The sequence below is a fragment of the Aphis gossypii genome, chromosome 3 (assembly GCF_020184175.1).
Source record: "Aphis gossypii isolate Hap1 chromosome 3, ASM2018417v2, whole genome shotgun sequence".
NCBI lineage: Eukaryota > Metazoa > Arthropoda > Insecta > Hemiptera > Aphididae > Aphis > Aphis gossypii.
Genome location: NC_065532.1, coordinates 6,806,707 through 6,950,885, shown reverse-complemented (window position 1 = coordinate 6,950,885; position 144,179 = coordinate 6,806,707). Strand labels below are relative to the sequence as shown.

The following is a 144,179-nucleotide window of genomic DNA, read 5'->3' as shown; positions in this document are numbered from 1 at the left end:
TTTCGGCCAAATCCTGTGTGTGTGCGGTGTTATCTGCAGTCGGAATTCTCTCCGTTAACACTGCACCACGTTAGGTATATATAATATCATTACTATTTATAATGTGTTAGTCTCTCGCGTGCGCGAATTGTCAGCGGCACACGCATAATAAACCTACACGTACATAGATGCGATTGTACGAGCAAACGCGCACACGCATTGTAGAGGTACCTGTACGTTCTCTATGTACAAGACTTTATAGCCTATCATTGTGTTTGCGCATTACGCAACGTAAATAAAGTATTTTAATTTAACACACTTCGGACAACAACTGTAACGCGGTCCACAAGAGAGGCAACTTGTGTAAATCACGATTCCAAACACTATAATACGCATTATATGTTTATGATATTATATACGACCACGAACTGGACTGATTTTGTTGAGCAACAATATACGCGACCATTATACCAGTGGTAGATGTTTATCGTTATAAAACATCAATAAATAAAACATAATAAATAATATTGCTTTGCACTTTCTATATTAAAGATAATTTTGATAAATCGCTAAAACGTAATCTGAAAATCATTTAATATTTGAACAATTTCGTGTTTGATTTGAGTATTTTAATCGATTCCTATTATATAATGTATTCATAATTTAAGAGCAACGACCGAGAGTTATAGTTTTGATCGGCTCGGTCCTCAAAAATAATTACCTATGTACAACACGATATATATAATCATGGTCCACGTAATGGATTGATCGTGAAAAACCAAAATTTTATGTTTCTTAACAATGGATAGTGTAATTAAGTGATAATAGCAGATAAATCTTGACATAGGAACAATATTTTTGGAAATAAATAGATAAAACGAATGATAGATAAAAAACACATTAAAATTTTAGTTAACTCGAAAGTAAAAATTAAATAGTATTCAATAAAATAAACAAAAACAAACAGCGTTATGCATCTTTAAAGTTTTATTATTATTTATAACTGTTTAAAATATCCAATGAAAATAATTATTATCCCGACATATTTAAAAATCTAAATAACGAGAAAATTGAAGTATTATATAGATATTTTTGGTAGGGCTCGAATTTTAAAGCGTAATAAGCAACTAAAAAAGCACAGGATTGTTTTAAAAAATCAAAAAAGTATTTTTATTTTTTAAAAACATGAACAAAAATTAACACTAACTAGTTATAAAAAATAATAAATTAATTTAAAACCCTACACTGCGCGAATTAAATTTAAGGTCTGATTTTTTCGCGGAAAAATTTGTGCACCTGTAATTATGGTTACAGAACATGAGAAAAATATTTTTTTTTGAAAATAAATTTTTTTTGAACTCGTATACATTTTTTGAAAAATGTATCACCTATGATACATCGCGCGTTTAAAACATAAAAAAAAAAATTTTTTTCGAATAATAAACCTTTATTTATTTTTAAGTCTCAACAATATTATGTTGTAATAGGAATTGTAAATTGAGCATATTTCATACTATATTCAAAAACAAATTTATACATTAATAATAAAAATATCAACTTTTTGAGATACTTATAAATTATTTGATAAAATTAAAAAATAAATTGCACTGCTTAAGTTATAAAATATAAAAACAATAAAATATTATAATAATAATAGTTAACTGGCCATATTTAAAATATATTAAAAAACATATTTATACAACAAAGTGAATAAAAATAACATTACTATAGTAACACTTATAAATTATTTAATAAAATTTAAAAATAAATTGCACTTTTCAAGTTATAAAATGTAATTAGGAACTACTTGTTTTACCTAATTAGGAACATAAAAATGTTTTGTTATTTAGTATGAAAATCTTTAAAACAATTTCTGTTGACACCGCAACAAAAATACTTATCACATTTAGTACAAGTGCATTGTGTTAGTTTTCCACATTTTTCATACTTGCACCGTTGCCTTGTTTCTTTATATTCTGGCCAATGATGTAAACCATCTCTTCTGATATCTTCAGGTGTTATTGAATGAGTATGTTTTTTAGGTATTTTTATCTGTTCTCTTTCTTCATTAGATGGTCTGCCTCTTTTTGGAGTAGACACAGACGTTGTTAATGAAAATGCAACTTCTGTCCGAAAATCAAATAAACTTAATTTTGGTACTCTACCATTTTCATTTTCCACTCGTCTATAGAGTAACCATGCATTAACGATTGATATATCAATGAGATGGTACCAGACCCTCATGTACCACTTTTTTGTCCGTATTTTAATTTTATAACGCCCAATCAAAGAATCAAGGAGATCAACACCTCCCATATGGCGGTTGTATTCTTTAATTATAGAAGGACACTTAACTTCCATATTTCTTTTGGATTTTTTATCAAATCGATTGATTGACATTTCAGGTAATATGCCACAATAAGATGAAAGAAGTGTCACCAGTTTATTATCTTTCCATATGACTGAAGTTATTGGAACGCTGTTAAATACAGTTAAATATTCGTATGAAGTTCCTCTAGGTTCTTTAAGCATTATTTTTTCAGATGGAAACTTACAATTGGGAATTCGGTTTCTACGAACAGTTCCGAGTGTTAAAATACCTTTTTTTGCCATGTATTGTACAAGTGGTATGGTAGTGTAATAATTATCGAAGTAGAGTCTGTGGTTTTTGTTTTCTGGAATTATTCTACTAAGTCTTACAACAACATTGGCACTAGCCATCAAATCAGGTTCAGTGTTAAGTCTAAATTTCTCAAAATTTTCTTGACCAGTGTATAATTCAAAGTTGTATGCATATCCTTTACTACTACATAAAACAAAAAACTTATATCCCCACTTATGGGGTTTTAAAGGTAAATACTGCTTTAAATAGCTGCGTGCTTTTGTCGCACACAGTTGCTCATCTATAGCTAAATCTCTTTCAAGAGGAATGCTAGAAAACTGTTTATTTAAATGATCAAATATAGGTCTAAGCTTATGACATCTATCGTGGTCCTCATGATTTCTTGGAAGAGCTGTATCATTATCATTAAAATGAATAATGCTCTTTATTTGTTCAAAACGTTTCTGCCCCATGGTACACTTTATAGGAGGATATCCGACTCTAGAGCTCCAATACTTCCTAACATTAGCAATTTGAACAATAGATGTAAATATTGTTATTCCAATATACTGTTTTAACTCATTTGTAGTAAAAGTAATGGGTTTGTTAATATTTTTTTGAACTGAATATTTAATTGATTCAGATTTTATATGTGAATATAGGTCGTCGTTAAAAAAATATGAAAAAAAGTCAATTGGTGTTTTCAATTTTGATATTTCAGTAGGAAGTGGATTAGGTTCAAAGTTTAAAAACTGGGAATCAGGACAAAAATTGGCCTCTTTCCATTTTAGTTTTGTTAATTCTAATTTCAAATATTTTTGATTATTTATTTGTCTATCTTTTTCCTGGCTTTGAGTAGTACGATTATTTATAAAAAAATTACTACCATTATTCACATTATGTATTAGATTATCATCATTATTCACATCAGGTATTAAATTATCATCAATATTAACATCAAGTATTAAATCATCATCAATAAAAATAGGTAAATTGTTAATATCTAAGTTTTCATTTTGTACTTCTAAATCAGGTGGATTCACATGTTGCTGCAGCTCTTGATATTCATCTTGGAAAACCAATGGTGTTGTGTCATCATCTATATGTTTCATAACATCATCTAAAAACAATTATTTATAAACTAAAAGTTAAAATAAAATCATATAGCAAAATAAAATGCATACTCAAGTCAAATTCCACATCTGAACAATCCAAGTCATCATCACTAATATCAAAATTCATCAAATCAATTATTTGAGAGTCACTCAATATATGTTTTGCCATCTTAAACCTTCAAAAATAATACTTAAATCAGACTATAAAGTAACATTTACAATATTTTAAATGAAAGTTAAAAATATTAGTAAAAACCTCTTCATGCACACATTTTTATTATAAATACTATTAATATAGTTTTACAGTAGGTAATGTAATAACTATTTTCGTTTATTATTATGGTATGAACATTTATAATACGGTTCTATCAAAACAAAATATAAAAAGACAATTTATTATAATTATCTGTGTATCACCCATGATACATTTGCTCATTAACGGTTTTCATTTGTATTATGATACAAAAGTCATAACGGCGCTATGTATCATGGGTGATACACTTGAAAGTATGGATAAATAAGGATACTTACTGTTATATAACGTATGTTCGATGCATAAAAATAATCTGAAGAACATTTTTAATCAAATAACATTTTTCATAAACAAAATAACTCACGATATCAATGTTAAACGTGACTAAGAAATATAGGTTTTTGATACTTATCTTATCAAATTCAATCACGTTATTTTCACTATTATATTTCCAGGGAGATTGTAAAAACACTAATAGAACTAATTGAAAACTTGTTTTATCGATAATGAGTACAAAATCACAAATCTATTAACAATAAAACAGCTGCACTATATGCATTTACTGAATGTATCATCAGTGATACATCACGCAGTGTAGGGTTAAATTAAAAAAAAAATAATTAATTACCTTGTATTTCTCTGTATTTGCATTAGTGAAACTGATTTTATATTGTCCAACAGAATATTTTTATACATAGAAAACGACTCTCTACATCCACTGAAGTAATCGGTGCATACTTCATACAAGAAGTTTCAAATCACAACACTGAATATTAAATTTTGAAATGGTAGACATCGAATATCGATGTTATATAGGCATACTGATCGTATAGGTACTGCAGGCTATAATATGTAGATTGTAGATCGATAATCTATACGTTTAATATATTTAATAAACAAGCCGATAACGAAAACAATAATAATCCAATATTCGACCGCATTCTGGGTTTTTACATTTCTTATTACCTAATTATTACTATTTTTTTTTTTATTACAAAAATAGCATAATCAACATATATTATAAAAAATCACAGTTAGAAAAATTTTAATAAGCAAAAATAAATTTTTGGTTTATTTAGAATCAAAACGACGTTAAACGAATTTATGTATAAGAATTAGATTTCTATCTCATATATATAAGAAAAAAGCATATACTTTAAAATCCAGGCGCTAATTATCAGCCACAAGGTCTCTTGAGTATGCTATCAAAGAACCTGATATTTTAGATCACTGTTAGAATATTTAAATTGCAATTTTATGGAATGAAATAAATTGCTCAAAATATATTTCTTAAATTTTTATTTACTACAATAATAAAATATGTTATTTGCGCTTAAATTTTAACGTTGTCATATGGAAAAGAATATGATTTAGATTTCGAGATCATATTATTAGAACTCTTGTTGAATAAAATACGTTAATTTATAACTATTTGGTATTTAAAATTTAAAATCAAATATACTACATTTCGAAAATTACTAAAACAAGTGTAAATTTCAACGTAATATATTATACAAACATATATTATACTTAAATTAATCAATAATCACAGTTCATAGTATTTAACTATGAAAACTAATTAACGTTTGAGAGGTTACAAAACAGCTCAATATGATTCCAAATGATTTGATTTAAATGCATTTTATGAACAAGAATCAATGAATATTTATGGATTTTTGTACTAAGCGTCATTATTATTTTAAATAGCATCTAGACGTGCGGCGCTCATTAACGATAATCAGTCAATACACCAATGGGCATATTATATACATGGATGTAATATAGTTTTGTATGACATAAACCCGCGATTCGTCTAATAAATAATAATTCTGTAACGCTTCTCCACAACTAGCTGTATCCGCCAACGGAAACTATTTGACACTGACAACAACCATAGCTTGAATATCAATGGATTAACGTTATAACAATAATCAGGTATATTATAATATAGGTACTTAAACATAATACAGAGTTACGGAAATATAAAGCGACAGCGATTTAGCCAAAAAGAGACCGCGACATTCGGGTAAAATTTTATATTTCAGATAATCACCTTTGTTCTCCACTCTTCCATTATCTATTCGTCTCTCGTTGTACCGTTTATTTATTGTTGAGGAGAGATAATAATGTTAAATATGTAAAACGTCTTGAATCTGACGTGCGATGTCATTAAACCATTATGACTATTGTTCAGATACTATTGCATCAGTTACGACCAGTAGTGAATTTAAAGCTTTAACGGGACCTAGTTTTTGTAAACAATTTAAATTTTAAAATCATAGTTTTATTATGAATGTTTATTTTATTTTTAATTTGAGTATTTATGTAATAGTATACATTTACAAAATTATTATTTTTTATACTTGATATTTTTCTACAATTTAGTCTGCTCCGTTAAGTAATAGATAACTAAAAAAAATCACACAATATAAATTTAGATAAATTGATTAGGTAATATTAATTCGTGTTAAAATAACTCTAGTGTCTAAGTGATTTTTCAAAATCGTTAATTCTTATTTGTATTATCATAAAAAGTTAGTTGTGTCCACAACTCAAGTAAAACGTAGTGTACAAATTTTGTTTTAAGGCGTTAATTATAGATAATTAAATTTTCAATCTTTTGTTATGTTTAATAAATTATTTTATTGTTATTTGAATTTAGACGTTAAAATACTTTTTAACATCATAACATTATAACATTAATAACTTCTGTATTCAATATAATATTAAATAGAAATATATATCTTTAATTATGATAAATAAATATTATGTACTCAAAAATGTATAGTTAAAAATTATATATATATATTTATAAAATATACAAAACGAATTTTCAAAAAATAATGATGTGTAATCCAAGTCCCATTGTGTTTAACCAGCACGACTAAACAGTACATACCTATAGATATTTCATATTTTTACGGTCCAGTTTATAAAACCAGCCCTCTTCGAAATTCAGTCTGTATCTTATCATAATATTGTGCTGTATATCTTCACTTTTAAGAAAGGTATGGAAAACCAGCCAGCTCGGATTTTCATGCTGTCACAGTTTTTCACAGTCTAACAATCGCCAATCCGTGTAATTTAATAATTTAAAATAAATGTTTAATAATTAATCAGTTATTATACAAATTATAATAAACGGATCAAAAGATGTAATTCAACGAATGAAAAAAAAAATGTCACATCGAAATTATTGCAGTATTTTATTTTTTAATAATATATTACGTTTATTCTTCATGCTCCATTTGTGTAATCGCCGTATTTTTTTTTTTCACAAACACCAAAAAGATTTCAATTGTTCGTATAATCGTAATACTAGCGGTTTTAGTATTTGGATCAACAACAGTTTTCGCAAATCCGTGCGCATTGTGAATACACGTTATAGTGTCATTGATTCATAGTCAAATATCATACTATTATGTACGAATATTATAGGTAGATATAAGCAATAAAAATTTTAAACAGTTATTAATAATGTCTTGTTAAAAAAAAATCTTCATAAAAACTATTTTTAGGATAATTATTATTGTATAATCGATCTAATTTAACGATTTAAATGTTGAGGTTAATTCGAATATTTGAATAATATAATAAAAACTAAATTTTGAGAACAGAATATAAAAATATAAACTTTTTTCATTATTTACATCATTATTATTACTAAGGTTTAAAGGATGTTTCACATTATTAAATGAAATGTAGTCAAAATACGTATTTGTATCTATTCCGTCACAGCTGATTTATTGTAAGTATTATTTATAAATGTATAAAAAAAGTACAACTTATCTTTGAATACCTACCTATTTTACGTGACTACAAGACATCACAACTGCGTACACATTATAATAATATGTAATGAAATATAAATGTTATTACATCATCATGAATAACCTATATCGGACGATCGTCTATATAATATATTAAATAAGTAATAATATATAATAATTAATAACGCTTACCGTTTACTACTACACACCGTATGCTACTATGATATGCCCCGTACGGCCGTACCTAAGTATTAATACATATTATTACTTAAATACTGTCCGATAAATAGCTGATTTTATTATGATGTTTCAGTAACACAGAAGACGTATAATAGAAAATAGATATACATAATATAGGTAGGTATTATAATTCATACGTGGCGGGAAAATACTATACACGTCTAATATGAATCGCATCGCATTGGTAATTGACAACAACTTTCTTTATGTCTCTTTTAAACAATAATAATATACAATAATCAAGACATCTGACATAATAATGTACGTTTTCAATACGCGCTTGTCTTAACGTGGAATCTATTTGGACTACAAATAAAAATGGCGTCATTAGAGCACAATAAATTTCAGGCTGCATAGCCATAATAGCTGCATAATATTATATATTATTATAACAAGCAGCTGTTGCAGTATACGACAAAACAACGACACAAATAAATATACACGACATTATATTATTATTATGTGCTCGGTTCTGCAGAATAGTAAAAAATGTAGGCCTACTACACGCTTTATAGTTTATATACTTGCGATATACGACTGCATGTGGTGTACCTATATACTAAAATGCTTCAGCAAAGCATATTACAACTATTCCGAGTGGGTTCAAACCCCATATTTATATGTATACATTGTACATACTACATAATACATACTTATAATAGTTATATATAAGTTGAAGGAAATGCACAAAATAAAATGAAATTGAAAAAAAAACGATATTGTTAGTATTGATCGATAATGATGATGATGATAAAATATTATCATTATAAAAGTTATTTTAACGCATAATTAATAATATATGCGCATTAAGTACGACGGACACAACAATAATATTTTACCATGAAACTATATTAGTATATAACCATCCATGGACCATGATCCATAAGATAGTTAGTCATTAGAGATTAACTCTTGAATTCGATACACTATTATATAATATACAGTATGCATAACATAGATACTCCAGCTATAGGCTATAATAATGATTAATTAATTTAAATATATTATAAATAGGCATTATAATATGCACATTTTCACTTTTCTAAACAACCTCGACACTATTATTGAACCAAATAACGGTAATTAATATAAGTATCAAAATAATTAACTAAGTATGTTTTCTTGAGTATTATTATTTTACTATGTACATTATATATTTATTAAATTGTATTTTCCGTAAAGTTTTATGTCTAAAATAGTAAAACATAATATTTATTTTAGTATACTAAAACTGTTAATGGTTAAAATCAATAATATTTGAATATAATGCATTTGAAAATTTTCGGTAGTTAAAGATCCTGTCTTATAATTTTCGATCTCATAAAATTATTGTAGTCAATATTTTCATTCGTTCGAAATCATAATTATGATCAACATAAATATAATACCACACGTTTAAATGTATCGAATAATATTGTGATTGTTTTTATACAAGTTACAGCAATATAGACTTTATGATTAGGTACCTACAAGTGTTAATAATTGGATTACACAATCTTGGGGCAAACACCTTTATTCAGATTGCATTTTAACTGTTTAACGGACGATGTAAGGTACTAATTTAAGAGTAGTATTTAACACCCAACGACTCATGACAATAGTAATTATAGATAACCCCAGGTAATTTTTCTCGAAATAATTATGAAATCAAGTTCAAATAAAAATACTATTTTAAGACTAAGGTGTTTATTTTTTTTAAATTCTTTGTAGTGTGTGTTTTCTTAGATGTAATTTTAGATTACCTATCCCATGGCGTTATATATATATACATAAATAAATATGTAAAATTTAATATATACATACGATTATTCATCGCGTAAAAAGAGAATACCTTCCACCCACACCTAAGTGCTGAAAATACGATTAGCAAAGAGATTAAAAATAAAAACGAAAATATTTAAACATCAATGTGTCAAATTTCAAAATATTAAATGGACCGGTTCGTTTATAATATTTAACTAAAATAAATCTACCCACACTTATACAGAATTATGCACGTATACCAATATTATAAGTTACCCGTACAGCTGAATACGGGATATTTTAATAATAATTTTGTCATGAAGATTGTTTAAATTAAAAAAAAAGTATTTATTCCAAATATTTTATATTAAACGTGACGTACGTATAAAAAACGAGCACACAGTCCATCAAAAACGTCAATTGTAATATTGAAATTTTGTTCTAAATTCTTAATTTTATGTTGTATTTTTTAAAAAAAATCACTTTTAATAATCGTATATAGTTATATATAATACCAAATAATTAATCTGTCGTAATGATAAAGTTGCCTGACTACATTTCATATTTCGCGTTTTTGGTTTGAACATTTTTACGTAATTATAATACAATTTACAATTTGCAGTACACTGTTAACATCGGAGCTTATAAATTTCGACGGGAACACGTGTTACACGTGTCGTATGTGAAGCGCGACAGCAAAAAAAAAAATCATAATGACAGTATATAATAATATTATATATTATGTATTTTATTAGCACGCACAGTAAGGGTCTACTCGTACGAAATGTAAATGTATTCATAGACACAATATATTATATGGTCGCGAAATCGTCGATTTTAAATTCTAAAAATTATGTTTAATATATTCGTTGGTAAAATCGTGATAAATTATTTATAAAAAAACAAAATATGTATATATATGGGTATAGGTATTCCGTAAAACTTCAGTTTATTAATCTTCATGATGTATACCTATTAACAGTTGTCAGATTATGGATTATTTTTGATTGCAACGAGGCATCAGAAAAAACTTTGAACGTATGGAATAGTATAAATTTCATGTAAAATTATATGGGTCAATGTTAGAATTGATTAAAATCTTGTTGGTATCTATATATATTATTCAGTTTTAATTATTTTAAAAATGCATAAATATTATAATATTTTAATGAGTTGTTTTCTATGTCTATAATTATGTAATATAATGTTTTTACCAGTCTTGAAAATATTTAGATAAATCGAGCAAACATTTAATTTATCTATGAATATACTCAACTTGTTAAAAATGTATATTTTATTTGTTTTGCTGAATTGAACACTAATTGCATTCAGTCGTTGTAATTAGGGTGTGCGTGATAAATAATATTACATATTAATTAATAACTTACGCAAGTTTACTAAAAAATAGAACGTGCAGGAAAGTTATACAAGCTGGAATGTATAGATTATAAGCATTAATCACTATAGCCGTATAATATAATATGTAATATTGTTGCACTGAAAAAAAAATATGCAACATGCCTATATAGTATTTGTTTTGCTAGAAAAATGTGTTAAATTATACTATATATTTTAGCTCAAAATGAATAAATTTTTCAAGAAAGTTGGAGATTCGCTGGTTAGTTTGTATTATTTTAAAACTTAAAGTTCCTATAGGTATAATTTTGATTTTAAATTTTATAAGTATAAAACCGTTAAAGCCATGATTCCCGCAACTACAAGCTCTGAATTTCAGCTGAACATTCAATGCTGATAATGTTTGACGCTTTATGCATTATTCAGGATAGCGTACATCGCACGAGATTCCACATCTATATATCATACCATATACGTAATATTATATCATTAATAGATTTCGAGGGAGCATTCTGCTCTTTGTTTTTTTTCTCTATCTTAATTGAGAGAAAAATAATTTTTCCCGCACAATACAAAACAATATATTATTATATTATACGCCACCTATAAGTATACATACATATAGCTTATAAAATACCTACACACACGTACAATACATAAGCACATATATATATATATATATATATACATACGACTGAATTCCCACACAACGAACGACGACGTGATAATCGTACCAAAGCACGAGTACCTACCTGCACACACACATACCTACATATACGCATAATATGTATAAATAAGATAAGTACCTATCTATCTATATACGTATATTAAAATAGTAGCTGCGTACGCATACGTACATAGCGTCACATCTCGTCCTCCACCTCTGTCGTCGCCGCCGCATCGGCTAATGAAGACGTTATACGTCCACCCACCGCCACGACAGTCAGCGATTTAAATAAATACACACACTATACGTCCAATAGAATATTATTATAGATAGGTAGGTAGGTAAGTATAAACGGTATATACATACGAAGACGTACTTGCGAAACGTACCTATATATACACTATATATTGAATATAAAATAATAAACGTACAATGTACGTATATGTCGTGTCTCGTAAGTGTGTATGTGTGTGCTCGTGTGTTTGTCTCGTTACGTACCGCGTTTACTTCCAAATCGATCAGCGTCATCGGTGACGCGGTCGGTTCTCATCAGTGTCCGTGGGAATGATCGGCGGGCGGACGAACCCGCGCGCGCGAGATCGTATATACAAAGGACGTCGTCGCATTTTCTCTCGCAATAATAACGATAATAATAATAATAAATTAATATACCTATTTATACAAACGGACGACGACGACGACAACGAGGCGGATTATGGCGCTCGCGATTCCGACTCCCACGCGAAAAAAAAATCATGATATTATAATATTATTATATTGTAGTTATTATTATTCGTAAGACGATTTGGTTTTATCTTCATTCGCGTAAACGCGCAATAATGTGTGAATAACTGTCTGCACTCGTTGTACGTGCTCGTTATTATAACTATTGATACCAATAATGAGTTTATATTGTTTATAAGACTAATGATACGAGATTCAATAAAAATTTGCGGCCGAATAAATCTGAAAATTACTCTATAAGAGTATATCATCGTTTTTGTGTGGTGGTCACTGCACACAAAGTGTGTCGATCGCCACACATTCTGAAATTATAAATTCATGACTTAATGATATAATATATTATATTATATTATAACCCTGGTAGCCAGAAAGCCAAATGAGCTAGATCGAAGCGTCAAATGTACGACATTAAATGAGTTATATAGGATATTATTAAAACTTATGTAATCAAATTTTATTTGAAATTATTGTATAGAAGTATAGAACGCGTACTATACCGTTGTCACATTTTTACATTGAAAATTAACTATTATGTTGATATTATATTCAATAAAATACTTTCTTTGTCGTCAATTTATTTTTAATGATTAATACTGTAATATAAGAATATAATGTTACCGACTATTCACGTTCACGCATAAGCTACTCGAAATCGAGTTTTAAATAATATGGTTGCACTGCACCTATACTGGAAATGTATTTATATATATATTATATTATGTACGAATGATTGTAATCAGCTTCTGGAATATAAAATATAGAAAAATTAATAATCATTACTTTTACATACCAATGTGCACACGCGTAATTTAAATAAGTTATTGACATTTCGTTGAATTATTTTTTATTAACCATAGTAGCAGTTGACTGATAAGTAATATAAATTCGTTTTTTAATACGTACAAATACTATAATATAATCGTATATATAGGTAAATTAATTTTTTAACTACTAATACGTATTATATATTATTCATACTTTTTACGTGGACTCGTTTGTCTGCTGACAGAGAGCAAGTTACATCAGGTGTACTTAATATTTTATTTAATGGCAATTTGACTTTGTTTCTAAGGATAAAAATACGTATTTTATCGATATAATAAAAAAATGTGCCTAGGGCTTATTGAGACTTGATGCTCATTGAACAGAGAAATACACGCTCATACTTATTATGCATTTAAAAATCAACAAATTATGCACATTATGCAACGCACACTAAATGTGCATTTAAAAATCTAAAAATATGCAACAACAATTAAAATATATGTAATGTATACATTTAATTGTTGTTAATATGCACTAAATATGCAACAATTTAATGGTCAAGTTGTATTTTTTTTATATCGATTTTTGAAGTCATTACATCTCAACAATTATATAATTAAATTCATATTATGTTCACAATTATTAGTGAAGGGAGTACTTATACAGTAGCAACTTTTTATAACTAAGTTTTAATAAATAAATTATAAAAATTTATACTTAAATTTATATTTTGTGTGAATATTAATGAATTCCTCATTCTTGCAACATTGAATTGTCCATGATTTTTCAGTGTTCACTCGATATTGTTTTATACCTATATCTAAATTATACTTATAATTTCCTGTATATATAATACAAAGTTAAACACGACTAGGTTCTTATATAAAAAATATACACTTAAAAAAAATAAAGTACCTACTAAATATGTGAAAATGTTCCACCTAATTCACAGCAGTGACCACGTAAATGTACCGAATTGTATTTTTAGATTTTTCTGACGTGATAGTTATATTAAATGTATCACGAATATTGAGCAACTGCCCGAGGTCCTAAGCCCTAACTATATTAATAGATGATAGCTGGTGCTCATAAACACGTAATTAAAAAATATAATATACCTACGCTCTTATATTATACACAGTGGAGATTGGCGTGTGGAAAATCAAACATGTGGAATGCAGGCTTATTAGGTGCAACACATTTCAACTCGTAAACCCAAGTTACGTATAAATTATGAGGAAGTAATAGTGGTAATAAAGGTCCGTCGAAAGTCGAAACTATATAGAACGTTACAAGCTGCAGTATTTAAATCAATTTATTATGCATACACCTACCGTACATAATATTTATGGTACCTGTTAAGCGCGTGATTCGCGTATTATATAGTCCGATGCACTTATTATAATATTACGTATAGTATGCAATGCTATTTTTATAGCTTTGGCAAATATCGAATAAATACAGATTAGTTAGAGACAAAATATTAATGGACATATTTTATATGAAATGAATATTTAAGTAGAAGCTTCAAAATAAAACGCTTCGATTAAGAGAGTTATGTACTACAAACCTGTATAATATGTATTTATCTGAAAATAACACCCATACAATATATAATCGCGCAATAAAAATCAATATTAATTTTTACGACACCCCGTTATATTCAAACACGTTCAACAATGATTGTAATTAATTGACGATAAATGTCTGAAAAGCCGCAATACCAATCTTCATCGTTTCTATATGTGATTTACGATAGGCTGTTTTATAGGCAGCTATGGTACCTATACCAATTTATATTATACTATATAAACTAATTTTTTCAGTAGCTAATTAGCTAATCGCATATACAGAGTTTATAGTACCTAATACGCGTACCTATGTATTGTATTGTTCTGATTTAAAATTTTGCAAACAGAATGATGATAATAATAATATATAAAACTGCACACTCGCGGCAAGCTATTCAATATAATATTATGATGTCTACTGTAATTATGGTAATATTTACAGGCGCACTACCGCATATATTTTTTATTTTAAAATTTATTAAAAAACTAATTGAATTTTATTAAAAACATAAATAATGATTATTCTTTTAAATACATTAATCCGCATTTAATATTTTATTTCATATTTTTCAACAAGAACCAAACTACATCTTAAACAATATTATTACTTTTATACAGCTGCAATTGCATTGCAATTAATAAATTGTGTTCTTGTAGTCTGTAGGTACATCAGATGTCCACATATATAGTAGGTATACAATTGAAATCGTTATACAAACTTATATAAACTCTTTATGTGAGAAATCTTTTGAACTCGACTACTCCACTAACACCAATTTGATTTGTGTACAAGCATTATAATATTTATAGGTATAATGCAGAATGAAAATCATAATATTTCATCTATCCATCCGACAACTCAGAAATCTTTAAAATATATTTACACAAATTACATGCAGACCAACTGCAACGTAGCAATACAGATACATACGAAAAAAAAATACAGATTTTAAAACTGATGAAAAATGCATAGGGCATAAAACGTATCACTATAGAAATCGTCGTGAGCCAACAATTTGGCACCTATATGGATATAATATGTTTGTGTAGTGTATGAAAATACGGTGAATCACTGCGATGACTTAACACTCGGCTAGCTCTTTCGCGGTTTGGATTCGATAATAAAGGTTTCATGCCGTCGATGCAGTTTACGTTGAACCAATTTTTTCGGGCAGACATCTCAAATCCGCCACTGGTTTGTATACTGTGAGATCACACGCGTGAAAACCGTCGTTTCACGATAACCATAATAGTACGATATTATTATATTATATATACGTACAAGTAGTTGTAGCTAAAACGGACGGCCACTACGACGGCGACGACTACACCGGTATATTCTCACGCATCGGTGAATCTGGCGCGAAAACGGATTATCTTACGAAAATCTGACAACGGAACTCGATTAAAAACGAACGAACAATTCGAAAAACGGGAAAATAATATTATTTATTACTATACAGTATACATATATATTATATATATATAGGTACACGCCTCTGTCGCGTCGTCGCCTCGGACTAACGGCGGCCACGGCGTGTCATGTCATCATACCATCACAGCATTATTATTATATATGCGCAGTTATGAGCGGTTTCCTGGATTTTTTTTTATTCAGATTTTTCTTACGGGCGATGACCGATCGGTATAAATAATATAGAAATGAGATGTGTGATCAAAATATAATACGATATAATAAATAAATATACATATACATCTAATATATAGTAATATATATAGGTACGTACAATGAGAAGTACATACATAAAATAATAAATTAAATTCTGTAGTTTAGATTCGTGTACCTTTAATATTGAAAACGTCACAACCAATTAGAATGATTTTGTTTTTTTTTCCTGTTTGTATACAACGTATGTCTAGGAAGATCAGAGGATCTCATATATTAGGTATTATCACCATACGTTGGATTGACGGACTATACGCAAAGGTCAGCTGATAGCTATAATATGGTGTTGTTCCGACCGAACACATTTCATAAATATCGTGTTTGTGTCGATCAATAGTCGTCATAGGCGTAGTTATGCCACAGAAAATTTTTAGAAGGAATCAAGTTTGTCATATTATAGACAACGAATAAATTCGATCAAATGTTATTGCGGTGTTAAATCTAATATCTACACAGGAAATATGACGTTATGATTTATGACGTATATATATAACGATAATTTGACAAAGTCAACTGGAAACTGCTCTTTTTGAGCCTCCGAAACGCTAGTATAGACTGGAAAGATTGAAGATTTATTTATTATTTGTATAAAAACCAAGCTACAACCATAGATGTCTATGGACATAAGGAAGAGGCAAAAATAAGACAAGGAGTGAAACAAAGATGTCCGCTCTCCCCCTACTTATTCAACCTATTCATCGAAGAGGCTATAAAAGAAATGAAAGTCAACACAAATGGCATCTCTATTAACGGTCAGAAAACACATTCGATCCGTTTCACTGACGATATTGCACTAATAGCGGAATCTGAAGGGGACTTAAATCTCATGCTACACTGCTTGGACACAACACTAACAAAATTCAGTCTTAAAATCAACATAAAGAAAACAAAAGTGCTTGTAGTAAGCAAAAACGGGTAAACGGCCAAGAAGAAGACCCAGACAATCATTTTTCAACGACATCAAGCAACGAATGGGTTTCACTTCATATCAACACCTAAAGAATACGGCGCGTAATAGAGAGGATTGGTTACTACGACAAGGCCTTGGTTTTAGAAACTGATGATGATGATGATAACGATATGAAATTAAGCTAACACGTGAAAACTTGCAGATGAGGTATTCAACGTCTTCATTCTGCTATAACAAAATTCACAAAAAATACGTATATAAAGTTTCATAATACTATGTCATATTGTGAACTATGATCGATCGTTTGGCAGTTCATCAACTCATTAATAATAAGCCCAATATTGGTGATCGAACAGATTTTATCGTAGTTTTTAATGAATTAATTGTGCGATGGTCTCGTAGGCTGTGCATTAAACCTTCGCAATGGAAATGTATAGAAATCGACTTATGCATCTCTAATATATATGTTTTGTAATCAATAACGGCAGCACGAAACACTCATTAGATCGAAACTGTACAATAACAACAACATTACATGGTGGCTATAGTATTAAATATACATATTAGACATATATTTTTGTCAAATTCTTTTTTTTAGTAAAAAATTTTTTCAGAGTTAATCTATTCTGGCAACATGCGTCTTGTCATACACAATGTATAATATATAAATATATTAAATAATAAATATTACTGGGTGGGTCGTACTTAACTATATATATTATATTATATATTATTATCATCTTATACACTCGAATATATATTTATATAAATACAGTATACAGTTGTATATACTACGATGAAACCGGAAACGAGGCGTGAAGAGAACACGTGTTTAGTCGCGCCGCTAAAAAGGTCCACAAGAACGCGTTTTTCCACATTATCGCGCGAGCGGGGCTGCAGTGGCGGCAGCAGTGGTGGCGGCGGGCGAAGGCGAAGAGGACATGTTGCAGACAGTGTCTCAGACCAAATACAGCGGCGAGAACGGATGACGTCGTCGGGCGTACACATAACATATATAGATATATAAACATATAATTTCCGATGGAGGGAAAGGATAAAGCTCGAGTGAATTAAAAAAAAAATATATATAATAATAATAATAATAATAATAAAATACCCCCGAGAATAATAATAAAATATATACGCGAAGACAATGGCTCGTCTCATTAATAGTGGCGGCCTACAATGAATAGTATTACTATTATTATGGTCAGTTGTTTTATATTATTGTATGGGTATTAGGCATTATATAGTGATGGTACATATAACCAGTATCAACCACTGTGGTTATATAACAATAATATTCTTGTCCGACGTTTGATCAAGTTGATCCGACTCCTCGATCACAGCAAGTCGTCCTCAAAGTAAATCAACTCTTTAGAACTGAACTTGTAATTTTATCGTGATACGTATTACTACATTTACACAGTGATAAGATATTTACAACAAAAAACTTGAATATTTACATAATAATCACGTATATCAGTGATGAATTAAAAATATATTATTAAACAATTGCACCTTTAAAATTGGTAGGAGGTTTGGATACGGTGACGTATATACATACCGTTTATGTTTATGAGGAGGAAGAGCTAGATGTATACCTATGTAGAATATATAAATATAATATACATGGTTATTTTAAAGTTGATATACCTACTTTAATTAAATTAATATACATATTATATGTATTAAATTTCTTTTTGTTTTGGTCATTTAGTGAATTACTTCTTCAGGAAACTCGATAATTCAGTTAATGTTTAAGAAAGATTTAATTTAAGTTTTTCGAAGATAATATAAAATATGTTTCTATGTACTGCTATTAAATCAAAATTATTACGATTAAAACAATTAAAAACCTTATAAAGCATTTGAAATTTTAGTTTCTGATGATTGTGTTTTTTATCAAGCAATGTTTATCTACACGCATACATAGTAGACTAGTGTAAATAATGAACATGGCACAAAGTTTAAAATGGTAACTACTTAGTCTACATCACGGTTGTAGAGCTAATATAATCACAGAGTTATTTTCATAGATACACCTATGTTTATTATTATGTCATTTTCTGGTATGGTTTGAATTATTTAAATTGCAGTTGAAATCAACTACTTATTTACTAACGTGATTGAAGATAATACGTATACTGTCTATTGAAGATAACTAACCAATACGCTTGATAGTTCCATAAAAAATTCCATTTATGTAAATGTATGTATGTATGTATGTATGTATGACGTATGTACCTATACATATATCAGACCCTTACATTACCTCGTATGCGCTTCTATACTACCATCGCATGACCACCATTAGATTATGAATTACATATAATGTATTGCAAGATAAAAATTAATAACTATACCTACATTCAGATAATCACATTACTACATCAGACGTGTTAATTAGATAAATAAGCACCGATGTCATCATTTTTTTTCAAAATTCTTTACTATTAAATAAAACTGTTAAGATATATAATACATACCGTATGTTGATATAATTCACTATAATTATAAATAATTACAAAATTAGTCGTTAAGTTGTACCTATTAATTATTATAATATTTATTAATACAAATTTAACGATTAATTTAAATATTAGGTATATATAATTAATTTTAACTATGATGATAACATTTGTAGTACATATTTTATAGATGATTTATTTTTCGCACAACTCAAAGTATAAATGAGCGTAATAAGTCATGAAGATAAGGGTACCTTGGATATTATCTTTGCTACTCATCAAAAACGAAATCAACACGCTCCTTTATAGTATTTATTATATGATGTGTCTGTGGTGCGACATATGCACGTATATCATCGTGCATGTAAGTACGGGAGAGCGCTGGTAAAAACGAGTAAAAGAAAAAAAACTCGAGCGAAACGAGATGCCGTACGCATTTCTTTTCCCGGTCTCGTCGCAGGTTATTAAACAAGCCGCAATCAAGTCATAAAACACGTGTTTAAAATAAGGTCCGAATCCGGCACGACGTTCGATCGTACAGCAGCAGCAGCAGCAGCTCTCGGTCGCGGACCGGTCGGCTATACTCTCTTCGACGACGCGGCAGTGCTGTTCCGAAAACGACCGACGACGACGTTATATAGTATAAATTATTATATTGTGTATTATTGCCTACGCATTACTACGACTCGACTATTATACACGCGTTACTGCTCTATATAAGTTTTTTTTCAACGCGACGACTATTTCGATGATAATATCGCGTTCGTAGGCGGTTTCACTTTTTTTTCCTTAACGCACTAACGTTATTGCCATTTACGCCCGACCGGCCCCGGCCCCATATATTATTATTATATGTCTACCTGATGACGCGTCGACACCGGATTCATCGGTGTAATACATATAAATGGTGACCGGTCGACTTGAACCAACTATAATAGCTTTAGAGTGATTATTATTAGCAAACGTGAAAAAAAATAATGTGGTTTGAACTTTCAAAGTATATTAACCACTTACTCAAAAAAAAAACCCCGCGCGTACGTGACAAAATAACCTTAGCTCAACTATTTTTTAATCACATGCATATTTTGTTTAATGGAAAACCGTACAGTATGAGATTACTCATATCGTTGGTCACAGTTTTCGATAATATTGATATCGTATAATAATAATAATAATAAATAAGCACTTACGGTACTTTCTTCCATCTATGATGGGTTCGCGCGTCCAAACGTCCGAATCGGTTCTCCTGGACCAGTCACCGCTTGATGACGTTCGACTACACCCAAATATCTGTCGAAATCGATAACTGTTATGGTTTTATTTCACTAATTGTATTTTAATTATTCATTTTATGTATATCGCCTTTTGAGCATATATACATTATACAATATACATACATACTACAATATAATATATAGAATGATTTGTAAGCGAGTATGTTTGAATTTTCCGTATTATTAATTGCATACGTTTATAAGATTCATATTTAAGGACTACAGTCCTATTCCATCAATGTGTACATAAATATTAAATATATTAAAAAAATCATCACCGTCTGCTAAACAATTTGCAAGAAAGAGAATGCTTATACCTGCAGTTTGTTTGAAATATTATAATAACTGCACCGTACCTACTACCTGTACCTGCATCGGGATGCAGCTTTATCCTTAAATTCTGTAAGAACTTATTTATATCGTAATTTTATTTTTGAGCGTACAAATACATTATTTTAAAAAAAGCCCCAAATCAAGGAAACGTTTTTCTTTTTAAATCACCCTTTGCACGTATAACGTACCACGCACCTACACTTTGCAGCTGCACATGTTTCTGTAACCAGAACGAGTTTGTCATAGCAGCACATATAATATTATATTTATATAACAGGGTATGCCAATGCATATATGCACATTCACGCGCATCATATCGCAGCAAAAAAGAAACCAGATCATAATATTATCGCACCTGTGATATCTACCTGAAGCATATTATACTACGTCAGCTATATACTTGCCAAACCTCGTTCCACAGAACCTGTGCACAGGCGAATGTCCTTCCCGCCTCCCGGGCTCCTTCTCGCCATACACCTAATACTCTCCCTATACAAACGACTATAATATCGTCACCCCAGTCGCCCCACCCGTCACACGCCGCGATGGTGTTGATTTATACATTTCAACGAGCATAACAATATTTATGTATAATGTTATTATTATTATTTTTTACGCAACGTGTGCCTCACCTCCGTCGACTCTATCGTCATTACCTCCGCTATACGTGCACCTATATAGTAAAGGACAACGTGCGTAGTATACCTACGTAAACAATATTATTATTATTATTATTATGTGATATACACGCTCTAACGGCCGTATCGTAGTGTAGTAAGTAAGTATACCTATTGCATATCGGTGTGCATAATATTATAAACCTTACTGCGCGGCGTCCGAGAACAATATTATTTATAAAAAGAACGGATTTGATACGATTTCTCTCCCGCGATTTCCGTACGCAATGACTGGTTAAAACACCAAAGTGCGAACACGTCTGGGTCATTGTTTCGTTGACTATACCATTATTTTTTTTCCCCGCAGATTTGTAATAACGGATCGTGAATCCACTGCGTATATATACTATAGGTAATATATATGTCTATAAAGAGGCATTTTAAAGAGAAAGACTGTTTTTTTTCCTCTTCTCCTGTGGCCGCGCCGCCCGATCGTTTGTTGTGGGAAACGCGTGGAAGACTGCACGGTCAGCAGCAGATGTATACATATATACATGGATTATTTTTTTTTTTTTTTAGTTTATCATTTTAAACGATCGCTGGAAGAGAAGCGTTTATCCGGCGGGTTTAATTGGATTTCACGGCAGGAGAACAAAAAATGACATCGATGACAATGGGCTGTATATTATATATACATTACTATGCAGCCGACTATACGCGCGCCTTAGTATTACATTTTCGAAAAGCACAAAAAACGGATATCAACTGCGGATCGCGTGAAAACGCTATTGTGTTTGATCCGCGGATTCCGAGTACAAACGAATGCTTCTTCATGCTCCGAAAATATTATTATGTTTTCGTCCTCGTCATCGCGCGTGCACGTCGCGGAAAGTATACTGCCGCACATGTAGGTATATAATATTACGATCCCGTACTTATGCATGCCGTACATCCACATGGTGTACAATAATACAAAACCCGACACGACTAACGGTCCGATCGATTTAATAACATTTGCATTATATTATTACTGCTATTATAATATCTATACTCGTACCGCATCTATTATGTATTATATATATCTGTCTGTTCTACATATTTAATAAAATACAACGAAATACCGTCGCGTTAACAATAACATTTTAATAAAATATAATGTCTAAGTAGGTACGTATGTATTTCAGTATTTGTATGTGAAATTTTTTCTTTTTTTTTTTCTTTTTTAGACGAATACCGAAACGCATACTATATAATATATTATTTCGTTCGGTTTTGACATTTGCGCTGCTACCACCTCAGCTACTCAGTCTCAAAACGACCCCGAAAAGATTCCTATCAGCATCAGCTGCAATTGATCGACGTTTTATTTTTTCGTTTAAGTAAAAATCTGAACACCAAACACAATATTATTATAACGGATAATAATATACGACCGTATATATTCTGTATAGTTTATTATAATATGTATGTATTAATATAATATTATATACACATTACACACACTCTTATAACCCTACGGTACGCGATGTATGTTCATAATTCGTATCGTAAAAATTAGTAGATTTTCGTGGGCCAATGCCAAGTAATTGGGGGGGGGGAGAGAAATACCTTTGCTCCGTAAAAATTTCTCGACGGCTTTTATGCTTATCATAATATATTTGTACCTACGCGCAAACACGATACATCTGTGTGGCTGTATTTTTTTTAGTTCACGAGCATCATCTCGACCCGACGGCCTTAATTTTTTTGTTTATGCTATGATGAATACAGCTAACATTTATAATTTATGTAAAACATAATCTTCTTAAGTGAAATATTTATATATGTACACATGCGTACAATCATATTATATACTTCTGAATTTAAATCGTTTTTAAATTGGCTTGGATTTTAAATTGGAATATATAACTAGTTTGTTGGTATATAATCATAACAGTTTTAATTCTATTGCCAATTGCAGGTTATACTATTATATATTAATAATAATCCTTTGTATATTTATTCTTCAAAATTAAATTCGTCACTAGCTAGCCAATTACGAGTACCTACATTGTATACCTAAAATATGATTAGTAATTACCATCCCACTTGCTATAAAACCACTGTAACGAGTTTAAATTGCATTGCTGCAATTTTATCCTTCGCAAATAAAAATATATAGTTAATACTCGTATAATGTGTATTATAATGTTAAGAACTATTACGGAAACCTGATCATAGCCATGTTCAAGGTATTTAATTTTGTACGTACATCTAATTTAAATATGTCTTAAAGGCTTCTTAAATTTAACTCGGATAAGAAACAAACACATTAATTCCCTGAAATTGCACACTGTATGTGGTCCACGCGTGTACATTTTTGAACATAAAGTTATATAATATAGAGTACTCATTACTCAACTACGCTACATTGATCTCGTTAATTCCATCGAAATCAATCGAGAACGGGAGAGGTTTATTTTTGTAATTTATACTTTTTACGAACATCGTATTATTATATATCTGCCCCCGTCGCGTGTATAGATTTTCGACAGACTGTTTTGAAGATGAGACTCAGCATCTACTGCAGCAGTAATAATACGAATATAGACGATGGCAACTAAAATAATTATCTCAAACCTGTTTCGAAATCAACGTCTTATGTAGTGTTTAGATACAACGAGTAACCGATGCAGGTAACTATAAATCATAATAATATGTTATATTATTATTACCATCGATAATCAAACAAATAAAAAAACAGAAATATTTGCGACCGTATGTTTTTAATTGTATCCGATTCCGACAAGTCACCACGATTGCACAATGTACATTGTGAATAAATACACCAATCTACCTATTAACAGAACAAACTTGAATCTATTGCAGTCTTCTGGAAAGAATTATTTATACTTAAATTAAAAAATAATTCATATCGACGTGGGTCATGTAAATCATAGCATTGATAATTCATTATTTTTCAAATTTAGATATTTTTAGAGCCAATGATGAGTATATTTTTTTTTTTTTAATATTCCGTCTTTTTATGGTTTAATATGGATTAGGCGGTAGGTATAGCTTAACATACGATTATAGTTGGGTTATTTTTACTATCCACGTGAAAAACAAATATGTATGATTAATCTTTAAAAGAAAAAAATTAAAGTTGATAATAATCCCAGTTATATAATAAGTGCCAATGTGTCATTATAATATTATTTTTCATCGATATCTCGTAATATTCTTATAAGCTTTTATATCTTATTTAAATTTTAAAAAAACAGGTTCTGGCATCATATTTTTTAGAAGTTAGGAAGACAATCTCGTAGGAAATCAGTTATATAGGTACAGATGATGAACTGGTAATTATAATATGTATAAATACTAAAATGTTTAATCGTCGACCATATTATAATATGTAAGTGCGAGGCTTGAACATAAATAAATAAAATAATGTGTATACATAAATATACTATAATGAAATAGTTTAAAATTTTTAAATAAATGGTTTGCCAGAATTCATCATTTTTTAAAATGTACACTTAATAAAATATCAATAACAGCTAGTAAATGATTAAAATATTATAATATTATTAAACAAATAATTACAAACAACTTTAATGATTTAACTAGAAACTATAAATTTTAAATTATTATACCATGCATAATATAATACATAAGATTAAAAGAAAACATTTAAAAACTATATTTTAGTTGACTATTTAATTTTTAATTTTATTTCTTCGTATTTTTTTTTCATCACTACGTGTTATAATACCAATAAAAATTTTAAATATTTAATATATAATATTTTACGTATAAGCATAAAAAAATAAAACAAGATAGGTAATCAATCAAATTTCTATTTCAATATAAGAATCGAAACGGTACATCAACATTAAAAAAAAATATAACAACTGAATCGGTAATATATTTTAATCTACAATTTATACTCATTATTGGTAGGTAATGCGGTTTATAAAATAAAAATTAATCGGACTGTAGTAAATTTGCACCAAAATTAACCCAAAATATTTACAACATATTATGTGTAATTTGCACCATCCTCAGGTAGTAAGAAATAGCAATTGTAATTTGCACCAAAATTAAAATCGATTATTTTTCGATAATATTACAAACTTAGAAGTTTTTATATCCTTGTATAAATTTAGCTTAGTTTTTATTTATAAAATAGCTGAGCTTATACACATATTGTTTAAGTTTATACAAAATTGTATTATTATGAATATAAAATAAGTTTGCCAATTAAAAAAATTATACATTAAATTAAAAAAAACAAATGTATACAATATAGATTTCGATAAAGATGTCTATAATAATTCTAATATACCTTAAGCTTAGTTTATATTTATAAAATAGCTTATCTTATGCACATACAATTGTTATAATAAGTTTATATAAAATCGTATAATTTTGAATACAAAAAAAGTTGGCCAATTAAAAAAATTATATGTAATTACCAGATAAAGCGAAAAATCCCGAAAAATTATTATTATCATTCGAGTCCATCTAGTCTAGACGTCTACGAAGATACCTCGAAGAATAATCGAGTATTTCAAAATCGAATACTCGATAATCGAACAAATAAATAATCATTATGGTGCAAATTACAAATTCTATTTTCGACTACCTGAGGTTGGTGCAAATTACAAACTTCCTTAAATCGAAGACCCTATAGCGTCTATAACCGTACCCTCTGAACCCTGTCGGTCACATCGTCACTGACTAAACATTATACAATTGTATAATAGAAGTATTCCAGAATCTCGTAAAGTCGACCGCGAGGAACGTTTTGGGAAAATAATGATGGTATGCACTTCGAGAATATAATATAATATTTTATGGTATTGTGCACGCACACACACACAGAATATATACTATTACGCAAATCTTATATATTATATTATTGTTATTGTTATTGTTGTCGTATAGTTGTTTAAACGCACATGGTTTAACGAATACGCACTGTTACATTATTATACACCGGCTATTGCCTATTTTATAATAATACATTATGCTCGTTGCTCATATTATACGACCTATAATGCGTCCGCTCGGACTGCACGCGAGCGTGCGCCCCCGCTATGGCGCACCGGGGCGACACAATGCCCGAGCGCGACTGTCTTTTAATTGTGAGCAATTGTTTCATCGGCAATATTATTACTTACCATACACACACTCATACGAGCACATGCATAATAATATATATACAATCATAAGCCCGCACCTGTACATAAAAGTACAGTATAATATTGTCCTCAGACCTTAGGGGTACACACTCGTAGGTAATAATATAATACGTGCGTAAAAAAAAATAAATAAAAAATAGAAAAATATCCGTTCACTGCCCGGCTATAATACATGGCCGCCGCGAGTGCATATATTATAATGAACCGATGGCGGCGGCGGTGGCGGCGACATTTATGTTCTACGGCCGATATTGTAAGGCACACGCGCGCAGAACGAGTAAATACGAGAATGAAATAATAATAATAATATGTATTATATTATTATCTCGTACATTAGATTATATTCTATTGACCCGATCGTAAACCGCGGATTGTCTTCCCGATAACGATAGCGCCGCCGCAAATATGAAACAAAGTTTGCGTGTAAGGTGGTAAAAGTCCATTGTATGTACATCGATACGTGGAGTATCGTTTCATTACATATATTATACCTCGATACCGAAAAATTTTAACCATATACATATTATTTTTGTTGTAGTACGACGGGAGTAAAATTATTAGTGAGATTAAGGTCGAAGACAGTATTAATTGTATTAATGCATTATTGAGTTAATTATTATTCATACACACTATATAGATAACCCCGGTTCCACAACCCCCATCCAAGGTTCGCATGAAACTCAAAAACTACTAGTTCGAATTTTGTTTTAGATGTACATGTCACTGATGTCCGATTAATTGTGAAGACCGTATTTCTCATAAAAACAAATACATTTGGTACAAAATGACGACAGACGAAATCTGAAAATCAGAATATTTAACATGGTTTCTAAGTTTACATAGTTTATTTGAATTATTACTTTTCATAAATTCGATTATTTTACAATTAATGTAAAATACTAAATAGTAACTAATGATAAATAGTTTACTATTTATAATATTATTTTTATATTATTATTACTTTAGTAGAAATTAATGGCAGTTTCATGCTGCCCCATTCGTACATTCAAGAAAACGACATATAATAATTTCTCAACATTTAGTTTATTTGCAATATTAGAAAGTTGTTTAGAGCAAACATCCAATGTTTCAAGTCGTATAATAGAAATTATATTCTGTTAGTACATTATGCTACATTTCATATTGTCATTTATATATTTTGAGAATTATATTGAAGACTTTTGTTGTAAAAGCTCAACTAAAGATCAATAATATTATAAAAAATACGTATTATATTTTATGATCGACTATTAGTTGTTTTGCTGGAAGAATCAGCATATTTGTCCGATAACATCACTCTGTCAGTATAGATCAAATTTATGAAATGGTAAGAAAATGTGTAATAAAAACGCATACGGCATTGACAGCCACATATTATATTATTATACATGAATACGTTACGGACTTACGAAACTATAATATTTTAATAAAATTCGACGTCGACCGAAGTATGAACGATCGATACATCGTGTTATTTCACCCGCATAACGCGAATATAATACATCAAAATTATATTATATATCTATATAGGTACCTACAATGAAAAAACTATAATAATTATTATTATTTCATAATTTCATATTATATGCGGATGGCATAAAATATCCTGAGGACGTCGGAATAATTAAATTAAATTTATCGTGCTTGTTAACGTGTAATGTAATAATAACAAATCGACCACCGTTGACGGGGTAACCGTACCGAAGTTTGCCTAGTTTCAATCAGCATTCAAAAGAAATAAATTATCCTTGCGAGATAGCATATTAACAGTCCACATACGGGTACTCTAGCGTATAACAAATGACGCCGAAACGATTTGCTGCTTTATAGGTGAAGGTATACTTCGCGAAAATACATTATACAGAGTATACTATACTATAATAGTGTATATACGGTAAAATATTATTATGATATCTAATAATTAGGCGGAATATCATGAGACGTATATTAGATACGAGAGTTTGTAATTACCGCGGTGATACCGCCTCTCGTATAGCTGCAGGCCCATCGGAGTGTGGAAGAAAGAGAATATCTCTCAAATTGTATATATTTTTTTTTTTTTGTATTCCGAAATTTATCGTACCCGCAGTGTACCTTTACTGTACTTATATGCGTATTGTAATATACACGTCGGGCGAGTTGGGGTGACGAATGTCTTATGCCGTCCGTGTACATAATATATTGTACTTATGTACGTATGTACGTGCCTCTCGATGTATATTGTCAACGTGCGCGCATATCATTATCGCAACGACACGACTGCCGGCACGAGTCCGACGGACGCGGTTTTCGTGTCACCGACGACGCGTGTGACGCGGAAATTTTCTTTAAACGGAGGGATATCACGAGACGTGTGGCGCGCGGACGAACGTCGCTGCGGCGCTCACGTCGGCCGCAGATTCACGCGACGCGATTGCGTCGTAGCCCGCGAGCGCGCTCGTACAACTACAGGCGTATTACATTATAATAATGTGTGTGTGATATCTTCTCATGTGCGAGTGTGCAATAATAATATAGTGTGTTATTCGCGTGTGCTCGTCTCGCGTGAACTCGCGGGCCGATCGTCGTACACAATATAATATAGTGTACAATATTATCATAAGTCCACAACGGATTTGTTCGCGTGTCATTACGCCGTTATTACGATACACGTAAAATATATAGGTGTATATAAGTGAGACGGCGGTGCGCACGACGGTTTCCGCGAGTTTCCAAGCGCGTGCGACGAGGAGCCGCCGAGCGGGGACGGTCTTATCGTCGTGATTCCAAGAATGTGCACAGCGTGTAAACAGTGTGCTTGTGTTATAACGTAATAATATTAATACGATTTTCGTATTCCGAGAACCGAATTCGGCATAATACGAGAGCTCTACGCTATTTCTGAACGTTTAAAACGATTTCTGGCTTCGAGAATAGTAAATTCTCACTAAAAATACAGTTTCGACTTATTGCCAACGGAATAAAATAGCAAAAATCGTCGTACCAGACGTACCAAACATGAAATAATAAAATATTATATAAATAAAATTGCGCATTTGTAAGTGCATTTATCAAGTAGGCTTTACGGGGTTGTATTTTACGACTGTAGATAATAATATTATTATTATATATTATAATGTTAGGCGATTACCTCATTTCATATAGTAATAGTAATAGTATATTAATAGGTACGCAGAACCTTGTAAATGTATAATAGGTATACGAGTGTATTTACATTTTTCCCTGCCAATCTATGTATAGTGTATGATATTATTCTTATATAGGAACACGTTTCCGGAACACGTTAGTTCGGTGTCTTAACAGTGAAGCACACGAGATTATAAAAACACGATATATTCATTTATATTGGTGCGTGTTTTAAATTTGTCGGTCTTAATGTGTTTTTAGTGTTTTTAATAACAATATTTTTTAGGTTAACGTTTTCCGAAAATTTTCAAACCAATTAAATACCTAACGAATTTCGTAGTGCGTAGTTTTTAAATATTCATTAATTTTTAAGAATAAACATCTATAATAATGTGTTTCTGATGTACCCGAGTCATTGATGTTCAATCATTTTTTGGTGCATATAAATCTGGGCATAAACACTATTTATTTTTTTTCATGTATATGAAAATGTATGAAATGATATATCGCAGGTAGTCATGTTAAGTTATTAGTATATTATAATACACGAATGTATAGGTACTGCTTTATTCGAGTACACATAGGTAGGGATTTAAATGTACGAACGTTAAAGTTTATGTACGTGAAGCGACGGTGTAAAAAAAAAGTGCAGAATATTATTCGTCCGCAGTAGAGTATAAACCGTGTTAAATTTATTTTATTTTTCTTCTCATTATATTATAGCCACCTTCACGTCGTTACATACATTACTATTACCATATTATTGCTCTGTTCGCGCCGTTTTCCCTAAGAAAACTATTGTTTTTTTTTCTCTCCGCATAGTACATAATAAATAATAATATATAGGTACACTCGCCGCTATAGTACCTATCAACATGTATATATGAGTGTGTGTGCATGTGCAGCGTTCTCTAAATAATAATAATACGTTGTGTTTATATGTATTGTTTCTCTTTTTTTTCCCCTCGCGAATGTACCGACCGTTGCCCACGACTGTGAGCCGTCGCTGCTTTCTATCGCGTTAATAAGCTCAGTCGGTTTTTTTCTTGTATCTCTTGTGCGCGCCATGTAACAAATCGAAAAACTCACCTAATCTCGGACTTTCTATATATATACATAGGTACATAACGCACTTGGACGACTCTACATCGCAAACGCGTCGGTGGAACAGTCGCCCCCGGGATGCATATTACGATGATAATAATATACGGTCTAACCCGTAAACCGTTGCCCGTTGGCCTGCTCGTTATTTGTACAGAGAATTCCGCTCGATGTGATCATATTATTAATATATTGGTCCAGCCGAGACGACCCGTTTTAATTCTGCCGACCGGTCGACTCCACGAGACGTATTTATTTTAAGTTATCTCTTGATAACATACTTCCGGATTAAAAAATTTAATAATAATAATAAAAATAAAACACAACATTCACAATACTGAACAATTAAAAATACCTACAATATTAAATGAATAGGAAACGACAATAAAGTTTGCTTATAGTTAATAATGCACTATATATAGTGTTACGCAATAGATTTTCCACTTAAAATTATACACAACTGTATATTATGTTAATGAGTTATTAAAATAATATATTTATTTTAAAATATTATCAGGTATTATTTTGACTGTTAAAGCCATCTTATAAGTCACGCTAGTGAACTAGTACCTACCTAAATTAAACATAACAAACACGAGTTCGCGATTTTTATTTATTAAATAATCCAAATTAACGGTAAATTATATAGTAAAGTAATATAAACGCAGTTTCAAACCTAATTTTGAAGTATCATACTTTTAAATTTTATTATTTTAATTATGATATAGGTACCTAGGTATTATACAAATTTAATATTTCTAAAAATAAGTAAGTAACTTACTGCTTTTTGTATTCTTCAATATCGTCTTTATTCTGTTCGGTAATTTTAATTTATTTTGTATACTAATGTATAGCTAAAGTTAACAGTACATTCAACACATTACACATCGGAAAATAGAAAAAAAATGTGACTTGAAACCTTTCTCACAAAAAAAATATGTATAATATTCCTGACAACACTAAAAACGCGCAATTTAATACAAAATAAAATGACGGTCATCTTTTACTAACAGTGTAACCACTACATTCGGCGTAAAATTTCGTTCAATTTTCAGGTGAAATATTAAAATGTCCAAAAAGTGACTTGATTTCATTTCCACAAAAACCGTCCAAATTAATAATATTATTTATGTTCGATCTTTTTACGTCTCCAAACATGCGCCCGTCGGTTAATCACGCTCGATCGACCGACCGCACCGTTTGTCACACTGTTTCGGACGGCTACTCTTAGCCCTCCGCAATGTTGGCCAAGCTGTATGGGACGGCGTCACCGCCGACTCTCGGCGCGGCTACGTTCGTCTTTTCGTTCGTTATTCGTGTTTTTTTGACTTTGTGTCGTGCCGTGCTCCGCTTCTCCTCTGACTACACGAGGTGTTATGCCCGTTGTTCGATTGGCCATTTTGTTAAACTATTAATCTAGTATTTTTGTATACCTAAGTGCTCACCATTGCCATATGGTTTAAATCGTTGCTATCGTATGCTCGTGAACGTGTTTTACATTTCGTCGCTCTTCGTGCTGTTACAGGCTAAATGCTCGGTGTCGTAACGCGCTCTGCAGCTCAGCTCAAGAAATCACCTACAACAGTTGTACGGACCTATGGTGTTCCCATATTGTGTTCTCAATATTAATTGAATTGTTGTAATATTTTGAATCTTCCCCCTCCCGGCGGTCCGGAGGTGTGAGGACTAAGCGTCTGGCGACCCTAAAAAGGCCCGTTGGTGTAAACAATTCATGTTGTAAAAATGTTTAAAAAAAATAAATTAAAATAACTAAATACCATGAAAGTATATTAGTCGTTCACTGTTGGCCGACAGCATTGCACTAATTATGTGTATCGATATTGTATTGTCGCTGCAAACTTTTTAGTTTGTTCCGTGTATCGGAATTATCACAAGCACTATTATCGAGAATAAAATTAAATACATGTATACCAATCTATATATTCAAACTATGAATATAGGTACTTCATGTTTATGTTTAAGAAAAAAAGAAAAATCATATTGCTTTTGAGTCTGCAATGAAGTATCAAATTTAATGTCTTTTGTGTTTTTGGAAACCGAAACCAGGGTAACCGTAACGCTTTTCCGTACCTAACGGTTTTCGATTCTGTGTGCCAAAACAAAGACATAAAATATATTATACTGAAATATGATGACATAAATAATAAAATTACTGTTGGTTGTATTCCAAACATTGTAATAAATATATAATATATCTACAAATAATACACAAAATGTCGATATAAGTTAGGTATTTTATATACCTACTACATGCAACGTATAAAAAAAAAAATTTAATAATATATCTAAAAGAGATACCTATTATGTTTACCACAGATATAATATATTATATATATGGTGTTTACAGAAGAATTTTTTAATTCGTATATTGATTTGTTAGTAAATATTTTGTTGAAATGTATTAAAACATTTTTGCCAAATTAATGTATTGAAAACCACTTTTCTCAATACACGGATAATTTATTATTTTCAATATTTTGGTGAATGTCGTAGTACTTCATAAAAGCAATCGTAAAAGTCACAACAAGTAATTTTACTGTATAGATGCAAAATGTGTGTAAGATTTAAATATGCGACTGATTTCATTATTGAATTTACACTTAACGATAACTTCATGAAATAGAATGAAAACAAAGAAAATAGTATAGTTAAATCAAATAACTGGCTTATAATTATTTTTCTACATTCATTATTTTTTTAAATTGAATAAAACATTTTCATATGAAATCATCTCGGTCTATAATATGAAATATCCGTTACAAAATTGTTCGGAATTTAAAATTTAACATTTGTATCAACCGAATTTGTGAATTGTTTATGAATTCGTATTAAACAAAATACATCATACCACCAATATAATATAATAGAAAGATTTCATTCGATATCCTATAGTGCCTACTATATTATAAATTATAATGACACACTAAGTTAATATGCAAATTTATTTCACAACTGTATAAAGAGCAAAGAGATACCTACTGAAGTATTAATTACGCAACTTCAGTGAGGAGGTCATAAGAATATTAAACTTCTTGTCAGTCGTAAATCTCTAACGGATCAAGCAAGGATTGAAGCCATCGTACATATAATTATAATGATTATAAACCTAGTGGCCATGTTATGGTATACTCAATAAGAATTGTTTTCTATCTCAAATTATCACCCGATTCACATGAGAATAACATCAATGAACTAATAATATTTTTTTTCAATTAAAATAATATATTCTTTATTCTTGGACATTTAATTAAAAAATTGTCATTGTTTCTAGATATTTTTAAATTAAACCATATTTATTGGTATTTTCAACTACTTACTGATTTATTGATTACTGAGCACCATCGAAAAAATTTTAAAAAAAAATGAAAACCAATAATTTAATTTGTAATAATATACTTGCAGAAACAACATGACGTTATAGACAAGACGATTATCATATTTTATCATTTTGCTCAGTTATGGATTTGTATAATTTGGTGGATATTATTATCGAGAATATCTCATAGGTAAAAAAAAACTTCCTTTTTACTTGATCACTATTATCAAAATAATATAGGACGACAATAGACGGCATTCTGCAATACGCATATTATTATGATATTGTATTACATATTTTTTTTTACCAAGTAATAAGTATATCAAGGCGGTTACGTTGTATATGACGAGCATTTTTTCTTCTGCAATTTTATTTCAACCGTTATTATTATTTTTACAAGATACTGACACAATAGTACAAAATACCTGTGCCCAGAAAGTATAAATATAGACTAGAAGACTTGATGCATTTAGATTTTAGACTGTAGATAGGTATAGGTAATACAGTCGCATCGCTTCGTTCATACCGACTGTTTAGTGTAGTTTATTGTTTTTGTTTACTCATTTTAAAATTTTATTTTAAATTACCAACCATGATAATAAACACTTGGTAGTCAAGATTTTACAAAAAATATTGTTAGATATAGTTTAATAGTTAGTTGCGATTGTAACAGAATTATGGAGGTTTATTATACAACTTTATTATGGATAAATCCGTCTGATGCAGTATAATATACTCAGGAAAAGCTGTATACTAACAATAATATACTATACTATTTATGTATGGGTAAATAAAACCAGAAATTGATCTCTCTCCTTGGCTCAAAATCTGAAACGTGTAGGTAAATGCGTAAATATATATAGTGGTCCTGCACGAAACCCGTACACACTTTCCCCTGCAGGTTTCAATTAGTGGGTGTATTCAAGAGATCAGCACGCGTTTAATACATATTATATATATATATATACCACAAAGACCATTTATTAACAAAGTACATTAATGTGTTGTGCAATTTTTTTAGTATAACATTTTTGAACCAGTTATAACGTACATAATAGGCATAGGCACCACAGGTTTATAATAGTGGATATACGACGTGGATGACTTGGTATTTTGTACCTATCCGAATTTGCTTAACAAAAACCTACATTTATCGATTTAGTTAATGTTTTATGTACCTATTAAAAATAATATTATGTAGGTAAACTGCGTATACTAAATACCTATTGGTAATCTGGTCACGTTCAACAAATGGTCTTAAGAAATTTAAATACATAACATTTTTCAAACTAATATTGTATACAACACAACATTCTATGAAAAAAATTGTGTTCATTTGCTTTGATTTAACATTGACATGTGTTTCAATTATAACAATATAATGAAAAAAATACTCTATAGATACGCGTGGATTAGACGTTTGAGTGTTTTAAATAATGTTTTTTTTTTTATTTTAAAGATTAACAAAACTTTAGATTTTATTCTATAGATATAAATATATATACAAGATGAAATAATGTATAATGGACCATGGCTAAAGACTACTGAAATCTTTGGAGTTTTCATTCTTTATTTATTATAATGAACTTTTATCGCAGTGATCATAAATACTTAAGTCCTTTCACGGCCATTATCTATACTACTGATGTTAATAAGGTAGTTTAGTTAAATACGCTTAAACACAAAATATATTATATTAACTATAGGAGTATTATATTTTTTGGCGATATCCAAATTTAAATGCGAATACTTGTATCAATCTATTAGTATGCGTCCATTTATGCATCTATGCATTCTCTATAATATATTTTATAAACTATTTCTGTGTGAGTACCTAAAGCATGTTTAGACATTGTTGTTTTTAACAATCTATATAAATATAATATGCATTATATTCAAGTATTCAACCATCATATCTTTGAAACTCTATTGAGTGAAAAGCAAATTATTAACATTTGTCAGGAACTCGGAAAAAATATTAGTGTAAAAAATGTCAACATTTAAATTTAAAATGTATGGGTGGCCATATGAAAATTGAAAGTTACAATATTATATAAGTTTCTTATAGTTATACCTATAACTATAATATTCATTGACTAACGCAAGCCCTGAGACCATTATTATGTATCATTACATTTTCATGTACTCAACTTCATATTATAAATTATAATAGATACATACGAGTATTTATATTTTAAACTATTTATTAAAAATCGTTCAATTATTTTTTAATGCAAGCGAATAAATTAATAACTAATTACCTATTTATTTATAATACTTAACAGGTTTTCATCCAAGGTACAGAAACGTATACAATATATAATATTATAATCTAGCCATATTTGATACGACCATTTTCGTATAATTGCTATATCATTACGCATATTATAATATAACTTGTATAAAATAATATGATATTATGTTGTGAACCATCGAAATGTATTATAAACAGCAAAAACTAACAATACTATTATTATCCTAAACTTAACATACGTTCATAATTTAATTCTGATTTAGATGGTTGACATTTAAAAAAAGACTTAAGATAAGTTTTAGGGTTTTAAATTTATCAACAAAAGGTTTGCACAATAATTCAACGTGTTAACTATTAATAGGTAATAATAGTCCACATTAACTTTATTTAATTATTCTATGACCTCTGTGAATAATAACAAACATAATATACTTGGATTTTGTGGTTATTATGTAAACTATTTATAATGTCAACATTGCGGCGCACGTTGAATAGTTGAACTAGTTTTTACTTATTGCATTTTTACGGGAAAAATAACTCTCACAGTATTTCATTATACATTTTTTTCACGTGTTGTATTTTAGTTTCGATCTTTATGGTTAATACACATTGATTAACATTACGATAAACTATTTACTATTCAGTAGATGTGACAAACTATCTCAAAACCAAAAAACCAAAACATTTATACGCATTCGTCGTTTCCGCGTATATGTCGTAATGAAGCGTACTTAACTGTCATACTAAAATATAATTATCGTATTGTTTTAATTTTGTAATAATATAATTTTTTTATTGCGTTAAAAACATAAATCATAAAACACGATTACTAAAAAAAAAAAATGATAGCAGAATAAAAAATTACAAAAATCAATAAAAAAATTGAATATATAAAAAGCCAATCAATTTTCATTAATTTAGAACCACAATAACACGAAACAAATTTATATAGGAGGTTGATGCCATTACCTATACTGTCTTGGAAAAAAAAATACTTTTCTTACGTGTTCCTTGGTATATTGTAAGTATTTGATATTAGATAGGTATAAAATTGTGAGCTGCTATACAAACAAAAATATTTTGTCCCCTGAGAACCATACTGAGGCTTTTTCCATTGAGCAATTAACCGTTAAATAAACATTTTAGAAATATTCTTATTGTGCTCTGAAAAAACAGATTGTCTATGAGTCTTAAGAAAAAAAAATTGTTAATAGTGGTAGATAGCAATAAACCAAAATGTTTGTGTTATATGTCACACTTATATATATATATGTATGTATAACATTTTCTTTTATAACCTACTTATATACATTTGTATACTAACATTTTATGTCATATTTAGTATGTGTAGTACATAAAATATAGAATGAAAAAAAAATGAGAATGCCACAGCGGAGTGCTGAAATTATATGATACTAGTAACCAACCATCATGTAAGTAAAGATTTAGACAATTGATATAACAGTACATACAATATCATGTCCGTCCCGAATGGAAAAACAATTTATATCTTGTAGGTACTTGCGTGATAGCATGTGGTTTTAATAATCATTCCAAATGACCGATGGTTATTTTTTGGGGGCTATAATAATTAAAAAAAAAAATTACAACGTCTGCAGTAATTCGATGCCCCAACGACAAGTGGACACGATGTTAGCAATAACAGAGGGTTTTTTTTTAAACTTTGTATTAGGTATTCATTTGTATATTGCATTATTTTGTCGTCAAGTAAGGGCCAAACAACCTAACATTATATATATTATATATCGTATATGTAGTATGTATAATATATATAGTCATATAATATAATTTATATGAATTCAACATACATCTGCATGTACACGCATTATTATACATACAGTTTATTTATCCTTTAACATATATATATATATATATTATAGGTACTTTCGAAGTACATATCATTTGAATTAAAATATATTAATAATTCAAATTGTAATGATTATTCCGAATAACAACATAAACGGATAGAGTAGGTGTATAAATGTATAAATTATTAACTTTGTACAAGTTTTAAAATGGAGATTCGAACTAGGAATAAAAAATTTGTAATTTTTTATGACATCCGGAAAAAAGTTTAAATTTAATTTAATACAAACTAAATCTAAATACTGTTGAAACCCATATTATACCTAACTATTATTATAAAATGCAAAAATATGAAATACATTATTTTATTAATTTTTTTTTTATGAAGTGGAACATAATTATTAGATATATAATATATTATCATGATTCATAAAGCACATTCTTATCGGAGTAAATGTAAGTCATATACAAATGTATTAAAAATATTCAATGACATAAAGACATAAAGTTCTATGTCCTAATTGAATAATATGACAGTAATTTATTAATATCGTAGGTACATATAAAGTTATACAGTCGTCCAGTAATATTATCTAAAATATTTTCTTGTAATCAAAAAGAGGTAGTTATGGCTTTATGGGAGGTACAATAATGAATTTTTCTTATAATTAAAAATAACTTGTAGAATTTAAAGTCACTCGTAAATTGTGTTCTTGTAATACTTAAATTGAATCATGATAAACTTTTCCATGGCAAGTGTAATAAAACCCTTTACAAATGTAACATATTATTGGTTGCGGTTCCATTTTCAAGGATGACTTGTGAAAATTCTATTTTATTTGATATTGGGTTGATATTCAATTTAGCGTCAGATTGATGATGTTATAACAATTTGGGCGTCACGATGACTAATGGTTTGCGATAAGATACAGATTTATTTGACGACGGAGTGTATAGAAATAGTCTTCAGGCGGCATAAAACAATTGTCTATTATCCTGCAGTTTATCACTTGTGAATTGCAGTTTATTCACTTTTTTTCAGGAGAAATATCTGGATTATCTGAACTGATTTTTAAAAACCATTTGACCCAAGTCGACGAACGTTCTGGTCTCATTCCGTGACCATGGGGTAACAAGTAACAACATCAAGATACGTGCGAATGCCTTACCATCTAATTTGACCAGGTCTAAAAAAAAAACGATCGATAATGCATTGCGATTTAAAACGTATTGTTTAAATCTTCAAATCGTGCTTCTGATGCGTTCGTATTATAGTCATAAAAAAATTTAAACCTGTAACTCTTCGTATATACTCCGAAAAATAACTGTTGTAGTTATTAATATTGCGACGTTTGGTTTAGTTATAACTTATAAGCAAGCTATTGTTTTTTTCAACTGTGTTTTTCTCTTTATCGTATATTCGTGTACCAACTGGAAATTTATAATACTATGTGTAACATTTAGCTTTTAGCATTATAATATATAATAATATATTGTCCGCAGTTATGCGGGTAACGTTATACACGCACAGGCGTACAACTAGAAATGATGAAAACCACTTTGATTTTGTGAGAAAAATCGTCTTAGACATAATTCATATTATAAATTGTAAAAATTCTTCCGTAGGTATCCACCTCGCATAAAATTCACACAGAGTGTGAAAAATTATGTAATTCGAAACGCTATGAAGGTTGACTCCTCTTATGGTAACATTATACACAGAATCGTGCAGAATCAAACTTTTTATTCGAACGAACGGCACACAAACATAATATTGTTATGCTATACATTATTATAAAATTCACCATCATGTTAGATATTTTTAAATTTATAAATAACATTTAATTTCGAGGTTAAAAAGGCATTTCCCAAATGAAAAAAAAATTATCGTGGAATCTCTATAAGTACCTAGGTAGTTTCTAGTTATATTTAGGTATTGCACATGTCTTGTTTATACGTACCTATACCTATAATATAAGTTCTATATTCATAATATTAATTTACAAGTACCTAAAAACTATATAGGTATATTATAGGCGTACTCGGATTATTACTAAGGTCTTCTTATATGTGTATAGATAATGGACTCAAGGATTTGAAACGTGTATAAGTATCATATTATTATTGTACTTTTATTGATGTTAATCTCAAATTTAATATTACCGATCAACTATATACTATAACGTGTGTTTATATACTATCATTTTTTTTAGTTGTATGCGCGACAATTAAACGACTCTATGCGCTACGACCAATTATTGTGAGCCACTCAATCGCACGGATTGCATTATAGTATGTTCACTGTATTGCGCATGCAGAATGCGTACATACTCGATTAAAATGAAGAGAAAAAAAAACCTTCAATTATTTTTCTTTAAACGTGGTTTTTAATCGGTAGGTGGAGTAAACCCGGCGCTACTGGATTTATTATATATATTATTATTTTTCGCGATAGAAAAATAATTCTTCCTATTCGTTTAAAACACGAATAGCCGTGTACGATGTACAACACAACTATACGCGTAATGCTAAACACTATAATCAATATATATTTATATATATACATACTCAAATAATGTATTCAAAAAAACCTATAAATACGTATATATTTATATTATGCTATATACCTGATGCTAGTTTTACACATCTATAATATTTTTAGTACTTAGCACAACGGGTACTATATAGTATATATTATATATATTATACATTGCGCGGCTTAATAATAGGTGTACACGCGACACAAATACATACTATATATTATCATAATATTATACTGCAGTTTGTCCGGTCGTAATAATAGTAGTCGGTTTGGGTCACCTGTACTGTTTATTATTAAACTTATATTGTACTTCAGTGGCCGATCCGCCGCCAAGTCATACCTATTTTATGTATTTACGTACGTGTATGTGTGTATAATTATTATACATTTAATAGTTAGATTGCGGTATCGACGCAGAAAAGTGCAATAATTGGCAATTTTTCAATGTCACTAAAGAGTGCAGTGTTTATATTATTATTATGTACATATTGGTCGTGCTTATTTAGTTTGGTTTTTGTATACGACTAATAATATGATACCTATAATACAAGCGATGAGACCTTCGCGGGTGTAAGACGTAGGTACATAATATTATTACATAACGCATAATAATTATATACTCCTACTTACTCATATATAATATGTTTAGGTGTACGTTTAGTATGTACATAATATATACAATACACATCGGTCTTATACTGTTGCACGTTGAAGGTGTTATTTTTATATTGAAAATAAAATAACGTATAATATCGATCACTTGGCACATCAGTAAGGATATTAGTAAGGATATGCATATTATATAATACTAAAATCAGTATAAAATAATATGGAACGCTCAAAACGGTTTTTAATTGAAAATGGTTAGGTATATTTATATTTACCTATATAAATAGTATAAAAGGTTTTTTTGTTTTTATTTTTTAATTATCCTATAATGATTTAATCTTAATTAATGAACATAATCATGAAGTATGACACAAAAAGTGCTTATTAGACAAAAACAATATAGTTATTGTATTAAAAGGAACGATGTGGTTAGTTTTGTTACCATTAATTATAAATAAAGCACGCACGTTTTGGGAAAGGCTGCCTAGCTAACTTGCTCGTGATGTCTTTTGGATAGCACACACACATATGAAAAAGACTCGACTGCTCAAACGAACAAAAAATATTTGTTGAACTCAATTAAATATATGATAATATCCCAGGACATAAAATAATATTTATAGTTACCCCGGGATGCACCGACAAATCGGCGTCATCGTCATTCATTGGAATAGTTAGGTACCTATACTGTTGAAAATTTCCCGTCGCCAACGCCGTTTTCCGGTTCGATAATCATCGTCATTAAATAGTATATTATCGTCGTAACCGTATTGTTTTCTAAACGACTATAAATACGCCTCCGCAGACATCTAGGTGTATGGTGGTGTTAATTAGAGTGCGAAAAAACTCGGACGCATTGTCGTATAATTGCATTGAATACGTGCGGGTGGCGTAAGACGGGTATATAATATACATATAATTATATTGCAATATATTTCCCGTGCGTCGCGCGGTCTTCGTTTGACGTTTTCCGGGGTACAATACGAAAAGTATTTAATTTATTATGATGATGTCGTCGAGGGAAGATGGGTCGAGCGAGACTGCGGCTATGGGAAAACCGTGCACATCACATTGTTTGCGGCCAATACGGAACGAATCTATTGCATAGGTATTTAATAATATATTATGTTGTGCACCGCGTGACCTATTAGCTCGATGCTGCGAGACAAAAGACAATTAACGCGGCTCATTGTCGTTAATAATGATAAAAGTAATTAAAGTCTCCGGTAAGAAAAATTGGAAGAGAAAGAGAGAGAGGAAGAAAATTAAAAAAAAAAACGGATGTTAGAAAAATCTCAAACGGTCATCATTGTCGTCGTCGTCGTCGTCTTCAAATCGTGTTGCAGTTTGTCTTGTCAGCAGCAGCTGTTTCGCTGTATAATAATAATAATAATAATAATAATAATAGTCGTTTACGTGATCGAATTGAGACATTTCGAGCGGCGGGACCTATAAGGACCTGGACTAGCCCGTTTTGGTAGTGCCGCGCGCGTATATATATCGTAAATTATCATCGGCGTGTGATCCAGATTGAGACATTTTCGTCGTGATTTAGACGTACATGGGCCTCAGCGCAGAAACCGCACGGACGGGCTCTTTAGCGGCGACGGCGACGTATATCAGTCACCATTAAACGACCGTTTTAAGACCGCGATGACGACCCTTTGAATCGCGTAAACTATTACACACACGCACGAGCGATTGCTTTTTTCAGATCGTCGTCGCAGTCTATTCTCGTTCTATCGCCGTTTTCAATTTTTTTCATCGCCGCCGAGCGGGTTCATCAATCGCTAAACGCTGTCGCACGTCTCGTTTTCCAGCGTGAAAGAATATGTTTTTTTACACTCGCCGGTCGGCCGAACACAATCTCTCACACTGTACAACTGTACGCGGAATATAATAATATACGAGTTCGCTAGTACACACGTATTATACCTGTTGCCGCGGCTAGCAGTGGCGTATCTTCGATTCCATCGTGTAACCACCGTATTTCTCGAGTTCGACCGTTTTATGTGTGTCCATTATATATATATATATATATTATAGGTACTGCAAATACGCGTCCGGTAGTTATTATTCCGTTTTTGGAGCAATCCCCGTCAACTTATATATAACATACGTGTTAATGTGTATAAGTATATTACAGTCGCACATAAGCAATATAATAATTATGTTACGGCCGTTACAGACAATAAGTAAACGTACTTGCAGGATAATATCAATAACATTAGATGAACAATGTTAATATGATATTATGTTTTATAGTCTTGAGTACTTTTCTATAATATTTCAAACAATTCTGAGCTGAGCGTTGTGTCAGCGTCTTTTATAAAAAAAAATATTTTACAATTAATTCGTTAAGCTATTAAAGTAATTTATTTTTTATCTCAGCAGTATAGTATTTTGAAATGAATTCTTAAAACTTATAAGTACAATTTAAATTCCAACCTATTATATAGGTATATATATATTATTAACATGCCTTTTAATTTTAAGTTTGTTCTATTATACTCATAATAATTAGTGTAATAACTTTGTAAATCTATGCTCCCACCATAAATCAATCTTAAAGAAGGCGGTATATTCATAATTTTGTTCTCATTTAAATTACTTAATAAATGTAGGTATAAATTTCACAGGAAAAAAACCAGAATAAATATTTGATAAAAATGTCAAGTATTTATGGTTATTTCTTATTACAGAATAACAGTATAAAAATATAAAATCAATAAAATCGTAAATTAAGTAATTTTCTACTTTCGACTGCTCCTCCTCCAAAGTACAAGTTATAGGTTCAATTTTCTACTAAAAATCAGCTTATAAATTAAACGTCAAATCATTTTTTATACTATAAAATGTGTCTTCAGGCATAAAATATATATCTATGTATATTATACATATATCCCACGCATCCTCGTAAAACCAATAAATTTAACGATACTCCGAATCTTAAATATTTAAAACGTAGGTAATTTTTTTTCATCTACAGTTTGCTTTAATTTTAAGAAATATTCATACTATTGGATTTTGATCTTATTGTTAGTATTATCTTTAATAGATTAAAAAAAAAAAATGTAGTGAGATATAAAGATGAACCACGGGGAATATATAGACATGGAATAGATTTTAACACCACCGATTAATATGACATCTACATTCAGACATTTGTGATATTATAATTAATACATTTATTGATTTAGAATTTTTGTTTCTCAAGTTAAAGCCAATAAAATTTAAAAAGAGATAAAAGTGATTGGGTTGAATAAAGAATAAAATTATCATAAAATTATATTTTAAAGAGCGAATTAATTATTTTTACAAATTTTATCGATCTTAAATCTTAATATCATAATCGATATTTTAATCAGTTACCCAAATAATTAACGATCAAAGAATGGACATGAAAAAATAAATAACTAAGTTATATAACCCACAAAAGTATAACACTAACATCGTTCAATGAAAATCTTACATTAACCAAGTAAACAAAAACATATTTTTCTTGTCATAAAATATAAGCAAAATTTTCCAAATTTAAAAAATTACAGTTGTTAAAGAAATAATTTACAATGATTATAAAATCGAAATAAGTATACACATTAACAATAATACTTTCATAAATTTGTTTTTGTGGGTATACTCCCCGACTATAATATAATATTATTGCTTATATTTTGAACTTATTATTCTTGTTATTGCATTATTAAAATATCATTGAATATTTATTTAATAAATTATATTTATAGTAGGTATAATCTTATTCTAGAACGAATTTATTATACGATAAAGTTTAAACAAATACAATTTTTTTAATACCACCCCTTAATGCGTATAAATAACGATGTATACGCGTTCGGATTTACTTATATGTAAAATATGGTTTGGAATTTTCATAAAACTGTTAAATCGACATTTCAAGATATCGAGAGTAGGCGATGACATTGAGTACCCACTTGAGTTATGTACACAGAATATGTATATTAAGACGAGCTCGTATATACCACCGAATGCTCACCACGTATATTTTATTATATTTATATACATATACATGCCTAGACGGATTATCGCTTCGGATTTGCCATACATTTCTCGATACGAGAAATATGTTATTAATTTTATATAATGTACCTACTCGCGTATAAAAATTTAATATATTTTTATACACAGTGTTCAGAACGCGAAAGATCAATCTTAAAGACTAGTGCAGCAATCCTTTGCGATGCACAATATAATTACACAGACGCGCATACACGTATGTATCATGTATGTATAAAAACTCGTTTTTCCACGTGTCATCAATAATACGTTTTTTTCTCTATTCACGATAGTTAATGTCAACACTGTCATACAATATTTTTTATATAACTTTTTTTCTCAACACATACATATACATACATACATACATACATACATGCATGCATTATATATACGTATTCGTTATTTCCATTAGAATAAATTTAAAGTCCGTTTAACCGCAGAAACTCCGTGAAAAATACCGTCTACCTAATGATCTTGGCAAAACAACTCATTTTTCATCGGCCAAAATACTGCAAACTTGTTACGCCGGAGACTTGAACGCCTGGTACTTGAACCACGGATGAACCGTAGGTACAACCGATTCATTATTATTACGCGCGACGAGAAAACAATTTTAATCGCTTGAACATTTTATGATATAATATACTAAAATACTTGATGTACAAAGGGTTGCTACTACATATGAAACGATTTCTGTTAACCATACCAAAACGACCGCGACATATTGCATTTAATTTCAGTAATAGCGACTTAATAGGTTCCGTATACTATAGGTAAGTCCAAGTGGAAAGCCATACTGATTTTATAGTTTACAACTGAGAAATTACTTTAAGATGCTGGAAAAGTTAATTGTTATGTTATTTTTTAAATTAAATTCTAACATATCAGACTAACTATCATCACTTAACTATTTAATTATTTAACGATGGTATTTAAGGAGGTTTCTATCTCATATTGTCTCTAGAGCCGTCAACGCCACTATTTCTCTAGTAGAATTTTGTAAGTACATTATATTATCTATAATATAACATATAATATCATAATGAAATTATTATATACATACATTCATATAATACGTATAAATCGCGTGCTGAATTTATGAAGTAGGTATACGATAATATTGGAGGACACCAATAAAAATAAACCTACAAATGATATCTGTGTGAAATCTACTTGGGATTGTAATTTTATTACGATTATCGATCGATACACATTTTTTTTAATATTGAATATATAATTTTAGTATAAAATAAATAATATACTTTTTATAATATTATGTAATAAATTAATGTAAATAACATATACTAACATGTTTTAATATAACAGCTACTAGAATTGTATTAATTGAATATTCTTACACGTCGACGACTGCTGCGCCTATGTATTATATGATAGTATGGTACGTGTATACCTGTTTTGGAAATCGATTTGCGGACATGCCGAATCCACGGATGTGTTTAAAACCTTAGCACGAGTTATGCATTCAATGCGCGGTACTTATAATAATATAGATGTCATATATATGGTGTCGGAAAAACAAATTATATATTATGAACGATCTAACTGTTCTATATTCGATAGGTACATTTTAAAAAATGTATATTATATCATAAATACATAATATTACTATGTACATCAAATAATACATTATTATTATGACTATGATTTAAAATGTTTTCTACATCGTTGAGTAATTTTTTGAGTGAACGAATCACTCTCGCATTACACATATAACTATATATCTTCGATGGTTTTCGATTCATTATGATTTTTATTGATTTTTCTTTTTTTTTATTTTTCCATTAGGTATTCATTTTAGACTTGATTAATATAGTCGTGTTAATCTGCACTCTGCAGCTAACTAGTATTTAAGATTTACCTCTTTACTATATAATATTAGAACCTATTATTTAATGTACTATAAATATATTATAATAATGTCACGTCATATTATGTATTAAGCTTTCTATCGATAATATTTAATATTTATGTTTATTTTTAACCTATACTTTTTAATAATATAGCCAATAGGCATAAAATCGTGCGACGTATTATAATTTGTTTTTTTTTTCAAAGATATAAACATGCGTCTTATCGGTCCTCAGTTTGGTAAAAAACTGAGATTTTTAATCTGTAGTGTAGTACATACTGATACCTATATAACACCGCCTTAATAGAAACCAGTATCAACTAGCAAAATGATATAGATACAACAACAGTACTCGCGGATAAGCAGAGCGGACGGTGCTGTATGTAGGTAATACAACCATAATTCGAATTTCACTAATTCATCTGTAGGTACCTACTACTGGCCTGTACATAATAATAATTATTATATGCAAAATATTAATATGCATATGCATGTATATAATACTCCGTCATCGTATACCTGTAGCAGCGGTTTTTATAATATGTTTGTATATAATATATACACAATATATATATGTGTTTAACGCGCAGCGTCAGTTCCGGTTTCCAGAAGATTATCATAATTTATGGCGGTCGGCTACATTATAATGCAAGTGTAAGTATATGTGTGTATTTAGGTAGGTATATACGCGGTTATAGGTATAGATATATAAAAAACGGACTGCAAGGTCGACGTGGGGCGGTTGTCACTTCCTATGCGCGTACACGACGAATAATGTGTTAACATATTACACACGCGTTAACCCTTTTATTCGTCGGCTCGCAAGTATTATAATAATATCTATACTTACTGCAACTGCACCTGCGAGCAGACGTTATAATATTAATAATATTATGTGTATACGCGGAAACGTTGACATCTGACCCGACAACCGCGGCGTCGTGTTTTATACAGAAACGGACTGTTGCGGTCGGAAGCGAAACGGTGCTGAAGAGAGAAAGAGAGAGAGATTGAATGAGATAGAGCACGAAAACAAAATAAAACACGAAATTTATTACAATCGCATTCGCGTGAACCTGATAATAAATTTGTTGTGTGTATAATGTATATTATAATACACACTGCCGCGCGTAATGGCAGGTTTGTAACAATAATAACGATTGTATTATGGGCCACGTCCGATAAATTAAATTTTATGTAAAGGGTAACTCGTACATACCTAATGTTTGTACATAATGTTAAGAGGAAATGTCGTCAACACATTTTAATAATGTATTAAGTCGTGTTATTTTTTCTCGTCATCCATTTCAAATGTTTTTAAGCCTCTCGTTAATCGTACGCTACCTATACTATTTTTAATATACCTACTAAATTATTAAAATCGGCGAATACACCACGATACCCATTTAACGGATGTCTAAAAAAAATATAAACGTATTTCATTAAGTCTTCTAACATTCATAATTGAATCTGCATACTATTATGACGCATTACGAGGTGACGTGACGAAGCCTAGAGGGTGTTAATACTCAATACATGTACACGCATTACAGACTTTATCATCCGCCACGTAGCCCAACAGGTATTTACTTACAACTATAAATAATAGTGAAAAACTTAAGATTTGTGTTCTGTTTGAAGCAGAAGACAATGTAAAACGAACCCTTTTTTTATTTCCAACAAAACAGCTAAATACCTGCATGATTACTCATCAATAATAAGAATAATCATAATATAATATAAATTATTAAAAAATAATAAATTCTATGAAATTAATTTTTCTAGCATTGAAATTAAATGTATATTAAATTTATAATTGTGTACAATAATATAGTTTACTTTTAATAAAACTAAATTTCCTCATTAAATATTGTTGAATAGCACTCTTTATATTATTAATAGTAACAAATATAGTTAGTTAATTAAAAGTGTATTAGAAAATGATGTCTACAATATTATAATACTACAATACAATTATTATTAAGAAGAAAAAACGATTTGCAACCTGCGGTGAACCTTCAACTTCCAATCATCTCATTCAGCTATTCATTGCCAGAACCATATAGAAACATGAAGGGTCCTAGATTTGCTAGACAGCTTATACGAAGCTTTAAGTCCATCTGAACTCAATATCAACAAAATAATCACCGCTTCTTTAAACAAACCAAAATGTACAATTCCATATCAAAATGTAATGCAATTAGTTTTCTTAGTATTAAACTATTAACCTAAGTCGTTGACGCTGAAACATATGAATAATAATAATAATAATAAAGGACATCCATTACGTTCACAGATATTATATTTTAAAATATAATAATATAGTTTCAAATATTCTAAAGAAAAAAAAAAGATTTAAACAGAAAACATTATCTTATAGGTAAGTAATTGGAAAAATAATAAAATTGTGTACATACCGACCGACGTACTATAACGTTTTTCGCGTTTTTCTACGGCAAAGGTAAAGTCTATAAATAGGTTTTTTGCATCCATGCCTATTCCTTATATACCAACGAGTCGCAGACTCGACATATAATTTACGGACCTCCGGACATAGATGACTTATTACCGTATATACGTGACGCCTACGTGAAACGAAATTAATAATAGTAATAATAATAATAAAAAAAAAAATAATGCGTATACGATATAATATAATAATATATATATGTATTTCATTCACAAATACACGCGATGCCGCCACCCATGCGGCCAGTTCGATATTTATTTGCTCTGGAAATGGGATAGTCTGATTACACTTTGGCACGTTAAAACATTACACATTATTATCCGCGTCCGATTAGCATTCGAGTTTCTCTCTTGTTGTGTTTGCCATCTCATTACAATATATGCGTCGCACCGGTGTGTATACGTATTTATACGTATGTATATATTATACTTACTATTATTGTGTTATGCGCACTCAGCAACGGCGGCGGCGAAGAATACAATATATATAACTTTTCTGTGGACCGCACAAATAATCCTAAGGATTTATGTTAAACGATAACGTCATATAATATACTTCCATATGCATATTACACACACACACGCGTATATTTATATATTTCATACGCGTTTTATAATATGTTATGTATACTAATTTTTACTTCCCACCCTTTAGTTTAGGAAAAACCTACACGTTGCTGCACGGCCACTGCTGCGCTGGTCTGACTGTCGTGCTACACAGCTGATAAACGATTCGATTATATTTAAGCGTTTTCTGTTCATCTGCATATAGGTTATAATAGTATTCGATACTTACGTGTTATAGCCATAATAATATAATAACAACGAGATTATATAAAACGATTCTCTATACGCGCAGCGATATTAAGCTTGAAATAAAAATACGATAAATAATTGTTATTAAAAGATTTGCGACTTTATTTATCGAAATAATTATCTGTATCGATTAACAAGAGAGACCGTGATTTTTTACTTCACGAGTGATTTATTTATTATTTAAATCTATATATAGATACGAATAAGCTGCAGACATTAATAATTCAGATACAACATACAACTTTAAAATTAATATATATCAATTAAAAATAAACGTTATACAGTTAATTATGTGTTAACTTAACACTGTTAAGTGCAATCAGACTGATCTGTGTTTAGGTGGGATAGCATTGTGTCGAGACGATGGTTGTGTCTTATCGATTCGAAAGTAATATATTGGTACATTATAATTTATAATCAATCAGATAATGTTATTTCAATGACATTTTTTAAATTATCATATAATATAATATTATATTATAACCTATAATATCTTTAGATCAATGTATACATACAATGTCACGTGGACTGCAGTAGTTATACTATACTCAAATCAAAAGGTACTATTTTTATCGATTACATAAGCCACGCAGTAGCATCGGGTTCTACAATAAAATCAATATATTATAAATGTATTGTCATCTGTCAATAATATATTGAACTTGTCAGATTTGTATAAAAAAATAATAATTGTGAAAGTCATATATTATAACAACTTATAAGATATCACATTAATGAATAAAACATACTGCAGTTACAGCCGTTTCGCCTTCGGACGAACTTCTCTCATTACAGCCAAAGGATCTAACAGCGGCTTGGCATAGGTACGCGTACAGATATAATATTTTCTGCAGTGAAATATCGTTTAATGAGAAAAGAAAATGAGATAAAAATAAATTATAATAAAATGTGCAGCAGCTTAGTAGAATAAATTAGGTACAAGTTACCTAAAAACGGTACATAAAATATTAGAAATATTATACAAGTATATAGTAGCGGGCGGTAAGTCATGTCTTGTGCATCAGATTTGCGGGTGAGCGCGATATGTTATGTGCCCATTATAAGTTTAACCTATATAAAGGTATGCATATAGTTAGCGGACGATGTTGACACCGCTCGGGGAAAATCGACGGAAAGTCATCGAATAATTACAAAACGCAACAACTGCAGCCAGTCGCGGGGTATGATATACGGCCGAAACAATAGAAACGTACTTGTACATTTAAATACGCGTTACATGTGCATAATATTATTGTAAGCATATTATATATATATGTAATTATAATATTATAGTCATCTATTTACAAGTAGTGCGCCATATACATGTATAGGATACGCGAGTGGTACTGACCCTTTGCAGCGATTGCCGACGAAAGGTCGTATATTATAATGCGTATATATACCTATATTTTGATAGAAGTGTATATGTGTAGAGCTTTACATTAGATGTATATTATACACTTACGCCTATTTATATATATGTATATTATTATATTATATTATGATATAGTTCGAGGGCACAGCGTGTACTACATATATACGCGAGTCTGGTATTCAACGCGCTTACTTACACATATATATATATTATATATACATATCAACAGCGTATAGGCCGTATATTACAATGTGCGTGTGTATAGGTACGTACCGAAAGGGTTTCCGGACGCCACCGCGTGTAATAATACTACAAGAACAATCGTTAATAACCCGCCGAGTGCACGGGAGCTCGACGAGCGCATTTGCATAATCATGTTTCAGGCGTTTGTAGAATAAATGAGTTACACGGGTTGCCGCCGCATATTTCGTATTAAACATATTGTATACTTACAATAATAATGGCCGTGTAAGTTTACATTATAATATTATTATTATATATATATATAATATATATATACGCGTATATAAGACGTGTGTAGGTACCTACGATTGTTATTATATCGTTCTGTGTATACATATATATAATATATATACGCGCGCGGGTGTGTGATATACATGCACGTTTTGAATATTTAATCAAATTATAATAAATTGTATACATACGTATTGTATTATATGATTCAAAAACTATGAATATGCGCGACAACTATAATATTTTGCGTTCACGAGGCGTCGCGATTATAAATATTATAATATTATTCCATACATTGTCACACCCGTATCATTATACTATATACTAGCTGGTACGATAAAGGTCGGTTATAAAGACGTGGAGCTTGAACGACGAGTAAAACCATAAAAAATCTGCAGATAAAATCGAAATTTGTTAAAAAATTTTATAATTACTATACTGATTATTGGGTCTTATCCTAAGTAATATCCGCGATGTGTTCAAATAATCGGTATACTCTTATGTTATGCAAAAGCGTTCAAAATCCAGACGTGCGAGATTTATTTTTTTTTACACGTCGATATTTTGAATAATTTTATCATTCATCGATAATTCTCTTATTAGTGCATAAAACAGGACAGTGGATTACTTAACAAAATGTATTTGTTTTTATATATATATAATATATACTTGTATATTTAAATCTATCAAACAAATCGCAAGTCCTGCAATTTATTTGTCTCTTGGCAATGGTTTTTCCCATTTTTAACTCTACATGTTATACTTATATAATATATAGTACCTAATATATTATATTTATATAGGTATAATATATAAATGCCATTTTCAATGGGAACATATGTGACGATGCGGAGAAAACGGTCATTCGACGAATAGTATACCTAATTTTTTTTATATAATATATGTATAGGTGGGAGTCGTAAACGTTTTGCCTACGGTCGCATTCGCGGTCCGATCTTAATTAACATTTGACTCAACGAAAAAAAAAAACAAAAATCTAATCTGCGGCCGCGGCGTAATTATTTTACCACAGTCCATTTGGAAATGTATCAATCAATAATACGCGTATATAATATAATATAATACCGACTCGTCGTCTCTTTCACTCTTCTCTCGATCTCTATCTCTGCACCGATGTGCTCTCGATCCGTCATCTACCCACGCCCGGACCACACTTCACTGTATAACATTATGTTAAAAGTCGTAATGTATTAATATTGCCTCTCGCACCAATTATTATTTTTCGTACTCGTTCACGTGATGTGCAGTGTTATGCTTATACGTTATATAACGTGTGCGTATATATTTATATATATATAAAATATAACGTCATCGCGCCCGAGACAAATGCGCTTCCATTAACGCGTTAAACAAGTGTTTCAAATTAAAGCTGCGCCGCCGCGGTAAAGATTAATAATAACGGCGCGTTCATCATCGTCTCGCTGCCGCTTCGCTACAGCGGAGAGTGTTTTTGAAAATTGAATATTCTATACACAATAAACGTCGCACAATAATATAATATACGATTTACGGTTATGATTTAAAACATACGGTTTGATTTATTGAAAATATTATTAAAAGTTGTATCGAAATCTAGATAGAAATAAATAACAATATAATATGTCGGGCATGTTCGGGACACATTCTGTGTAGGTACTATTACTCACACATCCGCTTCGCAGAGTCGCTACTGCAGGAAATCTAACAGCTAGAGGCGATTTAAAAAAAATGCCAAGGACGGTTATCATTTTTACTATTATAAGTAGTATTATTATTTTAATTATTATTATTACTTCTAAGATTATTGCTGTATACTATTATGTTGATATTAATATTGGGATGTCTAGCGTTGAAAGTTATACGTATATAAAATACATAAATACATATAATTTGTGTAAATAATAATTAAAATAACAACATAACGTTTTGATGAGTATGTATTTACCAACATATTACCCTATAATAACTAATAAGAAGTATTTACATATAATATAGTATGACTTCAATACTAGTAAAAAAAAAAATAAAATACATATTTTAATAATAATTAATTATTATATTCAAGCTGTCATCGTCAATAGTTATGCTGAAACAATAGCAAATATATTTTAGTTGTAAGTAAATATCTGTCCGACTATATTGTAAGACGCTATAATATTTGCTATATCATCCTATTTATAAATATTTTACATGATACATTGATACACACTATATAATCACCATAAAAATTAGCTCTTGATACTTTTCGAATTATTATTTAATATTAAAATAACAAACCCCAACAAGAGTGAATTCAAATACACAATAATTATTAACAGCTATCACCTATTTTCACAGTATTTTAAATATGTTGATAATTATTTTACAGTATACCTATACAGTCAGTATGCCTAAAACATCGATATCGACCATTTCAAAATTTAAGATTTAGTGTTTTAGTTTGAAACCTCTTGTATGAAGTCTGCACCGATCAATTCAGTGGATGTAGAGAGTCATTTTTTATGTATAAAAGTATTCCGTTGGACAATATAAAGAGTCAGTTTCACTTCTGAAAATCTAGAAAAATACATGGTAATTAATTCCTTTTTTAATTAAAATTAATTTTTCAATTTTTTTTATTAATTTTATAACAAGTTCGTGTTAATTTTGGTCATGTTTTTTTTTTGTTTTTTTAAAAATAAATATACGTCTTTTTTTGCTTTTTTAAGACAATCCTGTGCTTTTTTAGTTGCTTATTATGCTTTAAAATCCGTGCCCTACATATTATCTACATTAATTATATTATATTATATTAGTTATTGGTATTTATAATAATAAATAATATTAGGTACGTATGGCTCTTAATCTCGGGATCGTGGGTTCGGGTCCCACGTCGGGCGCCACTTTGTCGAATACATCGATACTTCCTACTAATAAATCGAAATACACACAATATTAAATTATAATCAATTTATTGATACAGTGGCTGTATAGAGATATTACCGTTGAAGAACTACTTTCCGTCTTCTCTTATTTCTTATATTATATCGTTATAGCTTAACCTGGTTTCTAGATATGCTGATGGAGATACATATTATATAATATAATTATTGCCATCAGCCTACTTATATTTATACTTTATAATTTATATTAATATTTAACAATAAATTTGATCACTTATTACATAATTGTTTACTTAATAACTTGGTTAAATTCTTGTATACAATGTAGGTATACATAATATAGCACTATATTATAGGCGTTAAACTGTAAATACAAAATTAGTAACGTGTAAAAAGTGTATAATTTTCAAACGTATTTTAAATTCTTAGTTTAGTATTTTAAATATTTATTGATCAAAAACTCTTAAAATCTCAATGTACCTAATGTATCGATATATATGATGCACTAAATCTTAGTACCTACCTTATATATTATAATGAAAATCTACGTTTTTTGTGTTTCCATTGACTTTAATAAACTACTTTCGACTTAAAACAACAGTGACAACGAATTACATCTCATAGATTGTAAATATATCACGATGTATATTTAAAGTGCAAAACCACATCAGTTATAAATATATAAAATAAATTCTACTACGAGTCTACATATGTTATAAAAAATAAAATATAATATGCTATATGAGCAATTTATTTAATAATAATTGTTAATAAATTATAATTATTTTCTTTTAGTTACCTACTGTATAACATAGTTTAATATAATCACAGTAATTTAAAATAAAATACATACACATTATAATGGTTAAATAGGCTATAGTTGTAGCACGATTATTAACCATATTTATATAATTATATTTGTATATCTATATTTAAAGTATATACGGCGTCGAAGTGTATTGAATATACATAACAACATTTCTCGTATTATTTTGAAGAACATAGTTACATATTATATAAATTAAATTAGTAGTTGGTAGTTGGTACTTAGAAGTAATGTGGTGTATCGGCGGAAGGGCTGTGTTAAGTGCGATAGCTAACATACAACTTTCTATTTGAAAAAAAAATCAATAATCAGTTTTCTATACTTCGATTAAACGATTAAAAAAAAAACAATAATAGTTTTAGATAAATAAAATATTTCTGTTTGTCTTCGACAAAAATAAATCAAATCTATTTTACCACCCTATCGCATTTCTGAGTCATTGCGCATATTTAAAAAAAAGTAAATCCACGTTTATGTATAATGCATAGGTATGTGTGTATACAGCGCACCAGTAGATTCATCAGTGTTATTTTATATTTTCATTTCTTATCAAGTCCATAGAACACGACCTTTCAATTGTTCTACATTTAAGTCAAAAAAACGATGTGCATTACATATGTGCTACAATTATCGCTAAATTTGCACAAAAGCAACAATGGTTGTTTAGAACTTTGAATTATTGTATACCGTTTATAGTAGCCCATTACATTATAAGACTGATGACTTTCAAATACTTTAAATAATACAACGATCAGCCAATATGATAATTCGACTACTGCAGCGCATTTCCAAAATATGATATCATAATATTATTTACAGCGATAATAACGCCTTAACGATTATATAAGCTCAAATATATAATCTGATTCGATTAGTATAAAATAAATTACCATAAGTATACCCGCCATAATCATCTCGTTGGTGTTTTTTTTTTAATCCTTTTCTACCACTCATCGTCTATATACTATAATAATACGCGAACTCGCTGCTGTATAGATTAAGATATATTATGGTTCCTACGAAAGTATTGAATACCCTTTTAATTGATTGATCATCATACAAAAATAAACCTACGAGATTGCAGAGTGAGACATCTTAACTGTTCATATGAACATGTATTAGCCATTAGACGCTATGTAATATGTATATTATATAATATTTTATATCTGTAACTGATTTTTTTCATAATAATTATTTTTACACGTATCACTATGGCTTTATATGTATAAAACAAGCAAACGCTTATTAATTTAATAATAAATTTTAAAACTATATTTTACATAAATCATAAAACAGCCATATATGCGGCTGCTGTGATATATTGTCTATGTGGCCGTTTAATTATGTTTGGGAAGATGAAGATCCAGATCCGACACCTAACACGGTAGTTCGTGAACCGATGTTCGAGTTTTGGGTTCACGTGTACAAAAAGGAGCGAAAATATGTAAATTTGAGCGATCGGGGGACGGAAATACAAACTAAGAGTTGGATGGAAAATTGCATGTCAAAACTTCGTCCCAGGACTCCACCTGGTATGTGCGTAGTAATGGAAAAAAAGCTGATAAAAAAGTGTTTGATTACAATCTATAAGAAAAAAAGAATTTATGTAAGTAGAAATACGATACACCACATTTAATATAAAGTTAATTATTTAATATTTTCTCAAAAATGATTAATATTGTAGTGTTGTTGATTTATATGAAACTGATAACAGTTGAGTAGTTTTCAAAATTTTAATTTATTTATTTATTTAATAACTCAAATATATTATTTAATTATTTTTCGATTTTAACTGCAATTATTAGATATATAATCGATCTAAAGCCTGCAAATATTGTAAAATATTAACATACATTTTATATAACCCAAAAATGTATTAGATATTAAAACTAATAATAATTTTAACTGTTACTACTATTACTATACGTTGTGTATTATATTCGATATCTCATTATAGTTATTATATAAAATAGAAGGTAACTATACTACTCACAGACAGATAGTTAAGTGACGAACACAATTATTATTTTATGTTGTTACATTGATTACCTTCAAAACACTTGGCTCTGCCAATTAATTAACCAGATTAGTCACATTTTCTTTATGACCATCACTCTGAAATTTAATACAAATATGCATAGCATATTAATATTTTATAACAATATTGTATGGAAGCGGTATACCCAGTCTTTCATAACTGCCTTAAAACAGCTTATCATAATATATTATAATGTCGTACATATATGATTATAATATATAGGTAACTGGTAGCGGTGTGTTTAAACACTCTATACACTATATATATTAATTATACAAAAAAGCTTCCAATATAATATAGAACCCTACTATATATTACGTATAGAAGGCTGTTGTCAAGTAATCATGTTCACCCAGTTTATTTAGATTTTTTTTTTTAAGTAAATATGTAGTTAAATAATATGTATGCTTAAACAATACATTTTTTATGCTATTTAAGGAGTAAAAAAGATAAAAACTTATTTATTTTAAATTAACTATAATATTTTAAAGGTGTGCAAAATTCGACTAAGTGTTACATTATTTTCCTTTTTTTGTTTTTTGCTGTCAACTATCATAGAAAAAATATATATATATGAGTTTTAATTTTATACAAACAAATCGCTGTTTCCGGAAAACAAAGTTTTAAAAATTGATATTTTTGAGATTCATAAAAAAAGTTTTCCAGGTTTTCGATATATATGATGTTACTATATAACATATATTTTACTCTTATCTTAAAAATCAAAATTAATATCGGGTTTTTGAAATCAAAAATCAAAAATCTATATCTAGGTAGCTAGTGTATTGAGTTATAAAAATATCGAAATGGCTATAATAAGAATATATATTATATATATAATATATATTATTACTATGAATACATATAAATATAAATACAAATAATCGATAATATTTAAAAAATTCTTTACAATAGTAATTACTTTCTAATAATGATATGATGATAATATTAAAATGTATTTCTTAAGAACGAGTTTACCATCGAAATTTCGCCATTTTTTTTTCTTAATATTTTACGCGTGCCACAATTACTAGCGATTTGCCTGCAGTTGCAAATCGCACTCATTATGTACACGGACGTTCTAAATCATATGAAATTTTTGTCCAATGATATTATTTATTAATCACCTAACCGAGTAATAATTCATTTACTTATTATTTTTGGTCGCTGTCGGTGGCCGCGTAATTATACATAGGTATAAACAAAATGCGAGGGGGCCGGCCGATGCCACGCACCGCTTTCTTCCAACTTAATAATATTATATATGCGTATAATTATAATATTGTAATGTTAAATTTTCGGCTGACTTTATCGTTTAATAATATTTTATAACATTTATTATGTTTCATATTTGATAATGGTTAACATTTTATATTTGATTTAAAAACGAACGTTTTTTATAAAATTGCTATTGATTAAATCAAATATAATAATAATTTATTATTCATAATCGAAATGGATACGAATCTAATAAATAATTTTGCAATAACATTATAGTTTATTAGGTATATCTACTCATACATAATTATAATAAGTTTATTTGAATATAATATTTATATATATATATATATATTTATAACTTGGGTTCATAATTTACATTTATATAGATACGCTTCCACACGCTACAGTTTATAACACTCCTACGCAGAGTCGCATTTAAATCAAAATCGTTTAAATAATCATTTGAAAACTAGTAATTAGCTGTTATGCTGTTTTAATCATTTTAATTTTTGAAACATGCTTATTATAGATCCCAGTTAAATTTCAAGATGAAAACGTATCAGTGATCAGTCAACAGCCGACTGCTTCAGAAAAATAAGCACTGATTGATTCGATTTATCTGCAGGTATTTACGTTATTAAAAAAAATTATTGTATTGAAGTCAATAAAATGCGAAGATTTATTTAAAATATATAATATATATTATATGAAATAATATACTTCTTTTTTACTTTTATTTAAAATATTTTTATGTTTTTAACAATTATTATATTTATATGTAGGGGTATAATGTGTTATATTATATACCTACACGATAGTAATAAATAATAATTTATTATGATGATTCTTTTGATTTATATTTTCACGTCGAGTACTTATACAAAAAATCGCGAGTAAATAAATAATAGTAGCCGGAACACGTCGGGTGAAATATATATGAGTGTATTTATACGCGAATGCATTTAATAAAAAAAATAAATAAGAAGCTCAAAACAGGAATAGTACCTATATAAATTCAATTACAAATTTATGTGATATTATTAAGTTTAGGTTTCTCTTGTTTATTTTAAGTATTATTGGCAAATTACCAATACTACGCGAGACAGGCATTTTTTGAATTTTGATGTACACGTGCAAATGTGCAATCATTTAAATTGTATATTATGAAAAAAAAAATCACATTGATCACATATACGTCGAATATTAGTAAGTTTGAGGTACACGACCTCGAATAATAATGATAATATATTATATTGAATCGGATGCAATTAATTGTCAGCATCGTTGTGTCGACGATACATGAAATCAAATCAATAACATCATATATTATAAAATATTTTATTCGATCGATAATATTCAAATTACACGGTCTTTTTTTGAATTATTTTTTCCGATATTTGTTTCTTTCGTTATTACATCCATTAGTTAAATGGTTTTTTTTACCGAAATACCAGTTTGCTACTTCATTATTTAGATGCATATATGTATAATATATGTATAATATATACTATATAGTAATATATAAAATAATACTTTATAGATGTATCCCCTCGATGCTTACAAATTATGATAACTCTATATATACATAGGTATTGCAAAAACATAGGTATATGTATAAAACTGTATTGGTTTAAGTTTGTGCTTATTAAAACTTACAAATTCGTTATTACTCGATCATAAATTTTACTTTGAAATCGTCTTACTAAAATTTCTCACGGTTAATATTAATAATATATTTTTTTCTTCTGAGAATTTGATTAAATTAAAATGTATTTATTTTATATATTATATTCGATCATTAAACAGTATGAAATAATGAATGAGAAATTAAATCAAAATTGTTCGTTCAATGTATAAATTACTATACATATATACTGCCCTGCTAAGCAAAAGTGCCGTAAAACTCAATTTCTTATTTTTGAGAAAAATGAATGTTTGTTTTTTTAATTTTATTATAACTTTATTATTTGTTATCCCAATTAATTTAGTATAATACATATTCACCTTTATAGTTTTTTTGACGAGGAATGCAATGAAATAATAAAATAAAACTTTTATCCATATGTTACATGAATAAAAGTTATTTTGATGTTATTACTTAGAGCCATAAGCCGTAAATATACCACTATTTACTAAATAAAAACGCCGTAAGTCAATTTTACGGCATTATTGCTTAATAATTATAATTGTCTATAGATATAATTACTTGAACTAATGGCCGTAAATAATTTTATATTTATAATGATAGATATTATATCTTAATTTATTTTTCACGGTATAAGTAATACACATCGGGGTACAGTAGTAAAGTGTGTAGTACCGATAAAATATCCGATTTCCATCAATAATTATTTTTTTCGTATTATATAAATTGGATAAAACACTATCATACAGCGATCGCGTCTGCTGCAAAATTCGTTTACACCACTATATAAACGCATATAACGCAAATATATATTTTGTAATAATTTTTAAAACTATTAAGTTCTATAATACCTAAAGGCATATTTGATATTTGAGAAAATACTAGAATAAGTGTCACAATCCTGTTTGATAAAATTATATAGCCTGATTATGATCTACAGTCTTAATAATATAATCCTTTCGTTTTCTATATTTTCGTGGAATAGTGGAATTCATCACGCGTTTGTTGAAATAATGATGTTACATTAAAAACAACTTAAGAATTGTCAATAATAAACGCAACAAAATATTTTATTTTCACTTATTTTCACTTGACTTTTGCCTTATATAGTCATCGCTTCCAAAATGTAAACGATTTATATTATATAATTATGTACTGGTGCTGCGTATATTATATAGATTACATATTAATATTAATTATGCATACTAATTAAAAAAAAAAAAAAGAGACGAAAAAATAGACTGAGCAGTTAATTTTTAGCTATCCACGCCAACAGTAAACCAGTTCAGTAATCTACGATAAACTATATTACATTTAAATCATACAGTTATTGTAGACACGTCTTATAACTAGTTTTTAACTACATAGTCGAATATTTTTCACTCATTTGTACCCATTTAATTTCGACGACCAGAGGAGGATTTAAGGTGTGTGCGTATGTCTGTGATGGCATTTTAATTATTAAATCTTTGTTTTAGCAATATTTTCTATGTGCAAAATTATATAAGTATAGTAAATATATAATAAAAAGTGACGAGATATGTATAACTTACATAATCCATAGTTTAGTAAGTGTAATATTATTTTTAGTTGTACCTAAGACTATAACTGTATACTTCAAGCCTATATACGATACCATTATTGATGTAAATCGGAAAGATATTCAAAAATCTAAAAAAAACTCCTCTGTTGTTCTGTTAGTATAATAAATGATAATATAAACACTTAAATATAGAGCTGATTGTACATGGTGGGTGGTGGTTACTTCTTTATTTTATAAAATTATTGACAATATCGATTAAATTGTTTCTTTTTTTTGTGTACGGGGTACATTTAAAATTTCATTTTAATGGGTTTTAAGAAAAACATCTCGAAAGTGACCATCCGTTCTCATCAATGCACTGAGATAAGTGGAATTTTAAATTTCTGTCCACATTTTCCAGCATATCTGTGCCTACTTTGGCAATAACAGCACAAATATTATTTTTCAGAAGACCAAGGGTCTTTGGACGATCCGCGTACATCAAAGATTTAACTGATAACTGTCAGCATTCACCAATTGCAGACATTCACTGTAACATAATATATATTATTATGTAATTTAATGATTTCCTATAAATTATAATATTTTCAATAGGCCACTGTTTTACGATTCATTATATAAGTTCATAATAATAGGTATTGTGTGAAAAAACCTGCAACCGTAATGAAGAGACCCGTTTTATCTACTTTCAAAGTCCCGGTGTTTCTGTAGGTATGTGATATTATAATACATACTATATTATAGTAGACACTAAACATAGACGCGACGAAGTAATAATAATTACACGGTGGGCGTAAAAATAATTTGTTAAAATGTCTCTTAACTCACGCTGCCAAAGTGTGCATAAATAATGTACGGTTACGTGTTATGCATATATACACCTACCAGATCTACACGACCACCGTATACACAATGACATAATATATATAATATTATAACTTTCGTAGAGTTTTTCACACTGGATTTACGTCGTAGAGAGCGCGATGTCCACTCTGGCAGAAGCGGACAACGTCGGCGGTCGTGCCAATCAGCAACACGATCGTACCTATACATAATATTATTATGTACACATCATCTCATACGCCTTACAGTAATAATGTAAACTTATATACAGTGTTATTATTATTATTATGTACACACACGTCTGCAACTGAATATTATACTTCAGGTCGCGAACTCGTTGCCAGTTTTGGCGGTTGTCCCAAAAATCAAAACTGCGAAACGAATTATAATTGGTCGAGTATACTGCAAATGCATAATATATTATTATGATACGCTCGCGTACCTACCGTTATATACAAATGTGCAGTGTACTGCAGTTATATACTGTATTTATAATATATATATAGTGGTCCGCTATAAATCATCATAACATTATAATACGACAGAGATCTGTATCAGATGCAGCTACCAAACGATCCACCAGTTGTATGCATTATATACTGCACTTGTACAAATTATAGAAGCCACGTGTGCCAAAACGCATAGTACGTGTGCGAAAAATCGTTTGGGACGAGGCGGCGGCACGCGCGTTACATCTAATAGGTTTGGGTGCAGTGCGTGTATAATGCACGCCGCACCGACTGCAGCGGGAAGACGACGGCGGCGGCGGTAGGTGTTAGGTGTTATAATTGGATTAAGTGCCTCGTATAGTGTTGTACTGTGTACGTTATAATAATAATAATATATTATGATCAAAATACGAGTGCGTTTAATGTATTTAGGCACTATACATAGGTACTTACCTATACCTTTGAAATACTGCACCCCGGGTCGTCGTCGCATCGAAACGATTATAATGATATGGGCGGCCGATCCTATTTAGAAAACCGTGTGCATACATAATAAAATATGTGCATATCATATATAATATAATATATAGTTGGTATACCGCTCGATGTATATCCGGCGCTCGTACCCATGCTGTATGTACATATAATATTATTATTATATTCGTAAATCGCGGCGGCAGCGGTCGGTCGTGCGAAATAAAAACAAATTTCACGTGATGTCGACGGCGGCGTAGGTATATTATATTTTATATATTATGATATTATATATGTGCACGGTGCTCGCAACCAGTCGGTCTGGTCGGACCAGTCGTCACAACTCATCGGCGAAAAAATATACGGCGGCAGCGGCATCGTCGGCGGTGGCAGATAAGTATAAAGGTGCCTATAATATACCAGCAATGCATAAAGCTCGTATTATTAATCAATCGTATATACACTACATATTGTATATATATATAATTACTAGATACATACCTACGTATATCAGAGAAATATTCGTACTTAAAATAGTCAAACGCACCATAGATCCCACACGAAAACGTATCTATATTAATATTATGTTTTTTTTTTTTATAATTCAGGAATAATTGCTAGGTAATTAGCCTGTATTTACAATATTACAATATCTTAAATTGCTAAATAACTAATTAATGAAAAAAAAATTTTTAATTTAGATTTTATAGCTATATCCAATGACTTTGAAGAAGAGATGAATCTAATGTGCACATGAGTTGTGTTCACAGGGTACTGCTTCCATTGTGGTTGGATGATATACGATGGACTTTGACTGTAAAATTTCAGTAGTGTAAAACAATATGTTGTTTAATCGTTAATTATTCATTGCATTGGATACATAATATGGGCATTTCTTCGTGCTTAATTAGATGAATAAGTATGAGGTTGGTGTGTCCGATTCTCGCTGTGGTAGTTATTATGTCTTCTCGGCAGGATATAGATTAGTGGGAGTATGCAACTTATGGTTTTTTTTAATTTCTTTTAATCTGTTTGAGAATAATATTGAGTTCCAATATTTTTTACACGTTTCGGTTAGGTATATAAGTATATTTATTTTTTGTATTTGTGTGTATTAAAGCCTCTTTGATGGCTTGAGATTCTGCAGTGAATATGCTAGCTTTAGGGGGAAGTTTATATAGTTTGAATGATGTGCGGTTTTGGATATGTTGGAGTATATTTGGGTGTAATCATGAAATTTTGCTGTGTTTAAAATTTCACTGAAGTTTGATTTTATTATTGAATATATTGTGCTGTTCTTTTTAAGTCTGAGAAGTGTATACTATATTATTATAATGATGGCTTAGCGTGACAACGAAACCGTATAGAAATGTGTAGTACCTACTACTATATTTAGAACATTACGGATATGACTTTTATTATGAGTTGTAGGTGTTAAATCTCGCGAGTCTAACGTCGGAATACTGTGTTGCGATCGGCACGGATAGTATCTGCTGTGCTATCCACCTGTAGCACAATACGTATAATATCATATGCATATTCATATACAATTAAGGCCTCTCATGCTGTGTCCGGCAGTCGATGATCAGCCGATACGACTTGTAACCGAGCCGTTTGGACACACAGATATTTCCGGTCGCGTAGTAGGTACATATATATAGGTTATATTAGTAGGTATACTCAAAAGAGCACCTAATATTATTTCACTTGTGCATCGGCTGCTATTGTACACAACGTGATGGCAAAGTATCCGCAACGTGAAATTAACTCGTCACAGTCGGTCACTTCTCGCCGATTCGCCGACCATCGACGGCGGTGGTTGTGTACGGTTCATCCGACACAAAGTTCATATAAGCAACACTATATACGCCGTCGCCGCGGAATTACAGGTGAAGTATAATAGTAGAAACGATTTACGTTTATATACGTAGTATAGAAGGTATACGGCGGTTGCGAGGTCTTGCGATATATTATATTATATATATAATAATAATAAAATATTATGTCCTAATGACCTTTCGGGCGCGCGGCTATTAATTATTGTTCGAATACCTCTATACACTGAATGCTGTGTACATAATAATATTATGTATAGTATTCAATATATATATACACACACACACACATACACAAAAGCTGTATACGTATATTATATTGTATAATAATATTATGTCGTCCACGGTAACGGTTATTACAGTCGACCGCTCTTATGAACGCGCGCGGACCACCCACGCAATGAGATCGAGTACCGATATAAGTATAACGCGCGTGCGCGCATAAAATACGAGGGGCGTATATTGATATTATATATTATGCGTAAATACGTATATATTAATGGGGAGCAATGGGTACCCGCGATGACGACGTTAACCGCGAGTATTTCGAATAATAAACGCCGCAATATATTATTTCAACTACCGTTTATGCCGTTCGGCCAGCGACTGCAGTTTTATATATAATATCGAATACCTATATCTCAGGCACGCGGATCCTATAAACCGTATAGGTACCAATAGGTATATATTCAAATGCGTATGATATGCCTTATTAGAATATTATAATAAAATATATGTATATGAGAGACGCGCACATGTACCTATATACTTATAATATACTTCCACGACCGGAACCGAATAAACGCGATTTAGTTCGCATTATAACGTTATTATATGTTATTATTGTACGTACTTCGTTTCGATCGTAGTCGTACGATAAAAATATATTATATATATGGATGCGTGTACATCCACATAATATTTATATATAATATAATATCGTTTAATTCGTATATCCCGCGATCGTCGCCGAAGTGGTCTTCAGATTGAAGATAATAACATATAATATACCTTCCCAATACACTCTTTGTCGAACGTATAATAATATAATTACCTATGTATACGTAAGTGATTTGCGAACTTCGCGGTCCGTCGCAGCATCAGCGCGATTCTTATCTATATGCATGCGAATTTTATGATAATAATACGTATGCAGCTTCGAGTTATATTCTGCGGGACGTCATAAATATAATGTGCTCGTGAGTGCATAACTAAGATCGGGTAATAGAGGCAATGACGTCTTTAATTGTTTCGCGATTTAATAAAAAAATATACACATGATACTATATATTTATAGGTATGTATTATATATTTACATGTATACCAGACATCCGATGGGCACTGGTGCATAATAATGATAATAATAAAAATAATATAGTTACAACAGTTGTCTGTATATAATATATTATTATTTACCTATATATTGCTGCAGGTACAAACGGTATAATATGTATATATTCGGAAACGGACGAAACACATAATTTTTATTTTGACGATGCTATCGCTTTGTAGGTACTTACTCAATAAATGTTTTATTCCTTATAACATACCTATTCATATTCATATTCATATTATCATATCAGAGCACAGGTACGTATATAATACCAGTACAAAATATGATAATAATATTATATTACGCCATTAAATTATAACAATTTACATACGGGACATTCGTATCATCGTATGGTGTATACCTACTCGCATTTGGTTATGCATTATAAATATTTGTAATTTGTATACAATATATCATAATATCATGTGTGTTGAAAATGCTCAATGCGTACCTATATCAATAATATGATATTAATGCATTATAATATATTGTTGTATCGTGCCCAAATGAATCGCGTGACTTATATTTGATATCATAAAAACGGCGCACTGTGTAGACACATCTGTTAAAATTGAAAACATTTTCTTTTACTTATCAGAGCTCGAAATAAAAAGGAAAAAACGTATTTGTTACATGAAAATTTTGAATTCAGTAACATAGATAACTTATAGAACGACAAGTATTTAAGATATTTTGTTAATTAAATACGATAAAATAACAATATTATTCTAACATGGTATTAAGTTGTACTCTATTTTAATTGTGGATATTTATCATATTTATTTCAGAGATGGGTGGAGTCTGACATTAATATTGAGTACAAACAAATATTAGATTTCTCTGAAACTATCTATTCCACATATTTTCTAATATTGGTTTCGAGTATAAGCTGGTAGAACACTATTACGTTGTCCCCAATATGTATTTATATGTATTATATTACATGGATAGATTAGATTGATCGTTTATAATCGCATTTTAATATCCCAATCGCGAACTTGTGTTATTCGGCCGAACACTAAAATATGTCATTGGCATTAACTACGCAGTATATATATGATATATGATGACTAGTTTATCCATCTAGATGCTGTTCAGAAGATTATGTAGAACTAGAAAAAAAAGAAATCAATTTCTATATTTTACACTTTAGTTGGCAGCTCTAAAAATATAGTTTGTATAATATATTAATCGCATATATAGGTATATATACTGATAATATACGATAGTACGATATCATTTAAAACTTCGATCGTTATTAATATTAATACGATCAATCATTGAGTGTCGATACGTTATGTGTCGATCAATATAATATGATATTACTAATAAATAATTTTACATAATATAAATTCTACGAAACAATTCATGTGCAAGAATTATTCTCACGACTGCAGCATCACCAAATTTCAAACAAAACTATACACAACCTTTTTTAATTTATGTTCTTCAAACTTATTTACGGCTCCAACATTTTTCTCTGAACGATTCTTTAGAAAATGCATATTTATTTTCTCTTTGTTGTGAAAATTATATAATAACTATCATTATTTAATATATATTTATGTATTTAATAATGTGCTATGACAAAGGTTACCTATGTGAGTATATAAATTTTATAGACTTTTTGAAAGTTCTTAAAGATAAATCATTATAGGTACTGTGTATAGATCGAGAACTTTATCAAAAGCTACATACCTTTATAATTATTTATTTGTAATAGAATATGATGCGTATAATTTATTATCACTGCACCAGGCATACTTATAAACATTTGTGGTATGTCATTAAAAAAATATCAAAATCTAAAATCACAAGCTTTTTTACAATCGTTTTAATTGAAATATTCGTTTTATTATGCAAGTTATGTTGATTTATATTATATATTTAACATATTATTTAAAAAATTGTTTCCAATTTTATATTCTAAATAAATTGTGTGTTAATTGAATAATATATAGGTATGTATATACCTCCTTATCAGATAAAACAGTTTAAATAAGATAAACCACATTATAAATTATATATATTTTTTAAGGAATCTGATAGAAGTGTACAATAATTATTAATTCCATAATACTGTTTAAATATTATAATTGAAATATAATTTTTATGCGTACAGTTTTATGTTAATATTTTCAAAAACAAAAACCTTTTATTAAAATTGTTTGATACTTAATATTTCAAAAAAAAAAAAATACCAATAAGTTTCCCTCCTAAGTATTGTTCTGTATAAATTACATAAAAAAACTTTTACTCTAAAACTACTTTTTGATGCCGTTTTGGCCTTTTGTTTGTTATTCGTGGACAAGCTTTTGCGATTGAAAATGACCACTGTAACGTCCTCTTAAAAAATAAATAGGCATTTATATAGTATTATGTTGACTGTTAATCTTATTACGTACATCATGATATTATTTATATAAATAATTGCATATATATATTTATATATATTTCCCAATTGTAATACTTTTTATTAATTTTAATATAATATAGGTATAATGTATAATGTAGGTATATAGATTTCGTGATCTATATAATTTAATATTTTTGAATTATACTTTCGAGTAACAAATCTATAATAGGTATATATTAATATCTCCTAGGATTAAATAACGGAAAAACATAATAGAAGCCTATAATAATAAATGGAATCATTAAAAAAAAAAAACCGTTTAAATCGCGTTACAGCAAGTCATTGTGCGGGTCTATTATTATCTCGTCATCACAAATTTATCATAAGGATAAACTGCAGATTACTATACCTACTACATTCAACCATTACGAATTGAAGAAAACAGCAAATTGTATAATAATAAAAAAAAATCCTAATGAAAATACATCAAATAAGTCTTCTGTGTAAACTAAATTATACATTAAAAGGTTGTGGTCAACAAATTCTTTTGATAATCACATTGCTATAATAATATTCATCCAGAGTTATTTATTTAATAACAATAATACTACCGTAGCGCCGTCAAACTAACACGGATAATAGTATAACGATAACTGATTTCATATACCTAGATACAGTTGTTAATGCATGACTTCCTTTCTCGCGGTATTTATATTTAATATATTTTATGTATATTATAATATACTTCCGACAGTCGTTGTCATTGAATATTACAAAACTGATAAAAACCGGACGATTATAGTTTACTATTTGGTATACACGAATTTTTTTGCAAATTATTTTTTTTTTTATTATTTAAAACATTTCCGGTCAATTAATATTTCTCAGTCTTCATATTCTTTACGTATTATATTACAATACCCGTAACGTATTATAGTTTATACAGAAAAATATATAACATTATAATATAGGTATAGATAGTTTGTTATAGACCCAATATATATAGGTAGTGGTTGCGTTTCATATTTTAGCGCAGTATTATAGGTATTAATGCAATAAATATCAAAAGTTCAATTTCCAAGCATTCTCAATTTCGAAGATTTAATGTGTATTGCAAAGCAATAATCATAAATATTTTCATAGTATAATTTTTAATTGATTTGTTTATTAAAACCATCGATAAAATGCATTCTCTGATTGGTCACCAATTGAGCTTATTTCGTAGTATGTATTTTATTCGAGAATAGATTAGGTATACATTTGACTTATCAAATGCATTATGCATGTATTTATTTATACTTCAATACATCAATTTGAACTTTATGAAATCACATTTTGACTGCAAAATGTATGCATACATTTTATTTCAATTACTCCATATTCTATATTTTGTCCATAATATTTTTTTATCGGTTAGAAAACTATGTTGCATATAATATTGCGCGAGTGTATGAAAATAAACACACATAAGTTTAGTTGAAAAAATAAGTCATAGCTGTCAGCCGACCATTAGAGATATGTCTGTCGCCCCGCACTGCTGCAGTGATACTAAATAAATACATACTCTTTCGCGACATCTACTAAACACAGTAAAAACATAAAACTTTTTTGATCTATAAACCGTTTTCAAAATTTAGAGCATACGAGTTATATATTATAAACACTATACATTTATATATATATATTATGTATGGGTATATTAGGTATTATTATATATAGTACGTATATGGATTAACGCTCGATTTCCTGATCTATGGGTGTACAATGTGTACATGTTGTAGATTCAATTGCACTAGATACGTACCTATATAGGTAGGTACTAGCAGCTAGATACACTTTTTTATTCCGTGTTTCATGTGTAGGAAGGTATCTGTATAAATATACGAATAATGTATAGAAAGTTCAATATAGCAGAAAAATAGATAAATCACGAAATATAATATAAGTTTACACGAACTATCGTTGTACGTTGCAGTACAACATGTTTTTATATCAGTGCGTTTCATATTGTAGTAGGAGGGATTTGTTCCAATAAACCAATACTATTATACATAGAATATTATAAATAAATATACGGTGACATTGGTCACGATAGGTTTTATGCAGTACCTATATAGCTGTATTCTGGTTGGGGCGAGTCAATATAATGAGTGATTTTCAGTCCCTTGTATGTGCTATAACTTGTTTTCAAAATGGCTACTATACGTATTATGTCTGGCATATTATTATGCTTACTTTGTGCTTTATAAAGTTGTTTGTTGTATAATTACATACATTATCATCGTCACGCGACCCGATATCGTTTAAACTATAACAAAGATCTTCATATAGGTATAGATAACTTAATTGTTAGATATCTATTTATTCAGTAATTCGGTTTCTTTATATTATTATTATACCCCTAAAATCTAAATTTATAGATTTTCTTGATCTAATTGCTTCATGGACTTTTTATTTTTATTTTCAAGGTATTTATTATAAATGTATAAATAGTTAAAATTATTTAATAACATTAAGTTCAAAACTTATAGTGAAGGAATACGAGTACCTAATTTAAATTTACTAACAGCTTGTGATGTAGCCTTGTTATTAAATTTAACCATATAATTACATGTTACTTAACTATAATAATAGTATATGATATTATATGAGTTCATCCCGTTCCCGTGAATACCTACATGATATTAAATAACTGAATATTGATAGAAAGATCAGGTTCTTTGCGAATAATAGTATTATAAAATAAGATAAGAAAATACCATTACCTAATGTACAAGTAAAATATTTTTCGCATTATGGAAAACATTTATAGCATTATTAGATGAATCCGGTCCCTTAGGTATATCGGTGAAACTAAACTGGATTTCAATCATCTAGACAAATGCCAAATATGACAGTGAAATTGAAAATTAATAGTGAAGTGATGGTTGTGCAACAACATTTTGTAATAAACAATGAAAACATAAAAATATTAAATCAGGGGCAGAACACATTTCGAACTATTCAGAGAAATTAAGGATTCAAAATTACAGATAAAAAATTATTCTCAGAAAAAGGTGAGGAATAAAGGACGATGGTTGATGAAGAATTTGATGAACAAGTTGAATAATCAAAACTACGCTATATTATGGGGTATTTACTACTTACTATAAATTAAATTATGTTTGTATAGAGTCACTATAGACTCAAGATAAATCAGCAAACAAGTTAACAATATAACTATTTGTCACTATAACATTATTAAAGTTCAATGAAATAGTTAGAAGAAATTACTGTATATTATTTCATGATCAAAAATTATATTTTAAAATAAGCACACTATATAACAATAGGTACTAATAACAGTAATACTCAGTAGCTATTTTTTTTAAATAAATTATTATTATTATTATTGTTATATAGTGTGCTTATTTTAAAATTTCCCTAACTACAAGAAACGCATAAAACTGTTTAAATTTTAAATAATAAAAAAAAAATAATTATAAAACTTATAATTTATTTTAGGTGTACATACAAAATTAATAATATTAATTGTACCTATATTTTGCGTGTATTAATAATTGAACCATGGACATAATACGTATAGTGTCGTATACATAATAGTACCTACTACCTATATTTATAAATTAAATTATGCATACGTATAACTAAAAATTAATTTTAAATATACCTATTATGTACATATTATAGAGTGTTATTTTTACGAAACGAATAGGTACATAATTGGTATTATGTTTGTTTATGTTTTTAGAACGTAATTTAAGCTGCACTCGGCAATTCGTAGTACTCAAGTCCAATACACATTCTCGAGATATTATCTCAGTGACAAATTAATATACACCTATCTAAATTTGCTTTTTCCAACTCGAGTTATTTACAACAATACGTGTGTATCGTATATCCAATATGGAATTATTTCAGCAATATACTATAAAATAGGTATTAATCGGAATGGTCGACGGGGATATGAGCGCTTCGTCGCAAATGCAGGACTATAATATTATTATAACTACGATTACCAGACGGGCCACCGAACCGCACGAGCTCGCGCGACCGGCGTCGGCGGCGCACTGCCGAGCGCGGAGCGTCGCTGTCGTCCTTCGGGGGCTTCCTCTTACCGGCCGCACCACCGGTCCGACACGACCACGGGCAGCACCGGCAGCGGCACGCGGTCCGGCCGACACACGACGGTCGCAGAATTCGCGCGGGCGCTACGGCGTCGGCGCCGCGGCATCGCGGTCGGGCGGCCAACCCGTCACCGCGCCCCACCGCCGGCCGTCCAGGGCGCCGCCCCGTTTCGCCCCGCTCGTCGTCCGACGGCCCCGCCCCTCCGTTTCTCCGCCACCCCGCGTCACTCCTACGCCGCCGCCGACACCGCCACTCCGCCTCCTCCTCCGGCCCGCCGTAACTGGGCCACCGTGCGAGCGAGAGAGATGAGTCGCGCGTGTCACCCGACCGCGGAAAGCAAAAGTGTACTGCGGTTTGCGTGCGTGCGCGCGCTCTCTCGCTCGCGTATCGCCCGGGTACGCGTTATTATTATTATTATTGTTATTATCGTTAATACTGTAACTGACCGCGCGCGCGCCGCTAACGTTATTTTTTCGCGCTGCCGAGTGGGATCGCGGTGGACGGACTGCACAGACGAACGGTCGCGCGGACGGACGAACGGCGGCCGGCCGTCCGGTGGGGGGAACTCGTCGGTAACGGTGGCGGTGGCGACGGCGGCGGCGGTGATCGACGAAGACGCGCCGGGCGAAACTGGGTTGTCCTCCGGCCCGGCAGTGGAACAGACGCATCCGATACGCGAACAACACTCTCTCGTCGCGCGGCAGCACACACAACGCGCACGACGATCGTATAACAATAATAATATACGATATTATTATAACGATAATGATAATAATAATAATGGTTGTAGGGCAGTAGTAGTGATCGCAAATAATATTATCCGATCCGTCGGACCTTAGGACCGCGCTCAGTGATCGTGTAAACCTCATGGGGTTTAATGCTGTTGCAGTTTCGTTTGCAGACGACGACCGCGTGTGAATTTTATACGCGAAATAACATTCGTATTTGTTTGCTTGTAATTTAATTTCAATTTTTTTTTTTTTCATTTTTTTCGTTTTATCGATATCCGTGCGAATCCGTTTTTTTTGTTTGTTTGTTCGCGCCGCGGTTTTCTCTTATTTCTATTTCGCGCATCTCGTTTTTTGGTTTTTGCCGAACGATCTGCGAATAATAATAAAAAAAAAAACGTTCGGTGTTTTTCGGTGTCGTCCACTGCGACATGGCCGCGCCGAAGCTAATATTAAATAATTTATCGTTTCGTGACGGCCGTTTAAACTTTTGAAGTGTCCAAGTGTGTTCCGCGTGAGGATAACGCAACGACTCCGCCGCTGCATCCGCTGCCCCGCCGACGCTCGACGGATCATCAGGTAAGAATATTATTTTTTTTTATTAGCCGTTAGCCGCACTTAAATATTATAATAGGTAGGTAGGTAGGTAATGATTTATTATTAGGAAACGCGAGCGATTCTAGATTTAGGCGATATAGGCATCATCTATAAGCAGATTAAATAATATTATTTTATTGAAAAATTAAAAATTAAAAATTTATTTATTATAAAAGAATAGAAAAAAATGTGTTTAAATGTTTTAAAATATATATAATAGTATAAAATAAGTAAATTGGAAGAAATTATTTTATTTTTATTTTAGGTGAGTACCTATAGGTATCCACATTTGTTAAAAAATATTTTTACTGATAAATAAATAATCCGATTTAGGTAGGTATATGTATTAATTTTTGGTGTTTATGAATTATAAATTATAGCTAAAATACTAAATATATTAATTAATAAATATTTTATTTAAAAATATTTCGTCAGAAATTTTTTTATTATTGTTATTCTAAATAATATTATACATATATAATTTTGAAAATAATAAGCTTTTTTATAATAACTTGTTTTCTGAATATGTCCATTTTTTAGCATTTTAAATTTTATATTATGTATAAATTTTCCAATACTTAGTTAGAATTATATTAATTAATTTTCATTGTAATTTATTTATCTGTTTTATTTCTCATTTCATAGCATATATTATATATATCATGATTTCACCAATTTTAAAAAATATGTATATTTTTTTAAAAATTTTAATAGGTAATTTATAAATATTAAATAAAATAAATAATAAGCCCGCAATTTCGATAAATGAAATTTTTATTCGAATTAAACTATATATATATAGTTATAGCGTTGTATTATGTTATTAGATATCATTACTAATTAATTTTACTAAAAACTCGAACTAATAAAAAATAAAAAATAAAAAAATACACATATGTGTTGATATTCAATAAAATATACTAACCATAATAAATTAAATATCTTTAAAATAATATTATATTGTATGCCTATATATATGCCTATAACAATTAAAATGCCTAAGAGCTAATACTTAAGATACGTGTGTATAAAATAATGTATTGTGATGAGCAATTAATTTCAATTCATTATAAATAAAATCAATATACTATATAACAATCAAAACATATTTATAAATATATAAGGTATATATATATATATATATATATATATAACCTTCAACAATCATCGAGTAGGTTGTTTATTTAATTATGAAAATCAATTCTTCATTTAAAGTATTTAGTGTGTATAGGTATCTAATAGTAGTAAATAGATAATCACTATATAAATATCCAACATAGGTAATAATAGGTATTAAATGAGAATATTTTTAAGGAAAACTCGCATAATCGGTAGTTTATTATTATATATACATTGTCGAGGTTTTCCTCTCGTTCCCCATCACTTTTTGTTTCGTTGACCGAGTTTTCTCATCCGAATTCACTTTTCCCAATCGTTATTGTTCCCCGTTGTCTCCATTCTTATTCACGCGGTTCTTTTGTGTCACGAATGATTGATTACTTTTTTTCGTTACACATCCCATACAAATAATAATAATAATAATAATAAGAATAGTATTATAGTAATAAAAATAAGAATAAAAACCGCAAGCGTATTGAAGAAGCCGAAAAAAGAGCAAACTCTGTTTCGTAATACTTGAGTATATATAATCCATCGCGCGACTATATACGTCGCTGCACACAAAGAACAATACCGATTTACCGCGACATTTTCGGTCACATTTATATATTCTTCACGAAAATATTGTTCTCCACGTTTCGTATAATATAATAACATATATACCTGTATACAGTGCATTGTGTATAATAATATGCGATATCTCCCGCGGTTGTGCAACAGGACTCGATTTTTTCCGCACGGCCGCTCCCAAACGGCACGTTTCTCCTCCGACTTTGCGAGATCGGCTAGCGGTCGGCATTGTTTATACTTTATGTAAAATGCCGACGAGTCCATCCCGCTCGAATACGCACAGGCGACCCGGAAAGAGACGAAACGTACGCGTCTAAGCACGGGTTAGATGAGGTTGGCCTCATAAGTGGAGTGAGAAATAAAAATGATACATTATTAAAAAACATTAGCGCACCCGGGGGTCGTTGGCGGCCGTACAACGCGTGTATAATATGTGTGTGCAGTACGTGACCGGATCTTGTTTCACGATTTGTGCGGACCAAACGTATGATATACAATATTACCTGAATGTTAAAAAAATAAACGAAGAAAAAAATAAAGACTTAGGTAATCAACACGATGATCCGTCGCGTGCCTAATATATCTTTTACATAATATATTATAATTATGTCTACTAGATTATTATATTAAATTCATTGAATAAAGTCATTATAATACAAGTATAAACAAATAAAGAATAATAAATTATGAAATAAATACGGTGTAACGTGTCTATAGTATAATTATGTACCACCGTGATTACAAACGAGGCATTGTTCTTGGTCGAACAGTCGCGGTGTGCCCCTATCATCGTCGAGACCGATCGGGGTTAATGATCGCCCGTTATTAATACGTCTCGTAACCGTAGGCAACAAGTAGGTAAGTGTATTAGAATAATAATATTATGACGTCTCTCTCGGGTGGAATATTTTCGCCGCCAATGCAGCAGTTATTGTGGTTGCCCAATCGATTTCTCGTTGTGAACCTATTCGGCCGCCACCGTTTCGAAATTCGTCAAAATAATAGTACCTACCTATATATCTACAACAATAATTCGCATAATAATCATTTTGTGTTGATTTGGAACGAATATATACTATAAATTAATAGTAATACTCGTAATAATAATAATAATATTATTATTATTATGCGCTAACAATCGGAACGTTTTTCGACATTTTTCTCTGCCTTCGAGTGGAGAGAAAAATATTATGTATAGATATATATAATTTACCTAAAACTATTTTATATTTTAGAAAATTCTTTGCCACGCGATAGTTATCGCGAGTTCCAATTGTACATAATATATGTCTATATATATATTTATGCCTCCGGGGCGACGCACGAAACAATGGTTAATCCTATACTAGCGCCCACCCCGCCCGCGATGTCGGAAGCTCTTCTTTTAGGTCGTTGTGTTTGTAATAATTGCAATACCTATTATTTATTCTCCACAACGTGTAATGGAGAGTGAATAATTTCCACGTCGTTATCTCATAAATTCGATTAATAAAAAAGTAATAATACAGGTACGTATTTTAAGTATTTACTTTTTGAATATTGTTCGCGGATTGCTCATGTGAATTTAAGTCGTCAAAAAGTAAAAATGATATTGTGAAATACTGCAGTAGCCAGTAAACGCGTATTATATTAACGTTTCAGAGTTGTGTATATTCATCAACCTACATAATATATACATATTTTGAGTGTTTTCCCACTAATATAATAATGTAGGTATCTAATTTACTGCGGATGAGAACTAATTTTAATATAAACAATGAATTACGCATAGACTAAAATTAAGGTTAAATCATAAACATTATAATAATATCATTATAAGACGGTATGGAAGCGATTATAGTATATTATTTTTGTAGCAAATCGTCACTTACACCTGTACCGTTGAAATATTACTATAACGTCCCACATTGGGTATATCATATAAATAATAGCTGTTAACGAAAATTATATTTATTGTAGTAATGATTTTTAATAATGATTAAAAAAAAAACAATCGAGTCTTATAATATGCGTTACTGAGTAATCTTTGGGTAGTACAAACTTCAAAGTAATCATAAAGTAATTGTAAGAATTTATATAGAGTCTACTCCGAGCATCTATAGGTACATATGTCCAAAGTGAAATATAAACGCGATGAATCCGTGGCCACAAAAGAGCTGTCAGTTCAGCGAGTATAGAATATGATGCTTAAGACAATAATGAGTATAACAGTCTAATTCTTTTGTCAGGGTCTATTCATCTTTCGGAACACGTTATATTTGGCTAGAATAATAATAATATATATGTCAAGTCATTATGTCATACTAGGAAAATTAGTTTATTCATACGATATGCGTACGAACAGATGTATACGTGCATACGTGCCGCAGAATATTTCCAATATATCTATGTGTGTAATGTGCGTCAGACGTACTGGAAACGAAAAAATAAGACATTCGAAACGGTGACCGAAAGAGAGGAATAATAATAATAATAGTAATAATAATAACACTAATAACAGTATAATAATATTCGATTCTAATATCTACGAGATAATATTCTATTTTCAAAAGCATATTACCAATTCACGGGATAGTAATTTTTAGGTCACAGAATACGTAGGTACCAATACATATATATCTATATATACAAGTACACGGCGTATTATTTTTTCCTATATTATAATAATATATATACACACGCGACCGATCGATTGCACATTATAAACATTAAACCATTTATATTTGGAGCGCATAAAGATGATAATTTGGTCAGTGGGCGGCCGTTGCATTATTGTCGCGACCAGACAAGGTGATGTCAGAAAAGCATATCGTTTCGATGAAAAAAAAATGAAAAATAAGAGACCCGTACCTAGATACATAGCATGCACATACTTTATCGCAAAGAGAAATATAAATCATTCCATACAGAGCTAAGATATAGTAACCACAAATACAAATATGCAATACCACGTGGTTTCGAGATATTGCTCGTACCTACTTCATAATTTTTTTTCGCATTACCGTAAATCGTAATTATACGCCGTTCTGCGAATTTGAAAAAATACAAGCACACAATTATTATAGGTATGTTACATGTGACGTCACAACCGATTTGCATGATATTCGAATAATAGTTATTTAGATACAGCTATAAACGTTATATATACACATATAGTACCTACATATCACAATATATATATATTGTATGTAATATGTAATATATACGCGTATTATAATGTATGTAACGTCGCGGTAAGAGGTAGGACGCGTAGAGGAAATAAAATGTGTAAAAAAAAAATTGAAATCGACGAAATCGAAAGTGTTACAGATTGGTTCCGTTACGTCACTATGTCTATTATTTATTATTATATACATACAGTTTGCCCATCGCGGTTGTTTAGGTACGACACAAAACGAATGAAAAACGAGGGTTTTCCTGGTTACGACTATTTCTTTTGTTATGTGTACTGTATAGATAGTATCCGCAAACGTTAATAATTTCGTAATGACTATTATTGAAGAAAAAAAATTTAACAATAAAATATATAGGTATACCTAAGAATCCATTGCAAATATAATATTATAACAGTATTTTATATAATCCGCAATATTGTCGTCGACATTCATTTAAATGCTACTTACTAAAGCTATCTAATACAAAAAGCTTATACCTAGTTTTAACTTTGAAATATACGTACCTATGTATAATCTACTAATAGGTACATTATTTATGAAAAAATAAAACAAATGTTATACTTTATTTTTATCATACCGAGTTATTTTTTATTTTGATGAAAATCATTACCTATATTTTATTATTTTACACAAAATAATTGTTTTTATTTTGAGTAACATTTAAACTTTAAAGTTCATATTATGCTACAGGTATACCCCTCGTTTTTGAATAAAATCATTTAAACTTTAAATGGTAAAATAGTTAGCCTATAGTTATATGTATAAAAGTATTAAATTTGTTAGCATTATAAGAAAAGTTATCCGCAAACATTTTGAATAGCAATAACGAATAATTTTTAATTTATAATAATAATTGTTAGTATTGAAATATTTATTGTTCAATTTTGTATGATGTGACTTCGTATACTATTATATTTTTATGGTGGATGGAAATAAAATGTAATATTTATTAAGTAATAACATTTTTTTTAAAATATATAAATAAAAGTTAGCGTGATAGCAGATATACGTATTAATGACTATATTGTGAGTTAAAATTAGTGGTTAGTATAGGCAGATTGGGCTGGAATTATAGACTATATATTATATGTACCTACTTGTTGATTATAAATTATATTTTGACATTATATACTTCAAATCATACAAATGTATGTATTTATATATTTTTAAAAAAAAAAAAAAAACAAAAAATGACTTATTCAATTTTAGTTTAGCCTACGGTTAAATAGATCACCCGTACACTGTATACATTGTGTAAAGTCATATAAACATAAATTCGTAATGATATTTTTTTACGAAATCGTATCATATAATATTAATGATATGCTACAGCGCGGTGTATATAGTGTATTATAATATAAATATGCATATAGGTATATATAATGTAAACGTTAAAACGTATATACGGTATACCTGTACATCCGACGTTGTTAGGAGTACGATAACACAATATATAGGCACATCGATTAGTTACAGAGGTATATGTATATAGGTATTATATGTACCTATAACGTAAACATATATAGTGATTTTATTTTGTAAAAACCTCGTAAACCGACAAGACGGTTGCAAATTATTTCGCTTTCGCCTTAATTGGACGAAAGGAATGTTTCGCAAACTGTATCAAATCGAATAGCGTGGACGTTTTGCACTTGTGTTGTTATTACTATTATCATTATCATTATCAGACGTGTCGAAAGTTTCGCTTATACCTATACACGATGTTCATTCGCGACGACGACGATAATAATAATAACAACAACAATTATTATTATTACTATTATACCTATAGGTTTAGTCGGATAATGATATTAGGTATATATTATAATAATGTATTAAAGTATATATTGCTGTTTTGTGACTAATGAGTGTTTTCAGCAATACCTATACAGGTAATATATATATATTGGCAATATACCTAATATGCCGCGCAATATCAATAATGATGTGGTGTGTGTATAGAGCATATTTCCGACGAGTACCATAATGTATGATATATTATATGTATATATACGTCTGCAGGCCGTCACTGTTGTCTTTACGAGCATTATTGCATATTATTTTTATGAGTTATAACACTTATAACACATATAACGTATATTCAATATGTGTATATTCATATACAGCCATAATCGTGTACGTACTTGACTATAACGCACGTGGACACGTGTACCACCATATATCGTGATCTTAGCATTGTGTTACGTATATTATTATTATTATATTCGTATACACATTACAGTATACACACAGCTGATAGTTATACAGTTACACGCGTATTATTATCGTGTTATTGTGATGATTCCGCGAGCGGTCGTAATTTCACAACCAATTAGAGTAAAAAAAAAAATAAATAATAAAATAACGGCGAAGATATTATTGTCATTGATATTCAAATGAGATTCCCGAAAACTGGTCCCGACCGGGTACATGCAATTATTATATTATACTTTGCGTATAAGTGTATAACATACCCGAGTTGAACGATATATATATTTTACTTGTACGGTTTTTTCTACGATAATATGATAACTAATAAAAATAAATAAGATGTTATAAATTGTAATTATTATATTAACGGTGTAAAGATGACGTTATTATTATTATTTGGCAGCGGTGATGGTTTGTCGCGAATAATATTATATTATATTTCATACTTTAGTCCGTTACACGGGACTACGCAGCATGCGCGCGGGTCCACGACCTAATGCAACATTAAAATAATCATTATTTATGAGTTATGACAATAAAAACGCCGTATGAGATGGACTCATATTATTATTATAATAATACACGCCCGCTTTTCTCATTAAATCCGAATCGTGTAAGTATAATATATTGTACTTAATATGTTTTACTGTTAGGACGAATTCGTTGCAATACCATTTTTATTATTATTATACCTATCAATTTTGTTCGATAAACGTGTGTGCATAGGTTATACTTATAATAATTTATATCAAACATATAGTTGTGTTTACCGGACACATCGGTTATAGTATAATATTAGGTATATAGGCGTATATATTATACTGGTAGATACTGCACGTCAGTTTTCACCAGGGACTGGTTTTCACTGTATTTTGACAGGGGCGTAGGTATTCGAGATGGAGATGGAGCTACCGGTATTAAAATATTATAAACGTGAACACACGAACGCACGAGGCATCGAAACGAAAAATATTAGCATAAAACGGCCAGCCGATCGATCGGCATTGCGACTTTCAGTTTCACCTGCAGATTTGATCGATCGATGTCCGGTCCATTCATCTTTGATCCAATTTACTTATTCCGAATAGGTGCGAAGAGAAAAACAGAGAGAGACAGAGAAAGAGATAATCGTATGTATAAATATATATATATATATATATATATATTTACGTCGAATCCGTGCTTTTGTTCATATTTTTTGCTGGTCGTTGGCCCCTTTATATAGTGTTAGAGCAGTTAGATCATAATAGGATCGACCCGGGCACTATGCTAATGGACGACTAATAGAACGAACACACTATATGTACCTACTTATACGTCATACGAACTCATAACTAGACATTTATACATACCATTTATATATATCTCTATTATAATATTATGCGCCAGCAACGAGTCTTATTATATGTCAAACATATCATAAATTATTATTGTAAAATAGAGTTTATAAAAACTAAGCTTCAACCGGGTTTATATGTCCGATACACATAATATAATATATCTATTATTATGTATAAACTTCGATTCCGCGACTTTTCTACTACAGTATAGACAATATTATATTATTATATTACTGGTATGAACTTAAGTGCTTCTTTATATTACTTATTACACGTGCGTATAATAGCGATATAAGAATAATATTATAATATATTATACTTTAATGGTACGAGCTTTACTTTTTAGTAAACACATTTTTCAAATCAAATTTTTTCTAAAATAGTCTTTTTATGTTCATTAAATAATAGGTACCTATATAAATATTAAATATTTTCAATTATAAATAGATACATGTATAACATATGTTTATATTAATAGCCATAAACTTAAAAAGTTAAAAATGATCGTCCACTGCAGTTTGATGAATATAAAAAGTGAAAAAAAAACTTTTAATACTTTAATATTATAATTAAGCTTAACTGCAATTTTCCTGAATAATATCTATACATTTTTTATTGATATAAAATGTTACCGTTAGGTAAACATACATTAGCCATCAATGTATTAATTATATAAGTGTTCCTAAAATGAACTATAGGGATGTTATTGAACAATAAGTTATACTTATATATGATTAGGATAACATTGAATATTTATGATACACCACCCGTAGCACTATAATGCTATGCTGTACAGGAAATTATCGAGTCTTTACAATTTTGATACACATGTGTGTGTAACTCGCTGTTAACACGTATATAAATATACGTATCCTGTGGTACATGATTGTTGTGTACATCGACTTGCTGTGGGTAAACAAATTATATTTTTGTATATATTTTCTTCTCAGTCACTATACGAGTATAGGTATAGTGATCTGGTAAAAACACTTTGTTGAAAATGTATTTCACTGTACAGTCATTTGATATTGAAGATACTTATACGTTTTAAATGGATAGATATACACATATATTACATCATACTGCAGCAAGCGTACAACGACATATGGTTTTAACATCAATGAATATACAATAATACATTTATAAATTACTTTATTATTCAATTAAATTGATGTTATAAAATAAAACTTACAAATTTTTACTTTTATTACATATATTATATAGGTAGGTATATGCATTTTTTTATAACCATTTATTTATGTTGTATTCTTTTAAACTAGGTATCTATAATTCCTCATTGAAGAAATAGTTACGCATTCACGCATGTCGCATTGTGTATATTATATAGTACCACAAACTCTTCTTTTATTCTATAAAATTCCTAACCCAATTGTTATTAATTTTAATTGTGCTTTTTAATCCTACATTTGTAGCAGTTTAGAGTTATAGGCGTTTAAGTCTCCAGCACCTCTCCTTTTCATAACATGTGCATTTTAAAACTGGACTATGGCACTATGCTATACATGTTATATTATACAACAAATTTTAACACGTCTGATCGTGTTACGTAACATTAATTACACATTTAATAAATAATATAAGTACTCTGCAATGACGAAAAAAAATGACACCGGTCGCCCCTCAAAATATTTCGTATCTTGGAATAGACTATTGGTTCGATCACGGCCTTGGGAATGATGACGTATCGACGCATTACCTTAAACGAAAGAAAGATGTTGTCTAAATAATATTTATGCACTATTGATTAAATATCGATACCAAAAACTAAATGTTTTATTACATTATTATTATCATCATCATATGTGCCATTAACCGTTTACAGATAATATACATATGACGAGCAACATATAATAACGTGTGCGATGATTGTGTAAATATTTTTCTTTTATCGTGTCGTAAATCGCATAATAGGAATAGGTAGGTATTAAATGATTAATTATGATTTCTCAATGATATCTTTAATTAAAACAAAAAAAAAATACTCACACACACATATATATACGCAAACACACACGTGTGCGCAAAAACGTAAATTTACGATCGTTATCGGAGAAAAACGTGTGTTGTACTTCTATGTATATATTATATTATTTTCTGCCTGCAGATGTGTTTTAAAGAAAGTCGTCCGTTTTCGCTTACTGCAACGTATCTAAACGTATGTATAATATTATACTTAAAAACGTTTACTTTTAAGCGTTATACTTATTATACCTATATATAATATGTATATATATTATATAATATTGCAGTGATACGGAACACTTGCATGTTTATATATAAACCTACCGTATTGTACCTATAAAATACTATATAGATTTACATTATTATCGATAAATTATCGCGCCCATCACTTAACACATATTATTATAATACACATACACGTCGATCGTTATATTATATTAGTTTCGTTCCAGTCGGCGCGATGTTGCAGTTGTTACAATATTTATATAATATACAATCTTTAAATATAGCTATAGCTGACGCACGCCATTCTAACACACTGTCATAGATGTATATATTATATATATTGTGCCTGCACGCATTGCTGGACTTTCCGGGTGCGGTCTTCGCGCGATAATCGATTTTCCGACTTCCACCATACGGCATCCATAAATAATATATAACGCGTGATTATTAACTACGTAGGTAGTCGTGATTATAGGTACTGCAAAGCTGGGATTAGATTGACCGTAGATATATTATGGTTATTAATTATTGTTAAAAACATTAATTTTCACAGAGCCAAAATAGTATGTATACGGGATTTAGCGACAAAATATGAGATATGAGATATGACGTATACCTACACATACGCTTAAAACGCGTTGATGGTGCACTGCTGGTCGATTAGGTTCGGCCCGTCTATTTTTACGCCGATAAATCTAACAGCCGGTAAAAAAAGTAAATGAAACCCGATGATGGGGACCCGTCAACATCAATTAGCTATAAGTCTACTTACGTACATATTATATATATTGGTACTATGGCCTGCCACAACGCGCGCGCGTTAGTACCTTATACATAATATTATATCTATGTATATGATACATCTGCTGGAATTTTTTATTTTATTTATTTATTATTACTTTTTACTACCGACCGATAGCGTATCATATAATATATGATGCGTATAATATATAATGAGCAGCAGCAGCAGCAGCAACGGCAGCGAATTGGTATTATATATTATATTGGATCACGTACGCGGACACGAACGGTTAACATTCACGCGCGCGCGAGCACATACACACACGCACATATTATATTCGGATCACGGGTGCGAGCGAGTAATGGAAAAATACATTAGCATCCGCGGTGGATCGCCCGTCTTACAATAATATGCTATATGTGTGTGTATATTATAATAATATAATATGTACACGAAACGTGTTATTACGCGGATTTCGGTATGGGTACCTATATGTAATATTTATCTCGTGACCCATATAACGTGCGTGGTATTGGATTACGAGAAATACGATAGTGCGATTGGAAGATTTACGCAGCGGTAGCGGTGGTTTTTTTTTTAATAATAAAAAAAAAAAATATGTTCATTCTAATACCTACCGACCGATCTTTCGTCGACCGCCACCCAGTGCGAATGTAATTAAGTCACGGCGGTAAGACTGTGACTGCTGTCTACACACACGTATAATATAATATATAACTCGCATATGTATATCGCGCATGTATATATTATATACCCGAATACCGCGATTGTTGAGCATGTGTTGTAGGTATAGATGATGAACATGTCTTTTGGCCGATGACAGGAGTCCAAATAAAATTCGTTAGATACTTTTACTTTAAGGGTCATTTCACACAAGACGGTTTCGTCCGTACGATTTTTTAAATGTATAAGAAGTGCCGGAATGGAAAATTAGTGTTAATTTGGTCCAACGGTCAACGATGAATATAATATTTTGTTTTATATAAAATCTAGAAAAATAGAAAAAATACGTGAAAACAATAATTTCTACCTATCATAATCAATTCAAATTAGTATAGGTATTTAATCTTTTCACGGTCATGTATGATCTCGCATCATCAACTCATTCTTATTTATTTATTCGTAGTTTTATGAGTTTACTCCACAGTAACGTTTTGAGCGTTTTACAACTACACGCGACGATTGAGCACTATCGAAGGAAAATCTGTACACCCATTAATTTATTATATTTTAGAAAACCACCGAATTTTCGTTTTATTTTAAAATGTCACCTTTATAGGTAGAATATAATATACCTACGATACATATTTCGTCGTCGTCGTCGAGGCGAGGAAAACCGATTTACTCTCAAAAACGTAGCTAAAAACTATTTATTATATTAATAATAATGTATAAAAGTCTTATAGAATATTTTTTTTAAATTATTTTTACCATCGACGGTGGCAGTCAAATAAAAAAAATCGAAAAGGTCGTGTCGCACATTTATGATTTTAGTGTGCTGACGGTCTAATCAAATTACTATAAACATAAAACAATGTTTAATATATATATTAAACATAATGAACTTTTCACACAAATAGTATTGCATTAAATATAATATTATTATGTATTGGAAGTATACACATCATAATATTATATTATACGCTTACTCGCGCGTATCAAATAACTTTATAGTGCGACTATCTCAACGGTCGGCGACGTGTCAACGTCATAATATTAATGTCGCCGCCGCCGCCGCGGACGTTTTCTTCTCACGACGGACATAATAATATAATATACATAGGTAACGTGAATCGCGTTAATGACAGTAATAATAATAATAATCGCGATATTGTGAAAAAAAAAATAATAACAAAACTATGCCACCGAAACGTCATCCGAGCTGCTGCAATGGTACGACGTCGCGTTAATAACCAATTAATACGTCGTCTTGGGGTTCTTCGTCGTCTCCGCGGTCATCGAACGTGTTCATTGATCTCCGGCGACGATGACTGAAGTGCTCGATCGCCTCTGCAGTAGGTTTATAATAATCGATAATACCCAATTAAAACATTGCTATTAAATATACGTAATAATTAATATTATATTATAAATCGCGATCGAATTCGTATTAATGTATACTCATTCGTACCTACGCTGCACCTGCAGTCTAAATATTAATAATTTACCCACATGGGTAATATTAAAATAATAATAATTATCGTTTTGAGATAACCGTATCGCCTCCGCGTCTCCGAACTACCGACGACGTTCCGTCAATCCAATTTTTGTTTGATTATTTTTTTAACATCTACTTTCGCTATGCAAAGTGAAATTTTTCGACGTCGTTGTCGTAGCAGCGTCCAAAATTGGATCGATTAAACGGTCAAGCGAATTATGGCGACGCGCGCGTGGCGAAAGCAGATTCTCCGAGAGACGACACACACACACACACACACACACACATGACGCACACGCATGCGTGAACTTATATTATATATCGAATGGGTTTCACCGATCTTATTATTATTTCTGATCGCTATTTATTATTGTTTTGCGCGCGTTTATTTTTTTTTTTTATTCTTTATCGCTATTATTTTTCTTTTTAATCTAATTAAAAACAATAATATTCTCTACTCCGTTACGCGTCGTCGGATCCACTTTCGACCAGGTCGATTTGCGCGTGGCGAACACATTCCTTTTGTCATAACACCGGCCACCAAATCGGGTCACAAATCAATACATGTATATCACAATTTATATATACGTATAAGATCATACTAACTTTTATTTATACGTTTATAAATTTGCCATCGGCGAAACTCCGATCTACAGCTCAGCGGTTTCGCGAATATCTGCACAAATTCATAAACCGTGTAATTATTAAAAAAATATAATAATAATCCGACTCGCCAGCATATATTTAATATAATAATTCATATAATAAACCATTAAATTTTACTAGGTAATATGTTATTATCATGATTAAAATCTACATATTATGCATAAATTCTACGACGAGGGTTTAAGATGTCCACAGCGTTTAAATTCTAATAACCGATTTCATAGGCACGATATATTTGATTTTTCTTTACACCTGACAACTTAATCATTCTAATGGTTTAATGAAATTTAATAGACCAATAATCGGCCAATAAATTATGTTTAAAATAATAGTTTCTGACTATTGACTCATTAAAAGTTTAGTGATTGTTCGTGTAACCCGGGAATACAATAATAATATGCATATTTGGATGGTTGTAAGTTTTATTTTGTCATTAGTGTGTATACAATTTGTATATTTTATTCTTTATTCAGTACATAATCAGGCATAATTTTGAGCGTTATTTAATTGCTTTCGATAAAAATTGTTAATAAATCATTATTTAAAAAAAAATAAAATAAAATAAAATAAGGCTTCAAATTTCCAATACATAAAATACAAAAAATAAAAATAAATAAGTATTTTCCAATTTAAATTTTTAAAATTATTTTCATTTTATAATTTTGATGACACTACGTGATTAAAGACAATAATACAAGAACTATTGAAAACATAAATATTTATTAATATTATCTTTGTATTGGTGCGATTTTTTTCGCATCAAATGTATACACAACGCATTTTTAATGTACCTATGTAATGTCTGCTTGTTAGTAGTTTAATACCTATGACATTTCCACCACTGCGTAACATAATCGCGTTTTTAATACTATATATAATAATATACAGATTTTCAATCATTTGATTAGCTATGGTATTTTAATTTTGCTTAAGTGTAGTGGTTTAATCGCTTTATATATTATACCGCACGTTCGTATTTATATGGCCGACACTTGATTTTTATGTTTATGATTGCAGATAAAAGCAGATATTTCGTATTTTTATTCCTGCTCCCTGGAGGTTGCTGCGAAGACACAGCCTCAGACCACGGCGGTCTGTAGATGATCTACTAATCAGGTATGCAAAACACACAAAAATATAAAATCGATTTCATGTATAGGTATATTATGGATGTTATGTACCTATATTCTATATAGAATACGAACGTATTATACCTATACAATATTATATTGAATACTGCAGGCTAAAAGAATTAACGTTAAAATTATGGTCCTCCCGCAGTCATTATCATAATGCTGTTATTAAAATATTATCAATAACCTCGGGGCTCATCGGTCACATACGTTCTATTAGTGTATTATATAAATAAATTTCCTAAAAACACTACGCGATCGTATCCTAGTTGTTTTTTATTATTTTTTCCCACCACCGTAACTGCTTTACACCTCGTTGCCGAAACCGAACTTATTATATTATAATTTAATGTGCTCGCGTATATACACACCCGAGTTTCTATAGTGCCGTAACGAATCGTTACGGCTATTTTCTTCCTCTGGTCTATCATAAACAATTTGGGCGATACTTATTTTTCACATTATCCTTAAAAAATGTTACCGATTCAATATTGGTTTTTGCCTATAATTTTTAATAATATGATTATTTATTTACTGCTCGTATTGTTTTTGTTTCATAGTTTAATAATGTATAGGTATACGTGCAGTGCACATTATTATACACTTTTTAATTTCATAACTCTATTATTCGTCTATTACATATGAATATTTAAAAAAAAACATGACCTATTTATTATGGAGTATATTTTTTTATTTTTTTAGTTCTTAAAAAATGTGTATCATTTTAAAAGATAGAATTAGTTAATATGATCATAAAACATATATTATTTAGATGCCTATACGTTTTTCCAATGAACATTATATAGTTTTTATTGAAAATAATATGGAGTTATTATTATTAATTTGCAGTGCAATAACCATTGTTATAATACCATAAACTTCGTCTGCAATTACCTATTAACCTGCGCACTAGATACATATATTACATCTATGTATAATATATATATATACCTACATTATATATCTATATAAAACCGTTGGAACGGTTAGAATAGAATTGTGGTATTCGCTTAAGAAGCTCACAGCTTCTGTATACTTTCTGCATTCACTATTACCCGCGAGATTCGTGAATAAACATTATAATTATTCCAACGTAAAAATGAATGCCAAAAAGTGGAAATGCAACGAACTTTTGATCTTATATATCATTATACACATTAAATGTAACACACGCACATATACATATATTTTTAAGTACACGTTATATATGACTACGAACAGGCGTGGGTTCACCGAGAGGGGATCGTGTTGCGTTAACGGGCTCGTGAAATATTACACCACAAACAGTGTCAAACCAGTATAATCGTTATTATACTGTTCCAGTGTGTGTACGGTCGTATCGTGTACAAATCGTTTTTTAGGTTCATCTTGCGCGATACGTATACGATACATATATATGTATATATTACGTTTTTTACGCGTGACGGACTGCGCAGCACATGATGACGCGGTTTTGCCCCGCGAATCATAATATACATTATACGCCAGTCGTGTATTATAATAATATGATATCGCGTGCACTTTACGTATGCATAAGTATACGTATGATATATACGAGCTGCAATAATAAGCGCTACAGAAAACGTCATATATATATAATATTATGCTCACGGTTAAAACGTAACGTCTGAATTTTAATAAGCTAATTATTATTACACGTCTATGATTTACGCTGTATACATATATGCTCATCACCGTTTGATATTTCGCCGACCACTATATGAGACGACCGAGACGACGACTTTACGACGACTACATATAATATTAGGTACTTATAAATACACGACGACTCGATTGCAGCGTTTCGGTATGTTAATGAACGGGCGCGCGTGGTAATTGCAGCCGGCGATGATACTGCTGCCGCCGCGCGGATGACGGTGCGGCACGACCGAATGTTATTCGTGTGGCAGCTTCGGGTCGGAGGCAGAGTCGGTATATTATTTTACTCAAATATATGCATATACGTTTAATACACAAATTATAATAATATGTACCTATACTACACACACGCGCGGACGCTCTCGTACCAATTGGCTCTCAATATAAACTATTATATTATTATAAGTATATGAACGTGGGTGGGAGATGCTGCTGCCGCTGATGCTGCAGTGTATCCGCGCAAAACTAGGTTGCCCCCGAGCGATTATTCGAATACGCGCGCACATAATAATATATTAACCTGGCATGCCGGTTCGTGAAACCGCGCGAAGATCGTCGTCGATAATGAGATAGGCGCGCACATTCGCGGTTAATTAGCGTAAAAAAAGCTATATTTCCGAAGAAAATTTGAAACGGCGAGCGATTTTCTTTTAAACTACAATTCGAATGCCGTTGTGCGGCATGGCAATAACTTCTGCTCGTTACTCGATATTATAATATGTACCTATTACGATTTTCCCTTGCAACGTTCATCTTTTAGGATCTGCTGGAAATATTCAGTCTAAATTTCCGTTATCTCAGGCACATTTTTTTATTCGTATACCATTTTTATAACATTGCGTGTTACGCGGACTTATCGTTTTTTGCTGCAGTGACCATCGAAGATAAACGGCATATTTGTTACATATTATATTATATATTTAATATGTTATACTCATCATGTATATAATTATTTGTCGGTCACTCTTCAAAACCTTCAGATGCACCGATATATACATATATACATATAATATACTGTATCACCGAGGTCGTCTACTATGTACCTATATTTGAAATATAATAATATATGTTTAAAGTAGTCGTTTAAAGTCATATTGAAAACAATAACCGCCAATGTGATGATTATAATGCGCAGCGTGTATGATGATATACATCAGATATCACCTATTTTTGTAATCGAACGTTTTTAAAGAAGTCACTATTGACATGCACGGCAACGCGAAGGACTCGATGATTTAAAAATGGAAATAATATTATAATATATTATTGTTATCAAATTTTCCTAATACTCGGCGATTTGATTCGACGGTAAATGTCGTTGTAATTATAAAATGAGAAAACGGAATTCCAACTCGATATGTTGCAGCAGCTGTTGATGTGGAAAGCTGCGGCCCGCGGATAAACGTCCACCGCGTACAACGCGGATAAACGTCCGTTGGCATTGAGTTCGCCGTAGTTTAGATACTCGTGTCGGGTATATATATAGATATAGTAAAAACCGAACTGGGGCACGTCAACGTATTATATTATTATGCATTTATTTATATATATATATATACAAACGATGGTAATAATAATAATAATAATCGCGCCGTCAACCCCTTCCGCCTATGTACACCGTCGTCCGGCTGGCCGCAGCAGCGGTGCAATGACATGCAAATGCACTTACCGCCGCCGGTCCAGTTACCGCACCGATGGGCGAGGATGCTGCGGCCGCTGCACTGTTGCACATAATATTATTATGCGCCTCCGTTTAGGAATGCGTTCTGCACGCGCCTGGCAACGTTCCTGCAGCTCCGGACCCGGCGCGATTTATTTTTTTATTTTTATTATTATCCGATACACGTCTTACTAACACACACACGCGCACACGTGAACGCGCTCGCACATATTGTCATCACATATAAACGTCTAATGCAGTCGTGTGTGTGTGAGTTTGTATATGAGCGTGTATATGCATAATATACACAGTCGAATGAAGGAAACGCGCTCGACACGACTGCAACATGCGTAAATGGTAAACGTTTCGAGAAGAAACAAGCGATCGATCTCTCGCCAAAAAAATAAAAGAAGAAATATTTGTATAATATAATATGATAAAAAAAAATTATAATAATCACGTAAATATCGATTAATGACGTGGGGTCAGTAAACGATATAATAATATTATACACGCAAGTATTACCAATACGGCCAATTGGATATCGTATACGCTGCGATCGCGATAAACTTTTGAACCCGTCCAACGAATATTTTACGAGTATATTATTATTATCATATCATTAAATGTTATACTACAGTATATATACTAGTATGCATTTTTTGGATGGTATAGTTATAAAAAATAAAATAAAACTCAATACACATCCAATCCAATTATAAACACTGATTAGATCGTCGTGAGTTTTAATTGAATAAAATGGATACCTTTTATTATCTGTTTATTTTTGCTAGTATATTATATCATGTTATAGATAGGTAGTTATAACCGAATATAAAATTGGGGCGAAGTAAAAAAAAATCAAAAAATTCACTCTGATTAACGAATTAAATACTTGTGAAAATAAAACCGATAGCTTAACTTATAATAAGTATATAAAATTAAATAGTGCGATGTCGAGTATTTTTTTTTTTTAATCGACACTCGCTCATCGTCGTAAAATATATACTCACCGAAAATGTCGTCAGGGTTCTGATCTAGTATCTAAATTAGTAGGTTTAATATCGGAGTATATCGCGTATACCCTTAAGTACTCGTTTCTTTTCACATTTCCATAATAATTATTCATACGATTTATAATAACACACGCACCCAGAAATATACAAACACGCATTCTCGCGTTGCTGCGGATAATATACACACAATGTTATATTATTATATTTTATTATACTATTCCCATCGGATTGAACTGTTGCCCGAGAATGCGATTGTACATCCGATTCGATTGTAGGTATATATAATGATGCAATTGTGCATCTTGTTAAACATTTTTAATTAAATTAGCATTGAATGCCACTAGGTATAAGGAAACGTTATTCGTGTTTGTTATTATAATTTTGCGTGTATGTGTGTAATAAATTATTTATTATATTATTATAATATAATCTATCGCAGTGTTGTACACAGCAGCCGAGCTGCAAATGTGTTGGCGGCTGAACACTCTCTCCTCGTATAAGTATTCAAGTACAACTTGCACCGATATACGAACCGTAATCTATTATTAATAGTCTATACTCAGCGATCAAAAAACGGCCGCCGATACGTGCTGATGTCTACAAGTTTAAAATAATAATCGTATACCTATAACCTAGGGTCATGTCTTTTGCCCCGCGGTATACCGCGTATTGTTGTGAAATAATCATTTAGTATTTCGTTTAAAAGTGTATAATACACGACGGACCAAAAAATAGCAATTCCTCATACATCAATTTTATTTGCAGTGTTATCAAAGAAGATAACTCGCATATTGATTACGAAATGGCTGTCATCATAATATAATAGGTACTTGTTATATTTTAACGTAGTCGGTGGTTTGATGACAGTGCGACTGCGTGCGACGCATACACATCACAAAATAGTTATCTACTCTGACTTGGCGCGAAATTGTGTTTTCTGTGAGACATGGAAATAATTAACAATAACAGTAAATTATTATTTTTATTTATAGTATGCCGTCCAAAACTATTGTATAAGCATATTATTACGTATATAGGTACCATAAATACGAAGTATAATATGTGCACACTGCGCACGCAGAACTTACTTCGACGGTGGCATTAAACCACGTCTCTGCAGAGTCCACTGCACCGCCACACCGGTCGTATGATACAAACAACTACAATATATAACGATGAAATTACATTTTTATAGGTATATAATCTACCCTACGCCAAACGCATATACAAGACGAAAACGATGGACGACAAATCGTATACTCCCACGCGTCGTGTGTCCGAGACCATAATACGTCGGTCGGTTTTTTATTTGTTTTTGCGTCTTTTTTCTTGTTCCCGCCGTCGTCAGATCGGTCTACCCATAACCAAACATTATACGAACATATGCGGACATAGTGCATCCTATATTTTTTACTTACCTCCGCTGCGTGGGCACACTCAAATGCAGGTTATATATACTATACGAGTTATATATACTATTGCGAACTAATTGGACACCGAGTGTGCGCGTCACGTCGTATATGCAATAATTATGCCGTTGTAGAAACGTTTCGTAGCTATCGTGTGAAAAATTCAAATAGACGAGAGACCGGATCGCGCTGTGAAGAGATGGAAAAATAATAGCTCCTAATATGATTGATTTACGTTCGGACGTCGTACGGCGACGGAATCGAAGTACAATGAGCTGTTGAGAGAGATGACGAAGGAGGAGAAATTGCATCGTTTGCGTTACAACAATATTATTATTATTATTATATTATTATTGCTATTGACTTGGTTCGCGCGCTGTTTGGTTAGGTAACGCGCATGACAGGAGCACGGCATGCAAAACGGAAGACGGTAGACACCGCGGCCGCCCGTCACGTGGACTTTATTTATTTATGATGTTATTTTGCCCCGGTGAAAGTCGTCGAAAATCATTATTCGTTCTCCGCTTTTGACTTGGGTACACATACACACAATAATATAAAATAATTTTATATTATAATATTATACCTATCTCAACCCAATGTTCGCGATTGGCGGCGGTGTCGGACGAGAGATCACTATAATCGCGAATGCTGTGGCCCAGTTTCGAAGTTTTTTGCGAGCGGAACTTTTTTTTTCGACCGGACTGGACGCGGCCTCGGCAGTGGCGATCATCGCGTATGTATACCTATACCTATATCGTAATACGACGTGCCGACCTGCGGAACAACGCCACCTCCAGCCCACCCGCCCTCGTAAATAATTACAAATTATATCTTTGTCTGTATATGAAAAGAGACAGAGAGAAAATCCACATAGCCGATATCGCGTATATACGTATAATTTGTGTATCGGACGAAAAAAATAAAATAATAAAAAATAATTACTCTGCCGCCGACCTGTTTCGAGCCTCCGGGACACCGCATATTATATATTTTACTCGCACAGACTCCGGGTCGTCTGATCACCCGTGGTCCATCAGATACATACCTATATACATACGCGTATAATATCGCGTGCATATATATATGTTAAGCAATAGCTGGTATACGTACGTTGTGTGCTCACTTATTCGTTCTTCTCCGCCCCGTCAATGTACGTATTATAATACGGGTACACCGCTCCGACCGCCGACGACCACGTCAATATAATATGTAGTCCGATATTATCTCCGAAGAATATCAATCGCCCCGGGGACGCTGAAAGTTGCACACCGCGTAGCCGCCGAAACATATCTTTCCGCGTATAATATACGTTCGCCTAAACCCGATGTAGATACATATGCGTGTATAGCTCGTATATATGTATATATATATATATAATTGATATGTGCACCCGACTGCTTTCCTATTGTTCTCTCTTTTCAACCGTATATACGCATTGTAACGTTATAAATGAATATTATGCCAACGGACTATACGGCTGTACAGTTATTAAACGCGGACGAAACAGTATTATGTTATTATTATTATTATATTCATAAATATATCATCACGTTGCAACGCTTTTCTCGATCGGTATACCGCTCTATACGTATAGTTACATAATCTCCGGACGATTTAAATATTTGGCCGGGGCAGAACTCGCACGGTCTTGTATATTATTTTTCTTTGTGACCGATCCGCGCGGAATACGTTTAGAAGATAAAAAAAAAACGTTATTGAAAAAACGGTCGTTTCGATGAATTTATTACATATTATACTGCGGACATGCATAATTTAACGCGTACGTACGATATACCTACTATGTATAATACGCGCATCTGTTTTAAACATTATACGTTTTCGACGACCAGCCGTGTGACTGTTAATCCGACGGAATATTGATCTCCTGAGGTTCAATAAACACCGTGTACCTACCTACAGGTATTATACGTGTATATATAAGATGGCCTTCGATGTCACAGACGGTTTTTATAACAGTCGAGAGGCGGCCAATATTTGTGATCAAGTCGGTTTTTTTTCTTCGAAAACTAGGTCGATCTTATCGTTTTACCAAATATATTAAAATTATATTATTCCTTTGCCTATTTTGTAACATTGCATTTTAGTGATTCGTGGGTTATAGACATTTATTGAGCGCGCTGAAACAATGTTACGTGTTCGAGGCTTGTACAGTTTTCATCAAATATTTAACGAACTCTTCAATATTATTATACTTTATTATGACTATATAATATATTTCAAAACAAAAACCATATACATATAATTACGCAAATCGGTTAAGTGTTCAAAGATGTAACTGTGTATATTATTTTTTGGGTTATATGCCTTGCTCATCCATTATGCGTTTTCGACAATCAGTTTTCGCGTCGGACGAACGCGATGCGACGCCGATTACTTTTCTTCTCTGGCGATAGCACCCCCACGGGTTCAGCCCACGTCGTGACCGAACGGACACAATACATCATAGATAAATACTATTAAAATATGTTCGCGTATGATGAATTTATACTGATGCAACGATGCGACGTCGTTAAAATCGTTTTCGGTCGTTTGAAATGCGTTTAGGCAGATCATTAGGCACGTCAGCCGTCGCGAACAACAGCCGCCGAGGATCGTCTCGCGTATTGTTGTCCGTGACCCGAATACCGTCCGGACCGTGGTGAACAAGCGCGCCAAAAACGATTCAAAATCTGTTTCAAAACCGAAAAAATCCATTAGCCGTGGGTACATAGATACGGCGACGCGTGAGCCGTGACACGATTTTTTCTCCTTTACTCAAAAGGATTCTACCGGTATCGACGGCTGTCAATCACCCTCATCTACGCGGTATAATCGCATTGCGCGCGACTATTAATCCAGTGGAATATCGATCTCTATCGATCTCCCGAGGTTCAACAAACACTGCGTAGGCAGGTACCTTCATAGTTTATATATATATTTATAATATGACAGATGGTAATTATCGATTTGGAAGAAGGTCTTTCTAAGAAAAAGAAGACAATCTAAAATTGAAATGGAAGATAAGTTATTGTCTCCTGCGTCAAAATTAAAAAGTGGATACACATACATTAATATTATGATTTTAACTTTTTTTATAAATATCTAAATATCTATTGGCATGCAATATGGAATTTAATATTTTTGATTATTTACGTCTAAAGGACAAAGGACGAATCTTAAGGTCTCAAGTCCGTTTGGATAAATCTATATACATAAAATTTTTTACCATTTATTCGACAACCTGAGAAGTCGTGATTGCACTCGTATGCTTACTTTTACGTGATTTGTTTGCCGGAGACGATTTTTGAACGTACTTTTGCGAATCGTACACACTTACATCAGTCGTTGATTAGGTTAAACTGCTGCGGTGCAATCCGTTTACCGCCACAGAAAAACGTTTGGTTATTTTTTCTTACAGCACCAGATAGTCCGAAGCGGAATATATCGGGCGAGAAAGCAGATATGTGTGGTTTTTTTTTCTTTCGAAATCGTCGGTCGGCGATGAAGTCATACGATAACCGCGGCGGTGGTCGTTCAGTCAGTCGCCATGGCTATGAGCTCCTGCCGCCCGAACTACACACATATATATATTAAATATACACATCTGTGTGTGTGTGTATGTTATTGCAGTGACGGCGGCAATCCTATATACGTCCGAGCAGGAGACAGTTATAATCTCACGATCGTCCCGATGGCTTTTCCCCGGCGCGCCTGTACGTTTTCGCGTACCTACACATCTCTCGCGGCGGAGCGTTACGGGACGTTTTTATACGCGGACATCATTGCGCGCACGGTATATATAATATAATATACCTATACACACGTATAATATTATGCGCTCGACCGAGCCGATATCGTAAGTCCGATCGAAAATTGTGCGAATTCCTTTCTATTGTCATCGTACGTCGTTCGTCGTGTGCACCGGTGTAGGTATACCTATATACCTATATATATATACTCCGTAGGAAAACGTTGCGCGATAACGAGCCGCTCATATATAATACGTAATATAATAATATTAAACCGATCGAACCGCGAGATACGATATTAAGCTTCGGGGAGACGATTTACATTCGGAGCGACAGCGGTGGCGGCGGGATGACACGGAAACGGGAGCGCATAATGGATTCCGGAGCATTGACACCGTACTCCAGTGTATATACTGGCACGCATGACGAGTGTTACGATCGCACCGTATAATATTATAGTTTTTCACGTATTTACTGTTACGGTACATATACAGCTTCCGTCGGAAGATTTCGTCACCCGTACAAGCGACGCGTCCCAATAACGCGAATTCGGCTGTTGGCCGCGGTCTTTGGAAATCGTGTCGTGCGATATTCTAACGATATACTCGTATATATAACATATACTAAATCCGTATAATATTTGCATCGGATCCGGCGACCGCGGGCTCGCGCATAATGATAACAATTGTCCGCCGGCGTATGTATTGTGTATTATCGTAAATATTATATCGGTAAATCACGTAACGCGTCTACACACGTAAGTATACCTAACCCGTACGCGTGTAGGTACACGTATAAATATGTGTAGCGCGCTGTGATAATATCGGACGCGCATTATTCAAATGGCATTCGGATTTAACGTGCACTCGCGTGTATAATCGGTCGGCGATCGCGAACGAGAGAGTGAGAGAGAGAAAAAGTTCCGTTTACCGTTATCCGAAATTGAATATTACGCTCGCCGGCCGTTATACATATTATATAGGTACTCGTACGCGCAGTCGCATGTAAAATAATAATAATATACCTCCCCGCCATACGACGGGTATTATGTGTACGTTATTATAATGCGGCGTTAGAGGAGCGGCGCACGCGGCGGTGACAACGATGATATTGTGTCCATCGTCTTCGTTTACCGGCAGCAGCTACTGTGCGTACAATGTACACGGTCATACCATATGCACCCGCGCACCTTACCCGGTTATATATACCTACGCGTAGGTATATAGGTATATATACCTCAGCAACTCGCGTATTATATAGGTAACCCACGGTATATATAGTCGACCGGATAACAACCATTGTTGTTATTCATCCCGTTTCATTGTGTGTGTGCGTGTACTCGCGAGAGCTACGTCGTTGGACTTTTGCCCGCGTATCGCCGTGATTATAATATTATTGCGATCGGGCGTGTAAGAAACTAAAAACGTCTTATTGATGAATAAGCAAATGAGGAAGTCGGGAATAATAATAATATTAATTCTATTGATGTGACATAACTATATTATCCGCTTCTTTACCGAGCGTAACCCGCTCGGCACCTAATTTACATCGTCGGCACATTAGCAAGAACAACGGACGCTCGCAGCACGTCTCATACGACGACGTCCCGAGAGACTGCACGTGTCTACATAATATAATATATATTATGCTGTATAACCGGAGTTAATACGACTATATAATAAGATGCTGGGCGGCGTACGGAGGAAACTGCGATTACCGACACATAATATAGGGTAACAGATAATCCGACCAACGGGCTGTGTATCGCACATATCGTTCTTGGTTTTTTTTCCGCTCAAAGTTCCACATTATACCTATTATTGTTTTATTTATATATAATATATACTATATTATTAATGATCGACCGAGATGAGGTGCTTTCACCGCCGACGAGGCTGGGTCCGCGCGTGTTATAACACAATATATATGTATTCTACCTATACACGGGTGCCTCCTGCTATACCGACTGTTATTATATTATGTTATATTATTGTGGTGTACTGTGCGAAGTGCGTGTGTCCGTATATATAATATAATATATTATAGAAAAGCGCGTGCGCGGGCAAAACACACGAACGACGGCGTGTGCTCGAGATCGTGACGCCGTCGTCGCGTCGTCGGCGCGTGTGGTGGAAGTCGCGCATACGGCGTGTTTGCGGAGACGCGAACGCGCGCGCGTCCGCTCGTCGTGTGTCTTAGCGTGAATTACACACGAACGCGGAGACTCGTGCCCTCACGACGGAACCCGCTGACGCGCGTGCACCGTGTGTGCTCTGTGCAGATGTGTCGTCCGTTTTATCATCGTCATCGTCGTCGTCATCACAACGTATAATCATATATAGGACATGCACTTTAGGTGCAGCAGACAGTCGTACAACCCGATGATCGTCCGAATGGGGGTTGTCGTCGAGAATTTTTTCGTCGGCGATTCGAAATTAAATTTTAAACGTTAATGATTACACACTCGGGATATCAAAACAGTCGTCCGGGTTCAGAAAATTGTAATACGCTGTATTACGTTTATTATATATTAGTACTACGAGTTGGCCTCGGTAAGACTGATTTTCTGGTACGTACATCAGCCACGAGTCGTTTACATTTAAACATAATATGATTTATTTTGAAACGTATTAGATGCGTGTCACATAAAACACGACGGAAATTCACAATTTGAAAATGGAGACATTAGACGTTGTCCTTGGATCATCTTCTATCTCGTTCATACGTACGACCGCTTCAATTATATTTGTAAGAGATAAAAAGAACAACAATGGTAAATAGGCGTACATTGGAACGAAAACGAAACATTAAAATGTAAATTAACGTAGATCTGCACAGCTTTCCGACCACTCATTCGCCGAACCCCAATCTTGCGTCCTCGTAGATGACTCTACAGAAATATGAAGAATATGCTATACGATACGATCGATGTTTTTCATCATAACTATTATATAGGTACGTTTTAAGCAACATGAATCATTAACTATGACTACTGTTTGTTTTGATCGTTTACTCTGATCATGCGTATTCACACTAATAATTGGTTTCTCGGATTGGCGCACTTCAATCGAAGTACAATTTTTTAAACACTGCAATACGATTTCAGAAAACGTTTTCAATGCGATAGTAATAACTAATAGTATTACAATTATTATTATTTGTTGTTGTTGTATCTTACATATAATATAAGTATTATTATTATTTGAATATTGAATTAGGCAGCGATACATTTAAACAGACGCAGACTAAAACATTTACAATGATATCATGTATGTATACGCTTATTATTATTTATTACACATATTATCGTCTATAGACGACGAGTAAAATCACAAACTAGAGTGTAATATAATTATACGTCGAGATCAGTATAAGAAGTGTTTGAGATAATGAATTTTCATAATAGCTATAATAGATACTCGTTCATAAGTACGTGTACGTATAATATATAATATAATAGCCGTCAATGACCATAATACATATATAGTTACGTATACAATTATTAGATTAATATATCTGTTGCCGCATTGTAATACTTATAATATGTTCCATACATTATTCTACGGTATAGGTATGCGTATATGCTGCTTGTTATAAAAGGAACGGTTGCGATATGTGATATTCTCTTAATGGCTTTTTAATTTATTTAAATTTCATTTACCTGTGAGTAGATTATACAGGTATATATAGTACTCGTGTGCACACTATAAATATTATTCAATTACCGTTATCGTTTTTTGAACGGTGAACGATCCGCCGCCGCCACATCGACAATTAAATGGATTATGATTAATGTATAACATATCGCGTGTGGTACAGATAATGTATTCGGTGTTATACAATACTGAATTCATCTTCTGAAAACGCCAAGTTGACTTGTCCATTTTTAGGACTGATTCTTCCGAAAGAAATATGTGTACCTACCTATAGTTATGATTTGATTTGACTTAAATGTTTATACCTAGAGAATTTTAGTCCTATATAAAGAACAAAACGAATAATCGAGTGTAAAAAATTGGAGCGCACGCCATATTCGTTTCCTATGCGCGTACGTATAGATATACGCATTACGCGTATATTGTTATATTCGCACTCGAACCGCGCTGGCAACTATTTGTGAGAGCGCAGAAATTATCTCTCATATAATAATATAAGCTGCAGCCGCAGTGGCGGTGTAACAATAGCAGTAAATCCTGCAGGAGTTGAAACTGCCATAGAAGGATTACACTTTATTCTTACACGAGTTTATTATACAGTTCCATTTCCATTAACACGATCGAGATGAGGGGTAGTGTTAGAAATTCCTCTAAACTATTTTAATCGTCCACATCGTTTTATATTTGTTCGGCCTCGCAATAATATGACGACAAAAATGTCGGAATCCGATGCCAGTTGTAGTTGTTTGCCGTTACACAATTGCCTTATTGCAGGCCGAAAAATGGCATTTATTTTTTTTGAAAACGATTAGCGCTCGGCGACGCTCTCGAAAAAAGCACGTCAAAAGTGACCCAATGGGTATTATTTGTGATGACGGACTTATAGTATTTGTAAGACCCGTCGACGTGCAGAGAAAACGGATTTCTTCTATAGAGCAACTACCTACTGCAAGCAATAATTAATTTTTTTTTACTCGTAAAAAAATGTATAATAATTTATTATACTCTTCTTCTCTTTGGTCATCGCCGCCGCCGATAAACTTCGCTTTCCTACTTATCGCGTACACAATCGCTCGTAAAATATTATAAGTACGAAAAAAATATCATGAACACATACGCATGATATAAATCCGCAAAGGTGATAGTGTTTGTGTGCGCGTAATAAAACCACCCGCAGTCCGGCATAATTTATATCATTGTTTATACGTCTGCTTGTTATATTCCGGTACGCTGTATTGCTGCAGAAACGACTATACGGTGGCTTAAACTAAACGGGTCGCAATTATTATCAATATTTTCTGTACAACAATATATTTTTATTCGGTATTCGAAATCGGAAATTAACGATAAAATCCACGTACCTATAATGATAATACATATAACATCATAATATACGCCGTGCATCACACACATGATTTATTATACGTATCGCGGAGAAGACGGACGTGTATACCTACCTATAAATATATTATATATAGTAGTAGAAGTAGTAGAAGAAGTATAGTAATCTAACTTATTCGCGTACATTGTAACTCGTTCGGAACTATATATACAGAGAGGGAACGATAACCGCACCGTATAATAATAATAACTATGTAGGTACGCGTTAATGATTACACTGCTGGCTACCTCTGTAGTAGCAAACTGCAGTGCGTACCTACTCTCGTTTTCGGGCCACCGTTCCGGGAGGAGGGGGCTCGTATTATAATATTATATATACCTACGCGTAATATTATGATAATATAATAATTACGAAAAGCAAAACGATATAATGATAACGTAATAATAACTCGAAGGTGAACTGGGGTTAGTATTTTATTAACCGCGTGCATAAACGTGTGTAAGAGTGTCCGTCTTCCCGCATCTGCTGCTCCATTTTAAGACCAATCAAGGTTGGCAGGTCGATCCTCAAATTGTGTGCAGTACCTATGCGCGTATAATGAAATATACTTTATACATATATATATATATTACACTGCTCGCGAAGTGTACGCTTTGGAAAACCGTCTCAAGGACGGATGCGGTGATATTGCGCGTATACTCGTATACGTATTATACAATATTATTGTCAAGGTAATATATTATAAAGCTGGTATGTAGCTTATTACTATATAATGTTGTTATTACATATTATTATGTATGTATACTGTATCGTAACAATAATACCCGCGGCAGAACTGTCAGAGTACGTTAAATGAATCATCATTTGATATATGGCATGGAGAAAAAAAATCAAAAAATTGCCGTGTACCATGAATTCGGAGATCGGATGACGCGGTCGAGAAAGTCCAAAGGAATTTACGCCGCTCTAAATCTATATCATATTATAATACGACGTATATACGTTATTATATACCTACACGTTTCGTGCCTACTTCTGTGTCTATACTCACTCGCTGACCATCATCGGCTATTATAATATATATATACGCCTATCTATTGGCTAAATTATCGACAAATATATTATATATATAGGTAACGCGGTTAACGACGAAATCGAGAGACCTAGATAAAGAAGAGGAAAAAGAATATAATATGATAATATGATAAAAAAAAAAAAAAAAAAAAAAATCGCGCGTATAAAAACAATGAGCATGCGCGCATGTACGTATAGGTATATTATATATCTACACACCACCGCGGAGATACACGGAGAGATAATGTTCGAAGTTTTCACGGTCCGTCAAGCGTGGCGTAAGAAAAAAAATACGGTTATATATACGTTATAAATCCTTTCATCGTGCTTTCTCACTCGCCGCCGACGTCTTCTTGCAGTAGGTACCTTTATGTATATATATATATGATATGAGCGTGATAGTTACAGCTATAAATTGTGAACACTCTTGGCCGGCGTGCTGCCGTGTCGACTTCTGTGATAATAATAATATTGCTTTGCACGCTGACCGAAATGCGAAAAAAAAAAACAAAACCGAAAACCAATTAATCGTTTAGAAAGTGATGAATTATTATTATTACATTGCTCGGTTTAAAATAATAATAATAATACGCTTAACGCGCTAGTGTGTGTGTGTGTGTTTCTATAACCAAACACACAATGATGTTTTTTAGTCCGCGCACACGGCGGCGTGTGTAAAGAAGTAACTACTACGTTAATTATTGTTATTATAATCGTCACACAATTCGATCGCGTGCAATCGACCGAAACGATTTCGCGGTTAAACAACACACACACACTCATACACGTGCATTGGAGATGCGGTATAAAACGTATGTTATTGAATACACGTCGGAGATTTTGGCTCCAAAAATCGCGAACCGACGGTCGTAAGCACGATAATAGCATAATACCTATGTGTTGTCCTAGACGATTATTTGTAAAAAATATTACGGCGTGCATAAAATGCAATGTTGAATTTATCGCTTATGGAAAAAAAAAACATTGAGGTTATTATAATTTTTCAGTGTATGTAATCATTATCGTCACTGTGCAAAAAAGTACATTCATAATGATACTGACCGGTGGATAAGTAAACTATAGTGCGAAGAAGTCCATGATAATAATATGATATTATTTTATTATCATAAGCAAATAGTGTTATTATACGTATATATTATATGTATCGGCAGACCGTCCTCGATCGAGTTTTAACTTGAAAACGAGTTCGAAACTTACTCGCTGCCTCAGAAGAGATTTCGCCCGGCCGCGACGAGAATCGCTTTTACCACGCACTTATAAACCAGTGCCGCCGTATAATAATATTATACTTAAACCTATATGCATACACATTATTATAATATTATATTTTATGAGGAGTGCAGCGGCGACGGTGTTACAATTCTAATTGCGATATTATAACATCCATGTTTATGATTATACAGCAGCACCGTTTTACACTAACGAACTGCAGGGACACTGCATCAACACATTGATGTGTACAAACGTATAATTATTATAACAATCTCATGCCAATCGACTACGTATAATAATATTATACGAAGGAGAAAATCGGTTAGCGCGTATTAATTACCATACACTTGCAGTACGTCAGACTCGAAGGCAAATCGATACTCAACAATGTAATGTAACATCATGATTTAAATTATTATCATTACGATGTCTAACAAACAAGATCCTACTGCACACTATCATAAGCATAATCACCGTGTGAAATAATATCGTTTACGAAACCGGAAACTGTCGAGGAGTCGAACGTATTTAACAAAATATTGAAAAAACAACATTATTTCCACGTGATAATCATGTCTTGTACAAAAAATACAACGTAGACGTTGAAAGATTTTAACAGTTCGATTGAAAGTTGAGATTTACTTTTCAAACATTATTTTTCTTATTAAAAAGAAATAGTAGCTTGAGATCACTCTGCATCACTCATTATTATACAACGCGGTAACACGTCCATAAATCGTTGTGATCGAGGTGTTTTTCTTTCTTAGTCGATTGGAGTATGGACTTTATTTCTTATATAGGGATTGCCCTCATACTGTTGTTTATGATGCAGTGTACTCAGTCATAAATATCACAGATCAGACCCTACTTAACTACGCGACCAAGTTACATATATACGAAAATAATATACTGTTTTAATGTGTTATGACCATAATATGATACGCGCAGTGTACCAGTGCATTAGCTATATCTGCAGTTGCCCGCAGAAAGAGTTCAGTCGAGCTTTTTTAGGAGTCTCCGAGTGGGCGGATATATATACCTAGCAGCCGGTATAATTGCACAACCACGCCGGTACACCGCGATAACCTGTTAGACTCGACAAGACACACGTTACATTGAGTATAAAAGCGTGTGTTCACACTTTCCATACGCAGGTTAAAATAATAATTGCTCTACATGATGTTACTCCGAATAATATATATATATATATATATATATATATATATAATGTATTGTGTCCGAGTATCGGACTGTCCCACAACAGTGCTTTATACACCTATGTACAAAAATAAATAGTAAATAAGTACACTGAACACGCAAGACGTATATTATATTATATTATTATTATATATGTATGGGACGATAATTATTTATATTTTACACGCGTGTTAAACAAACATAAGCATAATTATATTATATACGAAGAAAAAAAACTGGTTGTGCGCGACGACAATTTATTATGTACGAGCGTTTGGTCGTGGGATAAGTGCCGCCGCGGTGTATTCGATTAAAATATTATTTCATTAAATTTTTCATGGACGTAAAATATATTATAATATTATAATGCGATGTTTGCGAATCGTCCGCCGCCGAGAGTATTAGATACAGATCGGCAAATTGTTTGCGAAAGTGCACGGCCCGGTGCGCGCCCGTCGGACAGGAAAAGCGGTAAAGAAAATAAATAACTCGAAGTATATTACTATATAATTATTGATATACCCGACTTTCGGAGATGGATCGGATTCGTGCTTTTTTATAATATATTATACCTATAACGATGAATGAACCCGATAATGCGGAAGTGCATCGTTTGAGTAAAGCATATACATAGCTGCAGTCTCGGTGCACTATAAAATTATGCACCTGTTATCGTTATTATTACCATTATATATAATATACTAAATACTGTATTAGCATTATCGTATACCAAACCCGTGTACACCTAAACGTTATTCTTGTGTGCGAGGCGTATTTAGGAATTTTTAGGGCGGGGCAAGGCCCCGGGAGAAACGGGATTTCATCAAGGAACAACGATGTAAAGATAAAAAAGTTAATTTCGTTATTATTATTACATCAATACGCGTAAGCATATATAGTGTTATAAGTCATAACAACATCATAAACACTCGAGACTCGCGGTCGCGGAGGTTTAGACTGAAATGCCTCTACTGCAAACACGCCACCGTGCTGGTGCAATTCATGCGGATAAGTTACCCATCGTAAGTCATAGGTAGGTTATACGTGTGCAGCGTACACGATATAATGTATATTGTACGCCCCGTGTTAATTAACGCCCGAGAATGCGGTGACCTACGACGACGACACGCCGCCAATCCGGTCGCGTCTGGTTCTCCGGAGATCGTGTGTACTTTTTATATAAAAAAAATATATTATTATTATAATAACGTACGACGCTCGTATATGATAATAATAATTATTATACTTAATTATATAATTCGCTCTCATTATTGCGGGACCGTATAGCTCCACGTAGTATATAAACGTAACGATATGCGATAGTGCAATGCATGCGGCGGGTTACTCGCATCGTGAAGAGAGAAAAAGCGGATAAATATATGTTTTTTTTATTTTACTCGAATTACCGCTATAAATACGGACCTTGTTAGGACGATATATCGTCGTCGTCCTTATGACCGAACGATTTGGACGACGCTTTAACAAAATAATAACTATATACGACTTTCAACTGAGCTGGCGAAAATTCGACACCGAAGAAGACTTTGCAGGCCTAAGCGTTCCGACAAAGGATTAGCGACGATCGTACGACCCAGTGGTGGCCGCCTTAAATCACTGTGATCATAATATTGTAATGGTGATAAATCTTGTTTTTTTTTTTTTATCTTCATCGCGTCTCTCATAGTCCCATCGAACGATTGTCTCGTACAGAGGTTTTTGGTGTACGACAATACCAATTATATAATATAAAAATAAGCATATCGTTATATTTTATAGTTTTATACTGCGCACAGTGCGTAGTTTACGCGCGTCTAATGACGACAGTAATCTACCGTCAGGAGAAGCGCACGCACGTGTGTGTGTGTGATATGCAGATCTGTTGTGTGTATTTATTATTATAGGTAGTAGGCGTCGGTTAATGAAATAAATTACGCGGACGCTCGCGCCAACCGAACGGATACGGAGGCACGTACGTCACGCGTATAATAAATAGATTGTGGCGGCAGCGTAAAATATAACGTTTTACTTTATGGGCAAGTACGTTAACATAAAAAAAAAAATATAAAAAAAATTAATAATAATGAGAAACGGTCGCGAGCACCGTAATTATAATGCGTCGTCTCCGCTCACCTTGTGCATGACGTTAGTCATCTGCAGCCACCCGCAGCGTCACCGGTCCATCCGTCGGTCGGTAGGTCGCGTGTAGTGATAATAATAATAATAAAAATTATTATTATTACCGTGGTAATCGTATTCGTTTTCCATCAAAACGACAACGCTCCCGTCCGGTTTAATTAATTCAAAACGTATAAATAAAATAAATAGGTATACACCGCACGTCGTCGTTCATATAGTATAATATAATATTTCCGAAGTCGTTCTGATTTCGCGTTTAATCGCCACCGATATTTTATTATTATAAACACGTCATAATATCGACGTATATAACCGCATACGTCGGCAGCAGACGAAATTCGATCGGTCGGTGGTCGCAGATCACATATTATAATGTATCAGATCTATTTATACAGGTACACAGGGCTTCTAAATACGTTTATCATACATAAAACAATTTTATCATAATATAAAGAAATTGAACGGACGTATTTGGTTTTTTTTCTTCTCCGAAAACGACTCGTTGAATACGTATAACGTTTTAATTTATAACACTTTTAAGGGGACAAGTGGCTTTCGCCGATCGTGCTGCAGTTTTTGCATGTCCTGCCTGTGATATACCAAATTATAATAATATGACAGCGTGAAAGACTATATATATACGCTCAAACGACGAGCGTATTACTGTATTATGTTAATTATATCTGGTCGTGTACCTATAGTACTAATAAATGATAATAACTGTCGACGGGGCTGTGGAAACGCGTGTTTATCGTCGGCTGGGAACGGAAAACAAACAAACGAACATATACGAATAAACGACGACAACGACCGTCGCATCTCGAGTATAATGTAAGTAGCCCCATAAAAAAATCAACGGGAGATTTAAATTAAAAAACAACAGCCACGACACGACGTGCTTATTAGAACGACGAAAACATATAACATACAATAATAATACTAATAATAATAATAACAATATTATATATTATGTATGTATTATCATATGTACGTGTGCACTTTGAAAACTCGTTTGCTGTGTATAAACGCGTTCACTCGGTACTTAAGCGTATTTATAATATTATAACGTTCACCGTTTCATATACATACAAACATTATATTATTATTATTATTATTATAAGTATCGTTAATCCCGTTCCGATAATTGATGAATGATCGATTCGCGCCGAAGACACCTGCAAATGTTAAAATATTCTTGACATTTTATAATGCGCATTAACTGCGAAGCGTTGCGAAAAAAACTAACGTCGATCTCGTAATAAAATATAATGTACCTGTAAAAATATCGCCTGACGGACATCGAGTCCGGGAATAATATACTGCGAGCCGTTGTGACGACCAAGGTAGCTGCTGTAAATTTTTTTTTAAAAAAATGTTCGTAACTAAGTCGCACCTATACGTTATATATATAATCCGCTGACGCACGAAAACCTTCACGTCGTATGCATTATAGGTATGCTAATATTCGCAACGTTTAGGAACGCGGTACCTACTAATATCTGCGATTAACGGCGCCTCGTCATCGTAGACCTCCGGTCGCTCTCGAAACGTCATTAATACGTCAAACACATAATAATATACCTGTGATAATAATATTATGTATCATATAATGTGACGTCAAATATTTCGGATCGTGATTTGTGAAATTTGTTCGAAGAAATCCTGCCTCGGAGGAGCACCGCTGCAGGACGTATTGTAACATGTATGCCTATCCACATCGATTCGATTCGCATTCTGACACACTAGCGACTGCGAATTCTCGGAACTCGTTACTATAACTGGCACTATATCGAAATATATTTTACACAACCCTTATTACGTGTACGACAATTCCATATTATAATAATGTACTTCGGACTGTATAGTGAAAGAGTATTAATGGTTATATAGTGGAGTGTCATCTATCGCGATATATTTTATTATATTGATGTGGCGTGAAATTCAAGAATATATTATTATTATGTGTACCTGTGCAGTCGTTAAGTGGTCGAAGAGTTAATCTCATTAAGGAGAAACCACCTATTCACCGCCGCCGGAGTTGAGCCTCCGATGGATTTCATCACAACGTGTCGAATTAAAAATCGACTCGATGTATAAATGTAGGAGCGTATTTTTTAAAAAAAAAAATCACGCAAGCGGCAAAAGTCATATATTGGTAATATATATTATTATGTGTGTCCTCTCGCGCGCGTCCATCATTAGTGCCGTCGCCTTTTACTCAATATAGCGCGCAGCTCCGTAGCGGGCCGCGACATGTTTACGCGCAATAAATATGTATGAAAAACAAAACCCGGCACGGCGGTGGAATATAGGAGGAGGATGAGAAGAAGAAGAAGAAGAAGAAGAAGGAAAAAATCGATCGCCACACCAATTAGACAACTCTGCGCGAGGGAAAACGAAAGTATGTCCGTGACGGTCGCCGGATCTGTATTATTATTATAAGGCGACTATATAGGTACGTGCCGTGTACACCGAGAGCTGCAATCCCAACGTATATATAATATAATATATTTTAATGCAGTAGGCATATATACGTGTGGCAACGTCTGCAAGCTCTCGAGTGTGATGGACCGGCGGCTGAGGACTCGACAATATAATATATTACGTGTATATTATATGGAACGCTTCAGCGGTGAACTCACCTGGCGGATTCTGATCGGTGTAAATTATTATGTGCTCGCGTGTGTGCAACGCCTCCGTATGGTCTCGGCGCGTTACCATAAGAGACGGACGCGACTGTATAGGCCCGCCGGGGCTGGTCTGGTTCCGTCGGGGGGGAGTCGGAGGTGCAGTGCGGAAATTTCGAATTCCGCGAACGCGCCACGCGGCTATTTACGGGGCTATTTATTATTATTGTATATACGCGAGACGCGTCGTACATGATACGCACCTACATTACATCGATGTACCTATACGTATAATAATAATATATATATGTACGTGTACAGAGCGTACTATGTTATATATAGTGTGCAGCGTATGCGGTCGACCGCAGTTTATAATATATTATTACTATTTTATAGGTAGGTAGGTTCGATATCGTACATAGTATAATATGAGATTATTATAATACGCATTATCGCAGTGATTTCGATTTTCGAATTTCTATGCGCGAGAGAGCTGTGGCAGAGAGAGACTCGCCACCGCGGTCTTCCGTTCGATTGCGAAGAGTGACAACAGCTGATGATCGACGAAAATCATCATTATTGTTATTATATTACCGCTAAACCGAATATGTAAACTGTTTTTAATGCGCATGTGGTATATCATAATAATACTCATCATATTCCCGTGATATAGGGCCCGATTTTGATTTCTAACGAGTTTTTGCGGTGTAATTATAAAGCGCGAAAATAATACGCGCAATACGGGATATACACATTATTATCATTACGTTTTTAAATTGTGATTCCTCGACGTTTCTTCCGCTTTTCGCACGTATACGTTCGACGGTAAAGCAACGTTTCGACCGAGTTTAATACGCTATTTGGTGTCTGACGTTTTCGCGCGTAAATTTCTCGGCATTATAACAACACGTAATAATAATACTGTATTTTTGAAACTCGCTATATTATACTCATCGGTCATCGCGTACCTATAATAATAAACGCGATGATGACGATATGATTTCGAAAAGTCGGCAGCAGCACGGTTAATATAGGTACGTATTCGGTGTGCTTATATACATAATAATGCGTGTACATTGTATACAGGTGCAGATGAGCGCAACATATAGTCGGCGGCGTCGGCGGCTGTGGTGGATGAGACGCTCGCCGAGGTGTAGTGAGGGGGGGCGGACGAGAAAAAAAAACGATCTGTAATGTACGCCGCCGAATGGTCTCATTAAGACGAATAGAATTTAAATTGCCAACCGAGAGGTGATGACCATTACGACGGGGATTGTTGTCTTCGAGTGCGTACTTATAATACACGTATATAATAATATATGTGCGTACATCATATATATATATATATATATAATACTCGTACTTACATAAAACCGTGTTCTTTTCGTTTTGTTCGGTGTTGTACCGGATATAAGTATAGATAATATTGTAATGTCATTTACGCTTGCACTGTACTTGGCTGCGCAGCTTCGTCAAAAAGGTCATCCGTAGCAGCTGACTAGAGCACATTGCCTACATATAAATATAATATTATTATATGTTATATTGTTCGATGATCGGGGGAGGTGTGGAGGGGGTAGTGCGGAGGAGTACTTCATGCACATGATAATATTATACGTATAGTAGGAGGTCTATATATCACCGGACGGCTGACAGCACAGCACACACCGGAGATTGATGGCATATCGCCACGGCCGCGAGAGTCGTTCATTCACAATTCGCCGATTGCCCGTCCCACGACGACTTCGGTAATGATTTTAATACAATAATAATGATAATATTAATTATTATTGTTGTGTTGTTATCATCGCCATTGCCGTCGTTGCAGTCATCATCGCGAGATCAAGTCGAATGAAACCTGGAGAAATTGTAATTAAGACATCTGTCGTTTGATATAAAAATAGAAAGAAGAAAAACTCAGTGAAACCACCTCATTACCTATTTTAAGTCTATTTGCGGAAAAAAAAAATAAGTATATAATTGACTATTATTTACTGGATATACACGAATTAATATAATATGTAACTATTTTAATTATATTTAGTAATAAAAAAACATAATAATATGTCCTCATAAGGACGCCGTTTAATTCTTCTAAGAAAATACTATAATAATACTTATATTATGCAAAAGTGGCCATATTGCGAACTTCTATGCATTACATATACGTTAGGAAGCCTCGGAGGAACGAAATGTTTTGGAATAGTGCCTACTAGAAACTGGTTCAAAAATAAATTATCGACTTTCTTTTTTAATTAACCTTTGATGATAATTTTATTATTATGTGTGAGCGTAACTTAATACCGTGTTATCTTATTTTACTGCACAAATGTAATATAACGCTGCCACATGGTTGTCGCGACATCAGTCACTATAATCACAAGGAAAAGTTCCACCAAATACTTTTAAAAAATATACTGATCTGCAATATAAAAACATAATCAAGAGTTTTGTTAACTCCCGTATAATAATATGATTGCAGGAAGTTTTTAATTGAATTAATACTATTTTTTTGTAATCTGTAATGCACGTATAAATATTTGTGCGGATCCCTTGTCGATCGATATCGATGTACATCGCCGTCGATCTTTGAACGGTATTTTATACGAGTAGCCAATATGCACAGGAAATCGTCGCGGTCGTCGTCGTACATACCACGTGACCTGAATGATGCAGTTTTGATCTACAACCATCCTACGTACCTATATATATATATAGATATAAAAAGCGAGTATATACAAATACATAATATAATATACGACCGTTTCTCTTTCTCCTTTAAACCGACGAATGTGCCTATATATAATATACGCGGTACACGTTTAGCTCGTCGCTTTCGTCTATATAATAATATTATAATAATATTATGTAACGACGCCCACGTAACGGGGTAAAAATTAAATTAAAAATCAAAAAAAAAAAAAAAAACTCGTACCGTTTATCAATCGGTACGATACTCGCGCGCGCGGTTTACGCTATACTCGCGGCGTCGCGGCGTGTACACAAGGAGATTGCCATAAATAAGAATTTATTGTCGTAATATAAATACGTATATATTATAATGAAAATCCCCGATCGATCGGAAGCCCCGACCGGCGGTTGTGGGTGAATCCTCTGCAGCGTCGGCGGCACATACGAGTACAACGCGTATCAAATGCACACGCAGACGTTCGTGTACACGGGCGACGCAACCGGATTCTGCAGCAAAACGTGCAGCGGCAATAAATCGTTAACGCTCCGCATATATAGCAGGCGGATGGCTCGTGGGCGAAAATCGTACATTTTAATATCGGGCGGCGGCGGACCCGGGTATATAATAATAATAATATGTATGTTATTATTATTATATTATTATGGAAAAACAAAACAGTTGTTATTTAGAAGTAACGATATGTAAATGACATGTCGAACAGATTCGTCGTGTAGCGGGTCGTAAATATCTCGTTTCTCCTCTATATAGCTGCCGCCGCGCTACGGCTGCGGCGGTAGAGACCCATCCGAATTATTAAAACAAAATGTAATGGATCGATTTATATGTAGGTATATTAATATATTATATTATTGTACCACGATTTATGATGGTATATACATATATATACGTATAACCATAATGCGTATAATACGCGTCTAATATTATAATATACGTACTATACGTCGTGCGTATTCGTTTTCGGAAGAATCCGGATTTTCGGGAACCCCGAGGCAACCATTACGGTCGTTTATACCGCGGTTGCGATCGAGCTTCGATATGATTTACGATATTTTCCGCAAGAATTTCCATGCAATCAACGACGCCGCATCTACGAGTACGCATTGTACCTACGGTCAGTAGGCACAACGCAGCCCTATGACGATTTACTCGTATATTATAATAAGTGTAGTTTTGCGGATCTTGACGAGCCGGATCACAAAACATTATAATATGTAAATTACAGTTTCAACACTCAATAAAAATAATCATACATATACCGGTCATATTATTATATGACTTTAAATGTGACATCAGCTAATCTGAAGAAGTAATAATTGGTCTATAACAGTATATGGTCTTTGCACGCGAATGAAAACACACATGACTATTATGAACCGCGGTATACCACGTATAAGGTTTAGTTTGCAAATATAAATAAATCTTTCGATCTAAAACATTCGTTTATGATATTATTATTGTTGTGACAAGTGAAAATAAATCTCGGAAGATGGTAGAATATGCGCGCTTGTACGTCTGGTATACGGTGTATTATATATAATGTTCAAACCTATATGAGCGCACGTAATAAGTATATTATATGAATATCTTTTTTATAGGCCGCCGTAAAATATGTAGGTACAGCGACTGGTCATCGAACAATCTATCACAATAATATCCGTATCGTACTCACCGGAACGGCGGTCGGCTGTCGAATCCGCTCCGAGGTTCGCAGCGGCAATAACTTTTAAAAACACTTTTTATTTTTTTTTTTTTATTTACCTCCCGACGGTCTGGACGCGTGCTCGTGCCTAACCATACATCGTAATATTATATAATATACCTTTATTATACCGTATGACCATACGTCACGAGCGTGTACCAGAAACTAGTATATTTTTATGATTTACAATTATTTCGTTTTGAAACTGACGGAACACTATAAGTCTATATTATGAATTATGATAATATACGTACTCGTACGCCTAACTGCTCGAAGCCTATTCGTATTAATATACATTTTAATATACACAATGTGTATGAACAGCACTGAAAGTTTAGTGTATGTACCACGCTCGTCAAATATTTTAAATAAACCTCTGTCACATTGTATTATTTACGTTTTTTGTCACATATTTACTTTCATATAAAATTGTATTCTCTTCAACTACAAAATATTCTTTATAGTTGATATTATAGATTAGCAATAAAAAATCAGTAAGTAGGATTTTTTTTTTTTTTATAAAAAACTATACTTATTGACAAATCCTTAGCTACGTAAATATTGCCTACCTACAATTTAATGAATAATGATATTAGCTTCGAGCAAAATCACATTGTATTCCCACTCGCTTTTCGTATTCGTTTTTCCCTAGTAGAGTATAATGTAAAGTATAACTATTATAAGAATTTCCGTTTTCGCCTTCGAACACATCGAAATTGTAAGGTATACATAGATACAACAATAGTTGCGATACTATAGGTACCTTCATTCTTACAACGTCATGTTATTATTATGGTAGAAGATCGATCGCATTTTATACCAAATTCAGAAAAGAAAGTTACACGTGGCGTTCAACGTACGCTGTCCGACGTGAGGTGGGTACGTGATCGCAAAAAAAAAAAAAAAGAAGAAAAAATACGAAAACCGAGCGACAATGTGCGACGTCTTTCAGTTTTCATTAAGTATATTATCGTCGGGGTCAGAAAACTGCAAGCGCGTTCGATATTCGTCCGTTCACGGTGGCGAAAACCGAAATCGTTTTAAAAACCGAAATCTAACCTAACCTCGAAGTAATTGTACAACTGTACCCATACTATCACAATATTGACCTTATATACCTAATAATAGTTACATTTTTTAATACCGATGGTGAGGTTCTCACCGACAACAACCACCGTTATCTGTGTACATACAGCTGTAGCGAGTAAACGTATACCATCACTATAATATAATATTATTATATAGGCATTACAATAACGATCGCGGGCGTAAATATAGGTAATATAAACCGTTCTAGTTCCCAATATATAATACTGTACACACGAATGTACAAAGAACAATGATACGACTGGTTCGGTATGTACTGCGAGTATAATAACGAGATTTATAACATAGTAATCGTCGCGATTGTGTTATTACGAAACGTCGGCGAGAAAAAAAAAATCCACGGGCATTATATATATATACCTACCTATATATTATTATACATAAGTCGTATATATACATCGAACAGATGTAATAATTATTATTGCGCGAGTAACGATCGCCGCGTATAAATACGGTGTTCATCATCTCGTAAAGTACATTATGTTATTGTGTCGTATATACATATATATACATTATATCGTGTATTATTGCGCTACGAGACCAGTAAAATAATAACGGACTCGGAGCACGTGCGCGACGGTGTACTATAGGCAATAATAATAATAATTGTCCGACAACAATGCCGCTCGTATATTACACGGACGACGGACTACAGCCGGGCAACTGCGGCAATGGCATCGGCAGCACCTGCAGAACAGTTGTGCAAGTGAACCGCGCGATTCCGACCGATTATTATGTACTTAGGTATTTTTTTTTCCTTTCGATTTTCGGCGTTTGCTGCGCCGTATCGTGTAATTTTCATTTTTGCAACGACGTCATTGTGATACAGTTGCGAAGGTTGCGTAAGTCGCGATGGTAATGCCGTAGTGTACTCTACCGGCCGATACGCCACCGACAAACTACGGGCATAACGTTTGAGCTGCGGTTTTCTGAAAAATTGAAAGTGTTTACAGTGCTAGACCTCTCGTAAACATATTATACGTAGGTATCCACTACATCCTTTCGTTTTTGACGTGGATACGGGTACTCTCACCGTTTAAACCGTCGACAATTCAAGTTCAACAATCGCGATGTGATATGCAAGAGATACTCGCAAATTACCTATATATAAGTACGACACTTTACCAAACGATACTCATGAAAATTATTTTATATAGGTATTTTGATACAGTAATATTTCCATTTAATAATTTCGCTTAAGTTCGCTATAATAGTGCTCCGATGCTGTTGTTACTTACGGTTTATAGGCAAGTTTTGGAATTCATCTTGTTTTCAGTCTTTACCTACATAATAAGTATCTAAATAGTATACGTATACCGAGTAATATATCATCGCGCTATGTCTATTTCGCTTTATTCATTTCACCCACACACGACAGCGAGAGTGTATTTATGTTATTTTTTTAATCATAATATATGTATAGATTATTATGTGCGTCCGTACATTACTTATCGATTATTATTCAGTAGTAAATCGTGGGCAGAGTATAATCAATAATTATAATATATTATGAATTATAATAATAAACGACCGTGGTACGATATTATGTAACGATACGGCGATAATTTGGACAGATCACGAATTAAATACGGTGCAATGATTTTAACTAAACGTATATCTAACTAAATTTAAGTATCGAACAACACTCGAACGTCGTCGAAACAACTATATGGCACCGTGTTTCGGGCTCCATAAACTGCTAAGGCCGTGCCGACAGCGGCAAACCAAGCAGCTAGTTGACTTAGGTTAGACTCTCGCGTGCCACCGGCGTTAAATATTTCAGTGTACATAGTGCGCACGCAAGTCACACACGTCGTAATGCCCCGACGGCTTGAAATTTTCGTCGAAGTACAATTTATCGGGAAACAGACTGTTTTTCGTGCGACAATAATCACTAAATAATAGCGAAAACGACGTTTTACGATCGAGATTTGGCACGTAGGTATAACTTAAACGAATCGTCGCGTTGGTAATAATTTATTAATAATGCGGTGTGGTACGTATAATATATACAATGTTATTGATTTATTATTATTAATAAATATATATAAAATCGTGCTCTACGAGGTAAAGGGTTACGTCTTTTGCGGGGGTTAATAATATTATATACTGAAATGCACTCCAACGACACGTCTCGCATGTTTATCGCTGACAACCGCTGTTTATGGTCATTCGTCGTAAGACAAAAACTATTGTCAGGTTCGATTTCAACGACTTAATTATACACGAAACAGTAATAAAAATTATGTTTTTTTTTTTTGAGTTTATTCTACTTCGCGCATAGCTGTAAGTATAGTATAATGTTCCTAGTTCAAGCTAGGTTTTTAGTTGCTGGGACAAGGAGATATTATGACGCTCAACAAATTACGGTCAATCCTAATTTTTTTTTTTTTTGCTATCCTCGGTCTATATTTTACGTCCGGTTAGCGTTTTGCCATCTTTTACAAAGCTTTTCCTCCACACTAAATCGAATAACGCACGTGCATCGTTCGGGTGCGATTTTCAATCGCGTCACTATATATATTATAGGGTCGTCGTCATCGGATAATTGTTATTACAAAAACGTTCGTACGACAAATAATAAATAATGTATATTATATTATTATATTATTATTATGTATAACGAATAATACTACTATGTGGTGTGCGGCCGGTCTCGCGGTCTGATTTAACGAGACGTAGATCGATCGATCGATCGGCTTGTCGATCTCGTCCCGGCCGACCGCTGCAGGGGAGCGATTCCGGATTCGTGGAGGCACCGCGGTCTAGTTTTCGTCGTGAATCGCCAAAAAACTCACATGTACAATTATGTACCTGCCTAACTATATAAACATATTATATACTGGTTACGTGTTCGGCGGGTACTTGGGATTTTGTCGTGGGTTAAATCATTATTGTTATACATATAGGATAAAGGTTTTTTTATTATTTTTTATTTTTTTTAATCGAAACCGATTTGGAAATGCGATAAACGGGTTTCGTCGCGGGGCGCTCGTTAGCGAAAAGTCCACACGGTGGACGACGTGAAAAAAATAAAAACGCCAAAACGAAAATTGCGATCCGCATTCAGACGGGCGGCGGACGGGAAAAAAAATAACAAATAACGTTACATAATTGGAAGTTTCTTCCACAATAATAATATAATGTATAATTTTATATATATATACATGTATATGCCTGTGTGTGCGTGTGTGTGTGAGTGATGTGTGTGTGTAATACACGCGAAGAGAAAATCGGAGCGACGACGAGTAGTTATTTTTTTTTTTTCATTATTCTCCTCTGCAGTCTTCGTACCCGTCAAACTTGGCGAATTTAATAATATCACGCAGCACATGTACCTACGTACCATGTCTGTTACAGTACATACCATATGATGTACCTCTACACGATGACGACAACGACGACTACTGCTACTATTGCGACGAGACGTATGTGCACTTTCAAACACGACATGTGATAATTCTCGGACGGGCTACCGGGTTTACACGGACCGAATTTTTGCGTCGCTCCTCGTTAAAATTGCAGTTGGTCTCGTCGTCTGTCGCCGCAGTCGTTGTATTATTATATAGTTCGTCCAGACGGCAATTATAGACGTGTTTGTGTGTGTTTGAGAGCATAAGTGCACCGGTGCACCGGGCGGCCGCATTGCATCACGTTGTGAGTGGTGAATTCATTAAACCGTTTTATATTATATGGTACGCGTACGTGCGCATATATTTGCCACCCCCTCCCCCGAAACCGGGTGGTGTTCTCATCGGGTTTTCGAATCGTAGGTATACCGAAAAAATATAAATCGGATCGATTTTTCGACTAACAGACGACTACGACGACCAGGTGATGATATGACGTTATTATTTGCGGTACATTCGTTTATGAATAGAACTATAATATATCATATAGTGTGTGAAGCAATGATGTTGGTTTTGTTCAAACGTACTGAATAGTGCATAATGATTTTTTTCTGTTTTTTTTTTTTTAACTCGTGTTGTTCCGGAGTGCAACGACGTTAAGCCACATGATTATTAAGCTTTTAAAACTAAAATAGACCGCCAAAATTTATTATTTCGTTACTATTCTGTTAACGACTTACCTGTAAATCATGACGTAGGCACGCGTAAGCTTTAACCGTGCCAATAACCTCTGTTACAAAATTATAATATAATTATCTAACCGACCGCAACAAAAATAATATTCCATAAAGAGTTTATTGTCACCTGAGTATCGAAATGATTATTAGGGAATGTCGAATTGGGAACTAACCTCCATTCGCCTCATAGACTTACTCCAATTATACATTATATATATATACATTGAACATGTGTTCAATGTGTGTTCTACCTGCAGTATAACATAATATTTTGTAATAATTTTAATCCTTACAAGCCACTATAATACGACTGTAAGCGACGATCAGTTAGTAATTTTTCTTTTTTTCTGTTTCCGCAGACGGCGTGGCCAAAGTGATGAGCGTGGTGGACACGTCTCCTCCGGCGTGGTACACCTACTACCCACGACCCGTGGTCGCATCAGTAGCGCATCCTCGCGACCCGTCCAGCATGCGCGAGAAGCACTCGAGCCCGCGCAAGATGGTCGCCGTGCCCGCAGTGGTGCCGTGCGTGTCGCCCAAACAGGGTTCCGTCTATCCGGCTCACCACCACCATCACCACCATCATCGCCGGCATCACGACCAGCTGGACCATCGCCATCGCCGTGACGACGAAGGATCGACCGCGGACCACGACGAGGACGACGAGGACGACGACGAAATGATGCCGTTCGACTTGTCCCGCAACGGCGGCAGCTCTCCGTCGTCGTCGCCGCGATCTCCGCTCCGGTCGCACCGCATGTCGCCGGCCGCGTTCAAACCGTACGACGGCAGTGGCAATAACGCCAACAACGATCAGCCGCTCGACCTTCGCGTGGACTACAAGAAGTCGCGTCGTGGCGACGAGATGGAGGACGAGAACCAGAACCTGATCATCAGGACGCCGTCACCCGAAGACATCCAGGTCGACAGTCCTGGACCTCCTTCCGAAATCCGGTACGCGTCTCACCACAGCGACCACAACGATCAGGTGCACAGTCCGTGTTCGTCGTCCGACAAGGAAGTGAACGTGACCGACGACCACGTCCAACACCATCGCCACTACCAATCGGCCCAGCAGCACCAAAACCAGCTGCAGCACCACCAACAGCAACACCACCACCAGCAGCAGCAGCAGCAGCAGCAGCAGCAACAGCAACAGCAACATCACCGCCGAGGTGGCATAACCGTCGAAGACGATCGACATCATCACCAGCGGATGGTCAACTATCCGGTGCTGTTCCCGCCTCAGCCACTTCACCCGATGATGTTGGAGGCCATTTACAGGGCGGGCGCCGTGGGCGACAAGTCTCGCGGCATGCCTCCGCTGGCCGGTTACCAGACGGGCAGCGGTTACCACAGGCCGCCGCAGCACTATCCGTTCATCAACGGGCCGCTTCTCAACGGGCACCACCACGTGCCGCCGCCGACGTACGACGTTGTCAGACAGCCACCGCCGCCGCCACTGCCGCCGCCCGTGGCCAGATCTCCGCAGCAGAAGTCGTCGGCGTTCCAGGAGACGTCCGGCAAACCAAAAGACAGGTTAGTACCCTATGAAGTCAATAACGAAAACGACGACTCTGCGCCGTAGCACGAGCACGTGGGGTCGGGTCGTGGTCAATAGGGCTGACGGGCAATCGTGCGTGTATAGCTGTCCTTCGCAACGTGCGTGAGTTATACGCTTAGGAGAGCGAGGACGTGTTGGAAAACCGGAACCCGGACGCGTTTCGTCGAGAGGAGTGTGAAATCGTATGCGGGGAAAAGGAGGTTTGGTTAGACTTTCATAAGGGTTTCACGGGAGAGGGACAAACGATTGAGCACGTATTTTATATTTACCGCTTTATTTACGAAATCGTGTACGCTTGTTAACAGGTACTCGTGCAAGTTTTGTCAGAAAGTGTTCCCGCGTAGCGCCAACCTGACGAGACACCTGCGGACGCACACGGGCGAACAACCGTACAAGTGCAACTACTGCGAACGGTCGTTCAGCATATCGTCCAACCTGCAACGGCACGTGCGCAACATACACAACAAGGAGAAGCCGTTCAAGTGTCCGCTGTGCGAGCGGTGTTTCGGGCAGCAGACCAACCTGGACCGGCACCTCAAGAAGCACGAGGCCGACGGGCCGACCATAATGGACGACCGGCTGTCGTCGTCCGCGGCCGTGGTGGCCGCGGCCGCGGCGGCCGCAGCGGCCAACCGGAGGCGCCCGTCCCGCGGCCCCGGCGCCACCGACGAGTCGTATTTCGAGGAGATCCGATCGTTCATGGGCAAGGTGAGCGAGGACGGCAGTCGGTTCGCCGCCGCCGCCGCCGCAGCCGCCGCGGCCGCTGCCATCGGCCACGGTCGGGGCGTCGCGCACCAGGCCGGCGGCGGGCGACGACAGTCCACGACGTCCGCCTCGTGTCCGTACCGCCGAGGTTCGCCGGGCGACGCGTCTCCGGCCGAAAAGTTCTCGTCCCGATCGTCCGCCTCGTCCGCCGGTTCCACGGAATCCTCTGGCGACGCGGCCGCGACCGCCGCCGAAAAGGAGTGCGTCAACAGCACCTGACCCTCCGCCTCTGCGGCTTCCCATCGCGATCGTCGCACCGTCGCTGCCGATACCGCGACCGCGGTCACCGAGTCTCGTGGTCGTCGTCGAACACGCGGTTGACGATTTCCCCGACGATGACGACGAAGACTCGCCAGTGCGTACCGGTCGGTCGAATGCGGCGGTCGGATCTCCTCGTGCGCACATTATAATAATAATAATATAATGTGTAAACCGTCGCGTCAAGCTGATTTTCTTTTTCTTCGCGTACGCAATACATCGCAAACGCGTCAATTTTTCTCTACGCAATTTTCGACGAGGTAACGAATAATAATAATAATAATATATTATAATATAATACGAGTAATTTTTAATACGATATTTTAGCATATATTCTTATAGTGGTACTTGTACCTACGTAGTTTTTAATCGCGGATTGTATTATTATATATATATATTTAGGTGTAATTTGTATTAATAGTTTATCATTATTGCGTGTAAATATTTTGTGTCGTACGATCTACGCATGTTATTATATCATAAGATTTATGTTGTATTTTTGTAAAAACTCGCTGCCCCCCGCAACCGCGACCGCGATCGTTCTGTGATAGCAATGATACAGGTGAATGTCGAGATCAGCTCCTCGCATCGGATAGGTTTCACTAGCTTTTGACAATATTATCAGCGGTACGTATACTTGCAATGCCGAATCCGTATGTTAATATTATAATGATATACGTATAATGTTATGCTAATCTAGTTTGACTATAATAATATTATGTTATGTTCGTAGTTTCGATTTTTACCCACCGTCATCCCACACGCTTTTGTTTCGATCGTAACAGAATTTACTAAAAGACTTAAAAATAATATTAATTTAAAAACTCGCACCTACAGGAGTAGTTTAATACTTATATGTACGCAGTTATGTCGTACAGTGACGACTGTAATATCATATCGTATAGAATCGATCGGTATTCGGAATGGTCCGTCGTCGAGAAATCACGCCACCTGCATAACCGAATAGTTTACACCGCACAATGCGTTACGCGGAGAATCAGGGTCCAGAAAATTCAAACACTTTTCTCGATTCCTTGTCACACTGTCATCAGCTCACTACAATATAATGGCCTTATAGATGAATATTTTTTTACGCGCTTTTGGGCTTGCCGTCGGACTTGAAACGATTCCGAACACGGTCGACAGTCGGGTCCGGCGAAGTGGGAACGGGGGGGCGAAAAGAATATCTCGAGAGATATCACGCTTTACTGACTCGGTGGTGGTTTCGTATCGAACGAATCGGATGACGACGCGGTCGTACAGATATAGAGGTAGGTACATATTATAGTGTATTAGAAAACGGTTTCTCTATCGGCCAATAGTGCATTTCGCATTACCATAATATTTAAAACGCGTCGAGCAGGATGCTCTAGATTCAGCCAGTGTATGTATATGTGTGCATGTGTACAGGACGAAAACCGGTCGATGAAATCGTTATATACGGTTTGTTTTTTTTTCACTCTTAACACACGCACGCGCACGCTCACGTTCCCACTTGTGTGCGAGTATTATTTTTTTTTTTAACTTCCAGTTCGATAATATACGGTTTTCTCGCTAACCGGTTCCCCCGAGCCACCGCCGTTGCCTCGGATGCTGCGCCGTGCGTGGACACGAAAAAGGAAAAAATATATCAATTATTATATATATATATTATATATAATATATATGATAATATTATATTATATTAAATATATATTTTACATGATATGATTATAATAATGTGTAAACGTGTGTTTCGGCTAGGTTATTTTGTTTACTCTCAACACCCGTGTTTCCCAACAGGGCGGTTAAAATCTCGGTTATATTTCAGTTGTAAATAATAAAAAAAATATTCTTAAAGTAAATAATATACTATGTAGAAAGAACGTCAAAGTTCGTTTGTGCATATAAAAGTATGTATGTACATATATTATAATAACATAATTATATTAATTTTGTCGCTTCGGGGTGTTTCTGTACGAAATACGGTAAAAAAAAATTTAAATGACATGATTTGCATTCACGCAATGTTCTTTGATACTTCTTAAAATTATATTAGGTAATTATGATAAAAAAAAAATATATATATAAAAAAATAAATTGTGTAATGTATATATTATAAGACTATGTAGGTATATCGTCAAACAGATGACGATAACGGTAATAATTGGTAATAATTATAACGATTCGAATATAAATAATGATAATAATGTGTTCAGCATCCAACCAGCACATATATACACACGGTATAAGTAGAGTGTTTTAAAAATGTCGTAAAGCTAGTCAAAAGACGATACGTAAAATTAAATATGTAAAAAATACAAAAAACGATAAAATCAATTTTATTTAACGGATATAATAACAATAATATAGACAATGTGTTAGATCATAATATAAATTTATAATATACAATTATAATACGTTTACCTACGATCGTTTTAATTTTAATAAATATACATATTATATTATCATTTTATTTTTTTTATGTTATACGTTATACATTTTATAATATTATATACTATTATGTTTTGATTATTATATACTATTTTTTTAAACGGATCTAATAATATTAATAGTACACATTATGATTACGTTAAATATTATTTAATAATAATAGATAGACTATAAGGGTAAAATTTACGAATTTTTTTTTTTTTGTTTTTTAACGAGATTATATTATAACATCTTGTGTGTAAGTTACCAATATAATTTTATGCGCCTTCGTAATACTGTTGTCTATTATATTTTTTTTTTTTTTTTTTTGATTATATTTTTTTGTTAATTTTTAATTTTTAATAATATTATTAAATTTTTAAGATTGTTATTTGAATTTATTGAAAAAAAACAACTCAAATTTATATATTTTTATTAAGTGTTATGTTTAAATTTTTACTATTATAGTTGTAATAAATACTTACATATAATATATATAATATATATATATGTGTATATACAAATATACATATATATGTGTGTGTTGAAAACCGTTGAAAAATATACAAATATATAAATGTATGATTATTAAAATATAAACCACTTTTTGTTTTCCCTTCATTTGGCACACTGCAGATATAGGTACCTATTGCTATCTCGAACACACACGACATTACCTATGTCGTGCGTTGTCGTATACGACTGCAGACTATGGTTTGTTTTATATATCATATTCTTATAGTTTTTTTTTCTCAGTCTTTCTAGTTCAATGAATGGACGTAATGTGATGTTTTTATAATGCACTACCTGCAGTTGTTTTCACACGATTCAGTACGATGTCGATGTCGGATAGTGACGAAAAAAAGGGGAAAAAAATAAAAGAAATAGAAAAAACAGGTTGTCTTCTATTTATTTCAAATAAGTCCTGGTAGCGTAGAAAAAGAATTCATATATGTAGAAAGAAAAAAAATACGCCTGTTGTACCACACCACCGCTTTACGGTGAGCCGAGTATAGGTAGGTACCTATACCTACTCGGTATAAAGTTACGCGATCTAGTTGTGTACCTATACGGTGACTACATAACTACTACAGCATCACATGCGCGTTTGCGGAGAGATACGATAATATTATTATTATTGAACACATACAGTCTATCTATAAAGTGAGTAAAATGCCTCCATCACGTCCGTCCAAATGATTGATGTGCAATTTGGCAATTTATCGTTATTCTACGAAACGTGTACAGGGTGTCTGTTCTTGTTTGTTCTGGTACACATACAAAACACACTATAATAGGTAATATACGTCCGCTAACTGGGTGTGTATACCTAGTTAAATTAACAATATTACTTTCTTCCGCCTTGTGAAATCGTGTACATTTTAATTATTATTGAAGGGATATCTGAGAAAGCGTCCAATAGTTAGTCCAAACGGTATAACTCCAATCAACAGTGAAAAATAAATTCAATTTCCTTTGTAATTATTGTACATCTATATTAGTAACTTACATGTACATAAATACATCAAACGCGATAATTTGGTATGAAAAATCTGTACATTATTAGTTTTATTTCCAAAGTATAAAGCTCTTTTTATAAAGGACGAGGTGTATATTTTCAAACAGTGAATAAGTGCATCCTCGATTAATTGCATTTGTACCGCGATAACGGTAATTTCAGATGTCGATCGTTTGTAAAATAATGATAACTGATAAGTCAATGCAGAGGTGGAACTGAATAGAAAAAACCGGTTTTTTGAATAACTAAAACCTTTATTTTTTTAAAAACAAAAAACCGGAACCCGGTCAAGTACAGAAAAAATATTTCATGTACAAATCATGACATGTTGTCAAAATAACTAACTCCAGCGCCCAATCTCTCTCGACCGTGATATGTACGTATTATATAGACTTGGTATACTTAATACATCATAATGCTTACTAAATGTTCGTATTTTTTTTTTTAACTTTCAGCTAATTTATATGGTTTTACTTAAAACGAACTAATCACTTACCTCTTACCTTAATATAAAAACGGAAGTGGAATTTTTAATGTAAAACCCTCATTATCTTAAAAAATATTTTTTCACTTAGTTCGAGTTTTTAAAAATATTTTATAATATACATTATAATCGTTTAACCTTTGATATTTTTGAAATTATGACGTAGGTACAATTTTAATTACATATTCCCAAGTTGAATATACATTTTTCGTAGTATCTCGATTATTGATAATTTCATATTTTAAATTAGTAGTTAATCTAAAAGTTACTACTTATAAGTTATTATTATATCTGTAACTAGTAAAAATAATTTAAGTTTTCATTGTAGGTATTTAGTGAAAGAATTTGAGTAACCTGTAAACGGTTAGACTATTTTGATTTAATACGTACCCATACAGTAAAAAATTGGGGGAAAAATTAAAAAATTAAACATTTTTATCTTTAATAATCAAAATGTAATGAATTTATCATTATTACATTATCAAAATTCTATAAAACTGTTGAAAATATAGTATGTAATATATTTATATTTATAAAATTCATAAAATGTATAATATTAAATAAGTAGATGATATTGTGTTTTTAACAATTTTTTTTTTTTTTGAAAATATTTAGTATGAACTATTAGTTGTTAGTACTTAATGAGACTAATACCTATTCACAAATCCAATTCAGATTCCCAATATGACTACTTAGAACCAGACTGAAGAGCAGTGACGAGTGCTCAGTATCCGGTTGTTCATCTCGGTTGGTAATTTGTTCTCCCATAGTATAACAGCATACTTACGAAATGTTTTTAAAATAAAATCGTTACTACTTATAATTTATCGAACAATGTTTAACCGGTATTAATTTTTATTAGTAAATTTTATCATTTTAATTAATCACTGTAAATTAAACTGCTATTCGTATAATATTATGTTTTCTTTTATATAGTTATATAGGTAGTTCTACTGTGAATTAACATTTGAATGAATATGTTTTATCGGTCGTTTTAAAAAATATACAACGTCGTTACAACGTAAATAAATGTGGCCTGTGGAACATTAATAATTTTATAATTAAGAGTTAATAAAAAAAATAAAAAAAACCTATAAAATATATTCAGAATAATTGCAATTCAATAAAGTTGTACTGCATAATATTATGTTTACATTTTGTATTTTATATTTTTACTCAATTCGATCAACTGATAGAGTGCAACTTATTTTGCATTCGGTAATTTTTTCATAGTTATTTATAAAAAATATCATATATTATTTAGACAGTGGTTCATAATTTATTTACCATAATATTGGATGGACATTGTAATAGTTAGTAAATACTCGTGAAAATAATATTGTAGTCTAAAGTGAAACGATAAAACCCTTAAAATTCAAAATTATAATTTTTGAGAATAAGTTAAAAGAAAAATTGTTATGTAATTTAGAACAGAACTTAATACAATTTTCTGAATATATATATATTACACATATATGTATAATATATAAATTCAGAAAATACATCTAATAGAATTACATACACTGTACACAATATATAAATAATATACTTTGCACTGTAAATACTTTATAAATTGTATGACCGTATCGTTTTTGTTGTTTTCGGATATTTTTATTAATATCGCTACTTACGAAAAACTACATTGTTTGCATGAAAACAGATAAACACAAACCTGAAAATGTATTTGATATGCAAGTTTAAATTTTGTTAAATAGAAAATGGTTTCATTAACACAAATTCATCTATTACAAATACCAGTGCATTATAGATTAAAGCTATGATTGTAATATATATATACATTATACATTCATTTTACTTTTATTTCAAAAGCGTTATTGTTTTCTGAAATATTGAGTATCACGCCGTTTTCCCGTTCATTATCACAGACCATAGTAATACTTTAATAGTCTATTGACTATTATACCAGGAGTATTTTATTTTTTTTAAGCAATGGACTACCAATTTTTTCTTTAGAACAATTTCGCGTGCTGCAATCGTCATACAATTATGACTTATTCGACGTTTAAAAATGTATTGAAAAATAAATGGAATGCTTTGGATTTATTCGCAGGGCTCAAATAAAAACAAATTTCGAAAGTAGTGGGTTGAAGATTCCTGGTTTGTATAGTTACATTTTTTTTTACTATTACCTATGATAGTTTTGCGGTACGCGACCATCGGTGACAAAAAAAAAAAACTATGAATAAACAGATCGAACTTCCGAGATCTTCTATGGATATATCGCTCGTTCAAGTTAAAGCGCCAACGAGAGTGGGCAGGCTACAGCGATGAAATGGTCGTGCGGGACACGAAACGGTCGTCACCGTGGCCGAAAGGTAGTACGCGTGCATAATATATACGGCAGATTGGTCGTAAAACGGTCGGACGGCGCTCGGTCGTTGTTCGCGTGCAGTGTGCATAATAATAATAATAATGATTGCAGCGTTACAAATAACGCCGAGATAAGTCCGTTTATGAGGTGTGCACTGGCAATAAATTTCGCAGCCGCCACGCGGACAACGACCATAAATTATCACACACACACACACACACACACACCACACACACACACACACACACACACACATATGTCGAGTTTAGTTACGTACCTCAAAGTATATACAGGTACGTGTACTTATAAGTTATACGCAATTTATATATTATAATATATATGGTCGGTGCGCAGTGCTTTCTTTCTCTCCATTTTCCTGCACACGCCGTTTACTGCAGCAATGCACATAAATGATAAAAGAATAAGTAGGTAAGTCGTAATAACAAAAATGAAATTATTATTATTGTCGTTATGTCTAGGCTGAGTCGAGTGATTTTTCGATTCGTTTTGTCCAAGAACAATTTTTTTCTAACTCGGGCATATTATTATTATTATCGTCATTATTATAGATAGGTAGGTACTACACAATACACGTTCTACACACATAGTTCTGTATCGAAGTGGCAGTCAAATCACCGCGATTCCCGATTCACAGCCAAATCGATTCTTTGACAGCTGTATATATAAGAACATACATTTTAATAATATATTATATACCGTCAGTAAATGACATTTGCAGTGAAATTTTTTGACGACATTTTACTTATTATGAATGTCATTTTTTTCAAGTATTGTATGGTTCATAATTTTTTGTGTTTCCGTCAAAACGTATGATATTTAACTTTTTATGGGTCAATCTATTCAAATTATTACTCAACACGCGGAATAATAATAGCTGGTTACAACATATGTTCCAAGTACTAACCAACACAAGTAGGCATTCTTATAATAGCATATCAATAATTTTAGATTTTATTTGTAAATTCGTTGTTTAAAAAATATGAAATAAAAACAAATGAATAAGGAAACTGAACCTAGCAAACAATAATTGTGTAGTCCGAATTTGACAGCGTTGGATGATTTTATGTTTAATCGTTCACAATAATAGTTCTACATGAAATGTTATCCTGTTTTACAATATATAGGTAAATAAAAACGACGCGTCATTGGTTAATTTGCTTATTGATCATTATTTATACAATAATGAAGATTATAAGGCGTATAATATTATTATTGATTGTACGTGCCTGATTTATTAGTATCGATCCCATGAATAATTATACTTTAAAACCAGGAAAATATGGTTGAGCAAAAACGATTATTACTCATCTTTTTCACTCAAATTTTCAATAATATGTATTAATTTATATAAGCGTAGGTTAATAATAAAAGTATTAAAAGTATTAGTATTAATATGTTAAAGTTAAATATTCTTCGAACTAAAAGCAACAAAATAATTGGCTTGTTTAAATCATAAACCGTGTTTTATAATAATTATTTTGTTTTTAATCAGTTGAATAACCTAAAATATAAAACTGTAGTTATATTTGTTATGTCATTGCGTATAAGTAAGTCTGGCCGTTGTGTGTTAGCCAAGTCTTTCCTTTTTTTATGTGAAGTAAAAGTTATATCATACACGTAAGTTAATCTTATTATTTTAGTACCTATTTTACTTTTTTCTAACTAGATAATCGGATAATCCAATGATAATATTATGCAAACTATATATTATACAATGTTATTTTTTTATCACGTAATAAGACACAAAACAGTAACCTTAAACGTGGTTGGAACTGCTTCGAACTGTAATTATTCTAAATGCCAGTCGCTTGAGTTAAAAATTGCCATAATTACGAAAACTAAAAATATACGTGCTCAAAAACGTACGTGTAAACAAATAATAAACAATTTAAAATGTATTATCTATTTGCGACATTGACCAAACTAGATAAGAGTAACTATATAGGTAACTTACTACAGGTTTTTTAATAGTCCCACATGTCGTAGTATATAAATAAAATGAACGTGTTAATCATATAAATATAATTTAGATATTATATATACTACAGTGCTTTTTTATATACCTACTTAATAACATGTTGTGACTTATATAATGATACCTACTTATCAAAACTGGCACAATATATGCAAATATAATTCGTATAATTAATGAAAAACAGTAAATGAAATCAATCCATCTTATACCACATATGCTATACATTTAGTATGGAATATAAGTAAAGATTTTAGATTCAGAGTGAGTTGATGCGTGTACCTATTGATTAATAATGATATTTTTTTTGCCTGAGAATGACGATACGTAATAAATTATTTCTATAATAATACTTCATTGCCATCGATGAGTATAATTTTTCATAGACATTTGGATCTAGTAAACTAGTTGGTACTTTGATCGTAAAATATGGAAAATTTAAATATACTTTTAATAAAAACTCTTAAAAATTGGAGTAATCACACAAAATTAGGTTTTGATAAAATCTAGAGCATTTCAGTTATAATCAAATAATGTAAATAACTGTAGAAATTCAAAATTGTTGATCATAACATATATTTTAATCACTTTCTATGCATAAATAAATTATATACGTATATATAATATATAAGTATATGATATATTTTTTTTGTTTGAAAAAATATCGAAAGGGATGTTGGTGGAGTTCAAAAAAACAGTAGATAGTAGCGATATGTTGATAAGCTGCTTGGCTGGGACAGATAAAGAGTAAATGGATAATATCAGTATATCACATATTATTGTGTCATGGTGGAGTGCGGAGAGAGGGAAATCAATCAGAGACAGTTTAAAAGAAGTCGTGTATGGTCAAACCGGAGGCAAGAAAATGATGTTATGCATTTTCTAGATATGTATATATGTATATAAATATACTAATTTTAAATTATTTGCACTGCAAACCTATTAATGATACATAGACACATTTTTTTTAAATTTTTACTATTAAACACACTGTAAACAATGACCTGTTCAATTTGTTAATTTGTATTTGATTTTAATAAAGATTCAATAGGTTTTTAATATACTATGTTATATTATATACATGGTATAGTGCATGATAATTATAAGGAAATCAAATTAAATCTCTGCACTATATTTTAATATAATAATGGCTAGGTAAAGAGCACAACTGGAAGTTATCGTCATAACAATCTGATTACTTATTAATGTTCAACACTTTGATAACAATCATAGTACCTATAACATAAATGTGATTGTAGATAAAGCATTTGAAAATAAAGAATTAAATATTTAATAAAAAAATTAATCTAAATAAATACGAAATTTTATTTTTAAACACACTGTTTTATAATGCCACTCATTATTCACTTACTATTCATGTTCACATAAATGAACTATAAAAATAACTTTAGAAATATAATACCTACTATTATACAGCAGTGCGTGTTTCCCGTTTGATTTTAAATATTTATTATTTCAAAATTAAATTAAATTTAAATATTTTAGATTGTTATGTATTACAGTAGGTAATATACATATATTACACTTATTATTTCGTTTTGTATATAAATATATTTTTCATAACAATTTAACTATTACTTTATTTTTAGCTTAAAACGTTAACCTTCAATAAATTAATTAATATTGGAAATCAAGGGCTGAAACACTCAGAACAATGCAGAACTTTGAACGATGCACAATCCATCTGGAATGCCCATAAAATACAATTCGTCGACCAATCGGACCATAATATCGTTTTCCACTGAAGATGAAGTACCGTCGTTTAAGGTCTGTAAGGTTGTAACATGTTCAACAGCACTGAACATAACGTGCTAATGAAAATACAATTAAAAATAGTAATCAAGCAGACTAGATGAGGCTTTGAGTTTCTACAGTAATAAAATAAAAAATTGTTGTTTGTATACATATTACATATAAATTATGTTGCAATGTCTATCAGTTGTACACTACGTATTACTACGCTATATGCGTTTAATGGCCACTGATTGATATGAAGTAATTAATGATATTTGATTTTCAATTGCTTGTATTTTGATGCATTTATTGAACCTATCTCATTTCACAGCGTGAGATATTTTTATAGCAGCCATTAGATATTTTATTAAATTAGCTTGAGTACGATTTATTTTTCATATATTCACGAGATGATTTGCAAATTGTGTATTTTAGTATTGAATAGTTTACAGTGATTTACATAGTTTCTAATATATATTTTAGTTTATTTAAAAATTATATTAAACTACCAATATATATTGTGTATTATAATCGATTTTTGCTTTGTAGCACATAATTGTAAATGATTACTATACTATAACATATTTAAACATCCTCGAAAAACTTTTTCGTTTTGAAAATATGTTTTTTATAGTGAATCGTGTAATCAAACAGTTTTTACCTATGGGTTTACTTTGATACATCGATTCAAACCTCTATTTTTGACAAATTGCATATTAAATATTTCCGCACATTTTCATACATCAACAATTGTTTATTCGTACTTTTTTAAAAAAATTATGAACAGGCCCTTGAATCAAAAACGTCATAAGAAGTTTTCGATCTGATTAGACGAGAAAATTTCAAATGCGCTCACACAAATAAAATTATCTCATAATGTTTAAGTTTTAGGAATATATTTTATTGAAATTTTTAACACAATAGGTTCATAATAAAATATATCAATTATCAAATTTTTAACGAATGAAAACGTTGATGAACATAGTAAATATTATAAAACAAACTACAATATCGCTAAAAAAAAATTATTATTACTTAATTTTAAATAATAAAATCAGTCAAATTGCGTGGTTATATTATTATTATTATTATAAACATGTATAATTTATTGCAAAATATATATCAAAACGTTATAATCTCTACTGTTATCAAAACAGTTAAGACCAATCCGAGTGCTTTGCACAACTTTCTTTCAGAAGTCAATGTTCATAATGTTGTTTATAATTACTATAATATGATTCACGTAAATACATTGAAAGTTTTGTGTTGCAATAACGGTCGGTGGTGGTCCAGTCAGGTTGTCGTCCGTTGATATATTTCGGTCCAGATATGGAAGTTGACGTGAGCATCAGCATTCATGTAAGGTAAGACATTTGTATTTAATTATCGTTACCTGCTTCTAAGGTATCATGTTATTTTCAATTTTAATAAAATGTAAATAGTATCAAGTTTAATATTTTTATGAGTTATCTAGTATTTAAGTTTTAAGTTCTAACCCCTCTATTCTCATTGAAAATTATTTAGTGAATATTTTTTTTTGAAAATGTTGATACAACTAAATTGAAATTCAAACACATATGTTTAGTGCAATTAAAATATTATACAAAGAAAGTAAAAGCAATAGTACTTAAAAATATTTTACAAAAATATCAAACATATTATATTATTATTATATTATAGATTTAACATTTATTAGATATATTCTGAACATTTAAAAAAATTATTAATGTTAATAAATTAATATAAATCCCAACAATTTTCAAATCGCCATAGCCACTTTTACCTTCCAAACCAATACATTGTCCTTAGACCTTAGTAAACTCGACAAATGCTCGTTTGAATCTTGATTTTGATAGGTCAGTTTTTTTAAAAAAATTATCCAAAAAATATTGTACAATAGAAAAAAAGGCGGTCTTTTGAAAAACAAAAGTTATTATTTACATAGGACACTCATAATACAAAAAAAGTATCAAGGATTTAAAACATAGTCTATAATAAGCATAATATTAAAAAATTCTAAATATCTGATTTTTAATTATTGCATCATTGGAAAAAAAGAGATGATTATGATTCTGTGATGATTTTGTTTCAAAACTACCGTTGACCATTTTCTAGTGGAGTTCGCGGGAACTATTCAAACAAATGATACGGTATAATATAATAAGAATATAATAATTTTTAGTATATACTACGTCATGATAATAACATTATCGCGTTGTTTCTTGAAACAACGAAGCGTAATATGAGTACCTATATGTATAATAATAAGACTGAATCTTAAAAGAAATGCAATTTTCGCGTTCTCCAGCGTCTTTGTTGTGATTTATGTTGTTGTTACGGTGTGTTTTATTTATTTAATGAATTTTAGTTTCTTCGTGGCTTTAGCAGCCCATCAGTATAATTACGTCCAAGATTATATCCATGGACCTCTGAATGTTTGACGATCAGTGGAGAGATCACTTCTGAAATAACAATAATAATGTTATTATTAAATCCGCTGCATCATTTGATGTTCAATCGTTATTCTTGCATTGCCACGCGGTTATACCACTATACCTGCAGTATCTCTTTCTTACGTCCGCGTTATTTTTATCAATAATTAATTAATAATGAAAAGTTTTTTTTTTTTTTTTTGACATCAAATTGACAGTAGAATCGAATTCGATTTAATTTGAAAGTAATAATAGCAGTTTGAGAATATGAAATGATATCCTGAAAATCTGATGCTCATGGCATTTATTGCCGAATTTAAAAATAATTTTTAAATTAGCATCACAGGGGTAGTAATACCAAAGTCGCAAAGTCCTAGTGCTACGAGTGATATTATATATCTTAGATTTTTAATCTTTTATTCAAAAAAAATCTATATAATTGAGATCCAACATGGTAGCTTGATTTATACTTATAAATCAAGTTATAAAAGTTAAATAATTATAAATAGTGACGACCATCAAAAACTGTCTCTCGTAGTTAAGGAGAAACTACTTAGTATGATCTCAATATGCTGTTGGAAAATTCACAAAATAACTTAACTTATAGCATGTATAAGCTAAGCGCATATTTCGGTGATCGTTTACAATCAGATACTTCTACACAAACGTGTTATCGTCGAGACTCTGGCCTTATAAACACGTCTTCCAGCACCGTTTGTATATATTACACTGTGAGAACGACGTTTAATTTTTTTTTTTTTATAGAAGTTCGATGTGCTGCGGTATTAAAACATTTAAAACGCATTTATTTTCACCATCGCGATTACACGGCCGTCGTCATTGGCGAGATATTTTGACACGTCGTTTTGCTCGCTACTACGGTTTTTTTTTTTTACTTTTAGTAGTCCGACTGTTAATTATACGATTATTAATTACTATCGCGATTTGTATCATTTTCCAAGGTTTTTTTTCACCGTTATGCTGACATCGACGGCGGCGCATTAGTTATCCTCGACAGCACATTTAATTTATCATCCGCAAACCACGTAAACGCTTTATTTAACATCAAACATAACAATTTTATACGATTTTAGTGTAGATAGATCATTCGATACGATTTGATAACATTGATTACGGCGTATCTATAATAATTTTTCCCTTATACGCCGTCTATTTCGTTCAATCATTTTTCGAAAACGATTAGTTTAATTATTAATTATATAAAACACACTCACACAAGATTTATGAATGGTGGTCAGTTTCTAAATATAGATGCATAATATCGTGTATCCATGTGCAATTTAGTATTTTTTTTTCTAAACTTCATTATACTTGAGCTTGGATGAATACAAGTTTTAAAATGATTTCTTGTGTTATATGAGTTGTGAGTTCAGATAAATCATAACAATTACAATAAATTGTTAGGCTATCGTTATTGAAACTTGGGAGCCTACTATTTTTATTTATATTATAAATTATTTTTTTATTATATTATTAAGTAAATAAAAAAAGTCACTTGCAGTACGCTTAAACAATTAAACTGTACCTATAATCGTTTTAATATATAAGGAAGTTAAATATAATAAATATGTCAAGTGCAATACGTAAGGTATATTATACCATAATTTATACGACCGTCATGACGAAAATATAATTTAAAAAAATAAGTTGTCCGTTCGTCTTGACCGTGAAATAAAGATCATTGAAATAAGATGTATAAAAATGTTAAAATAATGTAATTTTGTAAAACTCGTTCAATTTTAGCATATTATTACAAAATGCCGCTATTAATGTCCGATATTGATCCTTAAAATAAATTATTGTAAAATTAATTTATCAATATTTTTAGAATTTAAACATCATTGTTATAATGTATTATTAAATAATTTTATTCGAAACATTAAAATCTAACATAGCAAACAAATACAGACCGAACTAGTTATAATATTTCATAATTTATCATGAAAATATTATAGTAGCGGTACCTATAATATATTATTATATTATAATTATATTAAATTAAATATATTTCCATTTGAAAATTAAGTTATTATCTTATTTATTATAGTATAAAATGGAATCATTTTTTTTTTTTGTATTAGAATAAACGAGACAAGTATTAAATCTAGTTTGTTACAGGAATACTTCTATTTGAGTATTAATTTATCAAAAATATCATTTTAAAAATAATAAACCGTATCAGTGGGTAATTATTCTTATTATAACCTGTTGTTTTTTTTTTTTGGATTCACCCCAAAATGTCTTCAACTGGATTTTTTGAATATGATACCTAATAATATTGTAAAACCGGGAAAGATAATGCTATTTTATTAATCAGCCAAATTAAAACTCTTGATCCGTAATTTGTTTTGAATGAAATGAACAGTTCAAATAAGTTGCTATTTTCGAAATCTTATTTATTGTAAAATAATTAAATTAATGCATCTATTATAATTCTTAAGATAAATAACAAAAGTTGATTCAAGATTCAAAGTTAATTGTATTGTGACCATTAAAAATATTACGTTAAGTTTATATTAACACAGAACCAAATAATTACAGTTGTCAAAATCGTTATTGGGGTTAGTTATTATAAATTAAAATCTATTTTACCTACTTTTAAGTTCGTTAAAAACGAAATATTATGATATACTATGCAGTACTATTATTTACCACACTCGTCCACAAAAGCCTAAAAGGGAACTTGCTAAAAGCGTAGTAATATTAACTTAAACTTTAGATAATACATAGATTGTAAATACATCTATCAATTAAAATAATAAAAAATACATGAGTTTAAATCTTAACAAAATAACATAATTAAAAAATTACATAATATTTTTTATTTTTATTGTGATATTATTTTAAATTATTACTTTTTTAACAGGAAATCTTATAAGTTTCATCCTCTGAAGTAGAATATTTTATATTTTATAACTACTGATTCAAAGTTTTTAATTCGATTTTTACATTATACTTAAAATACGTTAATCATTGTGTCCATCAGATGGATGTTCATTGGTCACTTTCAATATTTCAACTGTATGCAATTTAGCAATATTAATAAATATTAACTAAAGTTAAAATGAATGATTAACGAGAGGTTTACGATGTATCTTCGTTTTTCTTTTCATCTTCGTCCGTCATGCATATATTATTTGGTAGATGCTTCTTTTTTACCGCAATCAATTAGCATTTACGTACGTATACATAATAACATAGGTAGCGTTCCAATTATTATTATCTACTGTTTACGAAAACCAATAGTAAAATTATTACCATCAAATAAATAAATAATAATAAAAGTCAAAACCTCTGCGTGACTAGAATAATTCATAAAAAACCGTATACATCACTTTAAAATCCAGATGATCGTAATAATTATTGTTATTATTATTATTATTATATTCCGAACGCTTTGGAAATTTTCTCACACAAGTCGGTCGGCCTCGGCGACGGCTGCGGCGGGTTCCGGTCGGGCGAAAACATCAATGAACTGGTTTTCCACACACTGTGCCGCTGCCGGTTTCCAATTCCGCGCGCGCGATTCAACTATAAAATATTATATTATATTACTATTATTACTATTATTATTATTATTATTATTATTATTACGTGTAACGTTCAGTGTGCATATAATATGGTCAGCGTTGGTAATTAGCCGGCGAAGAGCGACGACGTCGGTTTACGATGTTCGACAACCTTCGACAAAAAAAAATTTACATGACTCGGAGATCGAGAACGCGTATTATAATAACATGCGCTACCAGTGCGTATTATTCGGAGTGTGTTTGATATCTGGTTGGTTCCAATTATATCGAGGTCATTTGGCACGACGCGAAAAGGCGTAGTAGATGCGCGCAGGATGATCGAGGAAAAAATTATCAAGACGTCGCCGTCTCGGCCGGAGAATAAGACTGACGGGTGTTAAAACCGTAATAAAATAAAATTAATATTTTTTAATTACAACAGTATTATAGTTGAAGGTACCTATTTAGAAGTCGTAGTACGCTGAACGGCAGCGTTTTAGTCGGGAGGGCGAGACGACGAAGGTACGTACACGCCGATACTTACGCGCGTTAACGGGATTTTGAAATGTTGACAATGATCGTATTTTCATTATCGTATTATACTATATATTATATTATGCATAGACATGGCAATAGACCGACCCGGCTACTGCCGTCGCAGAGGCGTATTTTATAGGATTTTCGTGACTCGAGTACGAATTTGATACGTCCGCTCAGGCGCTCACCTGTCAAATCCGCGCGACGGACGACCGACCGGTACATAATAATTATTATCATTAAAATATTTCGATGTGTCGGTGTCGTTTTTACAAAGAAATCGTGTAGCTTAATTTACATTTTTAAATACATTGGTAATAGTTTAAATATTTCGTCGTTCTTCGGAACTTTTAGATCGATTTACTCGGGCCATGTCCCTATTGCAACGTAGGAATGTTAAATTTAATATAATATATTTATAATATCTATAAATTATACAATTGCAATATATAATTTACGTAGCCATAAAAATTGATGCTAAATATTGCCTAAGTAATCTTTACTGATCTATATGTTTGTGATTCCAAGGTTAAGTACATCCGTTAACGATTATACATGTTGTGACGTTGGTGTTGGTAATTTGAAGAACAAATTATATCATATAAAACTAATAATTTATGATCGGTGTATTTAATCGTCGTTAACTATGCGTTATAATAATTATTTTCGGTATATTATTATAATATTATGTATGTGTAAAAAAGTAGAATTTATATAATAAATAATATTTTCTTTAATAACAAGATATAATTTAAAATAAAATATTTATATAAATACCTATATAATCACGCGATATATTATTATTGTGATGAAATAGCTATTTTATGTAATAAATGTATAGACATGATTTTGCACCTGCTGAAGC

At 32.1% G+C, this 144,179-nt stretch overlaps 3 protein-coding genes across 3 annotated transcripts; 2 read left to right on the top strand and 1 right to left on the bottom strand.

Moving 5' to 3' along the window:
* Positions 1–1,775: 1,775 nt before the first annotated feature.
* LOC126550971 (piggyBac transposable element-derived protein 3-like) lies at positions 1,776–3,865 on the bottom strand. The gene is made up of 4 exons (XM_050203725.1): positions 3,766–3,865; positions 3,465–3,701; positions 1,884–3,203; positions 1,776–1,795 (listed from the first exon to the last, which is right to left on the bottom strand). The coding sequence occupies exons 1-4, from the start codon at positions 3,863–3,865 to the stop codon at positions 1,776–1,778; spliced, it is 1,677 nt and encodes a 558-aa protein (XP_050059682.1).
* Positions 3,866–58,049: 54,184 nt separating this feature from the next.
* Positions 58,050–60,806, top strand: LOC126550639 (uncharacterized). Its single transcript, XM_050202553.1, has 2 exons — positions 58,050–58,438; positions 60,621–60,806. Exons 1-2 carry the CDS (start codon positions 58,160–58,162, stop codon positions 60,687–60,689), a joined length of 348 nt encoding a protein of 115 aa, XP_050058510.1. The 5' UTR covers positions 58,050–58,159; the 3' UTR covers positions 60,690–60,806.
* Positions 60,807–75,183: 14,377 nt separating this feature from the next.
* LOC126550637 (zinc finger protein sens-like) lies at positions 75,184–129,275 on the top strand. The gene is made up of 4 exons (XM_050202550.1): positions 75,184–76,004; positions 91,251–91,349; positions 124,093–125,272; positions 125,603–129,275. Exons 3-4 carry the CDS (start codon positions 124,110–124,112, stop codon positions 126,279–126,281), a joined length of 1,842 nt encoding a protein of 613 aa, XP_050058507.1. The 5' UTR covers positions 75,184–76,004; positions 91,251–91,349; positions 124,093–124,109; the 3' UTR covers positions 126,282–129,275.
* The last annotated feature ends 14,904 nt before the right edge of the window (positions 129,276–144,179 follow it).

Coding starts and splice junctions, on each gene's coding strand:
- LOC126550637 (XM_050202550.1), top strand. CDS start 124,110: ATGAGCGTGGTGGACACGTCTCCTCCGGCGTGGTACACCTACTACCCA. Junction 125,273..125,602: donor TCCGGCAAACCAAAAGACAG/GTTAGTACCCTA, acceptor GCTTGTTAACAG/GTACTCGTGCAAGTTTTGTC.
- LOC126550971 (XM_050203725.1), bottom strand. CDS start 3,865: ATGGCAAAACATATATTGAGTGACTCTCAAATAATTGATTTGATGAAT. Junction 3,702..3,765: donor AGATGTGGAATTTGACTTGA/GTATGCATTTTA, acceptor AATTGTTTTTAG/ATGATGTTATGAAACATATA. Junction 3,204..3,464: donor ACATAATGTGAATAATGGTA/GTAATTTTTTTA, acceptor TTAAATATTCAG/TTCAAAAAAATATTAACAAA.
- LOC126550639 (XM_050202553.1), top strand. CDS start 58,160: ATGTGGCCGTTTAATTATGTTTGGGAAGATGAAGATCCAGATCCGACA. Junction 58,439..60,620: donor ATAAGAAAAAAAGAATTTAT/GTAAGTAGAAAT, acceptor TGCTTATTATAG/ATCCCAGTTAAATTTCAAGA.